General features: G+C 51.4%; 3 protein-coding genes across 14 annotated transcripts in view; 2 read left to right on the plus strand and 1 right to left on the minus strand.

Annotated features, from left to right (window-relative positions):
• The first annotated feature begins 25,289 nt into the window (after positions 1 to 25,289).
• On the plus strand, positions 25,290 to 38,702 carry GDPD2 (glycerophosphodiester phosphodiesterase domain containing 2). 2 transcript variants are annotated; one of them, XM_035324335.1, is made up of 16 exons: positions 25,290 to 25,379; positions 31,349 to 31,497; positions 32,361 to 32,464; positions 32,537 to 32,630; positions 32,836 to 32,895; positions 33,048 to 33,146; positions 33,479 to 33,572; positions 34,011 to 34,156; positions 34,533 to 34,615; positions 34,886 to 35,036; positions 35,526 to 35,741; positions 36,598 to 36,749; positions 37,046 to 37,193; positions 37,390 to 37,472; positions 37,867 to 37,895; positions 38,171 to 38,702. In XM_035324335.1, the coding sequence occupies exons 2-16, from the start codon at positions 31,384 to 31,386 to the stop codon at positions 38,221 to 38,223; spliced, it is 1,626 nt and encodes a 541-aa protein (XP_035180226.1). In that variant the 5' UTR covers positions 25,290 to 25,379; positions 31,349 to 31,383; the 3' UTR covers positions 38,224 to 38,702. The 2 variants fall into 2 exon arrangements, with proteins under 2 accessions (XP_035180226.1, XP_035180227.1); XM_035324336.1 differs by lacking the exon at positions 25,290 to 25,379 and adding an exon at positions 29,652 to 29,910.
• A 504-nt stretch (positions 38,703 to 39,206) lies between these two features.
• DLG3 (discs large MAGUK scaffold protein 3) lies at positions 39,207 to 114,701 on the plus strand. 11 transcript variants are annotated; one of them, XM_035324323.1, is made up of 24 exons: positions 39,207 to 39,356; positions 41,293 to 41,424; positions 46,936 to 47,084; positions 48,400 to 48,552; positions 74,699 to 74,752; positions 80,012 to 80,062; positions 82,774 to 82,898; positions 83,371 to 83,540; positions 83,781 to 83,917; positions 84,060 to 84,204; positions 84,374 to 84,533; positions 88,238 to 88,394; positions 88,920 to 89,022; positions 95,428 to 95,542; positions 101,045 to 101,221; positions 101,825 to 101,900; positions 102,530 to 102,629; positions 106,204 to 106,245; positions 106,821 to 106,871; positions 108,022 to 108,123; positions 108,275 to 108,447; positions 109,025 to 109,134; positions 110,074 to 110,165; positions 112,029 to 114,701. In XM_035324323.1, exons 1-24 carry the CDS (start codon positions 39,341 to 39,343, stop codon positions 112,133 to 112,135), a joined length of 2,697 nt encoding a protein of 898 aa, XP_035180214.1. In that variant the 5' UTR covers positions 39,207 to 39,340; the 3' UTR covers positions 112,136 to 114,701. The 11 variants fall into 11 exon arrangements, with proteins under 11 accessions (XP_035180214.1, XP_035180215.1, XP_035180217.1 ...); XM_035324324.1 differs by lacking the exon at positions 102,530 to 102,629 and adding an exon at positions 105,122 to 105,167; XM_035324326.1 differs by lacking the exons at positions 102,530 to 102,629; positions 106,204 to 106,245 and adding an exon at positions 105,122 to 105,167.
• A 4,590-nt stretch (positions 114,702 to 119,291) lies between these two features.
• The window catches only part of TEX11 (testis expressed 11), a 28,460-nt gene continuing 7,865 nt past the window's right edge, over positions 119,292 to 139,886 (minus strand). Inside the window, exons 9-29 of the mRNA XM_035324213.1 lie at positions 138,594 to 138,651; positions 137,685 to 137,815; positions 137,057 to 137,244; positions 135,174 to 135,252; positions 134,301 to 134,452; positions 133,517 to 133,602; positions 133,210 to 133,347; positions 132,391 to 132,502; positions 131,145 to 131,269; positions 130,745 to 130,830; positions 130,070 to 130,123; positions 129,409 to 129,449; positions 128,034 to 128,120; positions 126,858 to 126,928; positions 126,176 to 126,292; positions 125,306 to 125,378; positions 124,034 to 124,183; positions 123,409 to 123,517; positions 122,268 to 122,388; positions 120,410 to 120,574; positions 119,292 to 119,804 (exon numbers count right to left, since the gene is read on the minus strand). Of these exons, the coding sequence (XP_035180104.1) occupies positions 119,733 to 119,804; positions 120,410 to 120,574; positions 122,268 to 122,388; positions 123,409 to 123,517; positions 124,034 to 124,183; positions 125,306 to 125,378; positions 126,176 to 126,292; positions 126,858 to 126,928; positions 128,034 to 128,120; positions 129,409 to 129,449; positions 130,070 to 130,123; positions 130,745 to 130,830; positions 131,145 to 131,269; positions 132,391 to 132,502; positions 133,210 to 133,347; positions 133,517 to 133,602; positions 134,301 to 134,452; positions 135,174 to 135,252; positions 137,057 to 137,244; positions 137,685 to 137,815; positions 138,594 to 138,651 (2,215 nt within the window). The 3' untranslated portion in view covers positions 119,292 to 119,732. The remainder of the gene's footprint in view (positions 119,805 to 120,409; positions 120,575 to 122,267; positions 122,389 to 123,408; positions 123,518 to 124,033; positions 124,184 to 125,305; positions 125,379 to 126,175; positions 126,293 to 126,857; positions 126,929 to 128,033; positions 128,121 to 129,408; positions 129,450 to 130,069; positions 130,124 to 130,744; positions 130,831 to 131,144; positions 131,270 to 132,390; positions 132,503 to 133,209; positions 133,348 to 133,516; positions 133,603 to 134,300; positions 134,453 to 135,173; positions 135,253 to 137,056; positions 137,245 to 137,684; positions 137,816 to 138,593; positions 138,652 to 139,886) is intronic.

Below are 139,886 nucleotides of genomic sequence, written 5' to 3' on the forward strand. Positions count from 1 at the left end.
GAATTTCACAAGTCTTAGAGGACTCCCCATGCAGTTTCAAGATGCAAAAATAGCAAGATGGACACCCAGGGAGTTACGGTCTGGATAATATGCTATTACTCCCACAGAACAGTCACAAGCTAAAAAACTATTAATGACGGTCAATATGGCTTCAAAGAAAAGTTCTCAAAATTTTACAGCTTAGAAGATTACTCATCTGGTTGATCAAGGCAGCTATTTTGACTTACTATACTTGAATTTCTTCAAGGTGTTAGGCAATTACATATAATGTAATTTTCAAGTTTATTTTGGTTTTTAACTAAGGTACCATGTCATACTAAAAAGATGCATAGGATAGACTTAAAAATTGACTTAGAAACAGGTCCTTAATTGAGTTGCTAATGAGAAAACTTCAGTTACCATGGACATCACTGGTGGTTGTCCCAGAGATTAATGCTCAGTCAATGCTGTTCAATATTGTTACAAGTTGATCCAGGCAGTGAAGTTCAGCAGGGTAATAAAAAAAGACAGGTCATTGATACAGAACTGTCTGAATTGCCTACTGAAACAGCTACAGTGCAACCAAATCCATTTTAACACAGCCAAGCATCAGGTGATGGTGATAAGATTACAGAGCAGAGTAGCTGGTTTAGCCTGATCTCGGGGTACACCTAAAACACGCTCATTAAATGAAGAATAATGATTAGAAGCTGGGGAATGACAGCAATTATGTACACAGCACCGGTACAAGCACTGTCAGAAAACCACAGCCATTCCAAAGATCTGAGTTACACAAAATGCAGAGGAATGAGTTAAAAGGAAGGATATAAAAATTACAAAAAGAAAAAGAAAAAAGAAAAAAAAAAAGTTTATTGGTGAGGGGCAAAAAAAGCTTAAAAGTACAATGTACAGCAAAAATACATTTTTAGTATTGTAAAGTAAAGTAAAATGTACAATAATTTCACAACAAAGTAAATATACTGGTGAGGAATGTTTCCATCTGATGAAAATAAAAGCAAAATCCAATTGCTTACTGTTTAAGCTTGAAAAAAATCAGGCTTGAAGTTAAGATTTAATTTGCTAGTGTAGAAGGAGAACAGTGGCATACAAAATGTGAAATACAGTGGAGGAAACTACATCAGTTTAGATCCTTAAAGCAGTGAGCTTGTTTGAATTCATCTTCATGGATGACTGTAAATGGAGCAAGCTGGTGTTTGAGTCAGGGAATGTGAAGCACAAAGACTGTGAATTTAAGGGAAGACACCAAATGACCAGAGACAGAGGACGGACAAGTCACTGCCCCACGCTTTAATAAACTCATGCTCATTTTGCAAAGTCTTGCAACTACTGATATTTGCAGTAACATCTTTAGGACTCACCATTGCGGACATGTACCAAAGCGAGTTTTATGTTGCTCTAAAAAGAATAATCACAGCTGAGAGAAATAGGCATGTAACACCTGATCCCAAAATATCTTTAAGCAATTAACTTGACATGCACATGAATTGCTGCTGAAATGCTGCCACCCAGCTGCAGAAAAGCATATGAAGAGCCTCAGCTCCAACACACCTCAGCTAAGGGGAAAGTTCCATTCCCTGCTTGCAGAGTAGTTAATTGGTTACTCTCTGCTGCTTTCTCCATCTAATCCCCTTGTGCTTCAGTGGGTACTGAAAGAAATACTGTGAAGCCCAACTAGGAGGAAAAGACCCCATGCAGCTGTAAACAGATAGCCAAGTCTTGTAATGAATGACAAAATCCTTATCTCAACTGAAGGAATGACAAAACCAGACTTTCCATCTGTGTTGTATCAGACAGTACCAGCTTGCATTCCTGGTTACAAGCAACATCTCCATACCCAGCAATAACTCAGACCCTACTCGGGCCAACTCCCCAGCACAGTGCAGAGGGATGGCAGTTATCTCATGAACATGTTAATTCACCTCCAAGTCCTTTCCCAGAGAATGTGCTTGTGGCTGCTGTAACATCTGTGTGATCATTCTGATGACTCACATGAACTGTAGTGGGGCAGCATCCACGTCCAACTGCAGGACACAAAAACAAAGGAGCATTAAGATAACGTGACGTACATTCCTTCACCAAGCTCATTTCCTGCTTTACTTCCAGGGTGACAAAGTACAGGAGATGATGTGCAATTCTGCCTAAGGAATCTATGTATAAGATTTGCCAGTAGGTAAAAATAGTTAAATAAATATCTCACTTTTAGAGGTTTTGGAAAACAATTTCAAAACCTTTTCTGGAAGTTATTAATTAGATCAGCTTGCCAATAAGTTTTTCAATGTTAAGGATTTTCTCTCATATCACCATTAACTGTTTCTTTGTTGTTTTTTGGTTGTTTGGTGTTTTTTTTTTAAGTTGGATGGCAGCCTTCTTTCTCAGGCATTTAGCAGATTTATTTCACTAAATTCATTGACTTTTTAATTATTTGAGCCTTTGCTAAGAATAACAATAGATTCAACAAAGCTGGGTTAAAATTAATCTCTCCAAAAAAAGGTGAGCATATGTATGTAGTTGCATATACCAAGTGTATGATCTTACAGACTCTGTGAAAATGTATTAACACTTAAAATGTAAACCTCACTTACTTTCTGCTTTTTCATTATATATAATAAAAAATCCTTTTCATCCAGCCAGTACATTAAAAAATAATTTTTAAAAGCCAACATAATTTGAATGGTGGCAATTTAATTTGAGAAACAAAAACATCCTTTTTAATGGGAAAAAAAACCTGAATGTTCAGAAACAAGCTTTAAATCTGTAATGATTTTTAAACACAGCAAAAACAATTTTATTAGCATTGTTTTAAAACTGTATCAAGAAGGCAATTTCAAGAGCAAATACCTTAGAGATGACCATGAAGTGTCTGAGCAGTCATCAGGGAGTTGGATGGTTTACTTCTATGTCATTCCTGGATAATTTAACAAAATCTCCATCTAGCACATTTAAATTCATTAATTCTCAACTACTATATTCAAATCTAGTATTTATAAATAAGATCTTTATTTGTATTCTTGACATTTAAAATGTAGATCAGAAGTCAATAAATGAACAGTGAACCCAGAATTAAGTTACTTCACACTCTTTAGTAAATCCACAAATTATCAGATCCTCCACAAATCCACTGGTGAAAGCAAAGAGATAAGCAAAGCTTCCAAATACTATTGCTCCTGAGCCAAGGAAGAACAATGTTAATGCAAACACACAGAAAAATTAGAGTAACAATTTCAAGATTAATAATAGCTTTTCATTTTCAATACACAATACAAAAATATCTTTCTAAAAAAAACGATCCACAACAATGTAGATTTGCAACTAAAAATGGACAGGTGTGGTGGGAACGTATATGAGTTTTAAGGAAAAAAAAAAAAAAAAAAAAAAAAAAGACATTTTTTGCCTTAACTGAATATTTAAAATCCCAGAACTGCCAAAAGCACCAGAGCCATCATCACCAACGGCAGCTCAGAACTACAGTGAGAACCAGCACCACAACCTGAAGTGTTTTTGTGCATCTAAGTAGGCACATACATTATCAAGCTGTGTTCTGACCTATTTTCAGTAAGGGACAATATACACACACAGCAGGTAAAAGGCTACAGATGAATGTTGGAAAGAGCAACCACATCCATTTTGCAAGCAGAGCTCAAAATCCCACAGGGCTTGGGACTTAGGCCCAATAATTTCAGCATCACAACTCCAAAGGAGACATCAGAGGAAAATACAGAAGTATTTAAAATATCTTGCTAACAGATCTATCCAGTGGGTCCTCTATAGCTACAATCATGATTTGGGAGAAATTATAAGGGCAATAGTGCATCCTCAGTGGCATGGTAAATTTTAGGAGGGAAAAATAAATTAAGATAATGGAAGAGGAATTAAAGGCAACCTTTGTACACAACCCCCACTCTTCTGAACCAGCATACACACTTCTGTTCAGCTTAGCTAAACCTTGCCACATTAACCCCATACAATTCCTTCTCTAAATTTACCAGGAGATAAGCGCTAAGAAAGTAAAAGGAGCGTTCTGCTAATGAACACCACATAAGAAGTCCATGTGAACACAAACTAACCAGATTTAGCCTTGCAAGTTGCAAAGAGGCACTGTGGATGCCCCAGGCATCTCCACAGTAAAGGTGCCAGAGGATCAAACAGCTTCACAATAATGCACATTCTATAAAGAAGCTCGGTGGCATGGCTGCTAGCTACTGCAGAAGCCTTACCTAAGGAATCCAAGAGCTCTTGTCTAATCTAGTGCTCCTGCAACTCTTGTGCCTAATTTAATAAGAAGTAGGCTATGAATGAAAAACTGCTTGTTCCTTTTTGGGCTCCTTGGTAGAATGCAGACACCTAACGTAACGTGCTGCAGATTCATCACCTCCAGCCCGCTGTGAAAGTTTGTGCTCCCGCATAGGCAATTGCAACTACATCCAGAGGACCAAGAACACGTGCTGGCTCCTTTGTCATCCTCAAAAGCCCTTGAAAAACTCCTCACTAGCACAGAAAAATGTGTGATTACTAATAAAAATAAGAAAAGTAGAGGGGGTTGTATAAAACAGCAGTTAATTGTATTTTTACTTCAAAAGAAAAAGAAGAAAAAAAAAAAAAAAAAAAAAGGCAAGAAGAATAAATACTATTCCAGGAGTCATTAATGCAGTAATTCAAAGGAGTTACGTTTCAGCTAGTTCCCTGCATGCCTAACCATGCCATGCCTATCTCAGGATTTTTTTTTCTCATGCTCACTGCAGTTGTGTATTGTATGTAGTGAAACCTTGCTCCTTTTTGCTAAAAGTGTTCTAATTGCAATGCTCATTAACTGGTAACTAATTAAATAAGTTTTGTAGCTTATTCCACCAAGTGGAAATTGTTCGCAATAGGATAATAGGTTAATGTCACTCAAGAACATAAAAGGCTATGAATCTAAGTGGAGATGATTAGTCATTGTAACAGGATGATTAGAGCTGTTACTGCACCTCCTTGATTACTACTTTTCACAGGCACGTCTACTCACGTGGCAGACAGGATCACAGAAGCACGGAACAGCTGAGGCACCTTTGAAGCCCCTGCAGAGAGCAGGGTCAACCAGAGCAGGTGGCTCAGAACTGTGTCCAGGAATGTTTTGAATACCTCCAAGGATGGAGACTCCCCAGCCTCTTTGGGCAACCAGTTCCAATGTTCAATCACTCTCAAATGAAATATATATATATATATATTTATCTTATGCTTAAATAGCATTTCCTGTATCTCAGTTTGTGCTCATTGCCTCTTGTCCTTTCACTGTGTACCAATGATCAGCATCTTGTTGCACCTTCTTTACATTCCCTCCCCCCCCCCCCCCCCCCTCCAAGTCAAGTGTTTATGCACTTGGTTAAGAGCCCCCTGAGCCTTCTCTTTTCCAGGATGAACAGTCCCAGCTCTCTCAGCCTCTCCCTCCATGTCACATGCTCCAATCCGCCATCCTCATGGTCCTTCGCTGGACTCTCTCTAGTATGTCCAATGTCTCTTGCACTGTAGGGCCCAGACCTGGACACAGCACGGGGATGAAGCCTCACCAGAGCTAAGGAAAGGAAAGGGTCCCCCCGTCCCTTAGTCCACAGTCAATGTTCTTCCTAATGAAGGCTCTTTCCTTCCCAGAAAGGCACATTGCTTCATCACGGTCATCTCAGTGTCCACCAGGAACCCCAGATCTTATCTGCAAAGCTGCTTTCCAGTTGGAACTGGTGGGGGGGGGTTATTTCTGCCCAGGTGCAGGACTTCACATTTCACCTCGCTGAATTTCACAAGATTCCTGTCAGCCCATTTCTCCAGCCTCTCCAAGTCCCTCTGAACAGCGGTGCAATCAGCTGGTGTAATGGCCACTTCTTACAGTTCAGGATCATTTGCAAACTTGCTGAGGGTGCACTCTGTCCCATCACCCAAGTCATTAATGAAGATACTAAAGCCTAAAAGCCCCATTATTTACCCCTGGGGTATGCCATTAGTAACTGGCCTCCAGCTGGGCTTCCTACTACTCATCACAATTCTTTCAAACCAGCAGTTCAACCCATGTCGCAAATGACTTTTTTTTACTCTTCAGAAGGCACCAAGTTTTCAACAAGGCAGATGACAAATGAATTTCACCTTCTCATAAACCAGCCTCGCAGGTGCTGACTCAAGGCAGCACGACAAACTCCAGCTCTGTTAATACCTCAATTGCTTCCCAGCAGTTAAGAAGCAACCTATAAACATCAGACACACTTCTAAGCAGTTCCTGCATGAGAACCTGCATTATCTATTTCACAAAAACACCAGGTTATTTGCCTGGTAACAGCTTTTGTCCCATGAACATAATTATCCAGACACAGCAGTTCAGTGCAGAATCAGTGGGATGCTAATGACAGGTAATGAATGACACTTATGCACAGCACATAAGAGAGGGATTCAGCCCCCCAGAATCTGTGCAATTTCCCTGCACTCAACAGCACTCTGCAAACAGTGAGAAACCCCACAGCAGCTTCATATAAATAGGGATGATGGAGCACATCCAGAGGTGGTGCAGACCCTGTGGATGTCTGCAGAATTCCATCATTTTCTCTTATACAATGCTTTCACTGGCTGAAAAACACAATTATTCTTCTGGGAAATATTTTTTCTGCTGTTAGGTGAGAAAGGCTAGGACTTATCCTCCTAGTTAGGAGCTCAGAATCACACAGTCTCTTTTGGCAGACTTAAGGTGTATTTATTGATGTGGCATCAGGTTTCCTTATGACAAGCAATGCCTTGATCACAAAGTAGAATCAAAGTTTAAAACAAACAAGAAAACATTGAGTGAAGTTGTGTATGTGAAAAAAAAAAAAAAAAATGCAATGACAAACTCAACTACTTTGTCCACACAGATCCCACCTGATTTAACAAGAGTATCCCAATATGCACCTAGAACCTCAAATGTCCACGTAAGCGAGGCAGAAAGATGCAGCCATAGAAGAGAAGGGATTGCAAAAAGCACAAATTAATACAATAGCAAGAATATTTCAGAGAAAAACTAAAAAGTTTGTTGGTTGCTCTAACCAAAGTTGTGTTGCAATCCATTTTCAGAGCTTGTTTTCATTATAACTGAATCTATTTAGCCAAAGGAAATAAAGGTCAAATGACATATGGTCCCACATGGCACAATCCAGACGAGCTAGAAGGCAAGCTCTTTTTCACAGTTTTGTTTACAAATGGCATTTTTCATTTAATTTGTTGATCCCATTTCCTTTGACACATGCAATGGTTTTAGCTAACGAAGCTAAAGTACTGAGAGAACTGCGATGTATTCAAGCTTAGAGCTGAGAAAGGACTGTTGTTTTTAGGAGTGCTGTAGCACAGTATCTTAACCTATTTGAGCAATAACAACCCTCTAGTACACTATCATCAAAGAACACATTATACTGCTACTGAAGCTGTTTTACTGAATCAAAAGAGCTGCAACAAGAGATTGAAAAACAACCACCTCCTGCCCAAGAGGGCTCTCATTAGCAGGAGCTGTCCTTGAGAGAGCACCATGTCACAGCAAATACCTGGCAACTCAAAGCATTAGGATCTATTCAACCAAATGAACCCAGTCATTTGCACAATGGCTTAAAGCTTCTAGAACAGCCTACCTCATGAAAACCCCATAAAAATGTTCTCTTCACTTACAATCAAGCAGCTAGGTCCCCTATTATACTTAATCTGTCACAACTTTCAGGCTAATAATCACAATTCTTTCATTGACAGATTTTTCAGATTTTCATTGACATGAGTGGCAATAAACCAAAAGAATCCATCAATTTCTACCTACTGCTCTGTTCACAAATTCTGCAATTGTGTTGCATAACTTTTATTCTATGTTATTTCACTAATTATTTCTACCAGATATTTTGCAAGTTTTCTTGCACAACAGCTGGAGAATTATGTTAGACTCCCACTGATGATTACTAATTATTTTCTGCTACTCTCAATGTTAGAATGCACAAAATACACCGCACCATCCAAATGGTAATTTCTTTTGCACAAAATTCATTATGAACCCACTTATTAGAAAAATTATAGCCACCTTTGAAAAAAATGGTGGAAGAAAATGAAAGCTCACCTCCTTAGCATTGGACACAAATCCTGGTAAAGCATTTTTAAGTGCTCTTAATGCAAGTGGTGAATCTGCCATGAGAGAGGAGCGCATAAGCCCCAAACATTTCAGGAGTGAAGCAAAATGCCTATTACATGCAGTTCTCTACTGATGAAATATCTTCACTGCATTTGTCTTTTTGACAGAGAAACTGGGAAGTGCATAAAGCACAGGCACCTGTTGGCTAATGTCTGCTGAACAATCATGGCTCCAAGCTGGGCACAAGAGCTCTCTTCCAATAGTCTGGCCTTCCCGTCAGTGTTGCAATTCTCAGTACAGCTACAGATTTTAGACTGCACTCAAGCAAGTCACTTTAGGATGAAGCTGTTTCTCTGCTTGAAACTATGGGACTAGGCCAAAAGGGTTTCGTCATCAGCGAGGACTCCGTATAAGGTTTACTATCTTGTAGATGTAGATCAATACTTTCCTTTCATTTGTAAGTTATTTCCTGCTTGATACCTTCAACCACCTCTGACCCTGCTTGGTTTTTGTTACACAAGGAAACCAGCATACACGGTGCCTGTGAGTACTTCTTCCTTTTGATTCCCAGCCTTCCTCTGCTGCATGCATTAGGGTCAAGTGCTTTCCTTGAGATAATTTTAACATTTAAACAATGAACCATAAATTCTGGGGGGTAATCTCTCACTTGCAGGCCACCATTAGCATCACAGCCCTGAATGACATCAGGGTTGTCTGCAGGCTGCATTATACATACTTGGCCAAGCCACCACATTCTCCTGCATCCATGCAGCCCATATGGTGCCCATGTCAGATGATCAAAGAGTACCCAAGAGCCTGGAGTATATAAAAACCTGTATCTCTTCTGACAAAATTTTGGAAACTGTGATCATGCAACAAGCCTTATTGGCTCCAAAAAGGGTCTTCAGCCGGTTCCAGCTGTGCTTAATGAGGGAGGAATAACGCAGCTCCAACTGGTGTTATTCTGTGTTGGCGTTTCAAAAAGTACTGGGAATGAGAATGAGATTAACATCTCCCATGATTGCTGTGGCCAGATGCTGTTGACAATGATCTTTTACAGCCTTTTTTACTTTTAATAGTAACTGAAGCATTTGCAAGGCACTTAAATCTTTGTATTTTCTCCCAGCCCCCAGCTGAAGAGTTCAGTTAAGCTCTGATCCAAAGGTCAAGAAATGAGAGAGCACTTTAGCCTACAGATCCTCATCTGATAATGGTTGTCACAGTGAAGAGCTGCAGGGTTTCCCAGATCGTGCAAGTCAGCCCCCACTACTGCAGGCACCATATCATATCCTCCTTTTCATGAACTCTGCACACTCTCTATCTAAATACTCTATCAAAATCAGTTAAATTTGTGTCCCCATTGCCTGTACTATAAGTTTTTTTATAAATCTTTGCTAGATGTTCTTGGACTAATCTTTGCTTTTAGGCTGATTATTAGGGGGAAAAAAAAAATAATCATGACTTATTTATTTGTACCAATCTGTTCTTGTGCAAATGTTGTCTTCTAATTTGACTTTTTTCTTTCTCTGGTATTTAACTCCTTGATGTGCCAAAGCAAGCAACAAGATTCTCCCACTTTCTTTTTGCTAAGTTTAACATTCAAGCTTTTCCAGTCCCTTCTGTAGCAGGCTCCACTCCCTGGGTCATCTGTCTCTGTACCTGTTAAAGCTGATCATCCTTGAGTACAGTGTAATAGAAATACCTCACCTGATGGACTGCATCTACTTACTTTCATAGCCATCTCATGCTAAGTAAAGAAACCTTGTTCTTGAAAAATGCACCCACACATCACCATCCTGTTCAGCACATCACTTGAGGAATTTCAGTAGTTATAAGGGATGGTTAAGCAGCCTGTGCTTTCACAATGGCTCCCTCAGGCACATATCACAGTAAATAAAAACAAAGTTACGGACATGGCTAGTGCAAAGCACACGCTCAAGTGCTCTGAAGTATAAGAGCTTTAATCAATATGACCCTAATTCTACAACAAATTTCAATCAAGCAAAGGATCTGCCCATGAAGCACTCGCTGCGGGGTCACAGCCAACATGATTGCTGCTATGAGCTCTTAAGCACTGACTAAGCATGTTCACAACTATATGTTTTACTTGCAAATGAAAACTGACATCAGATTTACCCTTGACTGTAACCTAATACATTTGGTGAATGTTTAACTAGCAAGTTTGCTGGCAGCAACATTCCTCTGCCATACCGGGAGGGGGGTCAACAGAGGTGTACACAAGCATCCAAGTAAAGTATAGAGTACATTTACCATGCTAGACAAAAATCTTCACTGACATCAGAAAGGGCAAGATTTTCTTTTACAGTGAACTTGTCCAAGTTCCTGGAAAAAAATATATGTACTGTGAACTGGAGGGAAATATACAACTGAGAACTCGCTGTGAGAAATGATTATATCTTAGCAAATGATTATATCTTAGCAAATTATATCTTTTTTTTAAAATGTAAGTTTAAAAATCAGGTTTGAGAAGGTAGTCATGAAGCTTTCCTAAGGGGGAAACAAACTATTTGACCAAACTGAAGCAGAGCCACAGATTTGCCACCTATTTCAGGATCAGAAAGCCTGAGTATGTTTTCCATAAGGACTGCAGAGTTGTTGCATGCCAGTCTCCTGCTCAACCTGATTCTCCCTGTAACAGTGTGTGTGTCTGATCATTTTTCCCAGTGGTGCAGAAAAAGAAACCGCGCTACAAGCACAGAAACAGCTCCATAACATGTCACAGAAAAGATACTGCTGTGAAGTCTTGCCACGACAGCACCTCAGAGCTATTGCAGTTCTCTAATCCTATCTGTAAACACACCAGGATGCACTGAAAAACTTCTGTCTGCCAGCACTCCCATGTTCTGACTTCTGACAGAAGTTGTCTAGAGGGGGCCTTCAGATCCCAGTCTCATTCCTCTCCCAGTTCCACCGTCTCATTATTCAAAGCAGCAGAGCACGTGCAACAAGTCTTTCCACAAAATCCACACACAACAGCAAGTCTGGGAGATAGTGTACCCTTATTTTACATATGCTCCTAAGGTCCAGTGGAAGTCAATGGTCATAGCAGCATAATAAAATGCAAATCTCTGGCTTATTTCCCTCTAAGGAGAAAGGCTTTTGTCAGACCCCACAATGGAAAACCAATAGCTGCCCAATCACAAACTAAGAGAGGACAGGTCGATGGAAGATTTCAGCCCTTAAGTCACAGAGAGCTGAAACCTTGGAGGTTTGCTTCTGCTCCCAGATTAATTCCCTACACATGAACATACGGTGCTTCTCTGTATACTTTTTGCAGTTGCATGGTTTTTTAAGGCATGACAGTAAGCCTAGATCTGGGATCATCAGCAACAACTATAAGCCACTCAGTTTTAGTGCAAGACCCCAGGATCCTGCCACAGCTGTCACAAAAGTACTCCACTGAGCTTGCTCCACAAGCAAAAAAAAGCTTGGTTTGGCTTTTTGTGTCACTTATGCTCATGTTTCCCATAAATAATTACCCACAAAACCAGCACTACTTCCAAGGAGATAGGTTTGGCTTCACCTGAACAATTAACCTCAATGTGGTCAATGGCGAGGAATCAAGGCGGAGACAGGCAGAGGAAGAACATTTAGATGAAACTGTAAAATGAAGGGAGAGATTCAAAAGCAAAGGAACATGAAAAGGGCACCAACCAAGCCTAGACAAAAGCAAAAAAAAAAAACATGCAACAAAGAAGAAACGGCAAAGCTGCATTGAGAGACTTTCCCTCTGTACAGAAGCAGCTCTCTTCTATTCTCACAAATGGGGATGTCTCTTGATTACTGGCACCTCAACATCCTTCAGGTTGCAACCTCACTACATACCTGAGCTGAGCTGACACATCCACTAGCAACTGGTGCTCTGGATCCCAGCATTTTCCCTATAAATTGACCTGGTTCATTCGTATTTTTCTTTTAATTTCCTGATTGGGCTCTGCATTTCTTTCCTCTATTCCTTGTGTGATTTATAAGCTGTGCATGAAAAACACTTGTGGAAGAATTAATTTTTCAGGTGATGAGCAGTACCAAAGGCTTCATAAAAAGAATTACGTCCCCAAAGAAAACGTTCCCATCTGTAATTGGCAAAACCACTGATTACATCAGATATATTTTGTGAGAGTTGTCTTCTGTTGCAACATATATTAGCCTCAGCTACAGAAACAGAACACTTGTATGTCTCCACTGAGTCTACCTGGAAGGATGCCCATATTAAGCTTTCAGTTAATTTCCCACTGAAACCATAGTTCAGCTAGCTGATCTCCTCCCTGGCATTAGCCATTTTTCAGACCCCAACTGGTGTGAGCTAGAAAGTGCACGCTTTTGAACACAGGCTAATCAACAGAGAGCCATCATCACCATGTAGATAGGAAAAGAAATGTACCTGGACTGATGTTTTTCACTTTTCCCCCACATGGTGGATAACAGTAGGGTGCCTAAACACACTGGTGGACACAGCACAGCATCTTTCCCACGGAGAAGGCACATGTCTAACAGACAGCCCAATGCAGTTATGACAAGCAGAGCATGCCAACTCGACTGATGCAACTTTTCTCAGGAGGCTGAGCCCTTCTTCATCCCATTCTGGCTTCCCTGAGTGCGTAGTGGAGCCTAGAGGCCCAAAAATTGCTGGCAGAGAAGCTGCCCTGCTCTAAGGCAGCAATGCAGAGGGCCTATGCAGAGCAGAAAGGAGATGTCACGAGGACTGGCTACAGACCCATTCCTGTTGAGCAATGGATGATGTAAGGGCACTGCCACCTGTCTTAAGGAACAGCAGGATTTTTGTTATTCATTAGGGCTTAGTTACTCTTTTCTTTGTGTTTGTAAGGAGGCTTTCTATAACCTGGTTCTAGAACCTGCTACCCTCGGTTAGCAACAGAGAAAGACATTGTGCACTAAATAAAGTAACTGAATAAAAATGTCAGTCCCAAGATGTTCCTGGCTCTTCTCTCTCAAGACCAAGGTTCTGCTCAAAGTTCATGGTTTTTTGCAATCCTGTTCACCTTTTTCAACGTTCCATGAAGGCTGACAGAATTTCTTGTTTACAGGTACTTCTTAGAGAAATAGGCATCTGCTCATTTTCTGTAGGTTGGGCACTAAGCAAATACACACAGCAAGAAGCCACTGCCTCCCACAGAGGCAAGATCCTCTGAGACTCAACATTTCTGCTGACTTCACACCCTGATGGAGCTGCAAGCCAGAGGCAGGATGCTGCTGAGTCGATCACTGATGTTTTACCTTTCAAGAAGCACAAGTTGTTCACTTGTGCCTGCAAGCACTCAGGGGAGAGCAGCTCTAGCCTAGAGCCATGACTGCATCAGTGCCACATGATGGGGCGTATCAGATGTCAGAGTCCTCGTACAGCCCAAGCACCTCAAGCATTGCTTGCAGATTGGCACAAAGCAGTTGGAAGACCCAGAACACGGGCTAACCGTAGACAGAGGTTGTTAGATGAACAGACCACAACTGCCCTTGCTTTGACCTCATCCTACAGCCACTCTTCACTCCAGCTTTCTTATGAAATGAAATTTATACAAGCGAAAAGCTAGAAGTAAACATGAATGGCTGTCTCCTCTGCAATCTCCAGGAAGGGCCATTTCCCTACTGCATCTTGTAAGCAGCTTCTCCTTCAGCTGTTCCCTTGAGAATCCTTGCACTCAGAGCACAAGAACAAGCTATGCTGCACGTTACGCTATTTTATATCCCACTGTCCATTTTGGGAAGCTCCATCTTTTGCATATAGCAATGACGTGCAGGAAGTTTTCATTAACAAGAATTTTAGTGGAAAAAAAAATCTAATAGGCCAGAAATTGTTTATCCTGAGAAGTATTTTGAACCTCTAGAAGAGGCTTCCTGGTAACAGCAAATTCCGAAGGGCAACATTTCAAATACAAATAAAATGCTTGCTTGAAATTCCTCCTATCCCATCTGATGATGCACAGCAGCATCTCTTTCAGGGTATGCATGCCCTCTACCAGCTGTTAGACTTTTTGATACAGAGTTATGATCACTTGTGGCAGTCTATCACTGCATTCTTGGGCTATCTACTCCAAGTCATGCTGCCTTAGGCCAAAAAAAAAAAAAAAAAAAAAAAAAAAAAACTATGCAATCTTCCAAAATTCCCTAACAAGGAACTCAAGGAACTTAATTTTACATGCAGCTCACCTTGGGAAGATGAAGTCTGAAATCAAAACAATAGCTGGCTTGGTGCCCGAAGCTGTCATGCAGCTCCGTACCATGGAGAACCACCCAGTCAGAGATAAAGCGTTTTACTACAGCAGTTAGAGCTGAGAAATGTAAAAGCAGTTCTGTAAATTTAATCACTGGATGCTGGAAGAGCTGAAGAAAACCTCTCCATTTGTTATCGTACGTTTCAAGAGGAAAAAAGTCTGGCTTATAAATTACAGTGTTACAAACACCTTGTAACTTGTTCTGTAAATTCAGCACATTTTATCAAATTTTCATTATCATTTCATGACTCAGAACCACTCACCGTCTCAGGTGGGAACAGTCCAGTACTTAATGCAATGACTCTTCTAGGAAAAGTAGTACATTATTTTTTATACACGTCAGAATCTTTGAATTAGCACAGTATGGTGCAGTACAAACATATAATAAAATAGAAAGAAGGACAAATAAGTAAATGCTCCCAAACCTCCTGCTAATTCTAATGAAAATATCCAAGTAGCACATAGGCATGCTTTTACTCAGTAGTCCAGCAGTGCAGTGTAAGAATGCAATTTATTCAACAATTTACTCGAGAGACTCCTGAGCTAACAATATATTCAGAAATTCCTGAACCATTCCCACCAGTGGTGTTAGAAGATTGTCTACTTATGATGCTTTACAATTGCTTAATAAAATAGAGGTTAAAATCCCTGGCTGTCTTCCCTGCCTTGCAAAGAGGGAAAAACATCAATACTGCCCTGAAACTGGCTCCCCATTGCACGGCAGACAGTAGCTTACACTGCTGAGCAGCTAAGAAACACAGGGGGTTTGCTGAACAGTTCAAAATATTTTGCCGAAAATGAGGTAAATCAGATATCAGTTCAGCAACAGTGCTTAATAGCAGGTATAACATGTAAGGTTAAAAAGTGAACTATCTAAATGACAAAAGAAGGAGAAAAAAAAACAACAATGGTGATCCGAAATGGACCTGATGTCTCTGACAAAACAGTAAGTACCAACCATGGTGCTTCATCAAAGCCCTGACAGAAAATCCAAGGAGAGGAACAAGAAGGGCCTGAACCTTTTGCTGTTTATTACCTTTCCTCTGCTGCCTCTTTATGAGCTTTAGCACACTGCATGTACTTTTTGCCTTTTTACTGTCATTACGTTAATAGACAGCATATTTCACCACCATGCTCTGACTCCAGCAAAATACAGCTGCTGTTGCACTGGGTTCAGCGCTCAGCTAGTTTCAGTAATTTATGTCACTAATAATCCACTTGGGCCATTCTCTTTGTGACAGTTTCAGCCTTTTGCTAACAGAAGGGGTTAGCTCCCTACATTGTGTGGATGTAGGGACCCCAAAGACACTTTTCACACGTATAGAAATGCTTTGATGCAAGAGCCAAGCCAGGCATGATGCCTCCAGCTTTGGCCATCACTGCACCTGCAGAAGAGCAGGACGCACACTGTTGAGCTGCTCTCACACTTTCAGAAGTGTTGTATGCTAGCTAGCTGGATTGGTACTAGTATAATGTTTAACTGGTGCCATCGCTCTGGCTCTCCAAGTTTCTGTACTCACTCCACTTTGGTAGGAGCAAAGGAATGACAGACCCTGACAAGAACAGTATCAAGAATCACCACTTTGCTTCAGAGAGGGACCACAGAGCTCTCACTGGAAAGGAGCACAATAACTTGCCAAAAGCACAGGCTGATTGTTACACCAGGATAGTAAGAGGTACTGGGCTCACTATTTTCAAGATTTAGGCAGTTCTTAAACACTTTTTAAAACCCCATTAGAGACTCAATCTTTAGGTATTTAAACAGATTCAAAGATCAGGAGCTTGGTCATTTGCTGGCACAAATCCCAGGCAATGCCTGCATCCCCGATGGTTTCTTTGAGCTGCAAAGTGAATTGCCACCATCTGCCCACTGCAGCAGTACACTTGGCTACACCTGCTTGTAGCATCCTTCCCAAAAGCCATCACCAAGGCACTGCAGTTCCCACACTGACATATCATCAGTAGTAGTTTATACTCCCAAACAGGTGTCTGCTGTCCAGGACCTTCTAGATTGCCTGCACACCTGTTTAGTTGCATGTTCCCATGTGCTTCTGAGGTTTATCTTACCTGAAGCCTTTATACATAGACAATCTCATCACAGGAAAGAGGTAGCTGGCTATTTGCTTTCAGTAAAGACTTTAGACTGAATTGGTGGTAAGACACCTGACTCAGGAATAAAAAAAAAATGCCTAATCTGGTCTCCTACACAGTAGATCTCTACCACAAAATCTATTCCCAGTTTTGGGGTCCTTCCATTAAAATTATTCACATTTAAGTGTCTTAAGGTGCAGTTATTGCCTTAAATATTTAGGAAAGATGTCAGAGTTAAATTGACATTGGATTATTTTTAATGTAAAATAATCTGTTCCTCCACAGATTATTGTAACTGAGCTGTGCAAGTATCCTCCTTGGTATATATAATTTTATACGGTTTCATCTTGTTAATTTCCAGGCAAGTGCAATCAAGTGATAATGCAAGCAGTAACACATGCTGCTACTTGAAGTACAGAACCTTTGAATAATAATAATAAAAAAAAAAAAAAAAAAAGTGTTTCATCATTAAGAGTGAGTGTTTTCTCAAAGTCAGATGAATTAATATAATCTGTCTTTTGATGCTGTACTGATGCCTAGGGAATAAGTATCTCATCAGTCTCTTTTAGTTCTTTAATCTCTTTAATTTAAGACCTTGGCAGCTTTCCAAAATGACTTCTTCTTCTTTCCAGTTTTGTATGTCTGAAATTTTCTACCCACGCCTGTTTAGAGGGCTTCTATTCAAGGAGCAGACAGGAGTTACAACTTCCTGCAAATGAGGGCTTGAGTTATTAATCTTATTGTTTAATGATGAATTGAAAAATTAAATACCCAAGGACAAAAGTTTTGTCAAGATTTCAAATGTTGGTTCCTCCCTTGCTGGCAGTGATAGATTAGCCTGGAATCTATTATTTGTTTATGAATATTTTATTATTGTAAAAGAATACATAATAAGTATTTCTGCTTGTTGTTGACTTTCACTGCAAGAAGTGTCATTTATTTTGCTAGGATCTAGGCAAGTTTGTCTTGTGCCATCTGGCAACCTCATTTGCACGTACCACATTGTATATGGAAGCATCACTGAGTATCTGTTTAAGTTTCCTCAACATGGTACTTTATTTTTATTATCAGAAACTGTTCTCATTCTGATCACCAGCGGTAAATCCACACATTTCCCAGCTAGACATTATTTTGCATTCCATTTAATCTCAGGTGAGTTTTTTCCAATGCGCTGAAGCAGATGGAAATTTAATACACAGCTTTCATTAATTTTAGGGCCTTTGCCTTCAAACACACACAATTTTATAGACACAGAGATGAAAACCAACTGCCTAATGGATTTGAGGTGCCTGGTGCACAAGTGGATCCATATCAAACACTTCAAGAGGTAGCAAGGAAAAATTAATACATTCACTGCCAACACAGGTTGGCAAAAACATCCCCTTGGCTTGGAACCACACCAGGAATGGCCTAAGCTCTTTTACAAAAAAGCACCTCTGTTCTCAGTGATCCCATCTGCACTCCTTATAGAATTCCCTTCAATGTCTATAAAATGGGTAGCTGGGCCCTTCTCCAAAGGCGACAGGAAAGGGCAACTCTCTGTTATTTCATTAACACAAGACATGGGTGGAAAATTAACAAAGAGCCAGAACGAACCATCTGGGTTACCAGTCCCCTGCCATTTAGGAAGCTGTTCCAAATGTTCCATCCCTCTGTTACTGAATGCAGCTATGCTCTTCCTGAAACAGAAAATCACCTGATATAGCATTCACTATCAGTCTGTTATGTGCCACCCCTGCTTAAGTTACATTAGATTTAGAGCAAAACCTCATTATAGGAACATCCAGCGTTTTTGCCATTTTCTATTTTCCTTCCCATAGACATATAGTCACAAAACGCTCACAGGATCCTTGCTCTTCCTGCATTAAAAATGGATTGTTGATTATAAATGGTTTAACATGAAAAAAGACTATAGTGGCCTCAGCGTATTGATTACATGTATTAAGATTACAGCCAATCAGCAATATAAATCAATATTCCCAATCTTTCTTTGGCAGCAGGATTATAATGGATTAAACAAGAGCTCAGCATGTACTTTAAAATACCCCTGATCATCCCCTATTTCTTCACAATATACACCGCTACAGGATTAACTACACAACTCCCATCTGCTTATCTCAAAGCACAGGTATAAGAACTCTGCTTTGTAAGATATGCCCATACCTATTAACATCATCCATCTGGAGCTTTTAGTTTCTTAAAGAAATAAAGTGCAACACTATTACCTAAGCCTCACACAAAGGGAAAAATAAAAAATAAAAAGACACCTTTGTAAGCAAGTTGTTAAAACACTCCACAGAATTAATAGTGGTGTTAAGTTTAATTAGTCCTGTTATCTAAGTGACCGACAGCCTGGAAGGTTGGTTCCAAATTTAACATAATGCACACAAAGTAGTTAAACATGCATTATTACTTAATCCCCCTAAACACCTAAAAAGTTAGGCATTAGCCAACAGCCTTGATCTGAGAAGTTAAAGGATTCCTTTGCAAATACCCCCAAACTAAAAACCCCCAAACTTAAAACACAGCTTTTTGCTGGATTCAACAGACTCCTTTATGTTTGCAATTTGCTCTTCCATTTCAGAAACATGGGAGGAAGGAACACCAAAAAGCACAATTGGTGGGGGAGGAGTGATAAAAAAAAAAAAAAAAAAGTAAAAACACTTTATGTCCTTTCATTCTCAGAGATAGAGAGAGATAGAGTAAGCAAAGAGACCAGCACAGATTTATTCCTTCAGTTAGGGGAAAAATAACTCAAGACTGTCCCAGAGTATCTTCTCTAAGCATAGACAGAGATACTTGGCGGGGTACAAAAAATATGGATAAATTTTCAGCCCTATCAATTTGCCTCATTTGGAATTCTAATTATTTCAAGTTTGGATAAACAAAGTGATCATTCAAAATACTTTATGTAAGGCATGTCATAGAGTGCATATTTAGAATAAAGTGCATAATCTATAATTCACAGTGTCTAAATAACTATGATCTTTAACTCCTTGAGTTAAAGCTTATTGAGTTAAATAGTGCTTAACTCCAGCACTTTATGGATAAGGGAATGCTCTCCAGCCTGGAGCAAAGACCAAGCATGACCTGTAATCCATGGTCTCAGGAATTAGGAGGGCCGCAGCTAGTTTCCGTGCCTTCACCTCTTAAATGGTGTTTGCCACCTTTAAAGAAGGGCAGAAATAGACTGTTTTATACACTCTCAAATAATAAAGTATCAATTAACATAACTTATTAACTACAGTAATTGCTAAATACAGAAATTTGCATGTACTTGAAATCCTGTATCTGATCTGCTGAGTAGAGGCATGTTGTATATTACTTTTATTTCGGGGACATTGAAATGCGAAGTAACTCCACAGCATCCAAGAACCATCATACTTGTTCTGGCCACATCAAGAACCACTTTTCTGCAAGATACAGCCACGTGTCCTAGCTCATGTGCAGCATTAACACTCAGGGTCTGGGATACTTATTTCAATAGAAGGTTTACCAAATTGCCTCATGACAAAACTAATAGGCTGAAGACCTTTTCTCTTGAATATTTACATTTGTAAGGCTAACCACCACACAAATATTCTTAGAAGAATTTCTGAAAAATTTCAGTCCTTTTTCTTCAATCAACTGTCTCAGTCGTTTGAATTAATCCACAAAATTGCAGCTGACATACAGGTCTTAAATTCATTTTTTTTCTAAAAAGTAATTTCATAAGTAAAGGCACAAGATATTTTTTTTGATTGCCAGTATTCCAATGTTACCCTTAACACTGATGTTCTACTTCCATGTTAATAATTTCTTTACCAGTTTTACCAACTTCAGAGAATTTGATCTTCAGATTAGGGGGTTAGAACAAAGGAAGAGAAGAATAAATCAAATCAGCATGCAGAACCTGAGTTCTCAAATTGACTACAGCTGCAGCTGAGTTAGTAGGTGACTTCATCCCTTAGCCATGAGACAAAATGTTACCTCTTTATATTAATTTGGCTGCACTTATCAGTGCCAGATGTGTCTCTACCACCAGATTTGGACTGCTCAGAAATCTTTAGAACAGGTTAATCTGTTATTGCTATACTGAAAGTCAGTAAATTCCACTAAAGGTTAGGTTAACCTAAAAAACTTGCTGTCTATCTGCCTGTGTAAATGGCCACATCGTGTAGTTCTCACAACCCTCACCATCACGAAAGAGGAGGCAAAGGGGGGACAAACATTTTACTTGTGTGAAAACCATGTTTAGAGTAACAAGCACTGCATTTTATTTAGATTTAAAGCAAAACAATTTATCCTACTGCATATCCATCCACCATTTCCAGCCACAAAGTTTTCACACTATAGTGTCCCCTGAGTACAAGCCAACTGGCAACACTACAACAAGTGGGATTTCACCTTGTTGATATTAGGTTCTGGGAGAATTTGAATATTGGACGCTTTCCTGCTCCAGATATAGAGACTTCCATATCAAAGTAGTAAGTAAATTGCTCTCAAGAGGAAACAATCTAGCATTAAAAAGACTGACACTTTTCTACACAGTTTGGACAAAGTTGGAACTTGCTGCTGTATAAAATTGTTTTTATTATTATTAGGTCATATGAGAATATTCTTTGCTGAGAAGTCTTCAGGCCCCCATTATGATGTGATCAGGTAAACAATACATTAACAAGACATACGGTATTCATTAACATAGTAGATCAAACTGTTCAGTGAGTTCTGGCTCATTTTTGGCTTCTTTGGCATAAAAAATACATGAATAAATAATTTAGGCAGCATTATAAACTACCTCATGCGTACAGAAGTTCTCAAATAGAGTAAAAAAAACACTGAAAGAAGCCTGCTGAGAATCCTCCCCCAATGCAAAGATGCACAGAAGTTTTCAGATGCAGTAAAACACAATCTTAGTAGAATATTTTAATGCAAAACATCTTGCAGTTTGGATTTCCAAAGTACAGGGCTTGATACACACACTGCAAGAAGTTACAGACTATGTGTAATGGGACTACTAAAACCACAGGAAAACACGGGTCTTTCTGGAACTCTGCCAAAAATAATAATAATAATTAAAGAAAAAAAAAAAAAGTCCACCTACATGCATTTTCAAAATTGCGTCCACAGAGGACAAACCACCTTTCCTTGGACCCCTTAGTTCTCAGGCAGATCCTTTTTGTTTGTTTGCTTTGTTTAAAAAAAAAAAAAATCTATCTTGACACAATGAAAAGAAGGATGCATCCAGGACAGTTATTTTGGAGCACTAAAGCTTAGTATAGCCTAGTAGTTGTTGGAGGATTTACAATTATTTCTATTAGCAATAGAGCTTGTCTGCTCAAGGACTCTCTTTTGGCAATTTCAGTGACAGCAGTGTTAGGGGAGGTGAGTTGCACAAATGGACATGAAACAATTTTGTTTTAATTGGTCTAGAGCATACAGAACGCTTCACTTTGAAACACTACAAACCTGAAAAGATGTTTTACATAAAACCTTTATGTACTTTTCCAAGCATACAGTAGTCTTGCTATGCCCCACTGGGAGTTTAAGTGCAATGCTTTCAGCTAGAATGGACACCTATCTTCTATCTGCCAGAGACAAGAACCAAGTAAAACAAGCATGGGATTACAATAACTAAGATCAGTTCCTCAAATCAGCCTATTGACAAGCCGTCTGCAGACACTCAAGAGTGGATTATGCACTGGCTTATGAACACTGAGGCTCCCTTCTTACAGCACCTCAGACAAGGCCAGTGCTCCATCTCTGCAGCTATAGCCTTCACTTGTTAACTTGTAAGTAGAAAAGCAGTAACACCATAAATTGTGTTGCTCTAAGGTTACTTATATCCTCGCTGCTTGCATGGATTACTAGGCAGGCCTCTAGCCACTTTCTGATCTGCTGACCTTGCCTGCTTCATCTGCTGCTGTGCATGGCTAGCTAAAGAACCCCAATGCTCTCCTCCAAGAACCCTGTAGCTCTTATTTCACTGTCATGTACAGCTAATATCTACATCATTTATCCCTTCTAAAATTACTTTTCCCTTCAGACAGTGTAGCCGTTTACACTACCTGAATCAAGGTTAAGGCTTACGTCCTCCATAATGCTACTCAGAGGCTCTCTAATCAGCATAGCTTTCCTCAGCACCAGCCAGGATGTGACAATGCTGCTTCCAAAAGGGACACCTCTCGCAGCCTGGGTAATGAGATGTTGATCACTTCCACTAACTCCTCTGACCTTTTAGCTCCAGCAAATTGACTGTTCCTGTGCCAGGTAGTGCTCTCTTGGAAAGCCTGCTCCATCTCACTCTTTACCATCCCATGCTTTGACTTACATTTTACAGCCAAAAAAATCCCTCTCAGATAATGCTGCTGAGTTTCTTTCAATGCCTATTGAAAGTTGCATGGGTTTGTTTCCCTTTCTCACCTGCTATCACTTCTGGAATGTAGTATTTCTCAATAATTTGAATAAAACTGATATAATACACAAGCTAGAAAAAAAGATTTTAGAAAAAGTGATTTAACAGTATTTAGCAGTCTAGCTATTCCTCACCACTTTTGTTTCTCAAACAATCACGTTTTGTTTTCTCCCACGCTAGTCTGCATATGTGGGACTGTCTGAAATCCATGCAGTACTCACTAGGCTTCAGTATAGTTCTGAGAAATCCCGAAACAAAGCTTGATAGTGAGTAAACAGCTAGAGTGCCAAGACAAATGCTCCTCATGCTGAGCTATGCATATCCTCAGGTCCTCATAACCATCTGTCTTGTCAGATATGGTTACAGACAAGGAAGCGTGAGTACCTGAGCCTAGGATCACTATCCTGTGAGTGCATAATACCTAACACAATGAGGTACGGTCTGTGATGATAGCTTCAAGTATAATGGCATCTGTGAAATTAGAAGGTGGTATTTTAAATTGCAACATTCATATCAACCACTGAAGTTCCTCTCAAGATTTGCTTCTACAACTTCTTCCAGGTATACTCCCCTTCTTCCTGGTGCTGAGAAAAGGACTACAGGCAACAAGTCTTCACACATCAGCACCACCCTGTAGTGACCAGGAAAGCAGAGAACCTGCTTCATGAACAGCTCAAACTCTAAGCCCACTGTGCACTTCTTGTAAGTCATGGACCGGCTCAGCTCCATCAAAATGGAACAGAAGCTCTCCTGAGCACTCCAGCACCTTCTTAGCATAAAGGTAAGCTCTGTGAATGGATGTTAGATTTCTGTAAAAAGTACCTTATCTAGTGAGCACTTTGCAGGGATGCTTACAAGTTCTTCATGAGTATGGTACATATGTGCTGCAACATAGGAGACAGGAATTACTAGTCTATTTTTATTTCTGTAATCTTCTAGTTTTATTTTCTAATGCAAGTTAGATTCTATGCTTGACACAAATCAGACACTTTGCTTTACAGTAATTATAACTTAATAGAAGTGAGATAAGATTTATGATAGGCTACATTGTACGGGAAAGCAATTGGTATGCTTTGTCTGCACAAGCTAGTTAGCTTGCATAAGCTTTGCATTTGACCACAATAAGCAAGCCAGCAAAAGAGGACTAAAGTGACAATCATCATTACTGAAACAAGAGCAGAATGATGACTCTAGATGCTTGGAAATTACAGAAGAGTTCAGCAGACACACACCTGGATACAAGCAGAGCCATGGTAGGCCATTAATTAATACTAATGGAAGAAAGTATAGTTAGGCAGATGACCACCTAATAGACAGCTAGCCAGTGTACATATAAAAAGCTTGTGAAAGCTGAAAGAACACCTTGAAGATATACATAGATAGTAAATTGATTGCTTATAATCTTCAAGTACTTTGGAGCAGTTAAGCAAAAATAAAATCCACAGATAATGAAGTTCATTACAGGTAGGCATTTAAATCATATTTCTGCCTATGCAGGAATTGCCAGAAGATAAAACGTTTACTTTCATTATATGAAAATTAACAACACCCAAAAAAGTATTTTTCGGCTGTAGTTTCTTCCACACTCTCCAGTAGCAATTCTTCAGCAGAACTGTTCAGCCATGATGTCAGCCCTCTCCATACTGCCAGCCGCTCCACCTGAAAAATCAGTCTCTTGCTGAGAAGTTATCTACATTTTCCTGCTTTCAATGGGAAAAAAACACACCTTCCCCCCCAACATGTAAAGTCAATAAAGTTTTGCTCACTGCTGCATAAACACTTTCTGCAGTCTGAAGTAGACATTTTTCCCATAAAACACAAGTGTTTTGGCCATAAACACAAAACACAAGAATCCACATATACTAACCCCCAGAGATATTGATTGCACAGCAGCTTTAAGAAAACAGAAGAAAAAACATTAAGTACAGACTACTAGCTAGCAGTCACACAACCTCTTGCACTAGTTAAAGGCTCAGAGGAAAATTCACGCTCAGAGGAAAATTCACATAGAAATTACTGAAAGAGAGCAATCATGGATATTTAAAGCATGCATCTTTAACAGCCAAGTAAGACAACAGAAGGCAGACAGAATTAGTTTTTTTAGTTATAGCACTTTAGATACCTTAAGTAATTCAGAAGAACCTTTATCTAAACAAAGATATTTGTTACTGAATAAAGGCCTTGAACGTGCATAATAAAACAAACCATAAATGAATAAAATCACAAAATTATACTTAAAGTGAACTAAGAAAGTTAAAGCAACCATTTTAGACCCCACTTTAAAATAATAATATTTAAAAAAAAAAAAAAAAAAAAAGCCTAAACCTACATGTTAGTTTTTCCATAATACAGCAACTCCCCATCCCTACTACCCAAGCAAACACAAACACCACCTCCCTACCAGATTACTCACCACTCCCTAACAAGGGCCTTTTATATAAACCTACCCTTAGCACAGTGCTCTGGAGGCTTGTCCTATAAATTTGGCAATGGCAAACGGCTGCTGCTTATATACACCAGAGAGTTTGAGGCAAGAAGCTGCTTCTGTCTGGTAAGTGTGCCAATTTCAGGGTTCTTCTTTCTAATAATTAAGCTGATAGCTTGTGCTACTTGTGAAGTGTAGGATACAGCTATTTTCATTTGTGTGGTGAAAGCTGCTTTTAAAGAAGAATGTGTTATAAGTGAGTTATCTTTCCTAAGATAACAGGAAATGTTCTAATTGCTCTGTGAAGCACTTTCTCTCTAATAATGAAAACTTGTAGGTACTGTAAGGAAAAATGCTGTAGCCTTGCAAGTATGATGGGACTATTACTGGCTACAGCACATCATGACTCTCAAAAGTATCATCTGTCCTCAAATAACCTATCTGAGAATAAGGAAGTAAGAGTCAATTAAGCAACTTGCTCCCTTTGCCTGGATTTACAGCAAGAGGATAGTATCCCACAAGTGATGAGGCTAACGGGGTATTGGAAGCATTATTCTTAGAATAATGACTGATTTCAACTATTATCTGTGTTGATGCTTAAATACGAAGTAAGGACTTAAGTGCTTGGGAGCTGGACCTATATCCTATTAGGTATTTGTTATGGTTTAAAAACTGACTTTTTCTTTGTGAACTGCTTCTTAAATTAGCTTTTGAGACAAAAACTGATTTAGAGTTTTATCCTATGTAGACTACTGTTATATCCTCAGTGATGCTATGAGAAAGTATGTGGCTTAACTGTAAAATTAGTCAGCCATAATGTCTTTATTAAAAGCTCCTGAAACAATGGGGAAATAAATTTAGCTTAAATAACAAATAGATTGTGTTCTATGGCAGGCCTTAATATTGTGATCTTGCACTGAATTTTATATACTGAAAGAAGAAAAATGTAATTGTACAGTAACCATAATTCTGAACAGAAGTTAGAGATGTGTCAGGAGCAAATGCTCTATTTTAAAGGCTTATCTCTAATGCAATAATAATGGTATATTTTAAGTTAGTAAATAATGTAAGGGGTGGAGGGGAGAGGAGAGGGGAAGAGGCTAAATACATGTGATTATGTAGTAGAACACATAAGCAGCAGACACAAGGTGTTTATGTTTATTGACAAGGGAAATACAGTATTTGGGGGGGGGGGGGACATAGGTACTGGCCATGGAACAGCACAAACCACTGACTCTGCTTTAGAGTCATCATATACTTCAATGCAGGGCAAGTGGAGCTAGATCTGCGGCGTATGTGTCTGTGTTGCTTAATTCAGTAAGTTGTGTCTACAGCATAATTTCCAGTAAAGCTCTCTATCTATACAAAGGAAAATGACTAACTAAAAACACAACTGTGTTATAATTGAACCAGTCAGTTCCTTTGTAGACAATACAAAAAACTAAGAACAGTTTAAGATTCAAAATTATGTGCAAGTATACCCTGGAACTATCTCCTATCTTGACTTAAATGTAATACTTGAGATTTGCTTTGTTTGTTATTGTGTGGCTTCAGTAAAATATGCAATGATAAAGCAATTAGTAAATGTCAAATGATAAACATCTTCAAAGTCTAAACTAGTTTATGTTCCAAAAAGAGAATTCTACATCTAAACAAAACCAATTATTTCAGTCTTAGGAACCATCAACAAAGTATAGCATGTAAATCTTACAGGGCAGATCTCTAAGAGATAACAGAATCTGGTAACTAAACTTTTTTAATTAAAGCAAAACTTTCTTGTTGAATTCTTTTCCTTCTTTCCGCTCCTCCAGGGGCCCAAAGAAAAATCTTGTTTGCATTGCCATAGCTTTAGATCTGCCATGTTACTCTTCCCTAAAGTTAATTTCCTGTTTATCAGCACCCAATCTGAGATCTGCTGTGGTTTGCATCGTGAACTCTTAACTCTCTCTAGCATTTGATCCTCAGAACTCCTGTCATTAATCTCAATTAAAACAACGAATGATTAGCACTTACAAAAATCAGTCCATGCTGGACCACCCGTGGAAAGTTTCAGTCAAGTGATTCGCCTTGTATCATATGAACTTGGTGATGGGAGATGAAATAAAATCAGTCCTCCAGAGAGGATTTTCCCTATCCTTAACAATACTCTTGCAATCTATACTCTAGATCTGCTTAACTACCAGACTTCTGGCATGGAGGGAAAGCTATCTGATAAGCTTGTTCACCACAGACTTTAATTCCTTGAAGGGTTCTGGCCTTCAGGAAAAAGCAATCCTACCCCTTGAGATTAGGGCTGTGATCCGCACCCCCTTAGGCTGGCGTTTTATTCTGGGTAATTACTTCTGGCAACCCAATGTCTCAAAGTGCCTATGCAAGGTAGCTTCTACTGTAACCAGTTCTATGTTACTGCCATTTATCAACAAGTAGGGATTTGTCGATTCATACTGGAGATATCTTTGCCTCCTGTTAGCTTCTGTGGGTCAGTCGCCAGCGGGGTTGGAGCACCGTCTGCGCCGCTGGCTCTGGCGGTGCGCTGAGTTTTCATTGTTACATGCTGAGTGAGTACGGAATAATGGTTACAGAAACGTGTTTTCTTCACGGGTCTTGACTCCTTCAGGAGATTAAATGAAAGCACAAAATTCCATAAAACGGTCAATTAGAATAACTGTTTCTTGTAGGTTAGAAGCGGTACAGTGAAAGACGCATCCAAACGGTGACTGGCAGCAGCGCTCGGCTCAGCACGCTGCTGGTTGCCATTGCCTGCACGAAGGCCTGAAGCGTATATAAAAGCGGACTCGGTGTATCTTCGATTCCAGGGGCCTTGTGCGGCACCGCAACGCCCCGGGCCCGGGCTCCCCGGGGCAGGCCGCGGGGCACGGACGCGGCTTGGGAGCCCCCGGGCGAGGAGGCGGCAGCGCGGGCCGAGGGCGCCCCCTGGCGGCGCTGAGCGGCGCGGCACGCCTGCCCGTACCCAACATGGCGCCCGCCGCTTACGGTCCCTTAAGCGACGCCACTGCCCGCACTCAACATGGCCGCATCCCGCCGCCCAGCGGCGGGGGGGAAATGGCGGCTGGTTGCCAGCGAAATGGGAGGCCTCGCAGCAGCGCGGGGCTGCTGCCGCTCCCGTCCGAGCTCGGGGCAGCCCGGGGCCGGGCGGCGGCTGCAGGACCGCAGCGCGGGGCGGCCGAGCCGCGGGCCGGCGGTGGATGCTGTGCGGCAGTGCCCTCTGCGGGGCGGAGACGGGCCCTGCACGCCCGGTCCGGCCGTGGGTGTCCCGGGGGGTCTGCCCCGGGCTCCCCCTCTTTCCGTGTAACCTCAGCCTCTCGGCTCGTGCTTTCCTGCTGCCTAAGCTGCTTCTTGGCTGAAGTGATCCTTCATCCTTCCCTGGTGCACTTCTTCACCTATTTATAACCTGCAGCCCAACATAAAATATCTTCACTGCTGACACAGGCTCTTTCTCTGCTCCTTTGCACCCCGGGGGCTCCGGCCCAGCTAGCAGAGCTGTAACAGCACCTAGAGAGCTTCCCGCTCCATGGCACCACAGTTCATCTGTGCTGGGTCTTCATGAGACATGCAGATGAGTTTTGCTGGTAGCTGCTCACAGCTGACTGTTTTGGTGACCTCTGCTCCCTGCCAGCTGGGTTCAGTGACATCCTTGGTCATCGCAATGGCATTCTTCCTTTCTGCTTACTCCTTTGGGAGTGGGGCAATTAAGGTTATTACACCACTCTCCCTGCAGTGCTCCAATCCATATGCTGATAAAGCCTTGCAGATGTACGTCATCAGCACATTCCGCAGAGCTCTTTGCTGGTTTGTGCCAAAGATGTAAACAATGGCATAGAGCAGGAACAGCTGTAAGGGTGAGTAGTGAAACATCTGTCCAGCCTGGCAGTTGCCATGTGTCCCTGCAGGAAGCTGTCACTTCCCTGTCAATCAATGCTCTCAGCTCCATTGCAGGCTGTGGAAGATCATGGGGAAGGGTCCGACCATCCATTGGCACCATGGACTACAGCTGTGCTGACACCTGGAGCAGAGGATACAGCTGTCTGTGCCAGGGGGATGGAGGGAATTGCCCTGTCCATCTGTTGTCTTGGAGCCTTCTCTATCTGTTGCTTTGGCAAAGTTTGGGTGCATTACCTCTGAAGCACTTCCCATGGTTAAAGACAAGAAACCGCTTCTACCTCTGCCTCAGGACGCTTCTGTCCTGGGCTTCCTCCTCAAGGAAGGGAAAAGCCTCCCTCGGATAAGGGGTTCTGAGCAGCCTCTCGCTGAAAGGCCCAGCAGTGCCAGCAGCTGCCTCCATCCTCCCTCCCTGCTCCCACAGCCTTAATCCTCCCTGTGCGTGGGCTGCCTGCAAACTCCCCTGCGCTGAGCCCTGCCACCCCGTGGGGCCCCTTCCCCGCTTCCTGAGCAGCCACAAAGACCCAGGCACAAAAGGCTCTCCCGGCACCCTCCCTGACCCCCCGGCAGCAGTCCGCCCTCGCCGGCCTGTGCAGGCCTGCAGGCGGCACCGGCAGCCCCGCCGGGCCACGAACACACCCAGCAGGGTGTGAGCAGGCGGCACGGAGCTGAGTTGCGCACCAGCACCCGCCTGGGAGCTCAGCCCCGCGCTCACCTGGCCACCCAGTGCCCGCTGCGGGAGCCCGACAGGGAGCAGGTATTTCCCCACGGGAAGCACCGAGGGGGTGGCAGTGATGCTGGTGGGGCAGCAAAAGGGGAAGGGGTGTGGGGGGGTATTGCTGTCTGTGATGAAGGGGGTATTTGGGGGGGAGGAGCTGTCTGTGCTGCTCCCACAGGCTCTGGAGAGTGCGGGTGGTGAGCACAGGGGGATGTGGGGTGGGAGGCTGGGAGTGGGGTCTTGTGCTGCTTTTGCTGCTTTGGGATCCCCCAACTGGGCTCTGCTCGCCCTCCCATGGGGACGGCAGGGCTGGGGACACTGGCCAGGTTCTGCTTGACATGTGGCACAGTGGGCGAGCGGGAGGCACCCAGCCTTGCCTGTGGCCACCTGGTTGTCCGGCACCAGCACCTGGGTGCTGTGGGGGCTCCCCACGGGGCTGTGAGCATGTACGCTGCTGTGTCAGCGGCTGTAGCAACCTTACCTCATCCCAGCAAGCCCTCCGTGCTCGGGCTGGCTGTGTGCCTTGCAGCTGTCTGCTGGGAGCTGAAGGAGGGCTGCTTACACCCCCGGTGGTCCCCAGCTCCCCCCATGGAGCTGTAGTTGAAGCTGTGCAGCATCCACTGCCTGCCCAGCCCACCTCTGTGCCCTGTGCAATGCTGGTGCTTGGTGACACCTGGCACTGCCGCTGCAGTCCAGCCTTGGGATAGGGGAGTGGGGGGGCAGTTTCCCTCTGAGCCCCCTGCAGTACTTTCAGTACCCTCCCAACCGTTCCGGTGGGGTAGGCTTGTGGCCAGTCCCACACTGCTGCTGCCAGGCTCTGGTCCTTTGTCCCCTGCCAGGCTCAGCTGTGCTGCGGTAGACAACAAAGGGCTGAAGTTCAGCTGTACAACCACTCCTGCTGTACTTTGTACCCTGTGTTGGGAGCCAGCTGGTGTCATGACAGCGTTCCTCTGGTGTCAGCAGCTGCCCAGTGCCCAGCTGGTTTGAGCAGTGAGAAGGGGTCAGGAACAAGTGCCAGGGGATGCTGGCTGAGCCCACTGCTTCCTGGTGAAGCGGTGCAGCAGGGCAAGCAGTAACGGAGATGGGGGTTTTGGGGCATGAATAAAGGCAAGCCCCTTATTTTGTGCCTGCTTCCTGCAGCTGAACACCAGGAGTGTGGGGACCACAGCAGAGCTTCCCAGCCCTCCTCCCCTTGCCGGTGTGTGAGGAGCCCTGCACGCAGCCTGGGTGCTTGCAGTGCCTTCGGTCCTTGCAGCTGGGGGTGCTGAGCCTGCTGAACTGGTTGTGCTGCATTGCCCTCCCTGGGCACTGCCGCCTGGCACCGCACCTCGCCTGGGGCCATGGCCAGCAGCTCCGCTAAGTCCCGGGGCTCTGGGGCAGCTGCTGTTAGCTGGAGCCAGGGTGTTGTAGTGCCCCATCCCCGTGGGGGCCGGGTGTCAGGAGGTTTGTGCCGACACGCTGTGTGCATCCCCTGCAGGAGTGTGACCCACTGGCCCGCGACTGCCCTGCGCTATGGCTGATCCCCCCGGCTGCTGCCACCCCTGTGCCACCTGCCTGCTCTGCCTCTACAGCTGCCAGTGGATCACTGCCAAGAAGGAGAAGAGGAAGGGCCTGAGGACCACCAAGGTGATGATGTGGGAGGTGCTGAGCTGGGGCTGGCCAGCCCCTGCATGGGGAGCTTCAGAGTGCTGGGGAAGGGCTGAGCCCCCCAGCCCAGATGTTGGGCTGCTGGCCCCATGCCACTGGTCCTGAGCCCTACAAGAGCCTGGGGTGCTCTGGGACCCTCTCTGCCCAGGGGCTAACAGTGGGGGAGAGAGATGTGAGGGTGTCAGGGAGAGGATGAGCCTTGTTCCCACTAGGTGATGAGAAAGACAGTGCAGCAGTGTGAGTCTGAGCCCCAGCCATCCCCTGCCCAGCTGGGCGCACGTCTGCGGCGAAGCTTGCACGTGCCTGGGCGGGCAGGTCCTAGGGCACAGGGAGCCCCGCAAGGCATGTGGAAGGCACGGTTCCTGGGCAGGGTGCATCCCCATGGGGGTGCTGGCAGGGGGTGTCCCCAGTGATTTATAATCCAGGAGGGGTGAGGCCCTGGGATTTTCTGAGGTCTCCAACTCCCATGGGAGTGGCTGTGCTGCTGCTTGCCCCATCTTGCCTGGAATGTGAGAGCTGGTCCAGGCTGCCAGGTGTCCCGCTCAGCACCTGGCACCTCTGTGCACATGCGGGGCTGGGATGGAGACCTTGAAGCTGGACGTGGCTTTAGCTGGGTGGGTAGGAGCTGACTGGGGTCTCAGCTGCCACTGCAGTTCTGGGGCACAGCACTCATCTCTGCCCAGCCCTTCCAGTCAGACCAGCCCATGCTCAGCCCAGCTAACAGGACAGCACCTGGTCCCTGCCCCTGCTGCAGGCTGGCTGCTCCCTAGGCTCTCAGCACCAGCCATGTGCTGGGTGCCTGGCAGATGAGTGCATGGTTGTCCTCTCTCTCTGGCTTTCAGTGTGACTGCAGCTGGTTCCTCTTCCTCTTCTGCGTCTTTCTCTTCACACTGGTGTGGCTCTACTTTGCCATCATCATCCTCAATGATTTCCACAACTTCAATGAGTGAGTAGGATCCCCCATCCAGCTTTGCTCCCCACACGCCCCCATCCCTCTGACCATCCCCTTTGCTTGCAGGTTCATCTTCAAGCAGCAGAAGCTGTGGCTGGACTGGTCCCTGGTCCTGCTGATAGCAACGGCAGTGCTCATCACCTACTCAACTGTGCTGTTGGTGAGCCTCGCCGATCCCCTCTGGGCTGCCAGGGGATGGATCCGTGCCTGGCATGGGCCAGGTGGAGCCTGCAGCATCCAAGCCTCTGTGGCTGGACACCCTGCATGTGTTCAGGGGCCCGGGCTCCTGTGGGAAGGCTGAGTCTTCAGCCCTTTGAAGGCTGAGGTATGGGATACAGCCCAGCTCTGTCTCCTTCTTCTTGCAGGTCCTTGCTTTGTGCTTGCAGCTCTGCGGCCAGCCCTTGAAGCTGCACTGGCTGCACAAGGTGAGAGGCTCTTGGTGCAGGGAGATGGTGCCTGCCCTGGCTGGCTGCATGCCAGGCGTGTTCTCTGCGCAGCCCCTCTCCTGCAGCTTTCTGCCCCTGGGCAGCAGGATGTTATATGTGCACCCCTAACTGCCCTCTGCCCTGCCCCACAGACCCTGCTGATCATAACTGCCCTCGTGGTGGCTGCAGCCTTCACAGGGCTGGGAATAAAGTGGGCGGAGGAGTGGAAAAGTGCACGCATCTCCCTGCAGGTGAGTCAGCTCAACGTTAGGGACACCCCCACCGTTCCATTACCTGACTCGAGGGAGTAAGATGCAGGGTGGTGCCTGGACCCCTCAGCATGGCTACGTGCCTTGGGGGCTAAACCCTGCTTCAGCCTGGACTGTGAAGTCCTGCCTGGAGCAGTTCCGGCCAGGTCATGGATGGTGGTGGGACTGGAGGGGCACCCTGCCCTTTCCTCCCTGGCACTCTGCCTCTTCCCGTGGCACTAGCTGCAGTGGCAGATCCCTGCCATTAGACCACATTGATTTTGGGGGCAGGGGCTGGGCTGGTGCTGGCTGACACCCTGCCTTTGCCTCTCCAGGAAACAGGTCCCTTCCTGCACATTGGAATCGTGGGGGGAATGACGCTCCTTGCCTGGCCACTGGCCAGCGTCATCTACCGCACCCGCAACACAGGTAACCCCCCCGAGGTCCCCACCTCTCCCTGTGGCTGGGTGCCCAGCCTCCTGCACCCCACTGAGCAGCACTGGCAGCAGAGCAGCGTACACAGTGCAGTAGGAACAGGTCCTCAGGACTTAGTCTGGTAGTGATGCCTCACCCCGGCTCATATTTGTTGCTCGTCATGTCTGGCCCTTGGTGCAGCTTCAGCCCTGACTGCTTTGCAGCTGGAGGAAAGGTACAGATGGCACACTGGGTCCTGCAGAAGTCCTGGGTTAGGATGCAAGAGCATGCAGGGGGCTGAGAAAAAACCTTCAGTGTTCTTGAGGCTGGCGATGCAATGTTTGACCTAGGGCAGCCATAAGTGAAAGCTAGATGAGACAGCCTTGGCTTGTTCCTAGCAGCTCCCAGAATGCTTCCTGCGTACCTCACTCCACCTTCTGTCTGTGCCTGCAGGTCTCAAGGTGTTTCTGCTGCTTGCGTACTGTGCAGTGATGATCGCGCTGTACCTGGCTCCTCTGGGAATCACCTCCCCGTGCATCATGGAGGAGAGCCAGCTGCCCCCCAAGCCAGCCCTGGTTGGCCACCGAGGAGCCCCCATGGTGAGGGACAGCACCTGCAGTGTGCTGCCACGGTGCTCAGGGTGATGGGCAGGCTGTCCCTGGCTCTGAGACACTGGCAACTAGTACAGCCCGGCTGAAAGGGGTGCCTGGTACAGGGCTGGAGGAGGTGGGTGAGGAGTGTGGGTGCTGCTTGCTGAGCTAGACCAGGAGTAGGTAACTGCAGAAAGCTGGACTGTGCAGCATGCTGGGAAACAGAGCAGACATGCTTTGCACCCATCCTTCTTCAATCCCCTGCCACACCATGGTCACACAAGTCCCGTTGTGGGTGCCCTAAAGCTCACCTGAGCTGCTGGGTGCTGTCTGCAGCCAAGTGGGTGAGTGCCTGCTCCTTCTGCTGACACCACTTTCTTTCCAGCTGGCCCCCGAAAACACCCTCATGTCGCTGCAGAAGGCGGTGGACTGCAATGTGCAAGTCTTTGAGACAGACGTCGTGGTGAGGTAAAGGGGCAGCAGGGACGTGGAGGGTGGAAGGGGCCTGCGATCCCAGGATGTTGCCTGCCACGTGGGTGCATTGGGAGCAAACCTTCAGGACTGATACGGTCTGCATTTGGTGTTAGACCTGTTAAAGGGCTCTGCCATTCCCACCTCCCCAGCATGGGCCTGGGGTGGGGGCTATGCTTAGAGTGGCTAGGAGTGGGCAGAAATGCTGAGGCAGGGTTAGGAGGCAAACAGCTTGTGATACAGCCTCCCTCTCTGCTCCTTTCACAGTGCTGATGGGGTCCCATTCCTCATGCACGACGAGAAGCTCACCAGGACCACTGATGTGCAGGAAGTGTTCCCTGAGAGAGCTGACATGAACAGCACTGCCTTCAACTGGACGGACCTGCAGCAGCTGAACGCTGGCAAATGGTTCCTGGAGGTCAGGATGGGTGCACTGGGGGGCAAGTGAGAGCCCTGTCCTGGGGAGCAGATACCTGAGCAAGGTGCAGGAGCACATCCATGCCTGCATGAATCCCCGGGGTGCAGTTACACCCTGTGCTGGCTGCTGCAGCTGGGGTTTGCTCTGACTCCGCAGCTGAGTCACGGGGAGGCTGGTTTGAGGGCAGATGTCTGATGTGCCCTGACAGTGCTTGTGCTGAGCTGCACAGCCTGCCTGGGCTTGGAGGCAGCTGTGGCAATGCTCTTCAGGTGACTAACAACCTGCTGAATGCCCACAGGTGCTAGGGCTGCTGGAACAGGGCTGTTAGCAGGGAGAAGGGGAGAAATGCCCTGTGGATGAGCAGGCAAATGGGCCCTGTGCCTCTCTGCAGAGAGACCAGGAGGGAGGCTAGAGCCATTACAGGCATGAGTCTGGGAAATAGAGGCTTGCAGGCTCTGCTAGTGGTGGCTGACTCTTTCTCCATTGCAGCGGAAACCATTTCCCACTGTGCAAAGCCTTTCGGATGACGATCGTGACCAGGTGGCTAAGCAGAGGATCCCATCCCTGGAACAGGCACTAGAGGCAGCTAAGGAGAGCAATATCTCCATCATGTTTGACCTTCGGCCAGAGAACCACAGCGATTACTGGAGCTTTGTCAATGCCACCCTGGATGTCATCTTAAAGTCAGGCATCCCGCTGCAGCAGGTGAGCTGGCCTCCACCCCGCTGCTGCCGAGCTCTGCTGTCATCCTGCTGCTCTGCCACCCAGAGCATCCCCACTGCCCTGCACACCCCATCGCCACATGTGCTCCTTGCTGGGCATCCTGTTGCACAATGGACCCTGGAGCAGCTGTTGGCTAGGTCCAGGCATAGCCCTGATAGAGATCCTGGGGATTTCCAGCTATGAGATGTTGCCAATAATTAACAGAGGTGAATGCCTAAAGCTTCAGACCCCTGCAAATACTCCAGTTCCCCACTACTGGCCACCCTGGTGTGTAAACAGTGACTCAGTCAAGGGAGGGGAGCACAAGAGCATGAAATGCGTGCTCATATTTCCACCTCCCTGCGCTGCACCACACCTCTCCCTGCAGCTCCTTGACTTGCTGCAATCTCCTTGCTTTCCTTTGCACTTCACCCAGCCTCCGCAGCACAAGACCCATTCTGCCCTGCAGGGATGAATTAGCACCCAATTTGCTTTCACTCTTGGCTCTTTGGGAATTCAGGGCATAGCAAAACCTTCCACTATAACGTTGGTCCAAGGTGCATTCCTGCTGCAGATCTGGAGCCAAAAGGATGCCCTGCTTGATCTATTCAAGCACACAGAATGACATGAATGTCTTGCTGGAGTTGCTTTCCCCTTTCAGTGGGGTTTGTTGTGCTTGCTTCTTGGCTGGGACAACTTCCTAGGAGTCTGCCCTGGTTGAGGTCCTCCTGGAAGACCCGAGAATGGATGTGCAGGAAGCAGCTGTCAGAGCAGGCAGTGTGTGCCTGGGTCTGCAGAGAGATCTCTGAAGAGCTTGGGAGTGCCTCTTCCCTGTATGTGCTCCCTGGCTCTTGCCTAGGTCTTGTGGCTGCCAGATGGCTTCAGGGAGCAGGTCAAAGAGAGAGCTCCAGGCGTCCAGCAAATTTATGGCCGGAAGAAGCTCCAGGATGAGAAGGAGCCACTGCGGCGTGTCAACCTGCCCTACCAAGACATGAGCTTTGAGGAAATCAGGTGAGAGCGGCAGGCTGTGATGTGAGGTCAGGGCACGGTCCCAGCTCTGTCCCAGGGTCTGGCAGAGGTGAAGTCTCACCAAGGCCACACGTGCCCCACTAGGCAGAGCTGGGGATGGAGCTGGCTGCCGTCCTCTGCCTGGCCAGCAAATCTGCCCTGGGTCTGGCTCTCCAGGCAGTTCTCCCACGTGGCTGCAAGTGCTGGATAGCATCCCAGACATACGGGCCTCTCCAGCTGTGAGCTGAGCGTGATGGCACCCTCCTGTCTGCCGCGCTGACCAGGCTCTCCCTGTGCAGGCAGTACCGCCGGGACAATATCTCGGTCAATCTGTACGTGGTGAACCAGCCCTGGCTCTTCTCCGTGCTGTGGTGCTCAGGGGTGAGCTCTGTCACTACCAACGCCTGCCAGGTGCTGAAGGAGATGAAACATCCCATCTGGTTGCTGGTAAGTGAAACCTCCAGCTTCCACAAGCCTTGTGCAGCACAAGGATGTGGGTCCCATCCTGCAGCTGCCAGCAGGGTGGGCTTTGCCCCATGCTGTGCCGCTGTGGCAGCGTGACCCTGCAGAGGACTGCTGGCATGGTGGGCTGCGTGGTGCCACCAGCATGGTGCTCACGGCTTGGCTCATTGCCTCCTTGCAGCCCAGCAGAACATACCTCATGATCTGGATTGTTGTGGACTGTGTTTCCTTCCTGATGATCCTCTGGGCCTTCCTCTTGCTGAAGTAAGTTTGACCCCTGGGGCAGACTCAGGGGAGGCTGGGGTGGGCCCTGGGTGGCTGGTGAGTCCCCAGATCTGTGGTATCTACTGCCACTCACCCTGCACTCAGATCTTGAGGTCCTCTCCCATCTGGCTGGGTGAGACAAAAGTGCATGGAGGCAGCTTTTTTTTTTTTTTTTTTTTTTTTGAGCAGCCTGCTGCTAAAAATCTGACCAGACCCTCCCCTAAGCTGCTGGTGGATGCCTTTGGCCTGCACTCACTACCTTGCTGTGCTCCCAGTGCCACATCTACCAAGAGCAGATTCTTGTGGGGCCCCACGCTCTGCAGCTGGGAGCTTGGGGGAGGGATGGGAGGGGCCCAGACTGAAGCACTAACATCGATCCTGCTCCATCTCCTAGGAAATGCTCCCAGAGAAGGCAGCCAGTGGGTAAGTGCATGGATGCCAGCTCCCCTCTTCCTGGGGCTTTCCCCTGCTGGCTGGCAGCCCGCTCCAGCAGGGTGTGATGGAGCTGAATGGGCTGGGGCAGGGCAGGGAATCCCAGCACAGGGAGCCCCTGTCCTGCCCTTAGCAAACAGTCCTGTGGGGTGGTGCTGGGGAGTCCTACGCTCCCCAAGTCCCTTCAAACCGGCTTTTCAGGCAGCCCTGCCTGTCACTGCGGGATGGTGGCTGCCTGCACTGACTATTCTTTCTGGTCTCCGCAGAGTCTGAGACGGACGTGCTGCTCACGAAGATCAACAGCCTGATGCAAGATTGACCCCTCCAGCCTGCATCAGCCGTGGGGAGGGGCAGACAGACGTGCGCAGCTCAAGCAGGGAGTGTTCCTCTAGCCAGCTTCAAGGCTGCTTTCCTTTGTAGACTCCTTCCTGAGCCTGCAGTTCCTGGCTCCTCGCGTGGTGCAGAACTGCCCTCATCTGAAAAGACCTGGCACTGTGTCCCCTGCTCCTGCTGGCTGTGAGGGGACAGAGCCTGGGCGGGGGGGGGGTTGCTGGTGCTGGCGTGTGCCCTAGGGGCTGAGCTTCTTTCCAGCCGTGCTGGGGTCAGGACCTCAGCTTTGGGATGCCGGTTCAAAGGCTGGTGGGGTTTTGAGGCACTGTTTGGTGCAGGTGTATGGCAGTCTCAGCCTGTCACCATCACCTCTGGTGACGTGGACACCTTGTTAAAGTGCTGCTGCCCATGGGCCATGAGAAAGTAGGACTGGATGCAGTAGGGGTGTAGGATGGAGCGGGATGCAGGAGCCCTTCTGCTGCTGACTTCATGCCTGGGGGCCAGGGCACCAGCTGGTGGTGCTGGTGCTGGGGGGAAAAGGGGCTGTGGGTGGAGGGAGCTGGCAGGGCCACGGTCCCTAGGGCCAGGAACACTGTTACTCAGCATCGGGCACTTTGCGGCGGGGCCTCGACCTCCCTCCCTCCGCCTTATTTATGTCAATAAACGTGCTGAGAGGCAGCCGGGCCCAGCGGCGGTGAGCTCGGCAAAACCGCTTCCTCCTCCCCCTGCCTGCAGCGGCGCCAGCCGGGGCTGGGCTGCGCCGTGCCCGGCTCGGGGCAGGCGGCGATGCGCGGTGCGGCCGTGCCACCTAGTGCCGGTACCGGGGAGCGACACCGAGCCGGGGAGGGGGGAGCGGCGGGGACAGCGGGCGGCCGGCGGGGACACCGGACGGGGCTGGCCCGGGGGCTGCCGCTACCCGTGCGGAGGAGGCCGGCGGAGCCCCAGCCCGCTGCAGGGGGGCTTGCGGGGCGCTCCCGGAGGCGGTGCCGGCGGCGGGGGCGGGAGGGGGGTGGCGGGGGCGGCTCCGGTTCCCGCTGGGCGGGGCAGGCGCCGCGGCCGCTCCCGGGCTGGCACGGCGCGGAGCGGCCGCCGGTCGCGGCGGAGCGATGATCCGCAGGGAAGGTAAGGAGCGCCCTGCCCTGCCGTGCCCCGCCGTGCCCTGCCGTGCCCTGCCCGCCGCACCGGGCACCGCGGCTCAACAAGTGGCCGCCCCGCCGGTACCGGAGAGCTGCGCCCCCCGGGCTGCGTCCTGGCGCCGCCGCGGCTCGGGGAGCGTGGCCGCGGGGTGCTGAGCGCGGCACCCTTGGGTGCTGCGGGAGGGGGCGTGGGGGGGACGAGGAGGAGGGACGCCGCCGGTCGCTCCCCGAGGCACGGCGAGGGGGGCTCCCGGCACCGGCTGCTCCTTCCTGGGGGTGCAGGAGGGGCTGGGGATGCCCCCCGGGTTTGGGGTGCGGGGCCACCCTGCTCCTGTCCCGCTGCTCCTGCACGGCACGGGCTGGGGCGGGATGCTCGCACCGGGTTCCCGGTCTGCGTCCTGGCGGCGTGGCCCCAGTTCTCCTCCTGCCTCTTTAGCCTCTGCCGATAAGGTGAGGAATGACCAGGCGAAGATGACTCAACCCCGCTGGCGGGATGCTGGGCAGTTTGTGAAGCTGCCGTCTGATCCTGCGGAGAAGGAAGTGCTCGGTGCTAGCACGGGGCTGGGACGCCCGTAAAGCCCGATTAATCTGGAAGGCTGGGAAGCGGGAAGTCCCTGCTTTTCCCAAAGCCGGTGTGGAGCCCAGCTCTGAGCAGGGGCGACTCACACTTCCCCAGACTCCTTTCTCTTCTCCTCCCGCACTGAGTCAGTGTGGGCTGGTGGCACAGGCAAGCCCCCTTTCCCTTTCAGGAGTGGGGAGGAGAGCCCGTCGGGGCGAGCTGGGACAGCAGGTGGCACGCGCCCTGCCAGACACAGGCCCCCTTGTCTGGTGACCTGAATTCCCTGCCGAGAGCCCTGGGACAAGCAGGCCATCCTTTCTGCATGAGTTCCTGGGTCAAGAGATGAGCCCCTGACAGTGGCGGGATGCCTCCCCCGCCTCCTCACACAGACGCCCTTTGTCTTCGGGCTGCCTGGGTGACAAAGGGAAATATTCAGTGGCAGGGCTGGGACGGGCTCAAGGTCCGTGGGAGCTCCCCACCCATCTGATATGGGTCACATCTGGGGCTGGTGCTGGATTTTGCCCAGCTATGGAACTGAGCTTGGCAGCTCCGCACGTCTGCCCAGAGAAGCACAGGGCCACCCTGGCACAGGGAGATCACGGCTCCGCTACTTCGGGTCTGAAATTGTCCCACGCCTATGGTGAGCCCAGTTTTTACAGCAGCCTCCTGCTGCCGTCCCGGCCAGCATCCCTCCTTCCCTCTCCCTTCCCTGCTGCGTCTCCTGCTGACCCAAGGCTGCTCACTGCCTGGAGCAATTCTCACACTTCACCCTGTAAAGTTTTTCTGCTCGTGGAGCTGAGCTGTTTGCAATATCTCGTGAACGGGACAGCTGCAGCTGCACTCATCTTTGCTATGGCCATCTAGCCCCTCATGGGAGAGTGTGCAGTGCCTCGTAATGCTAGCAGCCCTGTGCTACAGGGATGGCTCTGGCTCCTGAACAGCTTCTCTGCCTGGCTGGGAGGTAGCAGTGGTGCTCAGGTTGCCTGCAGGGACATAAGCATGGGTCTAGCTCTGATTTTCAGGGTCAAAGAAGGCCAGCATGCAGGATGAGCTCCCTTACAGTCCCCGTCTGCCCCTTCTCCATGGCTGCTCTGCAGCTCACGACGGGGTTAGCTGCACTCACACATTTAACTGGTGTGCCTGGGGTTTACCAGATATAAAAATGGTGACAGAACTCTTGCAGGTATGTGTAGAAGCTGCTTTGGTGGCTGTCCAACTCTTTAAAATCCAGAGCTAAAAGGCAATTGAGGTATTACCTAGATGAGCTCTTTGCACTACTCCGAGGGTGCACTCAAGCCTTCCTTGAGGATGTCTGTCCGTCTTTCAGTATTAATGCCTTGTTACTCCTGTGTTGCCTCTACAGACACCGAAAAGGCAGTGGAAATCCTTACAAGATACCAAAGCACCCTGCTGTCCCCAGAGGAACAGGAGTTAAAAGCCTCCATCGGAAAGATCTCGCACATCTTCCAAAGTGAACTATTCCAGGCTCTGCTGGGTGAGCCCCTTTGTTTTGTTCTCTGGGGCTTTGTGGTCAGTGGGTGCTGCTGGCGGCCTGATCCTGCGTGGGTGCGTGGCACTGACCGGGCTGGGTGCGTCCTGCACAAGCACCTGGGTGCCTGTAATGCCAGGGACCTGGACTGCGTCACCTCTCCGGGGCTTGGGCAGGAGGGAACAGGGGCTGCAATCGCCAGCTGTTCGTAGCGTGAACAGGATTCCTCAGGCAGGAGACTGTGTCAAGGGGTAAAGCCTTCTCCATCCTGTCCATCACCTCCGATCTATCCAGCACCTGCTAAAGGATGCTGCGGTGCCCTAAGCATGCCCTGTGTGTGCAGACAGAACGTGTCTGCAGCTCCTACTGGGTTTGCAGCCCTGCTGCCATCCAAGGACACCCTGGCAGCAGTCCCCCATTCCTTCCTGCACCCCCAGCCTGATCTCAGCCTGCCACTTCCCCTTCTTGCTGCCAACACAAAGGAAAACCTGATCTTTCTGCCTCTGGGAAAGAATCTGCATGTGCCCAGCTCCTTGTGGCACAGGACGGCCTGTCCATGCTCAGCCCACGAATGCTCTTGAGCAAGGTGCTGTGCAAGCACCTTCGTTTCATTCAAGACCTGGATGCAGTAGTGAGGCTTGTCCTTTACCTGGGACCAAAAACGCAGTTTGGAGTACGGTGTAGCTCTCTCCATGCGGATTTAGGCAAACACAGCTGGACTCTGATCAGGGAACACAGCTCTTCTGTGCAAAGCGCAGCTGTCTTTCTGAATGATGCCATTTGCAAACCCACTTTCTCCATGAAGGTCTTTTTTTTCCTTAAAATGGAAGATCCAATGTGTTTGGGTTCAAAAGTCACTTAAATTTATATTAAGACAAAAGTGGCATGGAAAGAACAGACCTGGAAGGAGCAGGTCCGTGCACATGGAGCCAGCTGCACGTTGCACGCTGGTGTGCGGGAGGGAGGTGGCACGGGCTGCTCAGCAATGCTGTAAGCTGCTGTCCCAGTGTCCTGTCAACACTGGCACAAGGGAGTGTCGCTTGATTGCTGGTGACCTTTTCAACTGGTTTAACAGGATGTTAGTTCCTGTGCAAGAGCACGTTTTCTCTAGATGTGTTTACCAAACTGGGAATTTGTATTAATTACTTCCGCCCCCTTCCCCAGAGTGTGTGTTTGTGAATCCCTCGGCCCCGCACGGTGCTGTGCCCGGCTGCGTGGTGGCCGTGCCCTCACAGCTGGCACACACTGGGCTTCTTTGGTGTCCCCACCGGGGCACGGTGACGGGTGGTGCTGGCTTGCTCCAGGAGGGTGGAGCGCTTCCATTTTATCTGCTTTTCGCCCACCCTTTTCCCAGTGGGCTGCTGTGTCTCTGGGTGAAGTTTGCTCGGAGCCGGAGGGCTGGGTCGTGGTGTTTCCGAGGCAGGCTTGCAGGGTGTGCCACAGCTCCGGCTTGCGCCTGCGCTCCCCTTCACGCAGCAGCAGGTGCTGCTGGCTGCAGACTGCTCTCAGCTACAGAGCTCCGTCCTTTTCCATGGTGTCAGCAGCACGTGCAGGCTTTTTTTTTGACCCCTAGAGAAGGCAAATGCACGAGGCTGGTACCTGCTTGTCCTCAGATATACACCAAGTTTGAGCACCAAAACACATTAAGCAGTAGTAGAACTGCTGGAAGTGCTAAAAGTCATGGAGCTTTACATGTTGTTCCACATGAAAAATGCAAGGGATGTGGCTTCTCATGCACTTCTTTAGGAGTAAGCTGTTTTGTGGACTCCAGAAACCCCAACCTGCCCGGCTCTGAGAGCGGATCTGCTGGGACGTTCAGGTGGAGCATGCATCATGCCAGGGCTGGATGTCCCGCTCACTGTGAACATGCCAGTGTTGCTTTGCCCATACACCACTTTCTGCCAGACTCCTCGGAGCACAGCACAGACCTTACATCCCTGTGACTGCCATGCAGGACCCGACCGCCCTCCCTTGAGCTGCCAGGGAACTTGGGCACGCTGACCCTACCGGGACGGATCCTGCCCCAGCAGGGTCGGTCTCAACACAGTGCAGGGCAAGCAAAGCGGGAGCTGCTTTGTGCTGGAATGCACCAACCACAGCACAAAAGAAATTCCTTGGCTGCGCAAGCTTCACTGGTTCCCTCCTCGTGGCCTCTCTGAGCACATTCGAGGCCGCAGAGCCAAGCTCGTGACTCGCTGGGAAGCCTCCTGGCAAGAGGGTGCTGAGCCCGGGGTCAGGAGCAGCTGCAGCTGGGCTGAAAGGGGCCCTTGTGCCCTTTGCTGTTGGTGAAGCTGGGTGGACAGGCACAGCTTGTGCGTGCTTGGCCACCCCATCCACCAGCAGCCGAAAGGGCAGCTCCTCCCGAAATCCCTCAGGGGCTTGGTGCTGGTCCATGCCTGAGCAGTCGCTGGCACAGCTGCTGCTGGATGCTGTTCTGCTGGATGCTGTTCTGCTGGATGCCGTTCCCCTGCTGCGTGGGCCCCCAGCCCTCCCCCTGCATCCAAGAGAAGCCCACCGCTGGGGTTTCTCCTCGGGAGGAAGCTGACCTCTTCTGTGCCAGCAGCTGTATTGTCCCTCGGATGCAGGTGTTGTGGAAATGTTTAATGACATTTATTTGATGCATTAACCCCAGGAGGAAATTGTTGAAGTCTAATCTTTGTTCATCTGTGTATGGCTTGAGTTACTCTTCCTTATTAGATCTAGAGTGGATTTACACTTTCATCAGAGAATCCAGCCTGTAAGACAACATGCAGCATGGCTTTTGCAGGCACACCGTCTTCTTACTGAGCCTTTTCAGGTAGCACCACTCTTGGAGTGTGCAGGTGAAGCAAACTTGTGAGCAACTTGTGATGCATGGAAGAAACGAAGGAAACGAGCCTGTATTTAAATAAGCATTAATGACACAGGCACACACATCCTAAAACATCCTTCTGTCGCTGCTGTGCCCTTTGCTACCTGAACCCCAGCTGCTGATCCCGGTGGACTCCTCTGATGCCTGGTGCCAGCAGCAGTTCCCTCTCCTGGCAAGTGCCTGCAGTGGGCTGGGGGTTCTGAGGCAGCACGGCTGCTCCCCAGGACATCCTCCCTGCACCCCAGGCTCCTCACCAGCCTGGCTGCCTGAGCCCACGTTCCTGCAGCAGACGGGGGCCAAAGGAGGCCGCCAGCAGCGGTGCACCCCTGCGACGGGGCCGTTCAAATCCTGTTTTCATTTGTGAGGAGCTGTGTGCATTCCAAGGGTAATCCGCGCAGTGAGGAGCTCGTGGTATCCCGTTACGCAATGACTGTTTTTATGAGCGGGGGGAGAGATGTTTGTGCACTAAAACAAAGTCCCGACTGTCTGGCTACGTGATGAGCGCTCGCTGTGACCTCGTGGCTGATTAATGATGGCTTTGGGGGCTGCCGGTGGTGTTTTTGGCACCAGAGGGGCTGTGGAGGAGATGCACCTGATGCGCGGCGGGTGGCCCTGGGGACTCCAGCCCCTCCTGATGTTGCCAGCTGCCTGGTTTCTAACGGGGCACAGAACAGAGCCTGGTGGTGATGCAGCCTGAGGCAGAAGCTCCAGAAGTATTCCTAAACCTGGGCAGTGAGATGGTGCTGCCCGGACAAGGGCTTCCCAGCAGGCACAAAGCTGCGCAGCGGGTGGAGTGGATTTATAGCAGCTTTTCCCCCGCAGCCGGGAGGTAACCAGGAAGTGCCCAGGAGCAGGGCGATGGAGGATCGATGCTGCTCTTCTCATCTGCAACGTGGACGTGCTGCTGCAGCCAACGGGCACGTGGTGAAGCGGGGGAGAGGATGGGGACTTCTGCATGGGGTGGAATCCTGCTTTGTGAATCCCTCCTTGGCAAACAGCCCTGGACAGTGCTCAGCATGTCCCTGCCTACAGGCTAGTGCACCTGTTTTGTTGTTTTATTATTACCGTTATTTATTTCCCTGGGGTCCTGCGCAGGCCTGGGCGCTGGGATAGCTCTTCTGAGCACTCCCCAGCCCTGTGCTGAGCACTGGTGCTGGGCTTTGCCTGGGGTTTGCTCTACCCATGGGAGAGGCATGCACAGAGCAGGCTTTGCTTTGGCTGAGGCAGATTTCTGCATTACACGAGCACGTGCGCTGTTGCGCAAAGCCTGGGGACAGCAAGGCAAGAGGTTCTCAGCACTCCTGATACTTTCTAAGCTCAAGGGGGTGAATTTAGGTTATTATTGTGCCCAGTCTTGCTCCCTGTACAGCCCTCTGCTCACATTTTCTCCACTGTGACAAACAGCCCTCTTTTCCTGCTCCTGTTTCCTGCCTTTTGACTTTTGGCCATCCGCATCTCCCCCCTCTTCCCATGGCAGCAGGGTTTCTTGCAGGGGACCCTTGCCAAGCACCAGGTTTCCTTTGGAATTTTTATTAAACATGCATTCAGTAAGTACCCCTTGAGCCGAGGGCTTTTGGCTGCCCTCAGGGTTGCTTGCAGAACTGGTGCTCTCCACGCTCCTCTGCAGTGGACTCAGAAAATGATTTTGGTTTTCCTGCTGTGGCTTTTCCCCCTCCAAGTGCTTGTTTACACTGCAGTCACTTTTTGGCCCTGCAGCCTTCTACCGGCTTCCTGTCTCCCATGTGCCTGAAGGGATTTATTACTTTTTCATGCCTCGTACTAGGCATTTACCAAACTCTCTTGGCTGACCCCTTGGAGCTTTACATTTAACCTGGCAGCCTTTACCATCCTTTCTGCTTTTCTCATTTGGACACAGCTTAAGCCATTTAGGAAAATGTCTTCTCACTTTTAATAGCCTCCCTCCCCTGCGGTCCAGCCGTGCTTTCCTCCGTTTTGCCTTTACAACATCCTCCGGGCCGGCGCTGCGCATTGGCTCTGATGTCTCGGTGTGGTGCCCCTAAATAGGCTCGCTGCTCCCCACCCTCTGTTACCCCTTTCGGTTTCTTTTTAAAGAGCTTCTCACTTTTTGTGCAGTTCCCCTTCTGAAATCAAACACTTATGCCATACCCATGTGAGCTTTGGCTCTTCCTACAGAGATTCTGAATCTTGTGGTCGGGGCCCAGCCGGGCTCTGGAGCAGCCTGGGCGTGAGGAGCGGGGCCTGCTGAGCACAGCAGGGGCTTCAGTGGGAAGGAGCAAGGACCAGTGCAGCCCTGCTGCTTCCTGCAGCCCCCTGTGGGTGGCCAGGAGAGACTAAAACACTCCTGGCAGGGGCAGGAGGGGGTCCAGGCACCCACATCCTCTCTGGAGCCACTGTGTTTTATAGCAACAGGCTCCTGTCCCCGGAGGCCAGGGTGAGGATTTCTGCTTGTGGCATTCTGGTTGCGTCGTGCCAGGTGGCAAGAGGGAATTTATCAGGGAAGGAGCAGGAGGTAACGCAGAAGCAGCTGTCAGCTTCAGAGCTTGTAGGTCCTGAGCCTGGTGTCTGGTGCCCTGTGACCGCACTCTGGGGGCAGAACCAGTGGGCACAGACACAGCACCCCTTGCCGGATGCTGACATCAGGCCGCCTGCCCAGTCCCGTGAACACTTCTCACACTGTTTTGCAGATATCCACGAATTCTACGACTTCACGCTGCGCTCTGCACCCCTGCAGCCTCCCGGCCCGGACACACGTTGCAGCACAGCCCGGCAGCAGCATGGGGCCGGCAAGCCCGGCTCCTCAGACACCCCCAGAGAGCCCCAAAATCTCCCCGAGGTAAGAGCCCCTCCAGCACGATGCTGTGGGGCCGGACTCTGCACCCCTGCACCACAGGACAGGCTGGGCACCGGCTCCCATGCCCACAGCGTGCAGGCAGCTGATGCCTGCTGAGCACCACAGCCCAGCCAGCTCACGCCACAGAGTGTTTCCACACCTCCTCTGTTGTATCTTGCCTCAATAATTAGGCAACATCTCCGGTTCAGAAGTGTTAATTGAATTATTCCTAATGCAAGGGGCTTTAGCTCCAGCTCTGCTTCCTGTTCTGATGTGTTCTCCCATGGACACGTTGGGACTGTCTGATCCAGCTGCCTCGCAGGCTGCTTTTGATGAGTGAAGTTGGATGGGCCTTTTAAGTTTTTTTTTTTTTTTTTTTTTTTTTTTTTTTCAGGATTTTTTCTAGCTCTCAGATAACTTCCATGTCTCTTGTTTGCATTCTCTTTAATTTCCAACAGCCTTTTAAAAGATAATGGCACCAGGCAGGGAGGCAGCAATTGAGCAGTAGGGTCTGAGTTATCTCAAAGGCACGAAGGCAAATCAAACTGCCTCGTGAGAGCAGGGGCAATTTTGCCTTTCCAGGCCCTGCTCCCCACGCAGCTCTGCTCTGCTGATTGCTGCCTCGCACCTTGCTGAGGGATGCTCTGGGATGCCTCTGTGCTGGGCATATAGGAACGTTTGTGAGTCATTTGATGATCAACAGCAAGAACAGGGGGAACAAAAATACCAACAATCAGTGCAGGAGATATCCATCCCTCTGACTCAGGAACCATTTTAGCCCCGTTTTTTCTTGAGCCCTTCACATTGATGGTATTCTCTTTAAAGGCAAAACTCCAGATGTAGCCTATTGTTAGGGATTGGTTTTCAGTGGAATTATACCTTATTTCTGGAGCAACAGGCAGTGAGATCCCGTTTTGTTCTCATGGGTCTCTTGCAGCCCCATTCTCTGCAGACAGGCCCGCCCGTCAGGCCCTGAGGGACGTGATGGTCAATAAGGGCATTTAAAAATCCATGTGGAAGCAAGTGGGAAGCCTGCACTGAGTGAGCTGCAGAGCAAAGCAGCGAGGTTTCGCTTTGCCCAAACACAGCCCGAGCACATGGACACCATCAAATCCCTTCTCCAAAAATATATATATTGATGATCCATGTTGGTGGAACATCCGTGCAGAAGAAAAGCAGCAGGGAGCTGCCCCTGCCCAGCTGCACGATGCAGCCCTGGTGTCCCCTGCAGTGACCCCGATGCCTGTCCAGAAGCAGTGGGGGAGATGTGGGTGCATCCAGCCCGCCCTACCCACCTGTGTCCCGCACCTCGTTTCAGGAGCCGGCCGAGGACGGTGAGCGGAGGCTGCCCGTGGCCACCTGCGGCACGCCGGGGACCCCTCCGCGGCTGGTGAGGGTGACGGCCCGCAGGACGGAGGCACCGACCAGTGTCTGCAGCCTGGTGCTGGGCTCCCGCAGCGCCCTGCCCCAGGTGAGCCCCCGCACCGCGTCCCACCCGGCCGGCGGCTGCCACCGCGGGGACAGCACCGGGGCCGCGTGCCCCTAGCACCGCGGGACGGTGCCGGGGAGGTGCTCCCCTTGCCGGGGCTGGCGGTGTTTCCTCGGGCAGTTCCCATCGTGCTGGTGGTGCTCAGGCTGGGAAACGTAGCGGCGACCCGCGCCTGGCCGCACAGCTCCAAAAACATCCCTTTGTGCTAGCGCTAGCGTGGTCCAGTGGCAGCCCTCCGGGTTCAGAGGGCAGATGGATAGGGCAAGGGGATAGAAGCTGCGTGGGATGGAAATCCACCCCGCCCTGTCTCTCTTGGCTCCCAGCTCTGGCACTCTCCCACCTTGCAGATTTCCAAATTTTTCTCCGAGATCTTAAATGGCAGGTCCATTCCTCAGCATACCAGGAGCTTTTCTCCGCTGTCTATTTACCTGCAAACGCCGTCTGTTTGGATGTGCATCGTAAATCTCAGCTTCCTCCTGGTGCGAGTACATCGTCTGGGCTACGCATCTGATGCTAGTTTTAGGGACGAGTGAAGGGCAAAATGCTCTCGGAGCCTTTTGGGAGGGATGGAGTGGCCGTGATGGATGGAGTTCACCGCAGATTTAAAATAACACGAAAACGTTGTTTTTCTTGGCATGGTTTGAAACAATGCTTATTTGCTAGGTCGGATTCGTCCAAAATATTTTAAAGATGAAAATTGCACTGCTTCTTTTCTCACCTTTTTAAATGTTTCCCTTCTTGTTCTAGACTACAATAAAATGGGTAGTGCCCCATTTTTTCCTTACTGTTTAATTTCTCCTTTTCCTCTTTCTCCTCTCTATGTTCTTAAGCATTCACCAAGTCTTTACCAGTGGTGGGAGGGTGGGACTGGGGTTGGATGAAGACAACAGGAGGATGGGACTGGTGAGGATCAGCTCGGACGCCGGTCGGCAGCGGGAGGGAACAAAGGAGAGGTGCAGGGGACAAAGCTAGGAGCCTCCCTCACAGAGGCACTGGGCTCAGAGAGAGGGAATGGGCCAAATGGTGGCTCTGAAAAGAAGTGTTTTTACAGATTTTGGGAAAGGGTTGCTTTGGAAAAGAGCATATTTTTAAAATTAAGCCACTGGAGTAAATTCCTGGGCTGCACCTGCGGACATGAGGCAGGCCCAGGGCAAAAACCCACAAGGGGCAGGAGCCTGATCAGTCACCGGTCAGCCTGCAGATTTCAGGGATTTTCCTCCTCAGTGTCCCAGGCTGTGTAGTTCAGGTCTCTTGCATCCAGCCCCACGTCTGCCTGAGTTGCAGTGTTCCCTTCAGTAAACGACACCTCGCCTCAATTTTGAGACTTCACACGATGGGGAATCTGCTGTGGGGAATCTATAGCCTGGTTGTCCTGGTGGTTATTTATCTTTTCCATTAAAAATCTGCACTTTGCTGCCAGCCTGGATTTCTCTTGCTTTAGCTCCCAGCCCCAGGAGATTTTGCTGCCTTTGTTTGCTAGGATAAAGGGCCGCTGCAATCAGAAATGTTCCCAACATGTAGGTATTTATAGATGCGTCTGAGTTCCCTCTTAACTTTCCCTTAGATAAACTAAACAGATTGGCTTCTTCACTCTCTCAGTGTGAGGCAGGTTGTTCCAGCCCTGAAATAATTCCTGTCATTCTTTTCTGAAGCTTTGTTATTTTCAGCCTCCTCCTTTCCTATCCTGTATCCGTACGGGTCAGGAGCTGGTGCTGGGTGCTGGTGCCTCCAGCCAAGGACCTCTCACCTGCAGCCTCTTCCGTCCCAGAGGATTCCCACGTGCAGAGCAGGGACCTGGAGGAATAAACCTTTGGGAAGGTGGCCTTCGGTGCTGGGCTTGGCCACTACTCAGCTTGTAGTCCTGCCTGAAACTCAGCTTTATGGAAACTGGGGCCAAGCTGTGCTGGAGAGCCACAGGCTCGAGAGCTGCTCCTCTCTGGGCACTGCTGAGCCAGGATGCGGGTGATTTGATGTGGAGGTGAGCCCATCCCCTCAGATGCCATCGTTGGAACGAGCTGGTCACTGAAAGCATGCTTTGTCCTGGTGGAGCAGGACAGCAGCAGGCCCCGTGTGAGTGACCCAGACCACGAAGCGAGGGCAGCAGTGCCTGGGGGCTGCTGGACCGCAGCGCGGGCTCCTGCTTCACATCCGCGCCTTCGTGCTGAGGATGTCTCAGCTCCTGCCCAGCACCGCCTTGGGTCTCGGCTGCACAGCCCCGGTGTGCAGGATGCCTTCGAGCTGGCAAACCCCCTGCACCACGCTCCTGCCCTGCTCCTCAGTGACTTCCTGTTCCCCAGCTTTTGGTGTGAGCTTTTTGCCACAGACATTTCCAAAGCGGGCTGCAGGAAAACACTTAAGTTGGCAAAGGGCATTCAGAAGAACCAGGGAAGCTGTTACAATAGGTGATGTTTGATGGTAGGGCACGTGGGCACCAGCTGCAGGGCAGAGCAGCTGCACCCCGGTGCTATCAGCCCAGGAGCAAGAGCTGTAGCGGACACCCTGCCACTGATAACAGACGGAGAGATTAACTGGCTTGTCCTGCCTGAAGTAAGTGCCATTCTCTTATCGCATCCATCAGTGTAAATAAGTTTTCTGTTGTCCTGGCTTTGTCCTCTCCCCTGCCTGCAGCTCCCCCCGGCAGTGATGGCAGAGCAAAAGCCACCATAACATGCTTTAGCCGGGAAGACGCTCATGAAACAAATTGCCTGTCTGCACAAATGCTTCCAGGAACAGGAAATTTTCTGTCTGCTGGCAAGGCTGCGCGTGCACTCGGAGTAGCCCTGCAGCGTGCAAATGGCTGCTGCTCAGGAAGCGGGACCGGCACGTACAGCACCGACGTGTTTCCTGACGGTGAGGCTCAGGGCACTGAAAGCATCCCTCAGTGGCAAAGTGGATGTTCAGCCTGCTAAGGGACCCAGCCAGCTGAAATGCCCTGCTGAAGCCCTCAGAGGCACAATCACGCATGAGCTGAGGGCTTCATGGGGTTTTACCAGCCAAATCCTCCATTTCAACCTTTCTCTGAGCTCCGTGGTTGCTTTAGCAGGGCTCCTCAGGGCTTGCGTGTGCCCGCAGGGGGAAGACCCATAAAGCTGCTCCTGCGGCCGGTGCTGCTCGCCTGCGCCCGGAGGGTGGCAGGAAGGCTTCATCCCTCTGAAAACCCCATCCTCATCCCCCCCTCCGGGGAGCTGAGAGCAGCCAGCTGGAGAGATGAATTCAAGAGGAACAATACCGCTGATGAGCAGAAACTCTGCGCCTGCGAGGAAGCGCTGCTCTTCCCCTGCCATCCCCTCCTGCCTCCCGGCGCAGCTCCGGAGCTGCTCTGACTTCATCTCTGTCAGGGTGCCAGCGCGGTGCCGCCCCTCCTGCAGCCGCCTGCCCTGCATCCATCCTTCCTTCCCCGCATCGCTGAGCGCCGCAGCTCTGTCCTTGCTCATCCCAACAGCCACCGCTGAGCACCAGCAGATCTTAGCGTGACGGGGAGAGGGAGCACACGGGAGAGGCTGCTTCAGTAAACAGACATGCCTTGTGTGCTTCTGCGGTGCCAGGGGATGGGAAACTCACTGGTAGAGCGTGCTGCTGCTCCCCCAGGCTGGGGTGCAGGGGCTGCTGCGGAGCGTGCCTGCGGTGTGCTGGGTGCAGCTGTGCTTTACCCCTGCTGGGCTGAGGCCAAAAACATCCCCTTCCCTCCTTACGTCCCAGGGAGGACGTGGCCCAGCTCTGCAGAAATGCCCCTGCCGGCTGTTAGGAGCCCTCCCTGGTGCCGTTGTCACTGCAGAAGAGGCATCTGTCCGCTCTGACCTGCGGCTCGGGTGCCAAAAAGGTTCCTGGAGCTCCCCAGGGGCTTTGGCAGAGAAAGGCAGGCTGTGCCGCCTGCATGGCGACCGGCTGTCTGGTTCCCCTGGCCTTCTCTTGAGTGCTTTTTCCTGCCTCCCCATTTCCCTTTGGCCAAAGATAAGGATGTTCCCGTGCTCTGCGCCGTTGCTGGCAGGCGCAGCTGCTGCTGCAGTGGCTCAGGGCACCTGCAGGGCTGGGGTGAGACCAGCAGGTGCTGTGGCTGCAGAAAAGCCCACTGCAAGCTCCCCGCTGCCATGGCTCTAGCCCTACAGCTCTTAATTTCCTCTGCAAGGTGTGCAGAGGGAAAGGGAGACAGGCTGCCCGGCTCCGGCCAGGGCATGCTGGAGCATCAGGTCAGAGAAGCAGGTCCTGAACGCAGGTGGGTGTCTGACAATTAATGGGGCCCTTCCCTGTAGCGTTCCCCATGCACTTCTGAGAATACATAGAATTTTAGGAGAAGCAGAGAAGAAAAGCAGCAGCCCAGAGGCCCCGGAGGTGAGCTTTGGGTTCTGAACTTTTTCTCCAGCAGTTCTGTGGTTCAGCATTGCAGACGCAGCCTTGGAAGCCAAAGCACTGAGGCCAGGAGGATGTCTGCCTGCTGTAACTCGCTCCAGCTGGGCCGTCCGTCAGCCTGTGCAGCACGGGCACCCGGCTGGGCATCTGGCTGCCTGTGTCGCGAGGATGCTGCTGTGCAAAGGGGACTTCAGCGAGCGCTGTGTCAGTGAGAGCTGTCACTTCAGTGGACGTTTTGGGGTTGAATGGCCTCGGCTTTACTAGAGGCTCTTGCTATTCCTGCTGCTGAGATGAACAAGGAGATGTGTAGACCTCAGTTCTCCCAACAGCTCCAGTGAAGGATGAAAAAGTTGGTGGAGCCACCAGCCTGTCAACCAAAGGGTCATGCGCAGCCACCTGTTCCTACTCTGTTTGGGGACTTTGTCTGAAACCAAAGGCTATTTCTGCAAAAAGGAAGATCCTCATCAGGCTCCGAGGCTTTTCTGGCTCCACAGCATCGGAAAGCCCTGCTGGAGAAGGGGCTGTTGGTCTGTACGTTCGTTCAAGTCATTGTCACTGATTCGGAGTTATTTGTTTGTGACGGTGCAAGCATGTGCGGTGGTGGGGACTGTCCCACAGATGGCCACCCAGACAAGCCTGGAGTCCTTCCTCCTTTCACATTCACGTTCCAGCTTCATTTACCCCCTTCTAGTGCACGTCTGCTGTCCCAGAGGAGCAGGGCTGCTGTGGTTATTTGTACACCGAGGTTCACACTTTTCCAGGGTTTAATGCAGAGCTCTGAAAGCAAGAACTGAGACCGTTCGCTGGCATCTTGGTGGGATGGGGACTAAACACAGGTCCCCACGGTGCAGGAGGTGATGCTGTGGGGTGAATGACCGCGTTACTGCTGGAGCCCACCTCCCGCAGCACAAAGCAGCCAGGAGCTTGGAAGGGATCCCGGTGCTGCTGTGCCGCCTCCTTGCCCCCACCCTGCTTTGCTCTGCCGCCCTCCTGCTCGCTTCTGCCTGCTCCCCCGCCAAGCCCCAGGTGCACGCACATCGTGCCTTGCAGCGGTGGCTTTTGTGCCAGAGTAATTTGGATTATAGGACAGGTGCTTGCACAATGGAGCAAAATCCTGCTCCGAGGCAGGCGCAGGGGGTCCGTGACCCACAGAGGAGCCTGCAGCGGGGGCTATGCCACCTCGCTCCCCCTCGCAGCCTCCCCAGTCTCTCAGGAGGCTGATGACAAATCTCCTGGGTGCCTTTCTGCAAAACAAACAGGCTCTCCTCTCCATTTTTTTTAGAGGAACAAACCAAGCTTGAACGCGGAGCCTGGCAGGCCAGCTGCTTTCTATCTGGAACGCTGGAGCTGGGGGAACGTCGCTGCATCTTAATGGCGTCGGGCTGGACGGAAATCAGGATTCTGGTGGCAGAGGCAGCACCAGCACTGTTATAAATAGAGCAGCCATGATAACTGCTCGTGAGGGTTTTTAGTCTTTAGGATTTGGAGGATCAGCACTGAGCTATGCTGAAAGATCCATTATCCTTGGCTTTTGTAGGAATTAGGGGAATCTGCAGGGGAACGAGGGCAGTGGATGAGTGCAGGTTTGGGAATTGTCCCTCGTGAGCCTGGGTGTGAACCTGTTTTAAAGGAGCTCTGTGACATGCTGCTGCCTCTGGCTTTGCTCTGCTTGCTCTGAGGCAGTTGGACCATGTGTGGCTGCGGTGACACGAGCGTTACGGTCAACCCAGTGCTCTGCTGGGGGGAAGCAAGGATTCACTCTGACGCCCATAGTAGCCATGCAGCCTGCACGCACACAGCGCCGTGCGAGAACTTGGCTGGCGTCGCGCCTAAGAAATGATTCCAAACACTGAGATTCAGGCAAAGGACCTCTGCGTTCTGTGGCCTAGATAGCTGTTGGAGCTGGCACTGCCCTGGCGTGCCGGTGCCCAAAGCAGTGGCCTGCAGAGCATCGTGCCTGGCCGGCATTGCTTCCCCAGCCCCACAGCCAGGCGCTCATCTGCGCGTGTCCAGAGCAGGGCTTGGGGCTGCCAGGACCACGGCAGTGTCCTGCCAGACACCTCCCCGCTTTTCAAGGTAATTCTGAGAGCAGGTCACTTCGCAGCCAGGTTCCAGCAGGCTGCGGGAGGGTTTGCAGAGAGGAACTGAGGGGGAACTGCACTGCGGTGCTGGGGGAGGCATAGGCTGGTCCTGGGGATGGTTTCACTGCTGAAACCAGGGTGAGCTATGCCTGCTGCGCCATGGGCATGCTGCAGCCCCCTGTTGTGCTCTCAGGTCTCTCTCCCTGGGCCAGTTGTGTCGCCGTGTCCCACCCCGCAGTGGCAGATTTTGCAAGCTGAGTCTCGCGTGGTGTTCTTGCAGGGAGACTTTGTGTGTGTCAGCGTTGTGCTGCTGCAGGAGAGCACCCACGGCACTGCCTTGGTGCACAACAAGAGTGGGGTGACGAAACCACTCTCCCCATTGCCTGCCCTTGCTATGCCGTGGCTTGGTGGCAGAGCACATGGTTCGGCTTCCCTCCAGGTGAAACTGAGCCCGTCTGTGATGTCCCACTGATGGCCAGACCCTGGGACCTGACCGGTGTGCGTCCAAACCAAGCCTCAAGCCATGGTGGGGGCAGTGACACCGTTACCCCTCCAGGTCTCCTGTCACCCCAGGCTTGTGCCACTGGCATGTCAGCCCTGTAGGTGTGTCTGTGCCTCTGTCAGGCCGAGGTGAGCGTCCTGCCTGCCCCGCGGGTGGGCGCACACCTGAAGGTCACCTCAGGGCTTGGGAAACGCAGCTTTCCCAGCTCGCCGTGCAGGCGTCGGAGGGAAAGGGCTGGCGGTGACACTGCGCCTTTAAGAGAGGGCCGTGAGTCGGCTGCGGCCCTGCGGCACGCCCGCTGATTGGCCGAGCGGGGGGCAGGCGGGCGCGGGGCGGGGGCAGCCATTCAGAAATTCCGAGCAGCGCTTTCTCCCTTAAAGGGGACGCGGCAGTGTGCAGAGGGGAGGCCAGCGCCGAGGGGGCGGCCACCTCGCGTCCGTGGAGGGTGGCTCCGGGGGCTCTGGGTCTCCCCAGGGACATCAGCAGGCTGCTGCTCCGGGGCGGGGGTGGTCCTGCTTGAGGGGTCACCGTGACCCCCTGGTTTCAGGGAGCTGCAGGAGGGGGGGGGTTGTGGTCCGGGAGGGGCAGGTTGGAGCAGGGCTGCCCGTTCCAAAGAGAGAAGTGAGGACACACAGAGCTCCCTTCTCGTCCTCCCGTGCAGGGTGGGAACAGACCTGGCTCCCTGTGCCCTGAGTGGGTGGAAAAGTCCCTCTGGGCAACTCTGTGTTGTCCTGGCTCTGAGCAGAGCGGTGCCAAGCCCTTGCGAGTCTTGGGGTCCTATGCAAGGAGTCATAAATTTCCCTCCTGCAAGGAGACAGAAGGTTTCAAAGTACCTCCTTTCTCTGCCTCTGGCTCTGAGTTGTGAAGTTGTGCCCTCGCCACATTCTCAAACTTTCCCCCTGCTCCATCAGCCCCAAGTGTGCTCTGTGTAAGAGGAAGCAAGGCGTGCGCAAGGACTGGGCACCCACGAGGCGTGGCAGGGCTGTAATTGCCGTGCCAATGCAGCAACTGAGACCTGTTAATGTTTAATCTGGGGTAAGGGCCTTTTCCCTGTATTTTATGGGCTTCCAGCTGTGCCTTTGGTGCTTAAAACCACATTTTGCTCTGACACGTCATTTCCCCAGTGGACATGCGCTGCAGAACCCCCTAAAGCCCTCTCCCCTGTGCTAGGAGCAAGAGCGTGGCAGGCAGGAGGCTCTGTCCCAAGTAGCTGGGGACAGTGACTGTGGGTGCCGCGAGGCCCTCGGTAAATCCACAACACCTGCAACTGCCTACTATTAAATAGAGCCCTGGGCTCTCCTCCACGTGGAGGGAGCTTGGGCTGTGCTCTAGGAACCTGCCGCAAGTCTCTGTGATGAAGCTGCGGTGCTCTGCTCCTCTGCCCCACACGCTGGGGAAGAGGTTTTGCTTGCTGGAATTGCAACTGCTGTGAGTAGATCTTGGTGTTTACTGAAGAACCTTGTGCAGTTGCTGCCACTAGTGAGGATACAGGAACCGTGGCACTGGGCAACATATCAGGGATCATTAATAGAATGAAAGTGGTTTTGCCCTGGAGGAGAATAATCTGTTTGGCAACTGCACTGAGCGCTGAGAGCGATTGGTCCCTTGGTATGCCCTGTTATTATCCTAACTGTGCTTTTCCCAGCGTGAACTGCTCCTGGTGGGGTGGGGAAGCAGTCTCAGCAGGAGGTATTTGCTCTCCTGCCCCTTCCTCTCCATGTGGCCGTGCAAACCCTCAATGGCTCACGGGACCCCACCAGCTCCATTGCTACTCTCTGCAGCCCAGGCAGGGAGGTGCTGGAAAGTTTCATTTGACAATCCACAGACATTGCAAATCCCTGCTGGAACTGGGTCTGGAGCCAATCGGCAGGGCTGGACCAAGTTTGTTTGGTTCTTCCTTTGCTTCTTGTCTCCCTGTGGCCTGCTCGCTCCGTGCTCCCTCCCATTGCTCCTTGTCCCCGCTGCTGGCCCTGTGGTTTGGATGTTGGGCAGCTTTCTGCAGGTGTTTGCAGTCCAGAAAGGTACCTCCTATGCAAGACTGTTCCAAGCTTCCTCCTCGTATATTAGAACGGTGAGGCCTTCCCCACCTGCACCCAGGCCCCACGCTAGCACATGGCTTTGGGGCAGTGGCAGCGCACCCCGCTCGCTGTCACGCAGGCACTGCCAGCAACCAAATTGCCCCACCAAGAGCCAACACCGCTTGGGCCAAAGGCATCTTCCATTCCTAGAAAAGCTACAAGTGCTACAAAACCCTCTGAAATGGCTCAAACCCCTTCCTTCAGACTGCCCTTGAAAGGCTGCTGAGGGAAGGATGCACCGTGCCTCACACTTGCCTTCCTCTTCCCGCAGGGCTTCATGTGAGAGGAAGGATGCGCCAACAGGGGCTGAAATGCCGGCAACGCCAGATAAAACCTAGCTCCGCGCCGCCTTCGTGCCGTGTAAATAGCACCATCTCCGGGGATTTCTGGATGCTTTGCAGAAATTAGCACCTGTAAAAAGAGCAGCTGCCAAAGCTGAATTTAAATAAGATGGGCAGGCTTCTGGTGGGAAAGGCTAGAGGATCAGAGAGCGCTTGGTTTCCTTGAAATGCTTCCGTCGGTGAAGGCACCTGTCTGGAAACCAGCTCCCAGCTCCTTTAGCAGTGCTCAGTGCCCAGGTGAGCAGGGCAAGACGCCCACAGCTGCCTGGAAGCGTGGGGCACAGCTCGTGCCCCACAAGACCCAGGTGTGGGCACACTGCTGCAGGCGCTTGTACCCGGGGGTTACGGCAGTGCCGCCCCCAGCAGCTGAGATGCAGACACACACTGAGGGTAGCTTGAGCCAGGCACAGCGTGGAGGCAGCTGGCAGCCAGCACTGGCCTCCTTGTAAGCCTGAGAACATGTCTCAAGCCCCACACGGTGTTAGAGAGTGCTGCAAGCAGGCAGCAACAACCAGGGAATTTTCGCCTTTTAATTGGGGCTAGCAGACAGCACATGCGGCTCACTGTAAATGAGGAATTAAACAGCTTTCCCAGCAGAGGAGCTGAGATGGGATGGGAGGGTTTTCAGGCAGAGAACTGCGAGTGGTGGGAAGCTGGGAAGGACTTTGTGAGAGCAGCAGCAGGTGAGGCTCGAGGGCAGGAGGGAGCTCTCGGTTTGCAGGTGGTGATAGGGCACCCACAGACAAGTGAGTTGGGGGAAGAGTGCCTGTTGCATGCACGGCTCTCCTGTCTGCAGGGGTGCCAGAGACTGACCAGGGAAAGCACCAGAGACCTTCCTTGTGAAGGGAACATTTCAGTCTGCCATGGGGGAAAAAATCAAAAGTTTATCTTGTTTATTCAGCTCCTTATTAAAGTGTTTTTCCCTAACAGGTCTTGTCCTTTGCTTTTGCGCTTCCTCCTCAAAGTGAAAGCCCCTATCCCAACCCATCCTCACTGCAGGGCTGAGTGAAGGGAGACATGTCTGGAGCGGGGCAGCTGTGAGCAGTCAGGGCTGCAAACACAGCACGTGCCCTGCCCTAGTGCTCTCCTCCTGCCCAGGTCTGCCCCTTCCAGACCTGGCTGTCCCTCCTGGCCATGGCCCAAAGACGGCTTTGGCAGAGGTTCACGGGGGTGGAGGGGGCCCTGGATCCATGGTGAGGCTCTGCAGCCAAACTGGGCCATCTCTAGGGTGGGAACTGTGGTCAGAGGGAGGTGCGCAGCCGGGCCACAGCAGTAATTAGCTATCGTCGTGTTACAGACTCTGGGCATGTCTCTTTGATGCTGACGTGACTCAGATCTCAGTGTCGCAGGGTGGGAGATGGCAGGAGGCCAAGATGGACTTCGTGTCCTTTGATGTTCACAGAGGAGATGCTGACTGCTTGTTTCTACAAGGCTTATTGCTTTGCTGTGGTGCATCACTCCCTTTCCTCAGCTAAATTCCTGCCCCGGTCCCTCTGCTCCTTCCCACCTCTGCCCTCACTGCTGCCAGATGCCCTCTGTCCATCCCGGTCACCCCCGGCTGTCAACGTGCAGCATGTTCCCAGCAGAGGGACATCAGCCCAGCATCCTCCAGCACCACGTGCTCTGGGAGATGGCAAAAGGAGCAGCAGAAGATGTGTAGATTATCCTAATTGCTTGAAGCCTGAAGTGTAAAGTTCTCTATTAATTCCAACACTGCATGCTTTCCTTCCACACAAAAACACTAACAGTTTTTCATTGATGAAAATAACTTGGAACAGCCTCGCTTTGCATGCAGGCATCCAGTCCTTCCTTGCCTTAGTGAGCTCTTGGTGGCTGCAGTGTCCCGTGGCACTGAGCTCCACAGTTCTTTACGTGCAGCTGCTGGTTTCATCTTGCTGCATCTCTTGGTCACTGGGTTGGTGCCACGGTGTGCCCAGGTCCCATAACTGCCTGTATGTCAGTGAGAGCCCCTGGGAGAAGTGAGAGCCACAGGGTGAGCCTCACCTACAGACCTGCATTCTGAGAGCTCAACGGACTTGCTTGTCTAGGGACATGATGACTGCCCGAAACAGAGCCAGGGGAATTTCAGTGTGAGCCTGAGCTGCAGCACAGCTCCGTGTCATTAAGCACAGAGCAGCACATGAGGGTAGCATCTGCAGGACAGAGGTAACTTGAGCAGCCCAGAGGCAAGGAGGTGCAGCTGGTGCTGGAGAGGATGGGCTCTCAAGCGTGGTGCTTGGGGCTTCTGGGACAACGTGGATCTCATGGGGGTGTCTTCTGCCCTCTCCCCTTCACCCAGAAGCAAGCGTTGCATTTGATTTCTTGGGAACAAACACTGCAGGAGCTCGTCTGTCTGCCTTCGTAAAGTGCATAAGGATTTCTGCACTGGGGATAAAAGAGCTAAAGAAACAAGGTGCAGGCAGGGGCATGCGTTTGTCCCACTTGTGCTTCCTCCACCCAAAAGCCTCACCCGTGAGCTGGGCCAGCCTCATGGAGGCCACTAGGAGCCCATAGAGCCTGAATTGGGGTGTTGAACCACCACATCTTATGGACCAGCTTGCGGACCCCTCCTGCTTGTCTTGTTCCTTTACCTGTGTCCCACATGAGCCCCGATACACCCCTTTCATCCCTCTGCTCTTCTACCCAGTTATGTACTAGTTCTTCAAATACTTATTCCCCCACCCCAGTGTTTAATACAACTGTTAAGGAACAGAAGGCCAGGTCTGGGTTCTCCTAAATGATCAGCTATGCTTTGTTTTTTGTTTTTGTTTGTTTGTTTGTTTGTTCTTGCAGTGGTCTTTCTTTCTGTCCTTCAGTTTGCCTCGGTGACTGTTCTGAACTTCTGTGCCAGAGGCGAGGGGCTGCTGAGGGGTGCTGGGAGTGGTGTCCTCGCCCTGCTGCGCAAGCAGGGATTTGTGCAGCCCCAAACACTGCACTTTCACCATCCCTGATGGCAGTATTTGGAAGGCCCAGCAAAAGCCCTAGTATTTTCTGCACCCCAGGCATGCCTGTGGCTCACCGGGCAATGGTGGCGTCCCCAGGGTGCGGCGCTGGAGCGTGCGGTAACAAAGCAGGGGGAGGCAGGAGCTGAGGTGGGGATGCAGCAGAGCTGCTGCCGGGCTGGTCACCATCGCTCAGGTCTGGATTTTGTACTCCGGGACGGATCATGGCTGGTGTGAAGTGAATCCCTCCGGGTGGGAACCACAGAGCCAGCAGGGCTGATGTGCTGGCAGCACCCATGTGTTCGGAGCTGGGGATGGGGTCGGGGTGAGGGCGGCCGCAGGTGATGCATGACACTGTCGAGCAAAGGTTTTCCCGTTCCTCCTGGATTCCCGCACAGCGCCCCACCGAAGGACGTTTCCCGGGTTTGCTGGTCGCGGGCGGATTTTGGCAGGGCCGCCCGAGGGGAAGAAGCCCCGGTGGGTGCGGGCAGCCCGGCCGCGGCACCCCCTCATCCCCCGCCTCATCCCCACCGGCGCTCCGGGGGCGGTGCGGGGCGGTGCGCGGAGGCTCCGCGGCGCAGATTGGCGGGGAGCGGGGCCGGGGGGGGGGGGTGGAGGGGGCAGAGGATGCTCGGCGCCGCCGCAGGTGCCGCGCTCCGCGCTCCCGAGCCGAACCGGGCCGAGCCGAACCGGGCCGAGCCGAACCGGGCCGAGCCGAACCGGGACGGGCCGAGCCTCCCCATGCAGCCGAGCGCCCCCGAGCCCGAGCTGCGCTGCGGGCGGCGCGACCCCGCGGAGCTGCCAGCGCTGTAACCGCCCCCATCTCGCCTCCCGCGGGGACGGGGGCGAGGAGGCGCCCGGAGTGGGGCGGGGGCCGCTGCCGCCCCCCGAGCATCCCTCCCCGCGCCCTCCCCGCTCCCTCCCCGCTCCCTCCCTCCGTGCGCGCATCGCTCCGCGCCGCCCCCCGCTCCCTCCCTCCCTCCTCCCTCCCTCCCTCCCACCCTGCCGGCTCTATGGTGTAGGGCAGCGATGCACAAGCACCACCACTGCTGCAAGTGCCCCGAGTGCTACGAGGTGACGCGGATGGCGGCCCTGCGGCGCATGGAGCCCCCCTCCTACGGCGAGTGGCAGCACGAGCAGTACGGCTACGGCGGCTACGGCTCGCAGACCCTGCCGGCGCCCGGGGGGGCCGCGCCCGCCGCCCGCGGCAAGGCCAAGCTGGGGCCCCCCGCCCGCGACGCCGCCGCCCTCAAGCCCCCGCCGCCGCCGCCGGGGAAGAGCGCGCCCAAGGTGAACGGCAGCGGCCCGGGCTGGTGGCCCGAGTGCACGTGTTCGAGCCGCGACTGGTACGAGCAGGTACGGGCCAGCCCCGGGGCAACGCTCCCCGGCGGGGGTCGGAGGGGACGGGGCGGGCGGCTGCCGGGGGGCTCCCCGGGGAGAGCGGCGGGGCCGTGCTGGAGCGCGCTGGCACCCACGGGGCGTCGCGGGTGGCTGCCGTGGCGGTGTCTCCAGTTGGCCGTCAGTGTCGCTCGGTCCGGCCGCTGGCATCACTTGGCTTGGCTGCTACCATCGCTCGGGTCGGCTGTCGTGGTCCTGCCTGGCGTAGGGGTCATGCACTGATGCATTCTCCCAGGGGTCTCACCACACACAAGGCAGGTGTCGGGCGTGATGGTTTTCGGCACCCACCCGCCATCCTCGCCGCTTCCAACGCTGCTGCCTGAAGCCCCCGTGGCATCGAGGGCGTCTCATCGCGCTGTGCTTAGCAGGCGTGGGGCACGCTGCCCGCCGGGCAGCCTCGTGGGCTCTTGGTGCCGCTTGCCAGCGCTCCCAAATTGGCACCCACTTTTTCCATTGAGTTGTGGATTCCTCACTCTGCTGCTACATCCCTGCACCCATAGATTATTACGTAACCCTTCTCTGATCGCCGGCATGCTGTGTGCTTTCTGCCCCATTTCACTGCCTCCATTTCTTCCCACACACGTTCATTTTATTAGTGTTCTCCTCCAGGACCCATTCTCAGGCTGTCTCTCTCTTTCTCCTCTAAATGGAGAGACCAGTCTTGTTTTGAACCCACAAGCCAGCTCAGAAAATGGTTGGAGCTGTTTGCAAAGCATTAAAATGGAGGCTAGACCCTGCCTGAAAAACAATTTACCCTGCTTTAAAGAAAGGCATTTCAGTTTGCTTCTTCTGCCTCTTTCATTCATTATCTTCAAACCTCACATGATTTCTTATTGATCCTTCTAATTATTTTTTCAAGATGCTGTAGCAGGCAGACACACGGGAATCAATGAGAATTCTCTCCTCCTTCCCCCTCCGAAAACACAACCCTCTTCTTCCCTTCCCGTGTTTTTCTTCATTACTGTCTGAGTCTGTAGCTCTGGTCAAAATAATCTGATTCCAAGCTGATACGCTCAGAAGATGTTTACAGAAAGCACCCAAAACCCCAGCTACCTTGCTATAAACCTGCTTCTGGTTTCTCTCTGTTTCTCTGCCACTCTTTGCATCAAAATCAGTCTCATCTCTCTCTCGCCTGCTGATTCCTGGCAAGCGGTTTTCATCTTTCCTTTGCTATCTCTTTCCTTCGCTCCATCCAGTGCGGTGAGCTCTGGGAACTGGGTAGGAGCAGGGAACTGGAGCCGGTCTGCTCCCTCCTTTCCTTTCCTCTCCTGCTTGCAGGAAAGGTCCGGCCCAGAGCTGCTGGTGAGATGACTGCAAGCAGGCTGGGAGGGAAGCGATGCCAGCTGCAGCACTGCTGTGGCTGGCTGGGCAGGGGAGCCCCTCGTGCATTGCAGTGGTGGAAGAGAAATCATTGTCTTTGTGGTGCTGCCACAGAGCCCCGGGGCTTGGGCTGGTGGTCTACGTAGGGAATCTCTGCTCAGCCTTAGCCTTTAAAGATGAAAATGAAAACCTCCTCGCTGCATTGCAAGAGACAGAGGATGCCGGTGTGTGAGGCTACGTGAGCATAGCGGGGTCTGCATGTATAATATGACGTGTGTGGTATGTGCACTGTCTGTATCAGAGAAGACAGGATTGCTCCCTGGTGTGTAGCAAATGTATGCAATGAGTAAAGCTTTGCAGCAAATACCTCGGCACTGTTCCCCTTCTGATCCAAGGGTGCAAAGTGTCTGAGCCATCAGGACTCCACGTTCTTCCCGGTCTGGCCGTGGGCAGAGGGACAAAAGGTGGTGAAATGGGAACAGCCGAGCCATGCTCACACCTGGCCGAGGGTTTTGGCTGCAGGGGGGCAGGAGATGTCATGCTCATGGAGAAATTGGCCGGGTGCCGGGTGCGAAGCTGCTGTGCTTTGCTGGAGACGAGGAGGCAGCCCCTCAGACCTCGAGAGCACCGGGGAGAGGCAAGGCTGCCATTGTTCAGGGCTGCCCCTTTAAGCGGTGTCCCTGTCCCTGGAAGCACTTCCAGCAGCAGAGGTGGGAGCAGGCAGAGCGGAGAGGAGGCAGAGCAGGGCCAAGAGGCTTCCCCATCAAAGCGAGGACCTGCTCACCTCCCTGGGAGCTTCGCCACCCCCCATTCAAGCCTTTTTCTCCTCTTCCCTGCATGCAAGCAGAGGAGAGTGCACAGCCAGTGCGTGTGCTGGAGCGGCCGCGTGTGCAGATGCTCTGACACGGGGAACACGCTCACGGTTGTGTGTGGCGGTGTGTGTTGCTGCCATCATGCGTACTCACAGACCCTGTGCACAGCCCCACAGCGTGTGAGCTGTGCCCACACGTGCCCAGCACACAGCACAGTCCCAGCATCAACCCGCACCTCCTCCCACTGCCGGCAGCGCGTCGTTCCTCTCCTTCTGCCTCTCCCCTTCTCCAGGACACAAATTAGCTTGCTCAGGCAATGCCAGTAACTGAGAACCCCTAATCCTGACCACAGGGAGAGAGGAAATCTCTCAGCTCTGGGTTTCTCATTTCTTTTTGCTTCGCTTTTCTTCCCTCCTCCTTTTTCCCTTCGGAGATCTCTTCCATTTCTTCTCCCTTATCTCAGTGTTTATTACTCCGCGTTCCCTGTGCTTGCTGCCATCGCTGCTCTCCATTGTTTCCCTCTCCATCCCTCCATCCAGCCCTGCTCCCTCCCCGTCCCCCCCCGCGCCCGGGGGGGGGCCCCCCCCCCCCCCCCCCCCCCCCCGCCAGACTGGGGTGAGAAGAGGACTCCCCGCTTTGGGGGAGGAATGGCAGCGCGATCCAGGGAAGCATCACTGATGCGCAGCGGCTGGAGGAGCCAAGAGCTCCAAACCCCTCCTCTCCCCGCACAGTGACGCCCACGGCTGCTCAGGAGCGCAGCGCGGAGATGCTCAGCTGTGCTCAAACCCCTTCTCCAGGGCTGCTCCCCGTGCCGGGGTGAGGCAGCCGGCACCTTCCAGGGAAAGGTCCAGCCCTGCGGCTTGTCTCACCTCGGGTCCCCAGTGCCAAGCTGGTGCTGGAGCAGGACCCACTGTGGGGCTCCAGAGGGCCTCGCCAGCCTTGTTCTGCATATTTGGGGTGCCCTGGGCATGCGCACCTGCTCTCTGGGAAGGGAAAAGCTGAAGGCTGCATGGGGTGGGTGGCTGGGAAGTGCCCTCTGCCCCTGGAGGCTGCCCCGGCTCTCCAGGCCCTGCTTGGCCAGAGATGCGCTCCCTGTGGGCACATGGTGATGCTCTGCTGTCCCCCATCCTCCCTCTCCTGGGGCTGGGGGGATGCGGGGTGGCTCAGAGCAGCATTGCAGGGAGCCCCGGACCAGCTCGGGGGCACACCAGGTTTTTGTGGGCCTCCTGGGTGGAGGCGTTTTGTGGCCAGGCAGGTGGAGGAGGGGGAAAGGACCTCGCTGCCTGTCTGGGGCTGCGGATGTGTCACCGAAGGCGGTGTTTTTCCACGCACAAACATTGCTTGTTGTAGTTCCTCCCGTGCACTGGGGAATCACCTGGAGGAGGTGGGCACAGGCTGGGCGGAAGCAGCAGCCCTCGCGCAGCCTCTGGCTGGGCGCAGCAAAGATTTGAGGCTCCTGGGGCGTAGGAAATGGAGGGGGAAAGAGCCTCGGGAGGGAGCTGGCCTTCACCCAGACAGGACGTGGTGGCCAGGCCACCTGAGTGATGGGCAGGCAGGGCTGGAGGGAGAGAGGTGAGTGCTGAGGGGCAGGCGGGGAGCCAAGTGCGGGTGGCTTTGTGGGGAAGGGCTGGAGCCCCAGATGTTCCCTGGGGAGGTGCGAGGGAGGGTGAGAGGAACGGGGTGCCGGGGACATGGAGGCAGTGGAGGTGGTGAGGTTGGCAGGGTGATGTTGCTATGGCTACTCATGTGCTATTCATAGAAGAAATTAGCTAAATCTTTGCACTCGAAGGTGGAGGAGGAGAAAGGAGGAAGGCGTTCTCTGTGTTTGGAGGGAAGGAAGGAGGGAAGGAGAGAAGCCAAAACAGGAAGGGGGGGGGTCAGTTTTCCTCCTGTGCTCTGTGCCTGTGCCACGAGGGAGCATTTGGGGAAAGTGCTGCCGCTGGCCTGCCCAGCACTGGCAGGGTGCAGGGGGACACAGCAGGGATGAGCAGCCCCACGGGACAGCCCCCGCGGTGTCCGTGCAGAGCCCCGTGAGCGGGGCGAGCTCTGCGTCACGCCGGGAGACAGGAGACATCCTTTTAATTAAAGACATCCAATCTGCCAGAGGTATTTTTGGCAACCTAAATGTAGATACAACTGTAGTGAAACTTGCGTTTCGTGCCTGGCTCCCTCACGCTCAGCCAGGCGTTGCGGTGCCTGACCCCGTCCGCCCGCTCGGCCCCACGCTGCAGTTGCTAGCTGTCCCCCGGCCACCTCCGCCACCTCCGGCGTCTGTCCCCGCCTGTCCTCTTGGCAGCCGGAGTCCCTCAGGGTCTTTCCTCTCCACCGCTCCTCATCGCACCCCACTCCCTCGCGAGAGTTTCATTCCCTTCCCACGGACCCGCTTATCACCTCCTCACTCACGATGTGTAAATCTGCGTGTCTGTTCCTAATATATCTCCTTCCATCTGATTTCACCTCTCAGCTTGTTTCTCGGGCATCTCCGTCTGGTGATCCTGCCATCACCACCAACTCGGGTGGCTATAACCAGGCACCGAGCTGCTCTCCTTCCCCCAAACTGTGCTGTGCCACCAGCCTGGCCCCTCACCCCGCAGACCTTTGAGGCAGCTGCTATTTCTGATGATCTGGACCTCCCTTACCTGCCACCCAGCCGTACCATGGTCCAGCCAACACTTTCTCAGGTCATTCCCGGGGTCACCTCCCTCTCTCTGTGTCTCCTGGGAGTGGTATGCCTGAACACCAGCGTGCTGGCTCCTTCTGATCCCCTCAGCCACCCTGAGCATCCCATGTCCTGCTCTCACCCAAGAGCATCAGAGCAGCAGCAGAGCTAATGCCCAAACTGGCTGTGGCAGAGATGTGGCTGCTACTGTAAAGGCAGAGGCTGAAGCCACGCAGGTGGGAGAGATCCCATCAGCACAACGTGGAGGAAGAGGGAAGTACCCGCTGGAAATAGGAAGACGTGGCTGTGCTGTGTTGCTGGGGGAGGAGGAAGAGGAGAGAGCTGTGGTGAGGCAGCCAGGCCAAGAACAGGCAGCTTCCAGCAGGGACGTGGCCAATGTGGAGGAAGTGGCTCCTCACGAGGAACGTGGCGGTGGTAGGAAGACATCAGCCTCCCCTGCCAGAGGGTTCCCCCTGTGCTTTGTGCTTTCAGACGGTCTCTTCCCCCTTGGCCTCGATGTTACTGATTTGGTGGGACCTGCCCCGTCCATTCCTGGCTATCTCTGGGGTAGTAGTGGGGCTCTGCTGGCTGCTCTCAGGGTGTGCTTGAAGCAGGGAGGGGTCTGGGGGGGCTCTGCATGAGAGGCAGACTCTGGGTCATCCCTCCATCCCTCCATCCATCCCTCCATCCATCCCTCCATCCATCCATCCTGGTACCCTGAGTGTGGAAGTGGAAGCGAAGCAGAAGCCATGGCCGTCCCCAGAGAGCCACCTCGCTCGGGTGAGGCCCTCCGCACACAATCTGCCATGATCGGAGGAGCTTCAGCTCCTTCCTTCGCTGCGGATGCTCATTTAGAGAGAGGAAGTGATTAAGACTAATCAGGCCGCAATCAGCCGTGGCTGCGTGCCGGGCGCTGCGGCGCTCAGCCCCGTGCAGGATGCCCTCCCAAGGGGTCCCGGTCTCCAGTTCCCGGAGGAGAGCGGATCCAGCACGGGTCTGCGCTGGGGTGGGGGAGCTGGGTGTGCTGGAGCAGCCCCCGAGGGACAGCGTGTCCCTGGCTCGGCATCCTGGCTGCAATTTGGGAATCAGCTTAACCCTCGCTCTGCCTGTAAGGCGGTGAGAGTGCTGTGAGTGGCACAGGGCGTGCAAGCGCTCGTGGCTGGTTGGAGCACATGCAGACATGGGATGATGTGGGGATCCCTCAAGGGCACTTGTAACTCCAGCAATATGCTATGAGCGTGTATCAGTAATGTGGAGAGAAAAGGCTTTAACAGAGCATTTAACAAGCTCAGAATACCTGAATTTGAAATGCAGTTCACAGTTTCGTCTGCAGAAGCTCATTTGAGCAGGGCTCGCTGAGGGACTGTTCAGGGGTTGTAATTATTTTTGGTGACATGTGGCACTTCAGAGCACCCTGGGACCTGAATACCCTCTTGTTACCTTCATATTAACTGTAATTTAGTTTGAGGCCGTGTTGATGGATCTTGGCTTGCTTTTGCAGCACAGAAACAAGTTTATTGAAATTCTGAACCTAGGCGTGCATTGGAACTTAAAGAAAACAGGGTATTTGAAACCCAAAGAAATCTTTAAAGAACCCAAAAATATTTTTTTATTCACTCTTTCTTCCCCTGTGTATTTGTATTTGTCGGGGGGGGAGGCATGCAAGTTTTTCAGATGATAATAATTCTCCCTCTGCAAAAAGGAATAGAGTCATTTTTATTTGGCAACATCAGGTCAGAAGGAAGCGATTGGAGCCCAGCACCTCTGCAAACTGGGTCACTTATTTTAGCGGTCTGAGCCTGGAACAGGATGTCTAACTTTCAAGCTTGAGCACACTGGCCTTAATGGCTTCTAAATGGAAACTTAAACTCCACAGAGCTCCTGTCTGGGGAAGCTTTCTTCCTTTCCCACTGAGTGAAGGCTTTTTCCAGTCCCTATTTAAGTGTAGTCTTTAAAAAAAAAATGGGGAAAGAAAAGCACCAAAACAAAGATTAAACCCTCAGTAGCTGCTTGTGTTCGCATTAAACTCTGGGCACTTCAATGGCTTTGCCAACGATCCTTGTGACCACGGACCTTTCAAGTTCTGCCGGCGCTCCCCATCTCCAGGATGCCCGTGGTGCTTTGAGCCCGTGCCGAGGCGCAGCACGGGGCAGGGGCTGCTCACGCCACCGAAGTGACCAAGCTGTCCCTGACGCAGCCTGGAGGGGACGTCTGGTGTCACCGCCTGCGCACGGCGCTGGCTGGGAGCCCAGCACGGGAGGGTGGGGAGCAGCCTGCCGGACGGGGCATGCTGCTGGGTGTTATGGCAAAGGCTCAGGGGGAACCAGCACAAAGAGGGACAGCCAGTGGGCAAAACAAAGTGCAAAGAGAGTTATTTTGTCTAGTCTGGTTAAAAGGGAGCTCATCTCTGTACGTGAAATTCTTCAGCCTCCAGAAGGTTTCAGCCTGTTTTCTTTCCCTCATCCCACCCCTTGGCCCATCTGTCTCGCACTGGGGTGGTTGCTGCCCTCTGACACTCCCAAGCAGAGCTCAGCTCTGGCCATGGTTTGGAGAGAAGGCAAAACTAGGTGGTCACAGAGAGCTGGGAGAAGGGGACCAGCGTCTGGCAGCAGTTTGTTACCTGTTCCATTAAGAAGTGGAGGAGTAGGAAGACCAAAGCTTGGATTTGGTATTGAGAGGTAGGAAAAACCCACATGTTATCGTGGAGCCAGCATTCATTCCAGGGTGTGATGTGCTGAGCATCATTTCTTGTTGGGAAGGCTGTGAGGTGGCTTTGGGGAGCCCCTTGCATCAGGTGTCCATCCTGCATTGAGCTTGGAAGCGATACCTGGGTGTCTGTGGAACAACCGTGTCATCTCAGATGCTTTGGGAGATAATGTTTTTGGCAGCGACAGGTTTGGGCTCTCTGTTGGTGCTGGGAAAAGCAGTGTCTGCGTGGAGGGCAGGAATGCCTGGTGCAAAACAGATGAGCGTGTCAGCGCTTATCAGGCTGTGCTGCACCGCCGGGACCTGGGCTCGCTCCTGGGAAGTCTGTGGGTTAGCACGGTGTGACCCCGCTCCCCGCGCATCCCACGCCGACACCGCTCCCTGGCGTCCATCAGTGCCAGGACCTGCGTGCTCACAGCAGGGCCCTGCCCTGCAGCAGCTGTTCTCCACGCTGCACATGCACAGCTTTCACCAAGATTTTACACCCTTAAAAATAAAAAAAAAAATAAAAAACAGCAACAAAAAAAATACAAAGCAGATGGAGCCTGGCGACAAGCAGCCCAGCCTGTCCACCCAGTTCGGATGCCTCTGTTGGGCATCTCCTCACTTGGTCTCTGCCCCTGAGAGCTTTTAAAAGAATGTAAAGACTGAATTCCACTTATCTCCAGAGCCATTTCCTTCTTCGTGTTGCTATTATACCTGAGATGATATAAAGGCAAGGATATTAAAAGGCAGATAGACCTTTCACTCTGATCCAATCTGGGAATGTTGCAAAAATCAAGCAGATAAGTTAGTACTTGGCTTCTTATGCACAAGCTGAGAGTAGCAAATAGTCACTCTGTGTTGTGCATCCCTTTGTGCGTGACACCCAGGGCACGCGGGCCTCCCGCAGGGACCAGCTCTGTGCGTCTAGACATGAATTTGTCAGCTCTGGAGGCTGCCTGCTTCAGCCCTGTTGCTGGTTCAGATGGAGATGGGTTTGTGTGTGGGCACAATCCAGTTGCAGCAGGTCTCAGCGGTCTGCAGCACATTTATTTTGTCTGGAGGAGGTACATAATTCCTGACCTCTGCAGGCCAGCCCCTGTGCCAGATCTGCGGAGGATGTGAACCTGATGCAGATCTTGGGGATATCAGCATGGAGAGAACAGCTTGGGCTTCCAGTTCAGAACCAACCCAGTCCTCGTGGGAATGCTGCAGGATGAGCCTTGCTCCCTCTGTAGCATGCTAACAATCCTCCTCCATTTGCATTTAATTGCAGCTTTTCTTTCAGTTGGAAGTTTTGGAAAATTGTCACGTTTTGCAAATCCTACCTTCGTCCCAGCAGATGATACCAATAGAAACAGAGGCGAAGGGGTGATGCACTAAAAATACTTGGAGCTTGACTGCCCACTGGTGACTGGCACTAGTGCCCCTGGGCTGACAAACCTCTGCCTTCCTCCATCAGGCAGGCACATTTACCAAGCCCTCTGCTAGCCAGGGCAGGAGAGAGATCATCGTTATTTTTTGCTGGGCAGCAGGAACATGCTGGTGAATTAACCATGCCCTCAATTCTATAGGGAAAGGTAGGTAATTTATGCCCTAAGGAGCAGGGGGTTGCCGCATGCAGGGAGGAGAGGGAACAGGGCTGTGCATTCAGGTCACATTCAATGGGGGCTGTCAGATCTCTTCCATCTAAAATGCTTCATCACACTATTGTTATTTACCAAGCCCTGCTGGTGCTTGGCGGTTTACAAGTGAAAAGAGGTCCAAGCCCTGTGGCGTTCACCACACGGCAGCATGACCACCGAAGCCTAGTGGAGCTGGAGGTGCCCTGGCCTCCTTCCACCAGGCAGAAGCTGCACGGATCCTCCAGCTCAGTGTCTGAAGGCTGTGGGGAAGGCGGGACTCAAGGAGGACCTTGGGGAGCGAGGGGGGTCACCACACATATGCGGAGAGATTGATGTAGGCACAAAGCCAGCAAGGCAGAGGACAGCTGTTGGGAAAATCTGGTCAGCAACAGGAGCTGAAGGGAATAGCGTTGAAGGGGGGTGAGTTTTGAAGGTCAGGATTCAAGATTTCTCTAGTCTCTGGGGCTTAGAGAAGTGGAGCCTGTGCTACCAGGCAAGGTGCAAATGTTGGGATATTTGGAAGTGGAAGTCAGAGCTAAAATCCAACCACCTTTCTTGTAGTAGCTGGAATAGCTGGCCACAGGAGGCAAATGGGGATTTCCTGGTCTGAATTCCTTCTGACCATGTGCGACTTCGTTTTAAGCAGCCACTCTCATTCAGCATCTCCTGGGTCCCATCTGGAGCCTGAGTGGGAAATTGTGCTCCTAGCAGTATTCTGAGATGTAAAAATCACTAGTGTGGAATGGCTGCAAAGGATGCTCAGTGCGCAGCGAGCAGGCTAGACAAAATATGTCCTTAGGGCTCACCACTGTGTGAGTGAGGCAATGTGATGTGTGATTTGTGGGCTATTAGTAATTCAACAAAGAGACTGCAGTGGGGCTCACTGGAGGACTCAGGCTGGACCTGCAAACGCCTCCATAACATTATCATACAGAGCACTTCTCCCTGGGAAGGATCCAAAGCATCATTTGTGGGGTTGAATTCATGTCATAAATCAGGGGGCACATGATGGACTGCATTTACTTAGGCTGCCTCTTCTGCATCCTTCCTGGAAACTCATCTAATAAGAGCTGGCCTCTGGCACACCAAGGTTCAAACATCCACCGTTTGTTAATTGCTGGCAGTAGAAGTGCTGCTTTTTTGCCTTGAAATGTGGAATCCCGTCCTAGAATTGCACTGGGGACTAATAAAAGCCAGTGCCAGGTTTAATATATGCTATCTCACAAATTATCTGGATTAAATACAAGGACTGTGTACTGCCAGAGAGGGGATATTCCCAACTTAACACTGCTTCTGGGCCATGGAGATCCCAAGACATTGGACCTGAAAATTGTGATTCTCTTACGTGTGTGGGAGGGGTTTGGCAGGAGAGCTTGGAAGTGGTCATATTTGCCTGAGCTAGAGAATTAATTGCCATAAAAACTATGGGTTTGTAACCAATAGTTACAGCTGCAGGAAAGATCAGAAAGCATCTGAATAAATCAAATTAACTGCCTCCTGCTCCCATCCTTATGAGAGCAGAACCTTTCTGGGCAAGATCAAAACTACAGTCCAGCTGACCTTCAACTCTCCCACCTACAAAACCACGAGTGGAAAGTCCAGAAATACCGTCAGCTAAAACAGGATAAGGTGGGGAGTGCAGTGCTGGTTACGGGAGAAGGTGGGTCTTCATCAGGGAGATATATACCAGAGGAGGGCAGCGAGGCTGTAGCCTGCTGCTCATAGATTTAGAGAGGCCACTGGGCTGTGCAACCCACAGTACTGGACAGTCTGTGGTTCCAGTTAACTGCTACCCACCATGACTCACTTGCTCCTTGCCCTGACTCTGATGTTTGTGGTGCCCCAGGGCAGAGGACTCACGTCCCCTTGTAGCTCATGTCTCTCAGCGTTTCCCCATCCAGCTCTGGCTGCTGCTCTCCACACAAACCTTGGAATGATGCTGTGAATCCCAGCACACCCCCGACCTTCCAGATTTTGCACCTCTTGCTGGTGTATGCCGGTGAGGAGTGTCGGCCTTGTATTAGTCTGAAATTCCTCCTCTTTAGCCACCTCTCCCTCACGCTCTTGTTGAGAAGCCTCCCCGAGCTGGGGATGCTCCAGGGGGAAGGGGCAGTGCTGCATGCACGGCACAGCACCTTCAGGAGGTTGTGGCGCTGGACAGCTCTCGGCACGGCACGGAACAGCCCATCATGGCTTGGCATGGCACGGAACGGCACAGCACAGTTCGGCTCGGCACGACACTGCTTGGCTCGACTGGGCACGGCTCAGCTCGACTCGACTCGGCACAGCAGGACCCCCTGGGGTAGCCTTCCCCTCAGCCTCCGGTGCCCTGTCAGCCTCTCCCAAGGGAGCCTCCCTGCCTTCAGGGTCTTGGCCCTGCCTCCTGCCTTCTCCTGCCGCTGCACTCGTGTCCCTCCTGCGCCCACCCCTGCCTGTTGCCTCCTCACCGAGCCTGGCTTCTACCCAAATGCAAAAAGCCGCTCTGGAAGCCGTCTCCTCGACATCTTTTGGGCTCAGCAGCATCAGGGCTGGTGCTGCTCCAGTCGCAGGGTGTTAGTGCCCAGTGGGTCAGGCTGGGAGCAGCTCAGAGCTCTGGAGAAGCCGCAAGGAATACAGGGGCGCCACTGTGAGCTCCCAGAGCGGAGCTCCTAAGCCATGAAATGAGCTAACGGGCAGAGCCCAGGTGGCAGAGGTGAAGACGGGCCTGGAGACAGATTTGGGGGTGTCCTGCAAGAGAGGGGTGACATCTGCTCAGCAGGTGTGTATGAGGAGATGCAGAGGAAAAACCAAGGGCACCGAGGAAAGGTTTTACCCCAGGGGTAATGAGCATGGGGGGTCTGAACACCGCCACTTCTGCAAGCCACGGTGGTCTCCCCCATGCTTAGACGGGCAGGAGCAGCTGCTGCAAGGTGTCTGAAGGTCTTAGGGCTCGTCTGCTGGCAATACATCCCCCTGCAGAAGGACTTCCTTCCCTACCCATCGTATTTCCTGATCCCTCAGAAATGTGGATTTCACGTCAGTTTTGGTGCTGGTGTGATTTTGGCCCAAGGCTGGGAGAGTTTCCAGTGTTCCCTGTCTCCCTCACTGCAGCCGAGGCCACACGGTGTTGGGGATAGACCGGGCTTGAGGAGGGGACCCATGCCTGTGCTGTGTCCCCACGTCCATCCCAGGGCTGCTGGGCATGCGGAGGAGGGCCAAGAGCAGAGCCCTTCCTCAGCTGCCTTCTTCTGCCTGGCCTGGAGGGCCTGTGGTGGCACGGCCAGGTGAGGCTGTGCACCACGAAGGGCTGGGTTCGGCGCTCAGCTCGGTGACATGCCGCTTTTGTCTCCCCACAGGCCAACCCTGCTCCTATTATCGTGAACACAGACTCGCTGGAACAAGGGCTCTCTGTAAGTCTCCTGGTTTTGTTTCACTTCTTTTCCACAAGCGGTGCTCGGCGGTGCAGCAAGGCTCCTCCACCCGGGGAGGCCCCAGCCAGGTGGCAGAGGAGCCTGGGGCCTGTGCCACGTCCCCACAGCACATCCCAGCCCCGAGCCCCTCTGGAGCTGGCGGAGCCACGGCTGCCAGCAGCTGAGCAGCGCTTGGTGACGGGGAGTGTTTGCAGCCATAGTGTGTTTGGCACTCTCGGCTTGCTATAGAGCTACTCCTCCTCGGCTCGTTGCAGAGAGGGTCTGTGAGCTGCTGCATCCCTCACCAGAGCGTCTGCAAATCGTTCCTGCAGGGGGGATGGAGGGAGCGGGGCGGTCGGCCTGGATTTCTGCCCTGCTGGCTCTGTGCTTCGTGGGTGCTCCCATTTTCTTCCCAAAAGGGGGTTCAGTTGACGGCTTGCCAGGGCTGTGTGCTTTGCACCTGTTTTTCTTATGTTGCAGCAAGTTTCTGTTGCCTTCCACGTTAATGAAGCAGCAGTGGGACTTGTATTAGACTTGGTTAGCCTTTGAACTCAGGGTGGGAGGCTGTGGGTTACTGCTTGTGGTCAAACCTTCCTCCTAACGAATTAGAGATGTCAGCCCACAGCCTCTCAGACGCTTGGTGCACATCCGAGCCATGCTGGGCCAGTTGGGCTGCCAAAAGGAAGCCAGGCCCTCTGCAGCCCTGGACACGCTGTTTAATTGTGCCTCGGAGGCTGAGCCAAAGCCACCTGGCTTTCGCGAAGAAGGTGATGGTGGTCCTGGGCCCAGCAGCCTTCTACAACTGTGGCAGAACACAGTTGTTATTCCCAGAGGATGTTCTGCTTTGTGTGGTACCAGTGCAGAAACCAGCCTTCCCCGCTGGAAACTCAGTGCCAAAAAATGGCTTGCAAAGAACACGTGTCCCACATGGCTGTGGCCCCGCTTTGGAGCCAGGGCAAGCCCTGCTTCAGGGAAAACAAACCTCAGAGGCTCCCCTCAGCAGTTCAGCAGGTCAGCAAAGGAGCCACAACAGGGGATTTCTGCAGAAGAACACAGTGAAGTGGCAAGTCTGGCACAGAGCTCTTTTACAAAAACAAAAGCTGAAGCCTGTTGGTACAGTATGTGTTTGGAAGGGTTAATGTCACATCTTCCAGTCTTTAATTACTTAACTATTCAATGCTTTCCTTAATGATAAACAGATGGATGTGGTCTAGTTCCTTCCTGTTCTAGCTCCATTGATTACATTGGACTAGCTGCTGGGCTGAATTTGGCCCCGGCTGTTTATCAAGAAGTCTGCTCCACATTTCAGTCCCTCTGTCCACCCACCTCCATCCCCAAGAGCATGTGGCACCAGCAGCACCACAAGGTACGAGCTGCGGCCCCTCATCCCGCTTGCTGCTGGGGCCAGCGCTCAGCTATGCTGCCTATGGCTCCAAACCCAGCACTCCCAAGGTGTAAAACCCCAACAAAATCCTCATCAAATTCCTTCTGTATTAAAAGCAGCCCCTGAAGGATAGATAGTCTGCAGCTTGTAGTCAAGCTGGGCTCACACAAGCACCCACCTGCAGCTCCAGGTTGCGGCCCACCATTTCACCCATTGGTGTGTTTTGCACACCCTGTCCCTGGAGGGTACGTGGAGCATCGGGAGCACAGCTCCCATGGCAGGCAGTGCTGTCTGTGTTTCAGAGCTGCCTCTCTGAAGCTGAAACAGGTTATTTCTGCCCAGGCTACGCAGAGACTGCTGCCAGGGAGCAAGGAGGGTCACTCCAAAGCCCCGTCGTGTGGCTCAGCAAAGGCTCGGCCGTGTTCCCCAACCTGCAGCCTCACCCAAAGGGGGTTGCTGGTGCCTGGCCCCACCGCATGGTAACAGCTTGGCATGGGCCACATCCTGCTCAGGAAGCAGGAGGATTACTCTTCCTGTGGGTTATTCTTCTTGCAGCCTGTTGGGCTATTTGGGTTAGTCTGAGGAACCCCATCTTATCCTTCTAAATTTGGCCTCCTTTTTTTTTTTTTTTTTTTTTTTTTTGAAAAAACCCCAACTCTCTAGCAAATTGCAAACCACGTTCCACGTGCGACGGTGCGGTGTTGGCCGGCTGAGCCTGCAGACAGCTTGCAGTAGCTCTGGAAGGTGTGCGCTCTTCTGTTTATCAAATGAGTGTTAACTCTGCAGCCTTCTGTTGATGATTTAAATGTCATCATCGCTAACTATTTCCCTGCTGCTCAAAACACGAAAGAGAAGCGAAGGCCAGAGAGGGGGCCTCTTCCTGAGGCCTCAGGTGGGCTTGCTGCGTGGGACGGGCTTGGAAAAAATACCCTGACTCTTCTCCATTAGAAACCAGCTGCTGCTCAAGATTGGGCTGTGCTGGGAACAGCTAATGAGCCCCACACCCCCATGAGTTTTGCAGGTGGTATCCAGGGAAATGAAAGCCGAGTGGGGTGGGCTCAACCTGCCCAGAAAGGGATGGCCCCAGGACACATCCTAGGACACCCCCATGAAAGCCTGGAGCCAGACATCTCCCAAACAAGCCCCACATGGGAGCCAAAATGTGCCAGGTCTGCACCCCCCCTTAACAGGGAGGCAGCACCCAAATTATGAGGGAGCTCAGCAGAGAGTTGGATGGGGAATCAGGGCATCCCTGGGAGTTTCTCATCATGTTGCATGGGACACAGTCCCAAAGCAGGCTGGGGAGGAGCACAGGGTGCCCCCTGCAAGCACAGGGACAGCAGCCTGTGGCATGCTCAGGCCGTGGTGGCTCCGGTGGGTGCCACGGGTGGGTTTTGCCGTCAGTGAGTGACTGGTATTCAATCTTCCGATGCTGGAACGCTTGCTTTGTTGGCTTGTTCCCTTGGTTACGTGGTATATATTAAGGTCTCCATTTGGCTTCCTTATGCAATTAACCGGCGTTCTGTTGCACGGGTTTTGGAGACATAATCAGAGCTAGAACTTCACGTCCAGGCTTGGCTCACCTGGCACACGCTGTGCTGGGCAGGTGCTGACCCTGCTCATTTTCAGGGAACGGTGCAAAACACGGCACAAAATGCAATACCCACAAAATGCCCTCGGCATGGGCAACCCCAGGGTTTTAAGGGGGAGTGCCGTGGGGCCACGTCCCGGGTGCCCCCACACCCCGTGCCGCGGGTCCCTGCCCGGGTGCTTCCCGGCGCGGGCGCTGCTGGCTCTCCCTGCGGCTCACAGATTGTCAAAGTTTTCTGCACATCCCCATCCTGGAGGTATGTATGTGCTGTTCCTCTGCGGCCGTGGGTGTGCATATGGCTGTCTGTGTGGCAATAGCGTTTAATGCCAAAGCGGAGAGGACAACGTGTGTAGTAGCGGCGGGTGCCAGGAATCTGAGTTGCTGGAAAGCTGGGGGGAGGCAGAGCCACGCACCGCACGCCAGGCCACCAACTGCGGCGGCGAGAGGAGCCCGGGGGCTTGGGCGAGGGAGGCAGTGAGGGGGGCTCAGGATTAGTCAGTGCAGTGGGACGGGGAGGAAAAGCAGTGGCGGGGGGTCCCACAGCCAGGCAGCGATGCCCCTGCCCATGGAGGCACTCATCTTCCCCCTGCTCTGTACCGTGCCGGTGCTGGCCGAGGGGGTGCAGCATCTGTGCCCCCAGGATTTGTGGGCAGAGCAGGAGCTGGAGGGGAGAAGGTCTGCCAGCACATCTAGTGAATTCCTCCCAACCCCGGAAGCCCTTCTGAGGGGTGGCCTTGCCTGACTCCAGCCCAGCGATGCTTCCACAGCTGTCGATACCCCAACAGCACATCCTGAAGCTTTCCTTTTTCCCAAAGCTTTCGTTATGTCCCACCTGAATCTCCCTTGTTTCAGGCCTCTGACTCCTTCTCAAGATCTCAGTTGACACAAAGGTCCTGCAAGGCTCTGGAGCTGGCCTGGCCTGGAGGGGTGCATCCCCAGCAGGCTCCTGTCCTCCCTCTGCTGCCACCATTCGCATTTGCGTCTTGGGTCTGTGTTTTTCTTCTGTCGCTTTGAGGACAAACCCACTGCAATCCCTTCAGCCTCCTCTGCTGGCCCACGTTCCCCAGAGCCCCAGTCACATCCCCCTGCCCCGGGCTTTCTCCAGCCTCATTCTTGAAGCACGGTACCCACAAAGGGCTGGGGGACTTCCAGCCTGTGCCTCTGCAGCACTGAAGAGCACTTAGGTTGGGCAAAACCACTCTGTGGGGACAGGGCTGAGCCATTCCGTGCCTGCCTCGGCCATGGTCACCCTCCTTCTGTGCTCCCTTTCCATTAACGTCCCGCAGGGCACATTCAGGGACAGGAAAGCCGTGGAGCTTTCCAAAGTCCTGTGGCCATGTAACAACCCTGGAGCTTTGAACATGCAGTTGTTTTTCAAATCTTCCTTATCCTGAGGCCTTCGCAGCTGCTTATGGCCTGACTAACAACCTGGAACATGCAGGCGAAAAAGGTGTTTGAGTGCGTTTTGAAACTGCCACCTTCTTTTTCTGTACATTTGTGGTGATGGGGAAAATGGAAGTTTTTGACCTGTGCATTTAACGCTTGTTATTTCAGAGCCTACAGCTGCAAGCCTTTTGCTGTTGGTTTTCTTTCTGATAAGCAGTGCCCATTTCTCAGTCCCGTCGTGTGAGAGGTGTTCGGGCCCCTCACCATTACATTTCATCATCTTTGACACGATGGCTGTGGGAGTTTCTTGGGTGCAGGGAGCAGCATGGCACGCAGCATCGAGGCTGTACCATTCTGTTATTTGAGGGGCACCCTACATGAAAGGTATATACACCGCTTGGTTTCCTTTGCGACCAACTAATTCAACAGAATAGATTATTCCAAATTACTTGCTCTTCCATGTTAACAAAACCAGGCTGCAAAAAGATTTATAAGATATGAGCTACTGAAGATGCACATTGTGTTATTACAGACCTTTCTTTTTTTTTTCCATTCGACCAAGCCCCTTTCCTTGCTTCCTGCAGCAGTGAATTCCCGAGGTTAATTACATGCTGGGTAACAAAGGCGTCATTGCTTTGTGTGGATTTGGTTGAGCTCCTTTTCATTCCTCACAAAATGAGCTGCCAGAATAAAAGGTTTGAGCTAAAGTACATTAAAGTCAGTGGGCTTTGGATCATGCCCAGAAAGAAAAGCAGCAAGCAGTTTAATTCCAGGGCAGGCTTGCACAACTGCATTTGAGGTTTTCAGCTGTGACGGCACGGGTTTTGGGGTGGATTCTCCATATTCCAGTGCCCCGGGATGCATGCGGAGCCCTAACACGCTCTTTCCCTCTCCCCAGGTGAACGGCAGCGATGGGATGTTTAAATACGAGGAGATCGTCTTGGAAAGGGTAAGTGCTGGCCGGGCGGCATGGTGCTGACCATGCGGGTGCCCTCCCCACGGGCAGCCCCCACTCGCCTCCCACTCCCCCAGCTGATGGGCACAGAGGGGGCTCCGCTCCCCTCCCTGGAGGGGTTTGGGGGTGTCTGGCTTTCCTTCCCCCACAGCAGGGGGCTGGGCTCGCCGCTCCCCCCGCGCACCCCTCCAGAAGGGAGGGAGGAGGGTTTCTCCCTCCCCTCCCTCTTTCGCACCCTCGCCCCCGCAGCCCCTCCAGCGCAGAGCTGGGGCTGAAAGGGGGGGGCTCTTTGTCACCGTCTTTGCCGGAAAATGGAGGCAGAAGGAGCTGCGCACGCTGGAGGGGGGGGTTCTGTCTCTCGCCTCTCGCCCAGCTGCCGCCCCCCTGCCCCAGTGGCTGGCTCTGCCTCGCCGCGGGGCACCCAGCCTGGTGACGCTGAGCAGTGAGGACAGGTTTTCTCGTAGCCCGGACTGCGGCGGGGGGAGCTCCTGCCTGCGCCTTCCCCCGTCTCTTGGTGAGGTCCTGGCCACGCAGAGCTGACGCTGGGTGCTGCGCCACAGCCGATAAAATTGGCTCCCACAGGGGACGGGGTTGGTCCTGGGAGCAGCGGGTGGTCATAGGCTGCATCCCTGTGTGCAGGAGGGATGGGGAGGGAGCAGGAAAAGCTGCCCCAAGCTTTGCTTTGAGGCGTAGGCACAGCAGGGTCAGGCAGCACCACGGGACGAGCACAGGGCTCCGCAGCCCTGCACCGCTGCGTGCCGGGGGGGCAACTCTGTCCCACCCCGTGCAGGGCCTCCATCGCCTGGCACAGCGGCACGAGCGAGGCAAGGGCCTCCTCCTCGCCACTTGGCCAGCAGCGCAGGGGAAGACGCATCACTCGTTCTCCTGTTCCTTTAGTCATCCCCCTCCTCCCCCCGGCTCTGCATCACGGAGGTGGGTGGACGGAAGGTTATCTGGGGCTGCAGCCTCACCCACCGCTTCCCCAGCGTGCCTGACGAAACGAGCCCAGGGGATGCTTCCTTTTTGGGCTGAGTGCTGCCTGCTCCAGGCCCTCTTTAGAGGCAAAAGCCTTGTTTTCGGGGATGCTGCAGAGCAGCCTCAGCCCACAGCCAGGTGGGGCTGGCAGGGTCAGGCTGGTATGCAGCTCTCACTGCTCTGCTGCTGCGGGGATCTGCTGCCCGGCTCCAGACAGCCAGAAACCACGAGGGAAATGCAGTGCCAGGACCAGCACAGACCTGACCCAGGTCTGTCCCCTTACCCTGGCCCACTGGGACCACTACAGCCCCATCTCCTTGCAGGAGGAGCTCCTTGCCGCCTGCAGGTGAGAAATTGTCCCCTTGCTGTGATGTTCAGCTCCCAGAGACAACCCCGGCATATCCCAGCATCATTTCTCTGTGTTTGATCCCTGTCTTTGTTGTAAAGGGCAAAGGCAACAGCATTTTGGGGCAATAACCAAGGGAGCTCTGCCCACAGAGGAGCGTGGCAGTGGGTTGATGGGCACCACATGTCTGTGGCAGGTGCAGCCCCCCACATCTCCAGCAGCCCCAATGCCAGCAAAGAAATCCCTTGCACTTGATTTCTTTCAGTTTATCAGAATAAAAGCAACCCCCTCCTGGATGATTTCCAGATTTCTTAGCCAGCATCGCAGAGCACCCTTCCAGAGCTGGACAGAGTCAACGTCAGGAGTCCACTTTAGGCCGCCACAGCTCCTAGTGTCCTAGTGCAGCCCTCCTGGCCACGGGTCCGTCAGGGGGCTCCCAGAGCTCCCCGTCACCTACGGGTGAGCAGCAGCACCCCAGGAGCCCTGGGCAGCTGGGACAGTGCCTGGCCTGAGCACAGTTGTGTGTGAGAGGCGGGCATGGTAGGATGTGACTAAGTGTCAGCTCTTCCGCATGAGAAAACAAGGCAACAAGCCATCTGATTTTCAAGGCAGAGCAGGAAAAAATAATAAATCAGTAATTGTCCACTTGCATCAGGCACGGCAGCAGAAGCAGTGCCCCTAAGTGTGTGACTGAGCAGGGTCCCTTGAGTGGGACATACAGCGCGAGGCTGGGCAGCAGAATCTCCTGCTCGTGGCAGGATGCTGCTGGGACACAGCGAGTGTGCCAGGACAGGGGCACGGCGTGGCTCCCTCCTTCCTCTTCGGGCTTCATCTCCATCCTTACAGCCCCCTCCGCTGCCCTGGTGCAGAGTTTGGCACCAGCACTGCGGGGCTGACGAGGGAGCCACTTGTTTCACGGTGTCGAGACCCAACGCAGCACTGCAGGAGCCGCCAGCCGGCCGGCACCCTGAGCCTCAGGGGGGCACAGGGGACAGCTGCTGGTGGTCGGTCCAAGCCCCGCTTCTCCGCACGAGCTGTGCTGTCGGTGTCTCCTCCTGGGGAGCCGCCAGCCAAGGGGAGGTTTTCTCCGCCAAGGACCACCCCCTCGTCCCCCCCACACGCTGCCTGCCTCAGTCTCTCGGCAGAGACGTGGTGGCGAGGGAGGTCCTGGCGGCTCCCACGCTCCCGCTCCATCTGTTGGGTGCTCAGCGCCGAGCGCCCGGGCTGACGAGTGCCGGCCTCCCCTCAGCCACGCACCCGCTGCCCTCCCGGACCACGGGGGATGCTGTAAGGGGGTGCTGCCGGGGGGCTCGCTGCTGTCAGACCAGCGCTGCCAGCGAGCAAGTGGCCGCGTGGGACAGACGCCGCGTGTGGTTTCCCACAGGGTAACTCTGGCCTCGGCTTCAGCATAGCAGGAGGGATCGACAACCCCCACATTCCAGATGACCCGGGCATCTTCATCACCAAAATCATCCCCGGGGGAGCAGCAGCCATGGATGGACGTTTGGGGTGAGTGTATGGGGCTGGGGGGTCGCCCCGGATCCTGACTGTCTGCCCCACTGGTCAGCTCCCACCCCTGCTTCCTCCCAGCCCCTCCAGCCCCTTACCCATGGCCAGGTCACCTCTGCTGGGATAACCCTGCCATCAGCATCCTGCCTGCCCTCCCCACCCCAGCTCCCATCCTTCCCTGTGCGCCCTGGGGCAGGATCCATCCTTCCCCTGTCTCCCCTCTCCAGCAGGGTGACAGCACAGGGACCAGCCTCACTGCCTCCCCCCTTGCCTCCGCCCCCTGGGGAGGGACCCCGCTGTCACCCCACATTTTTACTCCTGCAAACCTTCTTGTCCCAAAGAGTGGGACCTGGCCAGCTCAAGCAGCTCCCCCTTGCAGAAGGGTCCTCACCGCTGGAGGAGGGTGGCCAAGGTGACTGTGGTAGCACAGGCTGGCGGTTCTTGGGAGCTCAGGGTCACGTTGTACCCTCAGGGTGAATGACTGCGTGCTGCGGGTCAACGACGTGGACGTCTCCGAGGTGGTGCACAGCAAAGCCGTGGAGGCTCTGAAGGAAGCGGGCCCCGTGGTGCGGCTCGTGGTGCGGCGCCGGCAGCCCCCACCGGAGACCATCATGGAGGTCAACCTGATGAAGGGACCCAAAGGTGAGTCCCACGGGCTGGTGTGGGGTGTCCCCTGGGTGTCCACCCCAGCGTTGTAGGGTGGGATGCTACGTGGTGAAGGATGTGGGGCAGCCCCACAGTGAGGCATATAGTGGCCGGGCAGTGAAAAGGTGTCCCATTGGGTTGGGAGCGGGGTGGGAAAACCCAGTGAGCTGGCCATGCCAGCCCCAAACTGCATCCAGCCATCCCTCACCCCCCTCCTCCCCTCCTGCTCATCCCCAGGACTGGGCTTCAGCATCGCAGGGGGCATCGGGAACCAGCACATCCCTGGGGACAACAGCATCTACATCACCAAGATCATTGAGGGAGGCGCTGCCCAGAAGGACGGGCGTCTGCAGATCGGGGACCGGCTGCTGGCGGTAAGCCCCATGCCTGCAGCAGGCAGCCAGGCACCCACAGTGCCACCGTGCCCATCCCTGGTCCCCTTTCTTGGGATCCCTGCTGGAACGGTGCTGCGGGAGGGGACAGCCACCATCTCACCATCCTCCTTGCCCCTGGCAGGTGAATAACACGAACCTGCAGGACGTGCGGCACGAGGAGGCGGTGGCCGCCCTGAAGAACACCTCCGACATGGTGTACCTGAAAGTGGCCAAACCCGGCAGCCTGCACCTCAACGACATGTACGCGCCCCCCGACTACGCCAGCAGTACGTACGCTGCCGGTGCGGCAGCCCCGGGGCACTGCGGGGACAGGGGGGATGCCGCAGCGGGGATGGGGGACGGCATGTGCTGGAGCTGGCGGGAGATGCCGGGCTGGTCTCTGCCATCCGCGTTGAAGCCGATTTCTGCTCCTGATGCCTGTCTCCTCTCCTGCAGCCTTCTCAGCCTTGGCTGACAACCACATAAGCCATAACTCCAGTCTGGGCTACCTGGGCAGCGTGGAGAACAAACCTGCCTACACCGTCCCCCCTCAAGTGACCCCTTCCAGGTACTCGCCCATCCCTCGGCACATGATTGGGGACGACGACTTCACCAGGTGAGAGCCAGGCATGGGCATCCCCAGTGCCTGCCCCTTCTCTTCCTTCCCTTTCTCTCCCTGACCTCATCCCCGTACCCTGCTGTAATGGGTGCAGGGCCTCAGCCGTGGCTGACAGCCTCTGTTTGTGGGTGCCGTGCAGGGGATGAGGGGCTGGGGGGCACAGCTCTTGGTACTGGTACAGCTCCTCTCCCTGTTCCCCCCAAACCTGGGACCCCAGTCCACCTGCGCCCAGGTGCTGCGAGCCCTGGGACAAGCACTGATCCAGGGCTGGATGTTGGGCTCCAGCAGTGTGTTTAGGGCTTATGTCAGGACTAAGGTTGGCTCCGTGGTTATGAGCAAGGCTGCAGCCTCGTCCGGGCTGGGACAGTCCCATTCTGTGACACTGATGGATCCCAGAGCGGAAGACCCTGACGTGCCATCGGGCATCAGGCAGGTCGTCCCGGAGAGCCCCTGCCATCACATCCACCCCATCCATCCCTTGCCTTTTGGGGGGCCCTGCTGTGCACCACAACCTCTGCAGCACTCACCTCATCCGAGCCCATGTCTCCTGCGTGCTCTTGGCACCAATACCACTGGTCCCACAGCCTGTCCCCACGCTGCTTCCTCTCCGGATGCAGCCATTCACGTGCTGCCCGGGCACTGGGGGAGGATGCTGTGCTGCAGGAGCTCCGCTTTCTCCATTTGTACTGCACCACAGAAGGTGACTGAATCCCAGCGCCACCGCACCATCTGTCCCTCCTCCAAGGACCCCTGATCCCACCGGATCCCACACCCGCTGATGCCCTTGCTGGCGGGCCAGAGAGGGACGAGAGCATCCTGCGACCCAGGCATCACCCCGCAGCGGTGGCTGCGGTGCAGCAGGAGCCGGCGGCCACTAGAGGATGGTGCTGCCTTGCGAGGGCCCCACCGCAGCAGGCTGAGCCCAGCACCCCGGCTGCTGCCTCTTCCCCTCCTGCAGGCACGCGTGCTGCTGTGAGCAGGGACCTAGAATCATGGAGTCGTCGAATATCCCGAATTGGAAGGGACCCATGAGGATCGCTGAGTCCAACTCCTGGCTCCACAAAGATCAGACCGTGTGTCCGAGAGCATTGTCTAAACGCTTCTTGTACTCTGTGCCGTGACCACTGCCCTGGGGAGCTTGTCCCAGCTCCTGACCTGCACCCTCTGGGTGCAGAACCTTTCCCTAACACCCAGCCTGACCCTCCCCTGTCCCAGCTCCATTCTCAGGTCCTGTCACTGTCCCCAGAGAGCAGAGCTCAGCGCCTGCCCCTCCGGTCCCCTTGTGAGGGAGCTGCAGGCTGCCACGAGGCCTCCCCTCAGCCTGCTCTGCTCTGGGCTGAACAAACCAAGGAACCTCAGCCACTCCTCGTACGTGTCCCCAGTGACCCTCGTGTCCTGCAGTGCCTGGGATCAGAGCAGCTGCTTCCCCATGAGCTGCACCACGGAAATCCAGAGACGGCGCAGCCCTGCTGTGTGCCCAGGTCAAGGTGTCAATGCCACAGTGTCCAGCGTGGGATCCATCGGCAGAAACATTGTCCCGCTCAGGATGCCTGGAGTGTATACTGTGACTGAGACCTGGGATAAGCGACTCACCTGCCTGGGGCTTTATTTCCTCTCCTTGGTTCTTGTAGTGCCCCTCTACCTTCTGTCTTCATCCATGCTGGGGATGCTTCCTCGAGGGCAGCAGCAAAAAGCAAGGGGCAGAGCAAGTTCATCGTCTGGTTGGAGGCACGGTCTTGCAGACCAGAAACCTGACCTATTTCTTCCTCAGGACAATCTCTAGCTCCAGGCAAGGATTTGCTGCAGAGGGACAAACAGCTGCAGCCCTCCCTGCCCCTCGCAGCCCCCTGCACCTGCCTGGCCCCACAGCCTCCCCACCAACGCTCCGGGAGCAGAGGAGCAGGCTCCAGGAACAAGGCGCTGCTCAGACCGGGAGGCTGGGCAGGCTCCCAGCCAAGCACAAAAGCAGCGGTGCAGCGAGGACCTGGGGGCTCAGCAGCAGAGCCAGGTGCTGGTGGCAGCCCCAGGACGTGGCGCTGAGCCTCCATGGGACCCAGTGATCCCGGGGGGGCAGCCCCTGCTGCACCTGACACGCAGAGCTGGCGTAGGCCGAGGTTACGATGCTTCTGTGCCTCCGCGTTGGAGGAAGAAGTGCCCGGCGATGTGCAGCGGGGGGCAGGAAGGGGTTAAGCCCACTGGGTCTAGCAGGCGCCAAAGCCTGCGTACTGTCCTGTCGTGCTTCCATAAAAAACCCAGGGTGTGGGTATGGGACTGGGAAGCCGCGTCCCCGCTGCTGCGCCAGGCCGGAGGCAGAGAGAAAGCGCGGGGAGCAGAGCTCAGGGCGTTCCTGCCCCTCGCCCTCCCGGCTGGCACCGCCACGCCGCGATGTTCACCGTCAACGTCTCCTCCTCCATGTCCTACCGGGGACAGCCGTCCCTGTCCCCTGCCAGGCAGCAGCGGGGCCACGGGAGCAAGTGCAAGCAGAGGTACAGGAGGGAACGCGGCACGGGGAGAGGAGCTGCTCACAGCCGGGAGGGTCAGGCAGGGCTGGGTGTCCTGTGGGTCTGTCTGTCTGTCTGTCTGTCTCCTGCTGCCCTTGCTCCTTATAAGGTGACATTTAGCCCATCGGGACTCCCCCAAGGGAAGGGAAGGTGTGATGCTGTTCCTGGGGTTCTAGCCTGGGTCCCTGGAGGTAAATCCTGCCTCCTGCAGCGCTGAAAGCACCAAAACCTTCCCCCGGCAGCCCAGATGACGGCACTGATGCTCCGGGCTGGCCTGGGGGGATGAAGAAGACATTTTCTTGCGAAAATCGCCTGGGAGAACGCTGCCGAGCTGCAGGCCTTTGTGCTGGCTGCTGAGCCAAGCGTTATTCCCCTGGGTCTCCCCACCTGCCTGCCTGCCACAGCAGCTGGGGGGGCAGCCCCCTGCCCCAGCCTTCCCTCAGCACGGGGCTGCCAGCATTGTAGGATCCACCGCGAGTGCCATGGTGGTGCCTGAGGCTCTGGCATCACTTCTACCACGTCCCGGAGGACGCGGGTGGGCGAGGATGCTGAGCTCCCTGCTGGGTCCTGTCCTTGTGGCACCAACCCTGCATCCAGCCCATCCATTCTGGTCACCGAGCCGACACGCTGCTGGTCCCCAGCGTCACATTGGGTGGCAATTGCTGTCAGTCCGTGCATTTTTGCCAGGGTGTGCTCACTGGCGTCACTTGTTCCTTGTGCTTTTAACACGGCCCTTGAGCCGGGAGCTGCTGCCGTTCCTATCGCGCTTATTTTTTCCCAGCTGAAAATCGGCACTGGATTTTTGTGATGCCAGGCGGGCTTTCTGCCTGTGCCTGCCTATTGTTTGAACTGCAGAAGAATTAAGTCATCGTTGAAAAATTTAGGGCTGCTGGTGTGCCGCCGCTGAGCTGTGCGGGGCTGCGCCGTGTGTGTCCGTGCAGCTGCGGGCACGTGGGCCGTGCAGGGAGCAGAGAGCTGCGATTCCCCTGTCCTGGCACCGTCCCCAGTGCTCGGGCTCCTGGTGCCTCTGCGCCGTGCGTGATCCCCCCTGGCTGATGCTCTGTCCCTGTGTGCATTCTGCTTTGTGTCACTGTGAGCCCCAGTTGTGCGGTGCACCTCCTCTGTCCCAGCCCCTGGCCCCATCACCTGCGTTGCTTCTCCTCACCCTGACGTCCCCATGTCCCTTGTCTGTCCCTCCAGAGAGCCCCGGAAAATCATCCTGCACAAAGGCTCCACCGGCCTGGGCTTCAACATCGTCGGGGGGGAAGATGGAGAGGGCATCTTCGTGTCCTTCATCCTGGCCGGAGGCCCCGCCGACCTCAGCGGGGAGCTGCGGAGGGGAGACCGCATCCTCTCGGTGAGCTGGCCTGGCGGGGAGGGACGGGCACCGGGCACCCCACTCGTGGGGCAGACGCGTGTCCGGGGGTACCGGGGCTGCGGGGACGTGGTTGGGCAGCATCCACCCCTCAGTGCTGGTGTGACCCTGGGCCCTAGGTGCGGGGCCCTGTGGTTCCCTGCCCAGCGTGGTCCTGGCACGGAGCAGGGGCTGGTGGGGTGGGCAGCCCTGGTTCTGTGCTGGCTGGGGTGTCGGTACTGGGGGTGTCGGTACTGGGAGTGCTGGTACTGGGAGTGTCAGTACTGGGGGTATTGATACTGGGGGTGTCAGTACTGGGGGTACTGGTACTGGGGGTGTTGGTATGGGGGGTGTTGGTACAGGGGGTATCAATACCAGGGGTGTCTGTACCAGGGGTGTTGGTACTGGGAGGGGTGGTGGCACTGCAGGCACATGGCAGAGCAGGGGCTGGGTGACGGGGACACCGAGAGCACCCATACCGTGGTGCTCCGGATGTCCCGGTGTGACGGAGCCGCGGTGTCCCGGCAGGTGAACGGCGTGAACCTGCGCAACGCCACCCACGAGCAGGCGGCGGCGGCGCTGAAGCGGGCGGGGCAGACGGTGACCATCATCGCGCAGTACCGGCCCGAAGGTACCGGCACCGGCACCGGGAGGGGGCGGCGCGCCGTATGCAAACGAGGGGGGCGTGGTCGGTGTGTAAATGTGGGCGTGGTCTCGCTCTCGACCAGGGGGCGGGGCCGTGTGTGGCGCGCTGAGCGGGCGGGCCGGGAGGGCGGGGCCAGACTCGGGGGGGTCACCCAGGAGAGGCGTCGATTGGCGCGGAGCGGGGCCGGGGGGCGGGGCGCGGCGGGCAGCGCGGGCTCCGATTGGCCGGCGAGGTGGGGGGGCGTGTCTCCGCCGTCCCGCCGGCGGTGCCTGCGCGGCTTTGTGTGCGGGCCGGGCGGCTCCGGGGCTGCTGCCGGGGCGCCGCCGCCGCCTCCCTCCTGCCCGCCCGCCCGCCGTCCGCGCCGGCTGCAGGTGAGCGCGGGCCCGCCCGCCGCCAGGCCCCGTCTCCCCCCGTTCCCCTCCTTCCTGGGCAGGGCCGGGGCCGAGCCGAGGCCCCACCGGGGGGCTCCTGCCCGGGGCGGGGTCCCCCTCGGGGCCGGCCCCGCCGCAGACAAAGAGCGGCCCCGAGCGCTGCCCCCGCCGCTGGACGAGGCGCCGGCCGCCTCCTCGCTGCCCCCGCCCGGCCCGGCTTCCGCTTCCCCGCCGGCTCGGGGCCTCGGCGCCGGGCAGGAAGGGACCGGGGGCAGGCAGCGGAGCGGGGCCGTTAGCGCCGCCCGGGGTGCCGGGGGAGGGGTCTGGGCTGCCGGGGCTTTTTTTTTTTTTGTCCTCCTCCTTTCCAGGAAGCGCGCCCTGTTCCCGTGTCTCGGGCTCCGCTTGGCACGGGCGGGACGCGAGTGGTTTCTGGGTGTCGCAGGGTACAAATCGCTATAACCCCCCCAGACGTCGGCTGAAACGGCGGTGGGTTGGAGCTGGCGGCCCCCTGGGGCTGCGTGCGACGCGCGGTGTCCTCCTATGGCTCACACACGGCACATCTGTGCAGCACCGCCCGGCACGTGGGCTGCAGCCGTCCCGGGAGGCAGCCCTGCTGGTGGGAAACAAACGCAGGGAGATGAGGGACCTCGGGGCTCCGGGGGCTTGGAAGCAACCGATGAGCCGCTGGTGGGTCCTGGCATCGCGCAGCCAGGCAGGGTGGGTGGTGTTGGGCACCCCAAGCCCTGCGGGCAAGGGGCCAGTGGGGCTGGCCTCCCCTCGAGGAGGTGCGGGATGCGTGGTGCCAAGTGTTTGCCTTGTCTGTGCAGGTCACGGGTTTGTGCTGGTGGAAGAGCAAGAGCTGGGTTGTGGGTGCCCCAGGGAGAGCAGTGGCACCAGGGAGCGTGCTGCCTGTGCGGGCTCCCCCATAGCACGACCTGCTTGTGCAGAAGGAAATCACAGACCTGTAGCGGGAATGGCAAGTGAAGTGTGAGCCTGGCTGCAGCAAACCCAACCTGAAAACAGGGCATGAATTGTTGCTAGCCAAAGGCAGGTCGTGAGGGCCCATCAGGATGGTCTCTGAGGAGTGAATCCTTACTAGCAGGCGTGGCGGGCTGCCATCCAGCTGTCCGCTCTGTGTGAGCAGGAGCAGGGCTTGCACAGGGTGCTGGACAAACACACGAGCTCAAGGTGTGCTCTGCTTTAGAGTCTAACCTCCGTGCAGCTTCGAAGCAGCAGCGAGGCTGCTTGCATAAGTCTCGTGGATTAGGTGCCCTCCCGGTGGGGTCCTGTGAGTGGTTAGGAGAGGAGGAGAGCAAAGGCAGAGCGGGGGAAGGATGCAAGAGGAGTCGCAGTCCTGCCTCTCTTCTGAGCACCCGTGCCTGGCGCAGCCCCAAGCTGTCTTGCAAGGAGGCCGCTCCGTGTGATGCTGCCTCTGAGCTGTTTGTAAGATCTCTTTCCTCGAGCGTTTCTCCCTGTGAACTTTGTCTGCTGTTATCACAAGTGCTCGGGTTTGGCAATTACACCTCCTGAAGCCCCGTGGAGCGCAGCTTTGATATCCTTCACTTTAAAATACAAAAACTCGAGCGGTGGCGTTTCTCTGAGCTGGCTGCTAAAAGGAAACTGCTGAGACCTTGCAGCAGCTTCCAGAAGTTGCCAGGCTTTCGGCACCTCTGTGCTCAGCGCCGCTCGTCTGAGCGAGCAGCACGGCATGCCCTGGGTCCGTGCTCGCTGTGCCTGGGCGGTGTTTGCACTTCAACCCCCCCGGCTCAAAGGTGTGTGGACTCAGGGCAGTAAAATGCTTCGCTGAAGAGGAGCGGTGGAGCTGATTGCAGATTTCACGTGTGACAGGCGCCGGGCTGGAGCCTGCGGCTGAAAGGTCCCCAGGATCTGCTGATGGCCGGATCCAGCCTGAGCCAGGCAGGCGTTTGTGTGCCTAAAGCAGTGCACGTGCGCCAGGCTTTGTGCACGCTCAGGGATCGCTCTTTGATGCGGCTCCCCATGCTCTAACCACTTTCTCCCTTTGTTTTTGGACACAAGGAAAAAGCACAATTGCAGGGGCTGCAGCACAGAGAGAGCAGGTCAGGAGGGAGCGGCTCCACCGCGCTCTGGCTCCGCTGCCGTGTGCCGGCTCCATTTGCTGGGTTTGTTTGCCATAGAAACAGCAGCTCTGCAGGGAAATGAGCTCGGGGATCACAGTGAGCATTAGCCCGTGCGGAGCTGAAGCCAGCGCTATTGAAAACAGGATGCATTTTCCACTGCGAGGGTGGAGAGGCAGAGAGAGCAGCAGACAATGGCCCTGTGGATGTCTAATCCCAATGCTTTGAAACCTGGGCAGCTGAAATCCCTTCGGGCTTTCTCGTTAGAAGAATGCAGAGGCCAAAGGTTCCTCTGGGATGGGATTGTGGCCACTGGGGGCTGCTCTGTGCCCTGCAGGCTCAGCCCCCCTCCAGGAGCACCTGCATGGGGCCAGCTCTGGAGGCAGAGCCACAAGAGCGCGGAGCGTTGCTTCATCGCCTTGCTAGGTGGAAATAACAAAGCGCTGCTCCTCCCGGCGTCAGGCTCCCACAGCGGGACCTCTTGCAGCAGCAAGGCGGTGGCACTTGAAACGAGAGGTGCGAGTTCACCTGTTGCATATTTTCTACCTTGATAAGTGTGTCCTGAACATGTCCAGCGCCTGGGTGCTGTGGGAGTGCCGGGGAGGTGGGGATTAGTAAGAGCTCCTGGCGCTCACCTCCCTGCTGTGCAGCGGGCAGGTTTCCCAGGCGAGTTTCTGCCGCGCAGCAGCTCTCCTTCCAGGATGCAGAGGCAAGGTGGATATGAGCCAGTGAACAGAGATAGAAGTGCTGCTTGCTGGAGGTTATCTGCCGGTAATTGTCGAGGAGGCTGTTCCGGCACGCAGATAAGGGGGGCCCGGTTGCAGCCGAGCACATCCTATCGCTCCTGGGGTAACTCTGCCTCCCCTGTGCTCCCAGGGAGGCTCTGGGTTTGCTTTTGCAGCTGGCTGTTCCTCCTCCGCCCAGCGCTGCTGAGCTGCTGCTTGGCTGGCACCTCTCGCCTCACCCTGCTTCCCTCCCGTCCCGCAGCGGTGGCACCCTGCCACCCCGCTCCCGCCTCGCTGCTGCTTTCCCTGCCCTGTGCGGGTGCCATGCGGGCTGGCGGCTTCATCAGGGAGAGCCACGGCTGCAGGAGGAGGGCTGCTGGCAGAGCTGTACCCTGCAAGGAGGCATCTGGGCTCGCTCCATGCAGCGCTCGGCTTCCTGAACCATCTGGGAGTGCCCGTGCAGCAAGGTGAGGGTGCCTGGAGTGGCCCGTGCCCACAGCTGCCCCCTCTGGCTCCGCTGTTGAGCGAGCAGCTGGGGGTGGCACTTAGGGAACGGACTAAGTGCCCGGCACCGAGCAGGGCAGCACGTGGGGAGGTGCTGGCTGATGTGGGGACGTGGCTGCAGTGCAGGCGGAGCGGTGGCTTGCCCGTGCTGGGAGCTGGCACAGAGCTCGAGCTCCTCTGGGGTTAAACCTGTGCAAAGCAGTCGCTGCCAAGCGCAGCACGCACAGTAAGCAGCTCCGTGCTTGCTGTCGCAGTTTCCTCGCTGGTCTGGAGCCCCGTAACAAATGAGGCGTGGGGCTCGGCGGCGTGCCAGGAAGCCCGGCGCTGCTCCACGCTCCTGTGGAGCTCCAGGACATCGGTTCCATGGCACAGGCCGTGCCCCTGATCCGTGCTGGGGATGCTGCGATCCTCCCTGGCGCAGGGGGAGAGGTTGCCCTTAGCTCAGGCTTTAGCTCGCTTCTGTCTGTTGGGTGCTGCATCAGTAAAACTCGGCTCTGGGCACAGTTAGGGGCGTGTGAAGCACTGCTCTGGTGTGATAATTTTATTTTCTACTGGTATAAGCACTGCCCTTGTGTGAGCAGTTGTGCATTTGCCTGTGCAGGCGGTAAGGCTGCCCCTGCCTCTTGATGTCTGGGGGCAGCGCCTGCTGCCACGGGGGCTCCCTTTGTCCTGTTCATCTGCAGCCAGCTTGTGCTGGCTGGGGCCTGCAGCACCAACCCTTGCTTCTCAGAGGGAAAACCTTTGAGTAACGCGCAGCTGGGGAGGTGGCAGCCCTGTCTCTAACATCACGCAGGACAAGTCCTAGCGGCTCAGGACCCAGGTGAGCCCCAGCAGCAGTCCCGCTCCCTCCGCACTTACCCAGCCGCGGTAGCAGCGCTCTGAGCACAGCCATGGCCCTTACAGAGGGAGAAGCTGCTGGGCTCACGCACCCCGAGTGTGAACTTTCACATCAGGGAGCGTTGTCCATGAAACTTTAACCTGCCTCCGAGCGCATCTGCCGCCTTTCTGCCCCTGCCCTGGGCTCCCTGCCTCGTTCTCTGCACAGTGCAGGTGGGTGAAACGGTGGCACAGGTAGACGCAGCGCTTCCAAACTTCCCACAGGGCGCAGCAAATCCATCAGAAGGGTGGGCCAGGAGAGGACGGGAGCCACAGCCTTCGCGTAGCCCCCCCGAGCCACGCAGAGGGGGCTGCGGGAAAGGTGAGCGCAAGGCGAGCTGCTGCTCCAGACGCTGCAAAGAGGAAACCCGGCTTGCTTAACCCTTGTTGCTGCACGCCCGCCAAGGGTAACGCAGCAGCAGGCTGCTTGCAGATGGCTTGTCAAGCTGTCCCAAACGGCAGGTTCACATGTGCTGCATATGCTGGGGTTTGGGGTTTGAAGAAAACCAGCAGAGCAGGCTTCAGAGGCTCGGGCTGCAGCACGGCTCCTGTACGTGGCTGTGGAATTTTGATGTGCGGGTTGGGGTTTTTGGTGCCTTTTTTTTTTTTTTTTCCTGTAGTCTTTGAGTAGAATTTGACAATTCTGTGCAGAAGGGAGGTCTCGAGCAGGGTCTGGCTGCAGTTTAGGGCTAGACTACCAGGAAATGCCAAGCCACAGTTGCATAACCCCAACCCCGCACGCATCTGCACCGAGGGAGCAGTCTCCCTCCGTGCACAGTGAGGGGCCGTCTTTCAAACAGCCCGCAGTGCATTTCTCAGTCGTGATCCCCCCCCCCGCACGTGCAGGATGCAGCTCTGCAGGCTGGGCAGCACCCTGCACGATCCTTCTGCAGAGGGAGCTCGGCGTTGTGGGCAGCACCCCCAGTGCTGGCTCGTGCCACCGTGGGGGCTTTTTAGCCCACGTGTCCATGCCCGGTGCTCCCCGGCAGGTCGGTTGATCTGTCGCTGCAGCAGCAGTGCGGGGCCACTGTTGCTCTCCGCCTGTCCTTTGGCTGCGCGGGAGCAAACCCTCCCTGCTCTGCCCTGGGTGCGCGGGGCTGGAGCCTCCGCCCTCGGCTTTGGGGCCGACCTTTACACCCAGCTGAAGGTCGCGCTGGCGTGGCCGCGGGGAGGGAGGGAGGAGCTGCAGGTGGTGGCAGCTCCCGTCCTGCCGCTGCCAGAGGTGCCGCTGGCTCCCGGAGGGTCTCCTGCTGCCTGAGATGTAGGTGACGACAGGTGAATCCCCCCTCTCGCTTCCTAAGGCTGTGGGGTGTGCTTTGTCCCCCACCCCGAGCCAGGGACGGGCAGGGGGCTGCCACCCAGTTGGGGGCCGTGCTGCAGCGGAGGTGGTGCCACGTGCAGGGTGCTCGCCCCATGCTGGCACCAGTGGCCAGGTGGCAGCCATCCCCCTGTTCCTGGTGCACGCGTGGGGCTCTGCTGCTAGGCACTGGTGGGCTGGGACCCGTGGCGTGGAGCAGCTGCCCTCCAGCAGTGCCACGTCGCCCTGGCCAGCAGGTGACAGTCCCCTGCGAGGTCTCGTTCTTTCTCTGTGCTTTGGCTCGCTCTGCAGGGCGGCAGCTCACGCAGGGAGGCGATCGCTGCCCTGGGACAGGAGCGTGCAGGGCAGCTGCCCCCAGCCAGATGCCCCGTGGCCAGGCTGTAGTCGCCTCCCAGTGCTTACCGGGTTAATCCGGCGTGCTGGTTGCACCCTGCTCGCTGGGGTGGTGATGGAAGCCCAGGGGCAGCCCCTGCCTGCGCTGACCCTCTGTCTCCCCACAGAGTACAGCCGCTTCGAGTCCAAGATCCACGACTTGAGAGAGCAGATGATGAACAGCAGCATGAGCTCTGGCTCTGGCTCACTCCGGACAAGCGAGAAGAGATCCCTCTACGTCCGGTAAGGCTCCCCCCATCTCCCTGTCTGTCGTTGCTCCGGGCAGCCAGCACTGGATGCGCAGCACGTGAGGTGGCTTGTTGTCCCACCGTGTCCCCTGGGTGTACGTGTGGGGTGGGACGGTTCAGTCTGAGCTGGCTTTGCACCCCTGTGCAGCTGAGCAGTGCTGCGTTACGGGGGCCCTGCACACATGTGAGATCTCACGCAGGGCAGAACCCCCAGTGCCACCTCCCAGATCTGTGGCTACCTACGGCTTCTGAGCTCGTGCCAAGCTTTGGGTCGAGGAGGTGGACCTTCCACCCGCGGGCGGAACTGCTCGGTGTGTCTGTGTGGGACCCGCTCTTGCTTTGCCACAGCTCTGCTGGCAAGGAGGCCCGTTCCTGAGCGCGCACACGAAGGTTATGCTGTGCCTGCTGGGGGAAGCGCAGCAAACCCAGCGCTGCTGACACGAGTGCGCCTTCCAGGAGGTGTCTGCGGTTCCCCTGGGTGTGCCCGGCAATTGGGAATGAGGAAGGAAAATGTCAGTGCGGCCTTACAGATGAGCAATGCATCCCTGGGCTGGTGCTCCCACGCCAGCTGGGATCACATCCTTACACCTGTGCAGCACCTCCGCAGATGGGTGCTTTGCCTCTTCGGAGGATGCCCTCCCCTGCCACTGCAGGGCGAAGGAAGAGAGTGTTATAAATAAGGCACGAAGCCTGCAGGGTGGAGCAGGGGAGCAGTGGCTTTTGCAGGGGTTCTTCAGGGCTGGGTGCTCGGCACTTGGATGCCTTTTCCACGGGCTGCTGTGCCGGGAGCTGGGCCGTGCTGCGGCCGGGCGGCTGCTTCCAGGGTGAGCCCTCAGGGGCTGGAGGAACGGAGCGGGTCCGAGGGAGGATGCAAGCAGTGGTGCGAACGATTGCCATCCACCCACAAGCTGTGGGGCAGCCCAGCCCGGTGGGGGGCTCCCACAGCTTGGCAGCAGCCCTGGGGTCTCCAGCAGCTGGAGCAGCCCCGCTTCTGCCCCAGCAGCGTGCAGGGCCCTCTCCTCTAACTGCTCCCCACTAACTGGCTTCTCCATCTCCTCCCCTGCTGGTCCTGAGGCAGAATCTGGCTGGAGGGGAGCTGAGCTCTTAGGAGGATTATTGCTTTGATCCTGAGATGCGCTTTGGGGTTGGAGCCAGGTGCGGAGCAGGCAGGGGTTAAGCAGCCACACGGCGCTGGCTCTGTACCTGCTGCACGTCCTGGCCATCGCAGCCCCGTGCTCACTGCTGGTTCCTGCCTTCTGCCCCTGCCACCTCCCGGCTTGCTGCAGCGCCTTCTCTCGCAATGAGAGTCAGCGTGGTGACAGCTAACGAGTAATTTTAACTTGCTCATTAAAGTAATCCCATAAATCCTCACCTTGCACAGCCTGTTGCAGATGGGGGTTGGCAATAGCAAGGGACGCTGCTTTTCCCTGTGGTGAGGATGATGAGAGCTGGGGCTGCTTCAGCCTCAGCCTACATCTCCTGTGGCGTGGCTGCGCTGGGCAGAGGGGCTTGGGGTGCTAGGGGACCGCAGGCTCGGCGTGAGCCCAGCCTGGCTCAGGGGAGAGCTGCAGCAGTAGGCTCCTGCAGCTCACAATTTCACGAGGCTCTGCAGAGTCTTGCTTGATTCAGGCTCTGCTGTCGCAGTGACATCCCCATAAATGTAGCAGGGGTTTAGGCTGGGTCCGGCATGAAGTGAGCATGCAAATCTCTTGTTCCCTGCCCGGATAGCTGCTGCACGTGCCAGGGCGGGCCTACAGAAAAATGCTGCTCCACTGTCAGGCTCCCTTCACTCTGCTTTTTAGCATCCTGCATCTTCTGAGAGCTGCTTGCTGGGGCCCTTTACACAATGACGGGGCATGGCTGTGTCCCTCTGCGTGGCTCTGGTGGCATCTGTGCCAGACAGGAGCTGGGCAGCACCTCGCTGGCTCCCCCAGCTCACCAGAGGCCAGCCCGGGGCTCTGCCCGGCTCTGGTGGCTGCCGCACGCTCCCCGTGAGCGTGTGAGAGCTGCCAGGGCTGCCCCAGCCCTTCTGGGCGGGGTGGTTTCGAGCGCAGGTTCCCTGAAACCGGCTGAGCTGCTGTGTTGTGGACAGGACATCAATTACGGGACCTGCTACCAAACTGCTTGAGTCAGCCCAGTGAGGCTGCGGTGCGCCCCGTCAGCGGGGCCCGGAGCCGGGCACGCCACCTCCTCGTGCAGCGCCTGCCTTCCTGGGGCTGCTCCTCGCCCCGCGGTGCTCGGGTCGTGTTTTGGGGCCAGGATCGTGTTCCTGCAGGGCAAAGTCCTCGGAGCCTGGCGCTGTGCCTGGTGGGAAGGGGCTCGGGCCGGCTTTGTGCCCAGCGTGGGGAGCAAGGCTGTGGCGGGCTGTGGCCCCACAGGTCTTCACGTGTGCGCTGCCTTGTACGCTGAGGGTGGGCCCCGTGGGAGTGGAGATGCCTTGGGGAAACGCTCCTGGGGCCCTCTGGAAAAGGTGCCTCGTGCCTCCGCTGTGCCCATGCGTGGGCCTTGCACGAACCCTGCTGGGGCCGGCAGCGTGACCCGTTTCTGTGACCCGTCAGCTCAGGGGCCCTCCTGCTGCCCGCCACACCTGGGTGACCTGTGCTTCATACCTGCCCGGGGCTCTTCCTGCCTTCCTGCTGCGTTCGGCTGCAGCCTGCTGGCTTCTCTGCGCCTGACCTTGGCAGGGGCTGCTGCTGCCAAATTCCCCGTGCTGGCGCTGGGAGGAGCGGGGCAGGGCTGAGCACGGTGCGGGGCTGCAGCACAGCAGCTCAGCTCTCGAGCACCCGGCCGCTGCCGTCTCCTCTTCCCCCAGCCCTGCTTGCCTGAGCTCTCCCTTTCCCCCCTCCCCGGGCCGTGGCACAACACTGCGAGCTCCGGGGCTTGGCCAGGAGCTGGTGGCAGCGGCAGCAGAGGTGCACGGGGCGTGCTGGCGGTGCCTCGTGCTGCACAGTGAGCTCGGGCTGTGCGCCCCGCAGCCTGTGCTGGCTGGGGAACCTGCCTGGCCAGTTCTCTGCCTCTCTTTCCTCCTAATTGTGCTCTCTCCTTGCTCCTAATGGCGCTGGTCTGGCAGGGGCGTGCCAGGCACGCAGGCAGCCTTATCTCTTGGCAGGGAGCAGGTGCCCGTGAGGGCTGCTTGCCTCCAGCTGAAGGGCCCTGCAGTGTTTTTGCTGCCGGCTCCGGCGTGCCACGTGCTGTGCCTGGGGGCCACTCTCCATTCCTGTTCTCCTGCGGGGCTGAGCACGAGAGCCTCTTGGCTGCAGCGGGTGAGCCACGGCCCTGAGCAAGCTGGAAAAAGGAGGGTGACCTGGTGGCTGAGCGAGCCTGCACGCACGGGACTTCATCGAGCCTTCAGGTCGCTTCACAAGAGACTGCCGCGCGGTCCCGTGGCCGTTCCTGTCCTGGCTGGAGGCTGGGGCTATTGCTGGGGCTGATGCAGTCCAAATCCTTTTTTGCAGCCTTGCAAATGACATCTGGTATTTGAACTCACAAGCTCTCGTGAGGGCAGGTGCTATCAACCGCTTGTGCCTGGTGCTTGGGAGGTGGGAGGAATGTTGGGGACACCGAGTCCGGGGATATTCAGAAGGGGCAGTTTCTTTGATAGGTTTCCCTCTGGGCTGGAAGATGATCTGGCTCTTCCTAGCTTGCACGTTGACACCATCACCAAAAATAAGGTCCTGCAGGTCGATCTTGGTGCCTTAGTGAAAGGCAAACCAGGCAGTAGCTGTCTCTGCAGCTGCGGCCACTCCGCACGGTGATTTAGCCAGTCAAGCCTGGTGGGAGAAGCTGGGAGCAGGGGCAGCTTTCCTGATGGTACAAGAACTGATGCTTCCTTCTGCTTCCCTGGAGAGAGGAGCCACGGCTCATCCAGAGCTGCCAACCACCGCCAGGAGGGAGACCTGCCCTGACTCTTGTCAGCCGTGCTGGACAAGGAGAGGTGTCTTGTTAAATGTAGCGGGGAAGCAATTTTTGAGAGCGTTATCTAAGCAGCTAACCCTGCAGGAGGCTGATGCACAGCATGCCTGTTGCTTTTACTATTTATGGAGCCACGGTTAAAAGGATTCAGCTCGAGGATCAATGTCACTTGTGCTGTGTCGCTTCAGACCCCCGTTAGGGTTCCTTGTAGTGGAAGGAGGTGATGAGCAGGGCAGAGGGGGGTTTGTTCTTGTGGCTTTCCCCTTTCTTTTCTGCCTGGATGAGGCCGGCAGCTGGCTGAGCTGAGCTGCTGGTGCAGTAAGCACCCGTGCTGACCGTGCCCCAGCCCCTGCTACATTAAAAGAACGGGGGCAGAAATGGAGCTCCCAGCTGTGCTGCCAGCAGCAGGGCTCTATGTGACCGCTCGTGTGTTTCCGTTTCTTGCAGGATGGACACATCCGAGGAAAATAGATCTGGTTTGAGATCTGACATTAGTAGAAAGAGTTAGGAAGCCGCTGAAAGCAGCTTGTGGCAAAGAGCTGCAGCACGGGTGTGTGATAACTTGCACAGGAAGAGCATTAGTGCTCCTCTTCCTTAGTATAAAAATAATAATCTTTTCTGTAGCTGGATAGTTGAAGAACATTGAAGATAAAGCTTCTCTGTTGTAAATTAAAAAATTGTCCTTAAAGGAAGTATTTAAAAGTCTGAAAAGGAACAGCTGTAGGAGCAGATAAACATTGAGATGCATTCATAATTCTCAGCCTTTGGAATAAAGTGCCCATGTACGTAAATCAAAGGGAATGCTCTGCATGCCCTGCAGTCCTCTTCTGTGTGACTGCTCACCAGCAGCAGGGCATGGTTATATCCTATCCACCTCCCCAGCCTTCTTGGTTGTGACCGAGGAGCAGGGCAGATGGTCTGCTCCCTACTCCATGGGCGGTCTGCCGGCCCGTGGCTTTGCTCCTGAGCACGGGTGCTGGGGTGAGACCCAGCTCACCCCCGGAGCCGAGTGGGCGGCTGGGGTTTTCCTCCTGTGCTGTCTTCCTGATGGGCAGTGGGGCAGGAGGTGCCTTCTCCGTGCCCAGCTGGGCTGGGAGGATGTCATACGGCAGAGCCCTGGGGAGGGAGGCTGGTGGTAAGCTTGCAGGATGCAGGGCAGCGGGCGAAGGGGAGCTTTTTGAAAGTTCACCCCGGGGTACCACGTATGTGCTGTTGTATTCTTGAGGCCGCTGAACTTTGAATGGTTGTCTACCTGCTTTCTAACCACAGCCCTCTTCAACATTTCTGTGGTTTGTGTGCCTCTTGCAACTAAAGTCAAGAGCTAGTTTGTTGGTCCAGGACTGTTGTTTCTGTGTTGCACACCGGGGGGTTCATGCTGACATTCAGCCTGGGCTAGCAGGGTGTGCTGGTAGCTGCGCAGCACAGTGAGGAGCAGCAGAAGCTTTCCCAAATGTTTGGTTTTAAATCCTCAAAGGTGTGAGGGTGGCAGTGCCCTAGGAGACCTGCAGTGCTGGTACTTGTTTGCGGTCCTTGGTGCTGCTAGGCTTGGTAGAGGAAGGTTTCACCCCTCTCTGTTCCTTTGCAGAGCTCTGTTTGACTATGACCGGACCCGGGACAGTTGCTTGCCCAGCCAGGGACTCAGCTTCTCCTACGGAGACATCCTGCACGTCATCAATGCCTCTGATGATGAGTGGTGGCAAGCCAGGCTCGTGACACCCCATGGCGAGAGCGAGCAGATCGGGGTCATCCCCAGCAAGAAGAGGTGAGTGCCCATCAGCACGAGCTGTCACGCACTGGCCCTAGGCCCCACAAGCCTCGGGACCTGCTCCGTGAGCCTTGCAGCCCTTGGGGCCCCACTCCTGGCCCTGCTCTTGTGGTCTCAGCACCTTGTGGTCTCAGCACCAGGAGCCCATCTGCCCCTCCATGTCTGCATGGCATTAAGGGCGCTGCGGGATTTGAGCAGAGCCAGGCCCTGCTGCCTCTGCACTGCCTCTGGTAGCCGGATACACCCACCCTGCTGCTCGAGTGCCAAGCCAGCCTTTGGCCTCCCTGGGAGGCCTCCTGCAGTCAAGGGGGAGTTCTTGAACACACGTGCCCTGTCTTCTGTCCTCCATCCTCCTCTCAGGAAGGCTGGTTTGTTCCCTCTGTAGGCCTTGGGTGTGGTTTTCAGCCTGCCCTGGTCCCGATCAAACCCTGGGCAGATGCCACCTCCGTCCCTCCAAAGTGAGGATCTCCCCTTCATGTGAGGGCCCACCACCCACGGGTGCTTAGGACAGCCTGACAGCCGAGGGGAAGGGTGCTGGGCCTGGTGGGGACAGCCTGTATGCAGGACCAGCAGCATCTCCCTCTTTTAACTTCCAATCAGGGTGGAGAAGAAGGAGAGAGCGCGGTTGAAAACGGTGAAGTTCCACGCCAGGACCGGCATGATAGAGTCTAACCGGGTAAGGGCTGGGGCTCAGGAGGGTGCACTGAGCCGGTAGCTAGTGGGGGCAGGATGAGTGCGAGCAGCCAGTGCCGTGTCCCCACCAGCAGCAGCTGGAGCAACCCCATGGAAAGAGCAGCGCAATTGGACTCAAATTCCTCAGGCATGTGTCTACCTGGCTTGGCCCAGCACAGGTCCCCTCGACAGCAGGAGGGTGAGCGGAGGAGCCTGGTGACAGTGCTGGTGAAGGACACCCGTTGTGGTAGCAGTGGTGAGGGAGCGGAGCACATCCCACTGTGGCCTGGGCAGAGCACTGGTGGCTGGGAGCTGACTGCAGGCAGCTGGTGCAGGAGAACATGGCTTCCCTCACATGGAGTGCTTGAGCGAGCGGACGAGGCAGGGGGAACAGCCTTGCTCCTCCTGCAAAACTGTTAATTGGCTCATCAGCTTCCCAACATCCCTAAAATACATTTTTTTTCTGCACTTATTTTTTTTCCTGCATTACAGTTTTCATGTAATCTCCATGATTTCATTTAAGGGTAACCGCCCTGACACAGCTCCTCATTGTCTCTTCATTTTAATTTTCCTTGCATGCATTAAACGCCATTGTTTTTTCTGTCCTCCCTTCCATCTCCATGTTCTTCACAGTCGATCAAAACGAAACGTAAAAAGAGTTTCCGCCTCTCTCGAAAGTTTCCATTTTACAAGAGCAAAGAGAACCTGGCCCAGGAGAGCAGCGGACAGGAACGTAAGTAGCAGCTGGCCAGAGAGGGCAAGCGTGCAATCCCCCCCGGCCCCTCTCCTGCCTCGGGGAGGAGAGATTTGGCACTTTTCTGTAGCCACTGAGCCTGGCACCTGCCTGCACTGGCCAAACAGTGCTGTTACTGCGAGGCAGGCAGAGGCCAGGTCCGTGTCCTGCAGTACTGGCAGGTTTCTTCCCAGCACAGTCAGGCACAGATTTGACCCAAGGAGCAGCTCGCCTCCCTCAGGAGGCGTGGGGATGAGGCACCTTCTCCCTTGCTGAATGCTGGTGGGAGAAGTGTTGACACCTTGTCCGGCCTTCCCCTCGTTGGCCGTATGGGGCTTGGATCAGGTTCTGTGCCCTTCGGTCATGCCATCAGCTAGGGAACAGTCTGAGTTGGAAATAAAAGCAGCGGCTTCTGTAGCACTTGGGGCAAATGCCACCCGGATGAGGGACCTTACCGCTGAATTTCTCGTCCCTTTGCACCCACTGAAGTCCCGGCCACAAGACCTGTGCAGGCAGGCTCTCCCAGCTGCTGCAAGTCCAGCTGCCTCTGGCCGTGTCTCTGTGCACGGGCTGGCTCTCTCTTTCTCTCTCTCATGTTTGACGTCTTCATCCTTTCACAACTTTACACTTGCCTCAATCTCCGCTCTGCCTCCTCCTGCTCTCTCCCATGTGCTGTGGGCTCTGCTCCCTCCCTCTGCCTGCCAAGGGCTGCTCCCCTCCCAGAGCAAGGGGCTGACTGAGCTGTGCAGAAGCTTGTCTCCTGTCCTGTTAGGGGCTGGGGATGCCCTGCCTGTGCTTCTGCCTCCCGTAGAAGTGACTGTGGGCTACGTATTCCTGACAGCCTCAAAGCCCTTCCAGGGGGTGAAGCCCCGTGGGCGTGAGGGACGCGTGCCCTCGCTGGCAGAGGCGCTGCCCACACGCAGTGGCTGAGGCACGTCTTTGGTAGCTGGCTCCAAATTTTGGGGAATACCCAGCTCTCGCCTGGGCCCCGGGGCTCCTAGCGAGGGCAGGCTGTGCTGCAGCTCCAGCTGCTGCTGCTGCTTGCTCCCTGCTCCCGGCAGGCTGGGCTGTGCACAGACACATCCCAGGTGTTGAGGAGGGTGGGAGAAGGGGGGTGTAAGCTGGGGACACCTCCAGGCTTGAGAGCTGCTCTTTCCTTTGGCAGAGCATTCAGCTTGTTGCCCCAAAATCCTGACATCAGGAATGCTGGGGCCTGGAGCATGGGGAAATCTGGCTGGTGCGGAGCAGCTGAGAGGCAGCTGCCGAGCACAGAGCTCCTCCTGCACCGAGCACACGTCTGGGAAGGGCTCATTCCCCTCTCTCCAGCGCAGGGACAGAACAGCCTGCCCTTGCCGGGCACAGCTGCTCACCTAACCCACCTCCTCCTCTTTCCAGATGCTAAATTGCATCTGCTCCTTCAGCAGGCACCCACAGGGAGAGCTGCAGTCCTTGTAGCTTTGAGCAGAGGAGGTGGGCAAGGCAGAGCAGTGCCCGTGCCCAGGTGCCAGCGCAGTGAGGGCATCCCCTCCAGCTGCTCTCCTGGGCTGGATGCAGAGGCGGGTGGCTGGAGCCAGGCTGCGGCTCAGCCGCAGGAAGCTCTTCCCGTCCCTCCTCCCCTTGCTTTGTGGCGGGGTGCAGGCACCCTGTGCTGCTGTGCCGGAGGTGGCTGAGCAGCAGGGCACAGGAAGGTGTGGGGAGGAGATGGTGGCGAGCAGGGGTGCTGACAGACCGTGGCTCCCATGTCGCAGCCCTCCTGGCTCAGGTCAGCGCGGTGCCCGCAGCTGAAGGTTGTTGAGGTGCTGTTCTCAGCCAGCCCTGCGGCGCAGGGACATATGGCACGGGCATGGGGCAGGCTCTGCTCTTCTAGCCCACGTCAGAGAAGCCTGCAGCCAGCTCCCTTGCCATGCTCTGCTGCATTGCCTGTCCCGGTGTGCTGCTTGCAGCAGGGAGTTCTTTCCCCCTGGTTTTCACAGCTTGTGCAAGTGCTGGGGCATGGGCAGCTAACATGGGAAAAAATCCGCCGCCCGCCGTGCCATTGGAGGTACAGCAGTGTGCTTTTCCCCTCTAGAGAGGCTATGGGGAGACAGATCTTCTGTACCTCATGAAAGAAAACAAGCGGGGCATCACAGAGAAATGCCTCGGAGCTACTTGCCAGCAGCTCTGCCCCGGCCACGCTTCCCTCCCGAGCCCTGGTGCAGCACAGCAAGGGGCCCTCGGTGGCCTCTGGGGCTGCGGGGGCAGCATGGGCGCACCCGGCTGGGTGCGAGGTGCTGGGGGGGGTCGGCAGCACGAGGTGAGATTTCGGCACTTGGCTGCCCGTGTCATCTCCAAGAAACGTTTCTTAACCTCACTTGCAGTTGCAGCTCTGGGCCGTTCTGCACTCCTGTCACTAATGCTCATCTGGCTCTGTCTTCTTCTCCCCCTCTCTCTGACCGCCCCTCTCCCGCGCTCTCCTCTCCCCCTCTCCCACTTCTCGCTGTCTGTGAAATCAGGACTTCCCTGGGTTAAGTGACGATTATTATGGAGCAAAGAACCTGAGTAAGTCGAATTTCAACGCGCATCCTTCACTTTCCATTGCTGGCATGCCTGGTGGTGCCTGGGGGAGGCCGGGCTGCGGCCGGGGCATTCGTGCTTCTCTGGGTGCAGGGCACGAGGAACCCCGCGGGCTTGCTGCCTCTCCCAGCGGAGGGTCCTGGGCTTCTGGAGGTGCTGCCTGCTGCACGGGAGAGGGGACGGGGAGTTTGCTTGGGGATTTCTGCTATGCCCTAAGCACATCTGAGGGGACTGCTCACGGCACCCGGGGGGAGCTGCACCTCCTCCCCTGCACCCAGCTGGGCTGGTTGCTGGCTCTGCTTCATTCTCGGAGCCCTGGAGCCACTGGCTGCCGGTGGGGAGGTGGCTGTCCCCAGGCCAGCTTCCCTCAGGGGCAGGTGAAAGCATCTTGCTGCCTTCCTCTGGAGGTATATGGTTGCCTGTGTACTCAGAGCTCCACAACAACAGCTCCTCGGCTCTCCCTGCTGTGCCGGAGCTCCCGCTCACTGCGTTCCCAAAGCCCCTGTGGGGCTGGGGACAGGCAGCAGCAGGGCAGCTGCCAGCCTCTGCGGGGAGGTCACAGCACTGGGATCGACCTAAGCAAGCAAAGCCCCGAACTCTGTCCCATCCTGTCACTGTCTTGTCTCTGTGAGTCCCAGCCCTGTCCCCGCAGGCAGCCTCCCCTGTCCCCTGCCCTCCGTGTGCATGCTGCACCCGCTCCCTCCCGCACCTGGGCCAGCCCTGCCCCTCAGCCCCGCTCCCAGCTCCTTCTCCCATCCCTCCAGAGTAGCCAAGCGAAAGAGTTTCCCCCTGCACGTCCCCCATTTTCCCGAGAGCGACAAAGGGCGAGAGATGCCATCCTGCCTTGGCACCCTGCTCCCAGCCCACCCGCCCGGCAGGTGCCAGGACCTGTATTTTCCGTGATGCCGGTGCTGCCTGCGTGCCACCCGGCTCCCTGCCCTCCGTCACTAGTGCCGGGTGACGGCTCTTGCGCCCTTGGCGAGCGCTCGGTCTCAAGGGGGTCTCTCTGGTTGCTTTGCAGAGGGCGTGACATCAAACACCAGTGACAGCGAGAGCAGTTCCAGTAAGTGTGCGTCTCTCCTGCTGTCTCACCTCCGTGTGTGTGCGCTCTCGTCTCGTCTTGTCCCGGTGGTGTTTCTGTTCGGAGGCTGGTGACACCAAGATGTTCCTTCCTGCTGGTGACACCAAGATGCTGTGGCCAGCTCCCTTCCCAGGAGCAAGCCTGGCTGGTTCCCTGGGCTCCCCTGGCCATGCAGACTTGGTGGCAGATTTCTCAGCCCACAGAGGACCTGTCTTCAGGGCCTGCCGTGGGAAGCAACGGCCAGGTGCTGGGTCTGAAGCATGAGTGGCTCCCAGAGCCCGAGCCTAGGCAAGAACATCTGGGTCCAGCTGCAGCCAATGCTCCCGTTAGCCCTAGCAGGTCCTCTGAATACCTGCAGCACACCCCCTGGCCGTGCCCACCCAAGTCCAAGTGGAGGGGAGGGAAAGAGGAGGGCAACCCCAGAACTGATACATGAATAATTAACGTGAACAAAGGGCTGATTACTGGATGGGTGTGAGAGCCTGACCCCAGGGTTTGAGGAGGCTGGGGTTGGAAAGCTGCTGGTGCTCACGTGCCTCTCCTTGGCTCTGTTTCAGAAGGACAAGAGGACACTATCCTGTCATACGAACCGGTGACACGGCAAGAAAGTAAGTCCTGGTGCTGAGCTGTCCTGCTTGGGCACGGGCATCAGAGCCCGTGTCCCTGGTCACAGCTGCACTACGTGTGGGTAGCTGGGGTGATCTTGCCTGCCTCAGTGGCAAGATAGAGGGAAATTAAGTGGAGTTTCTTGGCTGTCTGCTTCAGTGTGGGGCATTTGCATGCAGCAGGGGACCTGCGTGCACGCTGCCTTTTGGGTGTTTCCCTGTCCTTGTTCACAAACCCTTTTTTAGTCAACAAATAAGAGCTGCAACCTGGTCTGTAAAACAACAGCCAAAGGAGATCCAGAGCTAAAACTGAGCTGGGTTTTGGTCCCCAGCTGAGGATGGGATCACTTCTTCTGCTCCAGGCCCCTCCTCTCACAGCCTCAGCTGCCCCTGCTGCAGGGCAGCTCTCAGAGCCGAACCCTGTTAAATGCTCGATACCCACAGAGCCTTTCACAGGCTGAACGAGGGAGCGGAGGGGCAGGAGCTGAGCTCTGCTCTCTGGGACAGCGACAGGACCCGAGGGAACGGCATGGAGCTGGGACAGGGGAGGGTCAGGCTGGTGTTAGGGAAAGGTTCTGCACCCAGAGGTGGTCGGGCACTGGGACAGGCTGCCCAGGGCAGTGGGCACAGACCTGGGCCTGCTGGAGTTCAAGAAGTGTTTGGACAATGCTCTCACGTGTAGGGTTTGGGCTTTGGGTGGGCCTGTGTGGAGCCAGGAGTTGGACTCTGATCCTTGTGGGTCCGTTCCAGCTCAGGATATTCGATGATTCTGTTCCAGTCCCTGCCTCAGCAGTCTGTCCTTGCCAGGAGCGGGATCAGACTCTTACATCTAGCTCACATCTCCAGATGTCCTGGTTGTCTGCTTCATGCCCCAGGCAGTGGAGCAGCTTGGCTGTTCTGTGACCCGTGAGACCCTCGGGTCCTTCCCTGTTGTGCAGCCGGGCGCCTGCTCCCCCGGGGCAGCTCCTTCCCCTGGGTCGGTCTCGTGCTGGCGGGGGGGTGGAGATGCAGGCATTCACGGCAGAGTTTTGCCTGCCCACACAGATCATCTGGGTCAGACAAGAAAGATTTTGAACACATCCAAGAGGAGATAAACTTGCATGGGGCTTCCTGGAGCACAGACTTGGTCTCACAATGTGGCTTTTGTTCGCAGTTCACTATGCGAGGCCAGTGATCATCCTGGGGCCGACGAAGGACCGAGTTAACGATGACCTCATCTCTGAATTCCCACACAAGTTTGGTTCCTGTGTGCCACGTAAGTCCCAGCAGGTGCTTGGGCCTTGCCGCAGGGAGGGGAGGGTGGTGGCTCAGCGACCCGTGGGTCCAGGCATGAGGAGGAGGAGGAGGAGGGCTGTGGGGACACACAGGTTTCGTGTGGGTAGCTCCTGAGACCTGCTCTCCTCCAGACACCACCAGGCCTCGGCGCGAGAACGAGGTGGATGGACAAGACTACCACTTCGTCGTATCCCGAGAACAGATGGAGAAGGATATTCAGGACAATAAGTTCATAGAGGCCGGGCAGTTCAATGACAATCTCTACGGGACCAGCATTCAGTCGGTGCGGGCGGTTGCAGAGAGGGTGAGTGTGAGGCGGCATTCCTGGGGCTGGTGCTGTCACTGCGCCAGGCAGGGTCTGGCCCAACCCCTGACATGGCCAGCAGTGCTCTTCCTCTCCCCATGGTCCTGAGGAAGGACCTGTAACCCATCAAGTAAGTGTAGAATGAGCTTCTGCTCCCTTTGCAGTCCTGCCGAACCACGTAGCTGCTCTTCTCAACCATGTTACCGCACCTTGGTGTCTTGTCTCCTTCGGCCAAGCTCCACCCAGAAGCCCAGCTCATGTTCAGGAGTTCCCAGGGCAAAGGTGCCCGGCTGCTCTCAGAGGAGCCAAAATGTTTCCTGTGCAGGACTGCTGGGGTGTACTGATGACTCATGAACAGCTTTTCAAGCATTCAGAGAAAAAATCAGTCCCCTCACATTGCTGCTGCCCTACCCTAAGCAGATGGGAATGTAAGGGCACTGGGAGTTGGCCTGTGTCTCGGGACTGGTGTTTCATCTCTGTGGCTCCTCTCTTTTGCAAGCGTGTCTGTATGAGCAAGCTGTTTTCTGCACAGAGCAGACTGTGTGGGTAGGTCTGATCCTGATCGTCTCCTTTCCAGGGGAAACACTGCATCCTGGATGTATCTGGCAATGCTATCAAGAGGTTGCAACAAGCACAACTTTATCCCATTGCCATTTTCATCAAACCAAAATCCATCGAAGCTCTCATGTAAGTGTAACGACACCTGCTATTGCCTCTCTGGGGTGAGCAGCCCTGGCAGGTCAGGGGTTCATATTTCTGCTGCCTCTACTTTTAGAAAGCAGCAGAGGTTGTTGCTGGTGCTGGAATTTTCCTTAAGAGGAGCTGGGCCCATTACTGTCTCTGCAGTGTTTTTTCCCCATCTAATGCCACGGTGCATCCAGTCTCCATGTACTGCTGTGGCTTTTGTTTGCACCAGAGGATTTTCTGTGGGCAGTGTAAAAATGCTCACAAATTTGTCTGATGTAACCTGCTCACCTGGGCCCTGAGAGCAGCCAGGAGAGCTGCTGGTAGCCCTGAGTGATGGATCACAGCTGGAGGAGGCGTTTCCTGTGCCCCTCAGGGGAACCTGCTGCTGCTCCTGCTGCTCGTGGCCCTGGGAAGCGCAAGCTGGGAAGGGCGTGAGATCTGAGCTTGCAAATCTTCCAAGCATCAACAGAGAATGTTATCTGTGAGGAAATTCTGTAGCTAGAGATGGACTTTAAGGTCAGAAGAGACTCTGCTGGTACCAAGGGGACTGGGAAAACCCCTTCTTAAGGCAGCAGTGGTGGAATTGTTAATTCTGGTATTATACAAACATGAGGGAACTTAGGCAAGGAGGGGGGGGATGGGCTTCGGAAAAGCAAGGAGATTTTTTGCAGTGGTCTTGCAAATTCAGAGGATTGCCTGGACTGCCGTGCATTTCTGTGTTATGGTGCAGTGGGAAGAACTTCACTGCTGGAAGCTGGGGTGAACTGTCGAGGCAATAAAAAGTATGTGGGGAAGGTTCTTGCCTTTGTGAACTGGGTCTCGTGCAGCTTCCATTTCTGATGTGCGGAGGCTTCCCAGGCACCCTGGGTCTGTGGGATATTTTTGCTTTTGTTCGTTGCTAAGAAAGAGAGCTGAGTTTCTATTTTTTGTGCATGACAGGGAGATGAACCGGAGACAGACATACGAACAGGCCAACAAGGTCTTCGACAAAGCCATGAAACTCGAGCAAGAATTTGGAGAGTATTTTACAGGTGAGTGTCCCGAGTAGGTTTGTGTCTGATTTAATACTTTCTAGCTGGTAGCTGTGACCTCTGCCAGCACTGTCTTACTGCAGGGTCATGAGAAAACGTCCAGCTTCATCAAAGCAAAAAGAGATGGCGCTCTGCCAGCATGGCTGTGCAAAGGGACTGCTCAGAGATCAGCAGATAAGAGTAAACCAGCTCTAGAGGAGAGGAGTTGTCAGGCAAGATTTTCTGAGTTTGTGAAAGCCTATCACCAACTTTAGTAATAGTAATTAAAAAAAAAACACGCAGCTAGGGGAAGCACAACATCGATTCAAGGTGCTACAAGGCTGCAGGAAATAAAACTCCCTACACTGGGGAGAGGGGAGCATTTTCAAAAAGAGAAGAGAGTCCTTTTAAAGAGGAAATATAAGAATTAGTAACCTAAATGGTGGAGACTGTCCTGAGTTATAACAAAACATCTTCCAAAAAGGACTGGCAGTTTGGCTGACTTTGTAAGTAGTCTTTTCTGAAAGCCGGGGGCTGCCTGGTAATTTGTGCTTGCAGGGATGAGCTGCTCATGACAAAGGCATCCTAGTGCATTAAGGAACTAATGTTTGTAGCATGTGGTTAATTCTGGAAAATCATGGGCAGGCAAAGAGGCAGAGGAACTGGTCTTCCTTCTCTCCACTGTGGTAACTGTTTCCTCTAAAGTTGAGGAATGATAATCCTGTCAAATACTGCGTTACCCACCTAACAGTTACCATGAAAAATCACAGGCAGAACATTTTCCAAAAATGGATCTCTGCTGAGCAAATGTATCAGTACAAACAGCATAAAAGCCTTCCCCAGAACTCCGTTCTTGGGGAGCACTTCCAGAGCTGCAGGCTGCTCTCCCAGGACGAGCACAAAGGAAATGCACACCGTAGTTTTGCCAAACCCTCAGCATGCCGTCGTGCAGCCTCACGTGGACAGTAAGCTTGCAGTTGACCTGAGGAAGGAATGCTCTTGGCTGAAACCCAGCCCAGTTGAAAGAAGTCAGTAATGGGCAGTAAGTTGGATGCAGTAGGAAATTCTGTGCCAGGAACTTATAATTAGGAAACAGAGACACGGGAGGACAGCCCTGGCTTGGCTGCAGAGGTAGGCAGAGTTACCAGAAAGCGCTGGCCCACCGTGTACATCTTCCTCTCCTGATGTAGGGAACATGGTGAAGTTCTTAGCGTTGCGTCCGTGCTAAGCAGCAAGAGTGCAGCTGGTCTTTGGGAAAGCATTCCTGCTGGGAGCAACACACGTAAGCTGGCCTTTTCCAGCACGGCAGTGCTGCGATTCCCATCCCGAAGTAGAGGAAGTAAGAAACACGTCCTCAGCAGGAGACCAGACTGGATGGACAAATCCAGCACCTCAGGGTATGCGCTTGGTGCACGCCGGATAATCCGAGCGAGGCTCCTCCCGCGCATCACAGCGGCGCAGCAGAGAAGGGGCGCGTGTGGAGGCAATTACCGCGGCCGAGCTGATGTGCTGCTGCAAGTTCACACCCTGCCCGGCACCGCGGTGCCTCAGCCAGCTGCCCAGAGCCTCGGCACGGCTGTGTGACACGGTTCGCAAAGCTGATTAGCAGCCCTTGTGGAGCGCCTGGCTGGCACTTCGCACGCGCGAGGAGCTGTGCCAGCGTGGGATCAGCGCGATCTCTCGCTAATCCCCTTGGACACGCTGGTTTAACCCCTCTGTGTCACCGCGTGCCTGTTACAGCTCCTTTGACACAGGCTGTGCCGATTGTTGGCTGCGCTGTCCCGGCCCCTTGGCTGCAGAGTGAAGGCCCTTCCCGTAGCTCCTGGCCGGGAAGGCGCAGTGCTGCCCCACGCTCAAGGTCTTCCTTGTTCTCTCCTCTTTCAGCCATCGTACAAGGAGACTCTCTTGAAGAGATTTACAGCAAAATCAAACAGATCATTGAGGACCAGTCCGGGCACTACATCTGGGTCCCGTCCCCAGAGAAACTCTGAAGATGACCCCCACCTGCTTCCCTGTGAGCAGAAGACCTCTGAAATCCCACCCCACCCGAGCCCTCTGCCCCAAGGGGGAGGATAAGAAAACTATTCCTGCCCCCTTTTTTAGATCGTCGCAAAATTGAGTTTTCTAGTCCTGTTTCTTTTGTTGGGATGAACTGATCTCATTCATCACGTGACTGTTCCTACCATTCCTGCATGGACCTTCCCACTGCTCCATTAGAGACAGATGAGAACCCATTCAAGAGTTGTTTTTTATTATTATTATTATTATTATTATTAACTAAACCAAGAATCAAGATGGGAGGAGGCGGCTAAGGACTAACGCAAGAAACAAGTGAAACAACGGACTCTGAGAACGTGAGCTGGTATCAGAGCTCCAGGGGCATTTTCCACGTGTGACTGTCTAGCAGCTCTGAACAGTGCGACAGAAAGGCAGCAGAAGGCATTTTATTTATCTGTATATGTAATTTATATATAATATAGAGAAAGATATTATATATATATTATATATATGTGTGTGTGTGTGGACTAGGAAACCTGAGGGACCTCTGAAAAGGTACTGTATTATTGCAAGGATCTTTCAGTTTCTTTGTCCCAGCTGCTGGGCACAGGGAGTCCACTTGGGCAGGAAGAGATGAAGCCGGTACCACGTGCTTTGGGAGTGTCTCCCGTCCGCGCCGGCCTCCTGCCAGCCACCCCAGGCCTGTGAGCAGAGCAGAGACTGGGACGCTGCCTCTGCAGAAGGGACCAGAAGTCCGGAGTGACCCAGCAAGGAGCAGCGGCCGCTGGGCTGAGTGAGGCTGGGAGGCATTGACTGAGCAGGAGGCTGCAGAGCAAGAGAATGGATGATGCTACATATTAAATTGCACATTGTTTTACACACCACCGTACGTGTTTGCATGAGAGGTTTCCTTTTGGTTCTATTTTTTTAAGCTGATGTTAAACCAAAACCATATTGTGTTGCTGTGTTGGCTTTTTTTTTTTTATTATTCCATTTTTTTTCTCTTGTTAATAATGAACTGAACGGGTATAAAATCCAGTTTTTTAACTTATTTTTTAAGCTGGCTCTATTGTAAATAGAATCTAGACCTGCTGTGTTTAGTTAGGAAATACTCTACCAGCCACACGAAACAAATGTACTTGCTGTCCTGTGTTGCTGTGGAAAACCTGGGAGCGCAGGCTGGCCCTGTACCTGCCGTCACGGGTGCAGTGATCCCTTCGGGCTTGTGGCAGCACGCTGGCATTAGCCACTGACAGGAAAAGCCCCCGGCTGTGCCTTGGATGGACGCTCACGCTTTTCCAGATCAGCAACAGTTGAGCAGCAACAGAAAACCTCCGTCCCTCCCTCCCTCGCTCGCTGCGTGCCAAGCTCCCCGCTCTGCTTCCTGCACGAGCGGCTGTGGTCTTGCTGGAGGAAGGGCCGTGCTCCCTGCGCTGCGAGCCGGGGTGAGGCAGGGAAACGAGTGCTCACTTCGCCTGGTTCTGCCCCTGACATCTCTGCACAAATCCTCTAACTGAAACTGGGCTCTCCTCCCTCTCTCAAGTTTACCTTGGGAAATTGTTCTGGGTGCCCTGTGCCCGCAGTTCTGTGGGGACGGGGCGATGCAGCTCTGCGCTGGTCTCGGTGCGCTGCGGGTTTTCAAATGAGGCAGCTGCAAGTGCTGAGACTGCTGGCCCAAAATGCAGAAGTGTCCAACCTGGAGGAAACTTCGGCCTTTGCATTGGGGTGGGGCTCCACTATGGGAAGCGAGCCCTGTGTCAAGATGTGGGGAAAATCACACAGCCTCTGAGTTTGAGCTGCTTTTTCAGGTACTCATAGTAAAGGTAGAAGAGCCCTCTGTCCTTACAAAGACCTTGCCAGTGCTGTTTCTCAGACTCAGCCCCATGCGCCAGAACAAAGGCAGTCACCGTGAGCGTAAGCAGGTAAGTCTTGGCCCGTTCACCATCACCCTTTGGTCCAGGGGTAAGTGAATGCACTGGGTGCCAGTCCCCTTCCCCAACGGTAACGGTTACCGGTGTGTCAGGCGGCGCACAGGGCACAGCGTTCAGAACTGCCGTGAGATTGTACGGGTGCTCTGGTGAGAAGCTGTCCTTCCTCGCCCTGCCTCGAGGAGCCCTGCAGGGACTGAGCAGCCTCCTGGGACAGAAAGCTGTGCTGCAGAAGAGACGCTGCTGCTGGCACAGGGGAGCGGAGAAAGGATTCTGCTGCCAACGGGACCTGCCCTAAAGGAGCAAACTTTGGCCGTGGAGCCCTGTTCAGCATCCAGCGCCCTGCCCCACTGGTCCTGCTCCAGGGGCTGTAGACATCAGTCTCTGGAGAAGTGGAGTAAGTGAAACAGAAGTGCTTGAGATGCTAGACACACGGTCAGTTCCTGTCTCGTCTTTTTTTCTAATAGCCTGTCTCCCTCTCATCAAGTCACATGGAGAAAAAGCTGATGTACTCCATGGCATAGCTGACGGTATCGAATCGATCATGACAACACTAGTTGGTTACCCGTGTTTCTTCCAAGGAGACATATATTTTTAATAAACAGAGAGTTGCAAAGAACTCTGTCTTTGAGACCTTCTTGTGGAGTCTTTCATTGTGTGCCAGGTCTGTTTTCTGATGTTGATCTTAGCGATTACCGATAGGGTCCCTCCGCAGCAAATTTACGTGTTGAAAGCATCATGATGTTAAAAAAAAACTTCATACTATAAAGTGGTCACTGAGCAGTAGCCGAAAAGAGAAAAGGAAGTGGCCTTCTTTATTTCTAGCCATAACCAGGCCACCAAAAAGCTCTCTTGGGTTGTTGTCACACAAGTTGATTTCAGTTTGATTTGACACATTAGATGTATTTTGGGTCGCAGCCTGAATCGTATGGAACTTGCTCTGTGAATGTGGGTCAAATCATAGGGTTTGTATGCTGCTGCAAAATTGTTTGTGTTGGATGGAAAGGCAGCAAAGTGTGTGTGTGTGTGCATACATAGTCCAGCTAACATAGAGCCTCCTTTTACAGTTTAATGTTATTTATACAGCAGAAGAAGACAAGTTGTAAATACAACAATTACCTTTTTCTAGTATTTTAAAATACAGAGAACAGCAGCGTTCACTGGAAGACAAGTGTGCCTAATGGGGAATCATTATACATTCCTGTCTAAATCTGCTTCGTCATTTAGCTGGGCTAATTCAAAGGTGAGGGGGGTTTTGTTTCTTAAATCTTGAAGGTTTTGGTTTTGTTTTTTTTTTTCTTTTCGAAGTGCACATTTGTCTCTGCGGTTCTGGTTAATTAACCCTCTGGTCCTTACTAAGCACGGGAGCACAGTATCTGGGAGGCTGCTGGGAGAGGGTTGTACAGGGAATTTAGTAACAGCTGTCTCTGAAAGTTTTTCCTCATCGGTGCCTGAGATGCAGGCACCTGGGAAGCTGTCATATGTGGCTTTGCTTGGCAGCATAAGCTGCAAGGATTACTTTTCTCTGCTTTCCTCAGCCCCTCACAGCAGGACTCATGGCTCTAAAGCATCTGCTGAGAAGAAGATAACGTCATGGTCATACTAAAGGAGTCTCTTTCCTTGAAGAATCCGTAAGCGCTCCCTGTTCTCCAGTGTTTGTTTACAGCCCTTGCCTCCAAAATGAGGGGCATGGTGTTTGACTTGAGATTTTTAACCCTAATTAAAAACATGGAGTTGGTTGGGTCGGTCAGTGCAGCAACGGCTCATGGTACAAGCATGCAGAAGGCGATGACTGCGTGATTAGCAATATCTTGCTGGGACCACACTTGGCTCACCACAGGGCTGACAGTGGTATTTCCTCCCTATTCTTAGTTCCAGCGCACTACTTGACAAAAGCTTCTGCCCAATCCTCTAATGAGCTTCAGTCCTCTTCCAATTACCCTGATTTCTGATTACTGTGATCGCTTCAATTCTTCCGGGCTTGACCTAAGTGCTAGCGGCCAGGCCTGCCCCTCTTCCTGCCTCTCCAGAACACTCAGTGCAAGCACTACATTAGCAGAGAAACACTTCGGAGGGAGGTAGCCCTAGGTGCATAAGTGGAAGGTTTTGAGACACGCTGCATTTTCCTTGCTCACCTAGACTGTTGCTGCTTCCCAGACAGTTAAGAACTAATCAGATTAGAAGAAAGGGCATAAAATATAGGCTCGAGGGGGAGGGATTTGTGAACTGCTGCCCTGGAGGGTGCATTTATGTTCTCAGAAGCAAGGAGAAACTGCGGTTGCGGAGCAAACACCCAGCACCCCCTGTTGTTTCCAGTGATTTATAAATCAGAAACCGCGGCTGCGATGCCACCTTCTGGAGCAATCTGTGAGCATCTCAGGATGAGTACCCGAATTCTCCAAGGCGAAACCATGCTGCCCAAAACTGATCGATAAAAGGAGAAGACTTGTGAAGAGAACAGCACCAATTTATTTATTTATCTTTTCAGGTCAGCTCTTGCTGACTGAAGAAGATTTGTGTCCCATAGTAATCCTAGCAGCACTAACTGGGCTATAATGCAACGTTGAGCCTAGTAAAATAAAACTTGAGACCAACTTGCATGGAGCAGCCTGCATCTATGCTAGCAAATTCAGCCTGCAAAGCAGGGTGCTTGCATGCAAACTACCTATTGGAAATTGGTCATTGGAAATTGAGCTAATTAAGGTCTGATTCAACTAAAAGAGGAATTTTTGCCCTGCTTAAAACCTATGGAAAAGCTTAGGCCTGGAATAAAGCGTACAATGTTAAAACGAGCAGCGATGCGGTAAGAAGTACCATCAGCACTGCCTGTAACTGATCTGATTTGGACTCATGAGTAAAGTCTGTAGTATAACAGAAATCAAACCGAGCATCTCTGAGGAAAAAATCCAAACAATTCTGGCTGTAGGCAAAAACACCTTTAATGCTTACTGCCCTTCTATGGCTGTATGTAATTACCTGCAATACTTCCTGGGCAACCGTGACCTCCTCATCTGGTACAGTCTGACACCTCTGCCTGTTATTTGTGGAAGTCAGAACCGAGAACCATAATTAAAGGTGGCCTGGCAGGCACCAAGGAGATGGACAAGCAGCAAGGAATACCTTTGACTCCATGGCATCCATTTACAGTGCCTACATTAGTGTGATGCTGCGTGTCTCCAAAACTGTTACTCAAGAAGAATTTTATGTGACGGTTGAGGCCTGGCTTTTTATGGGTTCAGAGGTGTTTCCTAGTTAAATAACAGCACATAGTTCATTAAAGATCTGAAAGCAGCTGCCCTGAGAGGTCTAAATCAGACCCATCTTCCTGCTTGTGTCTCACTGGAACCACCTGCAGTCAGACAGCCCAGGTGATTTCTCTGGGTACCATCAAGGGAATACTACACAAGTTCAGTGGAGATGGCCTCCACTGCTTATACCACCTCAGCTGCAGGAATAAAGGCTCTGGGGGCCCTCAGGAATAAAATCAAGTATATAATCTCCATTTGAGGACAATTATTTTTTGCATCCTGCTTGACTATTGACACAAATGTACCTTCCTAATCCTACCAAGACATAGTTCTATCAAGCTGAGCCTCAAGAGCAACTAAACTCTTCATAACAAACTCTCCGGCAGAGGCACAGCTCACGCAGCACCAGTCTCAGCCACGGTATCCAGTATCTTGCTGTCCCTGGCACTAGATCCTGTAAACGTCTCAGTACTTCCCTGTTTGCCATCTTCAATGTACTGCACTCCTGGGGGAAGTCCCATTCCTGCACTATTATCCAGAAGCTGATACTGACCTGTGCAGCACTGCGAAGTATCTGGTACAATATGTTCCAACTTATGGTTGCTGTAAAGGCCACACTCTGTCACACGTCTGCACGTATCTGCCTTCAGGAAATGAGCCAGTATCCATCTGCGTAACAGGCAAGAGGATGTGGCAGCTCTGCTGAAGGCTGGTTTCCAGCTTCAGCGGTAGCATTCAGCGTGGTGCCTGGTGCACACGAAGAGCAGAAATCACCAGCATTATTTTGGTCTGCTCAGACTGGGAAAAGAAGACGGCCATGGAGCTGAGAGACTGCACTGCAGCTAACTGTTCTAATTCCTTGCTTGGAAGGGCCCAGGCCACTGCACTAAGCACAGTAAGCTCTTCTTTCAGAGCATGTCAGACTTGCAGAATGCAGTACAACTACTGCAATTCCTTCTGTTCTATAGCCAGCATCCTGCTGTTAGCAGCCATCCTCTTTCTGAATAGGCTTTAATAATCTGATTGTAAGTAAAATATACTTCTATTTTTTTAAAAAATTAAGTTAGATAAATGCTGATCACATAACAGATGAGCTTATAGCTGAAATATACTGTTCCATCAGTATATTGGAACATCAGCCCTCCCTTCTGCGTAAAGTCTGTAACGAATAATTAGCAAAACACTTACAGCTCTCTAGTAAGCACTAGAGTGGGTCCCAGTAGGTACAATGTCCCTCACTGGGGAGCTTGAATTTCCTCTTGCAGAAAAAGCAGAAAAATCCATTTATAGGATGTATGCCCAGTTAAAAATCATACACGTTGTATACAATGTCTGTCACACACAAGACAGCATACACTATATTAACTTGGTTGTGCCTTGTGCCTTTTTACTATAGGAAGCATCCGTAACTGAAAAGCAGTCAGCGCACATCTACTAGCTGTGGCACCTCCTTACCTCATCTTCTACACAATCAACTGAAACCATGAATCTGTTTTTTTGTTTTTCCTTTTTTTGCTCAAGCACCCTATCAGCCTTTCTTTTTTTATTTTTTTTACTATTTATTTTTTTAAAACTCCTACACTAAGTGCATTTAGCCTCTGCTAGAACCCACAGCACTGGTCCCCTAGCACTCAAAATCCTTCATGACAGTGCACTGTTGCCCGCCCCGATTCGAGTCACCTTTATTTCCTTCCAGAGAAGGACTGGGCACAGCAGAAGAGGTATGCACTCTGACCTTATTTATGCTCACAAGCACATAAAATGCAACCACGATTTATCCCCTGGAGTTAGGACACCAAGAGGCATCACTAAGTGCACCTGTCCCACAGCTCAGAAGACAACACTGAGGCCACGTATCTTCTGATGCTCCTGGTAAACTACCAACGGTACATGGAAGTAATTGTATTTCTCCTGTCCACTCCAGCACACTGAATTTTAAGTGGGACATACCTCCTTAGGCAATCCAGCTGTGTGTTATCCTGGCAAACAGCTCCATACCGAAATGGACTGAAAACTAAACAATCTGATAAATATTTACGTAGCAAGGCAGCTATGGCATCCAGAGGAGATGCCTGGCCTTGGAATACTTTTATTGCTCACGGTGCCACTTACTACTAAATTTAAATTTAATTTTTGATATTTAAATTAATCTGTTACACAACTGCAGGCCCATCTGAAGAGACAGGTATGTATTTATTTCTGTTACAAAGATCCACAGAATTTTTTTCCTAAACAAACATATTCAATAAACGGTTCCTAAGAAGTACATAACTCAATCACCAACAAGAGGGAGATCCTGTTTCTTTTCCACTGCTCCTGCGACCCCATGCCTTGCTGCAGCGCTAACAGCCTCCTTCAGTCAGCAGGATGCTTCCAAGAGACTGCTGTCCTCCTTTTTCCAGTTGTGGCTATCGTTATTCTTCATTTGGAATAAACCCTTTAGCTCTGTCCAATTTGTCCAGAACCTCACTATAAAGACCAACCATCTGGAGAATATAAGCACCATATTTGTCTGAGTCAGCAAGGATGGGTAAAGTATCATACAACTAGGTAATTTTAAAAAATGGCAAGGAACAGGAGTACAGGAATAGGTGGGAGACTACAACCAGCTTCTAAATGTAGAATTTTAGATTCCTGTAAAAATTTAAACAATTTTAGATTCGTGTAAAGATTTAAACATGCACGGATTTAAACACGGGGCTTTAGTTTAAATCAGCTGCACCTCACAAAGGTGGATTTATTTATACTGACATAAAGCATAGCTTATAGCCAAGTCTTTCATCAATTAACAAACCTATTCTTATTGTTTTAACTGATGTACTTAAAATAATACAAAAGTTGCAACTAGCTCTTGATTGACTGGCTTGTGCATGAATGAATGATGATCACGTAACACCAGCCAGGCTGTGCTGTGTTGCAATCAAGAGGAGCACCAGCCAAAAACTATGGAGAGAAGCTTACTTGTGACTCTTCACCCAGATCCATTCCTTCAAAATGAAATTTCACTTCCTCCCTTCCACTACTAACTATTCCTAACAAATTCAGCCCAGACATCCACCCCCATTCCTCATAACCGTCTGGTCACACTTACATGGCCTTCGTAGGTTTTCTTCAGAGATCCTAGATGATTGAGGAAACGCATTCCTAATCCGCACCATTGCTCTGCTTCCTTATATCTACCAATGGTATACTGAAATATCCCTGTGTTCCAGGCTCTTGTCATCAGCCAAAGGATCTCCATCTCTGGGTAACCATCCTGGAGTAGCAAACAAACAGCAGCTCATCAGAAAATGGACTTTTCTCTCGACTAGTCAAGAGTACATCAGAGTTTAGTTTTTGAGTGGGAAAACAGGGATTTTTTTTTTCTCCTAAGCAAAGGAGAATTCTCTCAGAGCTATTCTGTACATCACAGTCCATCTGCACTATTGTCAAACAGCTTGTTTCCAACATGGATAAGTCACGTTGCAGTTACTTATTGGCAGGTCAGAAAATACAATTCTGTGGGACCGGGAAGATGCTAGAATGGAAGTTTGTTTTCCTACAGTCCATCTGCAGACAGGCTGGTCTTACTGCTGCAGTACTTAGCAGTTTATCCAAACAGTCCTCTTAGCAGGACCTAGCAGTTCTTGAAGTGTGCAGAATTTCTTTGCATGCTGTGGCAATGCCTTACCAGTGTGAAAGCAGCTCTTAATAATAACTGCAGAACAGAAGGTGAAGTACACAACAGGAGTTAAAACCTCATCCAGTTAGGGAAGGCAAGGACAAGCAGATAGACTGATAGATCCTTCTCATCGCAAGTATGAGGGCCCAGAGTGAATTTCTGAACTGCAGCATCCCTTTCTGAATAGCAGGTATAAATCATGAGTGCTATCCAGGTTTCTAACTGACAAGGTTCTGTTGTGCTGCGCCAGGGTCCTTCTCTTAGTGTGGTACCCATCAGCATCTGCAGCCAAGACTGCAGAAGAAGCCCTTCTAGTACAGATGAAATTGTGCTGTTATGAGTATCAGTCACATTAACGTATCATTCACACTCACAATATGAACACAAAGTTCTATACAAGAACATTACCAAATTTATAGACAAGAACTTTAATGAAAGGCGGGTATGAATGTGGGCATGTTCTTTTTTGGTAAGCAAGGAACAGCACATCTTTTATTATTTTTATAAAGGAGACATTCAAACCTGACTAAAGAAACAGTCATGCACTGGAATGAAGTTATAGAATAGCCTTGGTTCCACTAGTCCTGCGTGACAGGAATACTCCTTAACTGATTAACTCCTTAGCTATCAATGCTAAGTAGAAATATCTGACTGCCTCATTACAACTGCCTTCACTGTACAGCACGTGCTTCAGGCCTGAAAGGAATACCAGCAATGCTTACAGAAGGAAAGATTTTCTTCTCCATATACCTGTCGTCATAGAAACAAGGCACTCAAGAACAAATGTGGTTCAATAAGTACTGGCAGCACAGGAATCTAGTTCTAGGTCACTTGGAAAAAAAATACAGTAATACATTAAGTCCCTAAATGCATCTACAAAACACCGAGGGAAAGCAGGATTGGTATCCAAATTTTACCCAGCTTTAAAACAATCCAGAAGAGCAATACGCATTTACAAAACCATATTCTGCAAAAGAATGTAGAAAGCAGGAGGAGGAAAGATAGATGTTCTAACTCAGGAGGTTTATAAAAGAGGCACTGAAAATTTGGCCTTAAGTATCTCTAAAAAAGCCCTAACAAAATCTAGGAAAATTCATAATTCAGTTATAAATAACCCAAAGCCCTTTCTTTTGAGGTAATTTCAGTGCATCTTTTATTGTAGAAGTCTTAGCTGCTTCATATATAACACTATATAACGTTCAGTCTACTAATTATTCTCAATCTGATGGGAAAGTTTTTTTAAACGTGTTCAGAATTTCCTAATCTTTTGTTTTCCTGTTCAACTTACTGTGCTGCTGATTACACTCAGAGCATCTTCAAAGTAGCCCCATACCTCTCGTAGCACACAAGCATCCAAGTCTGTTACTCCAGTTGGCAAAGAAAGATTAATCAAACTATGTAAGCATTTGCTGTTAATCAAAACAGAGTGAAAGAGGAAACATTAAATACCACATGCACAGAACACGCAGCTACATTTTAGCACTAGCAGCACATTAACTTGTGCATCTATGATTGCCATCCTGCCATGTCCACCCCTGTGTTTATTACGTTCACAGCCTTACAGCAGAGACATACATTTTCTGAGCATCAGAACTCATTCATACAGACTGTGCAAAAAGGGAACCAAGAGCAGGAAATACTTCTTTATTTTCTTATAAAGTCTGAAAGTAGAAATTCATTTCTGAAGTAACACAGGCTTCTAGTGTTTTCATGGGTTGCTATGCACGACAGCAAAGACAAAGAGAAGATACCTTTTCTAATTTCACCAAGAGCTCAGTGCTCAGTGTCCTCAGAAAATCAGTAACAAATACATAGTTCTAAAAACAGGTCGCTCTTTCTCCGTGTGAAGTAAGAAAGGTAGTACTAATGGTTGCTTTTGCCCAGTGGTTACTGCACAGAACTTGGTAAAATGGAAAAACGAAATCCATTATGAGATACAGCTGAGAGACAAGGACACACCAGCTTGTTTTTCAGATTCTGCCAGCAACATGGGTTGCGGAGCTGGTTACCCAGCAGAATAACTCATGTATGTACATCATGTCGCTAACTTATAGCTCATGGCTTTCTTCTTAGCCTGTAATTTGTCTTAATTTTCTAGTTCACTACTTCACTAGTTCACTGCTGCAGAACATTTGCAATGAACCCCTTTATCACAGGAAACAGCCAGAGATCCTTTCTAGATCTAATTTTCATTCTCTAGCCTCAATACATTCAGTTACTGAAAATATAACAGTTTCAGAAAACATGCCTAGCAAATAGGTTGCAGTTAACGCACCTGTTGGACAGTCGTACTTCAGTGCTATGTTGGTTGGCCAGCGATGAGCGCAACTTTGAAAATAAGCTAAAACCCACTTTTTCCAGTTTCAGGCTTTATTCCCTATCACATTTGCAGTCAGAGACTCATGGCAAAGCTATGTGATAGCACTAACCTAAATTTCACAGCATCAATGGCAGTCTGCTTTCTGTGAAGGTTTAGAGCACTCTGCAGAGCTTTCTTACACAGCACAGGATACCGAGCTGGAGGTTCCATTGCCAATGCTTAAAACCAAAAGAAAATAGAGAATAAGAAAGAAGTGACTGGAGCCAGACTTTAATCTCACTGGTCACTAAAAAAAACATGGTATAATACAGAGAAGAGCTATTTACAAATTAACTACACTAAGTTGAAACTCCAAATCTAGCCAAAGTACAAATCCTAAAACTGCCTTGGGGCACAAATCAACTAGGGCCATTTTCTGCCAGTCTGGATGTTGTAAAAGTTTATCTGAACAACATTTTCCAGACTCATAACCTACACAAATGTCCTAGGTTCTAGAAATGGAAGGACATCATTAATTACTGGTTCACCATCCATATAATACGATGACATTTCAAAATGCAGATCTCCTAATGCTGCTGAGAACCAAAGCGTATTTGCTTCCTGACAAAAGAATATCATTTTCTGCATGCTGTGCAATACACAATAATTCTGGCCACCTCAAATGAACAGGAAAGAGTAACATAAGCTGTTTTTCATGACTTGAAGAACTATGAAAGTACAAATGCAGTCCTTACATGCAATGATCTCTAGCGTCTTGACCTCTGTTTGTGGCTGCTCCCACACTGACTCCATAAGGTTATTGAGGGTTGGATCATTAAGTTTGGATTTTGCTTCAAATTCATACAGCAGCAACAAAGTGTCTGTGGGATCTTTAGCAAAATCTCCTACAGGAAAGAGAGAACTGCCTGTTCGTAATGATTCATTTTGTTACAACTGTATGGTGTACCACAAGGAACACATTTTGCTTCCAACAGGCAGACAAACCATTAAGGTACTCATTTAACAGTGGAGCAAGTGGAACACAGCAGCAGTCTTGGAGAGAAGCCTCAGATGTCCAAAACAGAACATTTTCAGCTTCCTCCAGGGCAACAGACTTATCCACACGCTGGCTAAGGTCCAGTGAAGAAGTGAAGGAAACACCAGGTTACCATCCCACAAACCCCTGCAATAAAAACTCCAATCTAGTGAAATGTCCCTGTACTGAGATCATCAACCCCAGGGGTTTTAAGGATAGGAATACACAGAATTCAAATGCAAGCTATATAATGAACCTTTAGGTCAGAAGCAATAAAGTTTATGCAAGTAACATTTTACAGCAAGTAAATTTCTTGTCAAAAGTTAAATATTACTGCATCTTACGATGGAAACTCCACAATGTCCAAAACCTAACACTGAAAAGAAACTGGACCGCAGGCCAGACAAGGGCTGCATAAATTTTTCTACCAATTTATTACCAAAAAGGGGAAGCATGCAGCCTCTAAGCTAGCAGTCAAACAGCATCTCAGCTGTCAGCTGAAAGCACTCCAGACTCCTGTGATTAGTCTGATCTAAAAGGCCACAGAATAGCCAAGGAACAGAGGATGGGTTTTGGCACTTCAAAGTACAGCAATAGGTCTTTCTGTAGTCTCTAATGCCTTATATGGGAAGAGTCCAGTAAAACTATTGAAACCGTATCTGACTCCAGCACAAGAGTAGAGTCAAAAAACAAAAAAAAGGAAATCTGGCACCAGTCTAATCTAGAGCAAAAAGATGGAGTTTAACAGTTGAGACAGAAAAGTCAACCAAATTCACTCTGAAAGATCATTCCCCACTTCAGAGCACCTATATAATAAAAAGCCTGCAATGACATACAGAAAACCATAGCTGGCATTGTCAATTCTTATATCATGTTGCTGTGTATCTGCTTCAGCACTCCTCAGCTAAAACCATAATTCCACACGTGGTGTATTTTCAATGAATTCAGTGACTACCTCATGTGCACTGAATAGACACACCTTGCAGCTTACCTGTTAATTTCAGAACTTTCCATATCTCCTTGCATGCCTGGAGATGTTGAAGGGCCCGAGTCAAAAACTCCATCTAATTCACAAATTTTAGAACATATTTTTGTCATAACTTTAAAAGCAAAAGGAATATACAATCCACAACTAACAACAAGAGAGAGTTCACCATATCTAATTATATAATAAAGCCTAATTAATACATCATCTACATGAGTTACTGTTTTGTTTTTCACTCTCTTTTGCAAAGACCTCCCCATTTCAGACGAAGGCTCTTCACACTGAAAGTTCCATTGGTCCAGAAAGGGCCATGTGTCCCCCTACGGGACGTAATTTATTTTAGCTCTCAAACATAAAATAGTGTTATTGAGACTCAGAAACCACTGAATCCCACATAACAAATTCCTTCTTACCACAGTAAGTAACAAACCCTCAGAAGGGATGTATGAAAAAATAAAAAGGTGAGCTTTATCATAACCATATAACCACATTGCTAACATTTTCAGTGATGGCATAATCCTAAGGACGCATTAATTATCTGCCTGACAAACCTACATTTAGCAGCAGACTCCTTACATAATAAATGAGGTAGACTGAGATTCCTTTAAGAAAAGGCACTGTCCTGACCCTATGATGATATATATCTGTTCAGATCCACTGAAGTCAACAGAACTACTTTACAGACATCCAGCATTTTCAACTGCCTGAAAAGCATTACGTGTATTGATTCAAATTAATTATGGAAGGGTACCACGCCTACATTTTAATATCCTGCTCTGAGTAAAACAATGAAGACTTCAAAATCAAAAGAAAAAAATACTGCACTGAATGTTCATTTCATGAATACCTACCGATCGGGTAACGACAATGCCCTACCTGTTCAGAAGATGTTACTTGTTGTCTCCCTAGTTCCAGATCAATCGCAGCTGCCATTAGCAGGCATGTCTTCTGAGCGATTAGAACGGCTTTGTCAGAAGGACAAAACTGGGACAACTGCAACCAAAAATAGGAAGAAGTTATGGGAATTCTGACTATATAAAGCACTTTGCTCTTGAACAGATGATTGCCAAGTGTCCTCTACGACTTGTCTAGTAATCAGGATTGAATAGTATATACTTATATTCCAATATTGTTTGTAAAATCACACAAGAAGATTATTTAAAGAATACAGCAGTGTTGGATCCCCTTCTCTACAAACACATACAAAAAGTACATTGTTGGTAGAAGTTCTGAATGGAGATTGGGACTCAAGTATTTCTGTGTGTAACATATTCCTATTAATGATACAGTTCCCATACATCAGAACCTATTTATTTTAGAAAGTTCTCACTGAAGTCTAAATTTCTTACAATATTTTTAAGCAACAGAATGCAAAGTATGAAAATAATGCTTAGGGTTTTTTTATTACAAGCCAATTGCCTTCTGATGGAAGCACCCCATTCTTGGAGTGGACACGCATGTCTCCAACATAATACCTGATACATGGATGTAATTTCTAACAGAACTAGACAGATGACAATATTCCTCTATCAGAGATATTATAAGAAAGAGTACGTACCTTGAAAGACAGTACAAAAAAATCCCTCATCTTTTCAGGGCAGTCCTTGAACTGTACGCCTAAGTTCCAAGCTAACAAAGACATAAAATAGAGACTAGAATAAAAATCTTCAACACATTATTGGTTATGCCCATCTAATCTCTAGTGATAAGCAGTACACATTGTGCAATTCAATTTCTTAATCAAAATATCAACACCTCATTTAATAGCAAGAGATATTAGTGATTTGTTAACATAGTTTTTCCATGCTTTCAAATCTTGTTTTAATCATTGTGTCACAATAAAGTATCTGTTCTAACATGTACCCTACCCACAAGAGCATGAATTGGAAGAAGCACTTTCTTGTTAGCAAACAAGATCAGAATCTGAATAAAAGTGTTGACTAATATTCCCAGGACAAGGAGAAAAAAAATAAACTTTTTTTTAACATTCTCCATTTTATCCCAGCAGGGTCAGTTAAACGTACAATTAAACATACAGCTCTGATTTGTAAGTGGTTGAGCCATAGCCACCTAAAGACAACTGAAAATTATGTATGAGAATCTGACCCAATTACATGTTTAGATTCTACAGTGACTTTGCAAATTCTAACTTTCACATTAATTTATTGCCTAGGACATTTTTCTGCAGTGCGTGAATTGTTTCTTCAGTGCATGAGAATGCTGCCTTGGAAAGAGCACAGCCACCACAGCTCAGCCCCATTCAACTCGTGTTGCTGGATTTGACCTCTAAGCTTCTCTTCCTTCTTTGCCACTCTTTTAGAGCACTGCTACATTACAGAGGATGTATGCAAAAGCTCATCTTGACAGATGTCATCTGCTATTGATTTCAACTATTTTCTTCCCTGTATACTCTGGCTGAAGCAAAAATCTAAAAAGTTTTTTCAATTCATTACCCTACCCTCATATTTTTATTTAGAGACAACAAATACACTAACTTCCTCACCAAAACACTTTAACAAAGACTGCTAAACAGGAGAGACATACCATCTCTAACAGGAGACATAAAAGATAGATTCAGAAGATAGAAAATGCATCAAAACTTTAACGCTAAGGCGGATACTGCCAAAGGTGACAAGTTCTGTAATACTGCATCTTTAAACACTTCTTTCTTCCTTAAGGTCTGGCTAAGTGAAGGTGGAGGTGATTCAGTTTAGATCTTAAGAATGCAACATACCAACTTTTCTAAACCAGTGGGCTTCAAAGGTCCTCATATCTCTTGCCAAATTCTCTTCTGTGAAAGGCTCAGCAAGTTTCCTGTGAGCTGCAGAAAATGTGTTGTTCAATATATGTTACATTTTCTGAGCAGAATAAAAACATTTCCAAGCCTAATAACTACACTACAAGTATCAGTTTCCAAAACTCCCTTGTAATTCCCAATGAAGAGTTATTTTCACAATTTAAATCTAATATGCTTAACCAGAAAAGCTTATGAAAAAGCATCATAATGTGCCTTAAACAGCATTTAAGGTGAGATATATAAGGCTGCCGATACGTATTGCCTCTTCACAGCTTATTGACACTGAAGCCTAATACAGAGGAGTTTTACTTACAAAAAGTTGGGTGGGGATTAAATTTAATAGCTGTTGTTTAAGGCCTTTCTTTAAGGAACCTTTTTTTTTTTCTTCTGTTCTTCATTCTCTTCTCTGAGTTGCAGTTAAGAATGACAAGTATAGAAAAAGTTCTACAATTTCATTAATTTTCTTTTCCAAGACAGGAGGAAAGGGGTAAAAAAGATTTAGTGAAAAAAAGCATTTATTTTGATGGAAAAAAGAAGTACTCTGTGAAACCACTGTACCTCTTACAATGCAAACAAGACAATTCTACTTCAAAGGATGGCACAACTTAAAAGTGGCAATCAATTTTGACAAGCATCCCCTGTCATTCAACAAATAGCTATTGCTCCTTGCAGTTTTCTAAACTGTCCAGGACAAAATAGACAAACAATTAAATAATAAGAAATAGAAAAGCACTTCGTTTTAAAAATCATTTCTTTTAAACAGCTAGAACAGCAAAGACCATCATTGGCATTTAATTAATGCCAACAGAAAGTCATGCTGCTAATTCAGAGCACAAAACCGAACTTCTTCCTTTTGTGGTAGCCCTGCTACTAAAGATACTAACTTTGTTCCTGCCAATGCAGTCAGAGTATGAGACAGTCATCCGAGGCCACAGGGGCTGTGGCTTGTACCCAAATATCTGTTGCCTGCATGCGTGGCCTTACGAAGCACTCAGTTCTCTTTTCTACAACAAAACTGCCTAGAAGAAAGAGCCTTTTGTCTCAGAGAAGCTGCCAAGAAAAGGCTCTATTGGAAACAGTTCTTCCTGCACTACCCTACAAACTTTCCATAGCAAAACCTTGTAGCACTGAGATCCAACTTCACAGCAATGCTGAATCTCCAGTGTTAACTTGACCCCTAACTTTCAATTGGGAAGTTGAGAACCTAGACTCAACTAAGGATTCTGAACATTTGGCAGTATGGACCTAATTGTATCATTAAATGTTCAAAAACAGAAGAACTAGAGAAAATGTAAACAAAACAGAAACATACCTAAGGTCAAATAAGTCAGCATTGACTTGATATCTTTATCTCTAGAATGGAGGAAAAAACAAGTTTTAGAACATGTTTGATTAATTTTGTTGTAACAGAACACATTACTGACGATGGAATACAACAGCTTCATAAACGTGGATATAACCATTCTTCCTCTGACAAATGTCTCAAGCATTACAAACTTCTGGTATCTGAAGACGCAAAAGGAGTGCTGCAGGCCTGCAAAAAGTTTTATTGATCTGCAGTAGTGAAGGTCACTGTGTGAGTGTAGCAGGAGGTTTTCTCAGTTATAAGGTTGCAGTGAGGAGCTGCAAGTTAAACTTCTAATCTCACTGACATTATGTTGTTTTCTTGAACATCTGAAAGATGTCTCAGTGTCAAAGTTAAAGAGGCTGCTTAGCTCACGCTCTCCATCAAACAATAACTGACTGTCTTAGGTATTAATAAAACTGGAATGCAAAAAGGAAATATCTAAAGGAAAGGTTATACAAGTAGATGTTCTCATGTGACATCATTAGCTTGAGTTGGGAAGTCATCTGTGTGAACTTTAGCATAAAAACTAATCTCTTGATTACTCTTTAAGAAAATAAGCCTTGTATATGTTACAATGATTGTGTAAGATATCCACTGTGGAATATGGTTTTGCAAATGCACTCACCTTTTCTCTTCATTTTCTACTACGACCTTCGACAACACAAGACGAACCAAGCATCTGAATATGAGAAAAAACAATAATGAAGAAACAAGATAACTTTTTCCAACAGTGTACTTTGACCTCAGGTTTCAGAAAGGATCCCACTCTCTTCTTTACACCACAGCCATGTAACTCACAGAATTCAGTGTCAAACTGAGAATAAGACTGTAGTATTTCCCTCCCTACAGCCTTATTTTGTATACCATGTTGTTAGATCAGGTAATAGTAAGTAAATAACTGTACTTTCATAAAAGTTGTAAGCAAAAATTTGAAGGAATAGATCTTTCTCATAATATTTGTTTTTATAAAAGTGATAGAGTATTTCAACAAGAAGATAGTACTTCATCAGAGGATGCAAATGAACTTGTATTTTCACCAGACATATTGTTGCAATCTCATCAGAGTTGCTGTTGGTCATTTGTTCAAACACAATGTCGTCAAAAAATTCAGAGCTACTAATATCAGCTTGGAAAAGACTTGGAATATCTGCAGCTACTAAGAGTTCCGTACATCTGCATTACCAAAAAGACTGCGAACTAATCCTTCATCTACTCCGTTTTCCACTTCCCTCAACAAAACAAATTACATTTGAAAGAGAAATCAGAGCTCGCTGTCCTTGTAAATAGCTTGAATCCTCACTTTAGAGCTGCAAATACTTGTCGGCAGTCTCGTGAATGTTCAGATAAATACTCCAAAGCTTTGATAGCCACAACTTGTTGTTCATTCTGAAAAGAAATTAAAACATGTTTTGTATAAACTGCACTAGCAATATGCAATGTCATTTCTAGTTATCAATGTTTGCAATTCAGAATCACTACTTTTCCTGAAAAAAAAAATAGTTTCTTCATATGTGAAATCAATTTCTACTTTGCTTTATACAATGCATTTGAAAACATATACTGAGACCTCGGTTACACAAGCATGAAATACTCAGAAATGCATGAAATACGTAGAAGTACTACAAGTAGATCATGTTACAGTTTACAGCTGTTCTACTTATATCAATAAAGCAAAATAAAGACAATGTTATCTGCTCTACCTCTAAAGCAATTTGGGCAGCTAAACTCAGGAGGTTAGTGCCTGTATTTTCATCCACTGTCGGCTTGTCTTCACGTTGAGATGACTTTTCTGCTAGCTTCCCCATTTCAATAACTGCTTCCACAGCTGAAATATGCATACAGAAAAAATAGTTGTTGGGGTTTTGTTTGTTTGATTGATTGTTTTAGTAGAAAAAAATGGAAGGTGAAAAGTTCTACTGTTTTAGTAAGGCTTTAGACACAACTTACAAAAGGCTGTATATATATACAAATATATTTTAATATGAAAAAACAAGACAAGAAAACCTGACCATTCCAGCACTTCTCCACAATTACACTTTTCTTCCTAGAGAGGTGCCAAAAAAGCATTCCAAGCTACTAATCTAAGGAAACAAGGATGCCACACAAATGAAACTATCTCACATCCTTAATTTTGTTCTGCTAAATATCTGCTTGTCACAGAAGACTCTCTCTTAATATATTGTCTGGGCATGATTCCAAGCTCCCACATCTTGGCTTCTGTTAAGGGTGCTGCTGCTTTTATGCTCCCACTGTGCTGTGGTTACCACTCTGTATTATGTGAACAAATTAGGCTGCCATTAAAAAGATGTATACAGAATAATTAATTGGCACAGGACTCATTGGAAAATACGCTCTGCATGTTACTCTGTATTCTAATTAACTATAGACTATATTTCTCAATTTTCATTATTTGAGCTAGGATTCTCATTAAAACATGAAATGGCAGAACTCATTAGAAAGAATAAAAAGTCTATAGAGATATGTCATTCTGTAGGTCAGCTCAGTAATTCTCGTTACTTCAGGTTCTGCTTGACCAGAAAAATCAAGAGTGGTAATAATGGTTCAATGAAGGTTCATCTAGCTCAGTAGCATTTTTGCAGCTCCATATGCTTTTAAAAGAATATTAGGAATAGCATAATACAGTGATTCTAATCTCAGGATGCTGCTCTAGCTTCCGTCCACGAGAAGATTACAGAATTCCGAGCCAGAGGCTCCAGCCAAACATTATCCAGATGTGGTAACGGACACCGCATATTATATGTTGTGTGCTAAAGCATCTCCCTCTGACAGTTTTAAATCTACAGCCTGACAGTTTTAATGGTTTTATAGATCTTTCTCCTATTTTCCCTCCATTGTGCCTTTCCCAAAATGAACAGTCCAGGTCTGCTCAGTATTTTCTAAGACACTTAATACTTCTGGTCTTTGTAGTTGACCCTTTTATCTTTCAAGTTCTACCTTTATCAGTATCATCTTCCATTACTGCAATCTTATAGACACTGAATTGGGTAAAGATGCTGTTTGGATCACACCTCTCTGCTTCTTTAACTGCCTCTTTAGCCTATACACAGAAAAGATTGTAGGAATTCAGTAATGACATCTTGTAATCAGTTATGTAGGTCGCAATAGGAGAGAGCAAAAAAGATACGCCAAATTTTCATGGCTACATTAGAGATATTTACACAATTACTGAACAAAATTGGTTTGGCAACAACCTCCCCTGAAAGAAAAGTAAAGTGATCAGAGCATAAGATGGCACCATGAGCTGACATTGACTAAAACTCCTGGTTCCTCAGAACTAGAGCCACAGAAAGCAAGAGGATGCTGAGAAAAAACAACTTCCTCCTGCCACTTTGAACTATTAACATCCCCAAAACAGAAGACCTAAATAGGTAAAGCAGGTGCAGTTCTCTGCAGAGGTGAGGGCTAACACACTGTTGTGGGAAGTTCTAGTGTCACCTGTCAAACATTTTTCATGCTGAGACTCATCTGTTTTGAAGAGAGAATGGCCCCTAATCTGAGGAGAAACTCAACATACTGAGGCATGGTCACACAACTTGTGGACTGTTTAGAAAGACAGGTGATTAGAAGGGGCTCCCAAAGCAGCTAAGACGATGAGCAACAGATCTCTGCCAGATCGTGAAAGACATGCAGAGACATTTCCCTCTCTCAAAGCAAAAGAGGTACAGTAACAAAATTGTAAATTAAGTCCAAACGATGCAACTACAAATATAAAAGCAATGCAAATAAACAAATAAATAAACATACCTTGTCAACTTCTTTCAGATGAAGATAGCAAGAAGCCATGTTCCTCTGCAACTTAGCCAAATTCTGATCTATTTGCCCAGGTGTGTAGAAGCTGACAGAATAGTTGTACCAGTGAAGAGCTTCAGAATAGCTTTTTGCCTAGAAAATTAAAAGGAAAAAAAAGTGATTAAGTGGCCTATGTCTTCCTAAAACAAATCATAGGAAATGAAAGATTTAGATAGTCAAGTATATTCCAGTGTAATCTTTCCCCCAAAAGAGCAATCACTGGTCCCACAATGCAGGCAACAAACACTACTTGGTCCCAAACCTCATAATGTTTGGCAGCTGTGTCCCACAAGATGATATGCAGCCGGTTCAAGGTTTCAGACAACAGCTGTTTTCCGGTATAATGACCTGAAAAGATAATGCAAATCATCACTTTATAAGAACTTTAAGAACCATAGTGAGAGAAGTACCTAAGAACTATCTAAGAAAGATTGTCCCACAGCCTACAAGAAACAGTAACATGGCATAGCTTCAGCCAGGACCCAGTGTTCCATATGCTGCTTCTGAAAATAAAAAGTGTAGTGAGCAAGGGAATAAATAAAAGCATGCTTTAATGATGACAGCATGGCTTTTGCACCTAGCTGGATGCTACATAAAACACAATCTGATTTCCAGCAGATCTGACAGTCTAAAAATGCTACAGTGCTACAGGTACAGAAGACCTGAAAGAGAACCCGTAAGTCAGCTGCTCAAACAAGCATGTGCAACCTGTTTTAATACTGACAAACAAAAATGCGTTGGGCTGGACAGACAAAGTATTAACATTACATAGAACTCCTAGTACATATTATATGATCCCACATATATCAATCATACAGAGTAAACTGAAAAGTAGGAGCTGTTTTAGCATGTGAATTTAACCCTGAGCTCTATCACAACTGTCATTCATTATGGAAGCCGAGAGCTGCTGTGCAAACGAAACAGAAGAGAAAACAGACATCAACAAAAAGAAAGATGAGAATATATTCTAAAAATGAAAATCAGAATTCAAGACTAGCCAGCTAAAACCAACTTTCAGGAAATGACAGCAAAAGATGGATACAGACCTATAATAATTTCTTCAACCTTTTGCTTAGCAAGCAGCTCCCTCTTATTCTGCAGCAGGAACTCAATGTAGAGCAGGGTTATTTTTCCAAGGTCAGGTGAAGATTGAAATCGTTCAGCAACAGAGTTCAGAAGATCAAACCCAACTGATTCCCTGTTCACACAGATGGAATTTTAAGAGGCTGCACAGAAGAGCTGTTAATTTTCCATTCTGAAGAGTAACATTCACACTATACAGCATGTTTCTCGTTAACACTACTGGCACACAATCACATTGACAGGGTGAGCCAAGGTATGAATTTACTGCAGTTCATCTGTTCTGTAGGTACTTCCTATTTGCACACGCTTGTTCCACAGTATTCACAAAACAGCTTACCCCTCACAATGGGAGCATGAAATTACTGCAAGATAGAAGTGCAAATAGAGGTAATCATGATGGAGCATTCAACAGTGTTACATTTTATGCCTCTATTTTGCAGTTTGTTCATCCTCATACTGATTTTCACAAGAATGATTCTGGGATTCCAGAATCTTTAATTCTGAGTATTTGTTAATATGGAAGAAAAATTTCCTTCAGATAACTTCAGACCCAGGATAAATATTAAAATTGCATAGGGACAATCTTAATCATTCTTAAGTATTTGCTTGGTATTGCAAATTGCCACTTGACATTATTTCACAGCCTGTTCTGCCACTGTAATAATCTGTATCACCTTGAGACAGCAAAGACAGGCTGCCTCTCAAAAATGCTTACCTGCCTCTGTAAGTTTGTATTTAAAATAAAGTGTCACTGCAAAATAGGTGTTCTTTGCTTACAGAAGAATAGCTACAAAGCCCGAATATTGTGTTCACTCCACTTGATGATGATTTCATACCTTCCATTCTCCAGCAGCAGTTTAGCAGCATTCAAACAAAAGTCTAAAGACAACTCATGGTGCATGAATTCTGCAACAGCTAGACAGAACACAATGACATTGAGATTATCCAATCAACTTACATACTTAACTGCTTATTGTATGGTCTTACGGCTTCTTTGGAAAAAAACAACATATATATATATATATATAGTTCTAAAACCAAGGAAGAATAAGACATCTCCATTGTGCTTTGACTTTCCTTTCTCTGTCTCACAGTTAATGTAATACTACAGAAATGCAACAGACTGACAGCCCAGGAATTCTAGCCTTCTGTCTCTCCAAACAGGAACAGAATAGGCATTAGTAGCACAAATGTTTGCCTCAAGCTGCTTTCCATCAAAATGCTTCATCCTTATCTAGAAGGAACCACTTAAGATGAGGACAGAACTCAGGCTGTGTGGTGGCATGGCAGTGCAATGGAAACTACTTAAGCCTAATGGTCTTTAGCATCACCAGTCTTAGACAGACGGGAAAATATTGAATTTACTGGTGCTGATAAGTAGGTATCAGTTTTAGAACACTCAGATAAAGTTTAAAAATTGCAAAACTGTGCTGGATGGTTTAATAACAAGATTTATACATTCATAGCTTGTATGAGATAAGAGTATGAACACACTAGTAATGTAACGTGACTGTAATGGTTGTTAAAGAAAGCACTTCTAAGGCAGCTGGGTACAAGAGCACAGTACAAGATCTTAGCCAAATGCCTAAAACCTAACAGGAACCTTCATTCAAAGGAAACAGAAGTTGCAGTACATAGACACAACACTCTTTTGCCAGCCATCCAACAGAAGACAGATAGCCACTTATTAATAAGTTGCTTGAAAAAAAATGACTGGAATCTTCACGCCATTGCTACAAGCAGTAACATGCTGTAAGCAGTGTGTGTTTTGATAGGCAACACTATGGCTTCACAATTCAGATTGTAGAACAGAAACCAGCTATTCCGATGGTAAGTTTGGAATAACTGTCTACTTGGAAGCTGGCTGAAATTCACGAGGAGCCATCTCAAGTGGAGTTTCCTCTCCTGCTAGTCTGGCAGCAGTCAAATCATCCATCTTTCTGCAATAAATTCCTGATTTCACTGTACATTTGTTTCTCAGAGTATTTGTTATGTATCTGATACTTTCTAAGCATAAAGAGCACTAAGCCTCTCCTCCTTAAGATTTCATTATTTATACAAATAATATTTTCCTGATACAGTAACCTTTTTATACTAAAGTCTCCCCTGAAAACTTTCTCCTCTTCTACTGCCAACAGAGAAATCAGTTCTATTCAAATTACAAATGAGATGAGAAGAGTTGGTATGTCCTTTATTAACCAAGTAAACTCTGGTAAAACAGGCTTACACCAACACATTGATCAGCACTTGATGTCTCTTGGCCAAAATGTACAACATCACACAGAACAGCAATGTTTCACAAGCCTTTCTTCTATGCTGAGTGCATGAGACACAATCCAACTTCATCCTTTCTAAATAACCTTAGGCATATGAATAAAATCAGCCATCCTTTTGCATTGCTGTCTTACTGCTGCCTTCATTCTAACAGGCTTCAGTCTTCCCCTTTCCCTATTTCCAGCAAGTATATTTGAGCTCTCAACAAAATAAAATCATGTTTAATTATAATTTAATTATTATATTGTCCTCTAATGCTGACTTCTATGGCTCACACATCAAACCAGAATTGTTACATTTGGCTAATGAAGATTCCTCTGAAACACGCAAGAAAGGTTTTTTTTCTTTTCTTTTTTTTTTTTTCCTCTCTCCAATGCACTTCTCAGGCTGTCGGCTTGGATATGGAGTAGTATGACCTTATGAAACATAAACAGAACTGTGGTACCTGAGTTGATCTCTTCATCTGATGCTCCACTTTTAAGAAGAATTTTAACTTTCAAAAAAAACCCTGCTGGATGCAAATTCTCCTGCACAATGAAAAACAGTCCATTACTTGGACAACTCTTTGTAGAGTACAGATTCTGTGAGAGTACAACACATCCATAATGCAGAACACATACACGCCACAGCTTTCTTCAATTCCATTTTACTATCAAAATATAAACTATCAAAAAATGATGGCAAAAACTCTTACACCTATAGCAGCTTTGTGAAGATAAACACAATAAAAACTGCAAAGAGCTTGGATGCAGTTGTTTATACCACCATTTATCCTGATCTCACCTGCACATGCATTATCATCTGTCTGAAAGCCCTATCAGCATGTAAAAAAGGGACTTTGAGCTTTCACTTAAAATAGGATTTTACGCTTTGAATTTCTTTTGAATGAAACAAATAATGGAAATTTTAAAACAGTCAAACAAAGACGATGTTTTTAAATTTAAAAATAGTTCACATAATTTGGAGTTCCTCTAAGTAACCTGACGAGATAGAAGCAAAAAATTAATCCAAGTCACTTTCAGCAATGATTAACGTGGTCTATATTATTACATTAGTAAATGCTCGAGTTTCAGTTATTGCACACACAAATATAATCGCACATTACTACCTCGTTTGCCAAGCTTATAGCCTTCAATGCCTTGTCAAGATACTGCTTACAATCCCACTCGAAATAGGCTGTAGCTAACAATCGCAGCACCTTAGCCTGGAAAGAAAAACAAACTAAAAGTTTAAATCCTATCTGCATAGTGGGGGGGGGGGGCATTTCAACACAAAAGACGTAAATTTTAAGGCCACAAAAAATAAAGCTCTTCGAGTCTAAAGAATGCCTGTCTGAGATCAGACATACAAAGTGACTGCTCAGCTCCAGAGCCTGAGTAGGAGTGCTGGGTCTGGTCTTCAGCACTGCAACCCGCACAACACACAAATCAGCTAGAGTTCAGAGAACAGAATAGCAATAAGGAAATGCAGAGATCTGGAAAAACAGAAAGAAGTGAAGGAACAGGGGCTTCCTACTTCACTGAGAGAAACACGAAGACATACGTGATAGTGGCCTGAAAATATGCAAATGATTTATATAAAGGGGAAGAGAATAAAATCTCCATATCCACTGTCAGTAGTATTAGGAGTAATAGGCCTACAAGACAGACAAACATCTCTCAGAAATGACACAGATATACCTAATGATGCCTTGAAAGAAGAGGAAGGAGGGAAGAAGAGATGGCCTCTCAGTCTGAGTTTTATTTCTCAAAATTAAATTTCTGTGAAATAGTAGATTCAAATGTGATTAGGGGCACTCATCAGTGACTCAACTCTAGCTATGATGCTCAGAGAAAGTGCATTTGCAACTTTGCCAAACTTCATAGCAAACAGTACTAAAAAAGAGGCCAGAGAATCACTGGTCAGATCTGGCATAGCAGAAGCAGCGGAGTCAGGTTAACAAAATCCTCCTGTGTGTAAACAGCAATTTCTCTTTTTCTTACCCGCATTTCTTTGCCAACAGAATATTTCATGTCCATCTTCCCAATGTCGTAACTCTGGCTAGCAATGACAAGGAAAAGTTAAAATTACACGGGATGACAGAGATAAATTCAGCCAGGTTTCTGGTATGTGCCACATCCCATCCTTCCCCACTTCTTAACTAGAGAACAAAAGATTTTTTCTTCCTAAAGCCTCACATCAGAAATGGTACTCTACCACTTCCTTCAACCTAGGGCACCGCATTCTGTAACATCTTCCATTCAAACATTTTAGTAAGCTTTATCAGTTTTAACTGAAGGCATTTTGAGCAAGTAACTGTTCTTATTCTCACCTGACATATAATACAGTCATACACAGAAGTTATAACTGACCCAGCCTCAAGATCACAGCACACAACCAGAACCATGACTCATCATTCTTTTCCTGAAAGTTAAATGACAACACAAAGGACCACCCAGAGAAAATGCACCGGGTCCACAAAACCAGATTTGATGGCAAACAGTGCAGAGGAATAACTTTTTAAAAGAAAAACAGAATAACCTGGCATTTGTTTCCTAATATAATACACTCTCAGTACAGGGAAATCTTAACCCACTAGATGGAGCTAAATTGCTATATCCAGATAAGTATTTGCACTTGGCAAAGGTTTATTTCCTCCTCGAATTTTGCCATCAGGACTCAGTATTTAATTTTCCACTAGAACAAAATCTAAAATAATCAACAAAGCACCAGCTTTAATTAAATTCTAAGCATTTCTCAAAATTCTTTGATAGCATGTGACCATAACTATTCTGAATTAGAGGTGTTATTTGTTCTCTTCAGAGAACGTAAAGCAAGAAGAACAAGAAATAAAAGCAAATTTTCTGAGCTGTCTGAGACCTTGGCATGAGGATACTCTTCCCAATAGCCTAAATATTTTCTCCCCTAGCAATAATGCATTACTTATTTCGGTCCTACCTAAACCATCTCAAACTATTTGTTTTTCACCTTGGTGGTTGTGTCTTTCATCAGTCAAGGAACTGCTGTCAATGAAGCACCTCCTTTCTGAGAAATTCAAGCAGTGATTAAAACACATCCATTTAAAACCAGCCAGCAGAATTCCTCTACACTTTTCTAAAGTTTTCGTATCCCTTCAATATTGTTTATAAAGGGCACAGGAGCTGGGAATAGCCTCTTCATTAATCTCTTTGGAAGAAGAGTTAGGGAGAGAATTGATGAGAACCAAGGATATGACTTCCACATGGAAAGGTTTTCATTTCAATGACATGAAAATCAGCGTGGAAAACAGACGTGAA

The sequence above is a fragment of the Oxyura jamaicensis genome, chromosome 4, assembly GCF_011077185.1.
Source record: "Oxyura jamaicensis isolate SHBP4307 breed ruddy duck chromosome 4, BPBGC_Ojam_1.0, whole genome shotgun sequence".
NCBI classification, from domain to species: domain Eukaryota; kingdom Metazoa; phylum Chordata; class Aves; order Anseriformes; family Anatidae; genus Oxyura; species Oxyura jamaicensis.

What these genes read in the sequence shown, in the direction of transcription:
- GDPD2 (XM_035324335.1), top strand. Translation starts at nt 31,384, where the DNA reads ATGGCTGATCCCCCCGGCTGCTGCCACCCCTGTGCCACCTGCCTGCTC. An exon ending in AGCTGCACTGGCTGCACAAG is followed by an intron (nt 32,896 to 33,047) that starts GTGAGAGGCTCT and finishes CCTGCCCCACAG; the next exon opens with ACCCTGCTGATCATAACTGC. An exon ending in CCAGAGAAGGCAGCCAGTGG is followed by an intron (nt 37,896 to 38,170) that starts GTAAGTGCATGG and finishes TGGTCTCCGCAG; the next exon opens with AGTCTGAGACGGACGTGCTG.
- DLG3 (XM_035324323.1), top strand. An exon ending in CGCGCAGTACCGGCCCGAAG is followed by an intron (nt 89,023 to 95,427) that starts GTACCGGCACCG and finishes GTCTCCCCACAG; the next exon opens with AGTACAGCCGCTTCGAGTCC. An exon ending in AAATCCATCGAAGCTCTCAT is followed by an intron (nt 109,135 to 110,073) that starts GTAAGTGTAACG and finishes TGTGCATGACAG; the next exon opens with GGAGATGAACCGGAGACAGA.